The 140,655-nt window shown below is 44.1% G+C and overlaps 10 protein-coding genes, 1 long non-coding RNA gene and 1 other non-coding gene across 27 annotated transcripts; 7 read left to right on the top strand and 5 right to left on the bottom strand.

The window, feature by feature from the left end:
* Positions 1 to 1,518: 1,518 nt before the first annotated feature.
* On the bottom strand, positions 1,519 to 1,590 carry trnaa-ugc (transfer RNA alanine (anticodon UGC)). Its single transcript has one exon. It is a non-coding gene; the product is annotated as a tRNA-Ala (tRNA).
* A 500-nt stretch (positions 1,591 to 2,090) lies between these two features.
* LOC139605533 (alpha-1,3-mannosyl-glycoprotein 4-beta-N-acetylglucosaminyltransferase B-like) lies at positions 2,091 to 32,477 on the top strand. Of its 6 annotated transcripts, none has more exons than XM_071457075.1 (15): positions 2,094 to 2,311; positions 15,021 to 15,233; positions 15,410 to 15,547; positions 15,723 to 15,856; positions 16,750 to 16,796; positions 18,767 to 18,880; positions 19,103 to 19,178; positions 21,323 to 21,437; positions 23,776 to 23,906; positions 24,629 to 24,718; positions 25,905 to 26,098; positions 28,508 to 28,586; positions 30,096 to 30,171; positions 30,312 to 30,424; positions 31,931 to 32,477. In XM_071457075.1, the coding sequence occupies exons 1-15, from the start codon at positions 2,221 to 2,223 to the stop codon at positions 31,946 to 31,948; spliced, it is 1,629 nt and encodes a 542-aa protein (XP_071313176.1). In that variant the 5' UTR covers positions 2,094 to 2,220; the 3' UTR covers positions 31,949 to 32,477. The 6 variants fall into 6 exon arrangements, 5 of the variants coding, with proteins under 5 accessions (XP_071313176.1, XP_071313174.1, XP_071313178.1 ...); XM_071457073.1 differs by having other exon boundaries at positions 2,096 to 2,311; positions 24,611 to 24,718; XM_071457074.1 differs by having other exon boundaries at positions 2,097 to 2,311; positions 15,030 to 15,233; positions 24,611 to 24,718.
* On the bottom strand, positions 16,809 to 42,100 carry LOC139605534 (short coiled-coil protein B-like). Of its 8 annotated transcripts, XM_071457080.1 has the most exons (6): positions 41,937 to 42,100; positions 40,691 to 40,759; positions 39,881 to 39,961; positions 35,765 to 35,903; positions 35,474 to 35,552; positions 34,332 to 34,982 (listed from the first exon to the last, which is right to left on the bottom strand). In XM_071457080.1, exons 2-6 carry the CDS (start codon positions 40,704 to 40,706, stop codon positions 34,947 to 34,949), a joined length of 351 nt encoding a protein of 116 aa, XP_071313181.1. In that variant the 5' UTR covers positions 40,707 to 40,759; positions 41,937 to 42,100; the 3' UTR covers positions 34,332 to 34,946. The 8 variants fall into 8 exon arrangements, with proteins under 8 accessions (XP_071313179.1, XP_071313184.1, XP_071313182.1 ...); XM_071457078.1 differs by lacking the exons at positions 34,332 to 34,982; positions 35,474 to 35,552 and adding an exon at positions 16,809 to 17,316; XM_071457083.1 differs by lacking the exons at positions 34,332 to 34,982; positions 35,474 to 35,552 and adding an exon at positions 32,480 to 34,285.
* An 8,853-nt stretch (positions 42,101 to 50,953) lies between these two features.
* setd7 (SET domain containing 7, histone lysine methyltransferase) lies at positions 50,954 to 60,863 on the top strand. Of its 2 annotated transcripts, XM_071506820.1 has the most exons (8): positions 50,954 to 51,113; positions 52,508 to 52,637; positions 54,666 to 54,867; positions 55,055 to 55,244; positions 56,553 to 56,634; positions 56,731 to 56,848; positions 57,105 to 57,262; positions 59,510 to 60,863. In XM_071506820.1, exons 1-8 carry the CDS (start codon positions 51,074 to 51,076, stop codon positions 59,700 to 59,702), a joined length of 1,113 nt encoding a protein of 370 aa, XP_071362921.1. In that variant the 5' UTR covers positions 50,954 to 51,073; the 3' UTR covers positions 59,703 to 60,863. The 2 variants fall into 2 exon arrangements, 1 of the variants encoding a protein (XP_071362921.1); XR_011694708.1 differs by lacking the exon at positions 56,731 to 56,848.
* A 752-nt stretch (positions 60,864 to 61,615) lies between these two features.
* Positions 61,616 to 66,800, top strand: LOC139637881 (uncharacterized). Of its 2 annotated transcripts, none has more exons than XM_071506824.1 (6): positions 61,616 to 62,064; positions 62,447 to 62,506; positions 63,458 to 63,589; positions 63,902 to 64,048; positions 65,757 to 65,814; positions 66,449 to 66,800. In XM_071506824.1, the coding sequence occupies exons 1-6, from the start codon at positions 61,900 to 61,902 to the stop codon at positions 66,556 to 66,558; spliced, it is 672 nt and encodes a 223-aa protein (XP_071362925.1). In that variant the 5' UTR covers positions 61,616 to 61,899; the 3' UTR covers positions 66,559 to 66,800. The 2 variants fall into 2 exon arrangements, with proteins under 2 accessions (XP_071362925.1, XP_071362923.1); XM_071506822.1 differs by having other exon boundaries at positions 61,618 to 62,064; positions 66,446 to 66,800.
* A 35-nt stretch (positions 66,801 to 66,835) lies between these two features.
* On the bottom strand, positions 66,836 to 73,382 carry rab33ba (RAB33B, member RAS oncogene family a). The gene is made up of 2 exons (XM_071506821.1): positions 72,923 to 73,382; positions 66,836 to 70,524 (listed from the first exon to the last, which is right to left on the bottom strand). Exons 1-2 carry the CDS (start codon positions 73,148 to 73,150, stop codon positions 70,024 to 70,026), a joined length of 729 nt encoding a protein of 242 aa, XP_071362922.1. The 5' UTR covers positions 73,151 to 73,382; the 3' UTR covers positions 66,836 to 70,023.
* A 190-nt stretch (positions 73,383 to 73,572) lies between these two features.
* LOC139637882 (uncharacterized) lies at positions 73,573 to 80,628 on the top strand. The gene is made up of 3 exons (XR_011694709.1): positions 73,573 to 73,705; positions 75,007 to 75,308; positions 75,479 to 80,628. It is a non-coding gene; the product is annotated as an uncharacterized lncRNA (long non-coding RNA).
* Positions 80,629 to 80,819: 191 nt separating this feature from the next.
* LOC139637781 (fibroblast growth factor 4-like) lies at positions 80,820 to 91,534 on the top strand. Its single transcript, XM_071506654.1, has 3 exons — positions 80,820 to 85,751; positions 87,027 to 87,130; positions 89,686 to 91,534. The coding sequence occupies exons 1-3, from the start codon at positions 85,430 to 85,432 to the stop codon at positions 89,860 to 89,862; spliced, it is 603 nt and encodes a 200-aa protein (XP_071362755.1). The 5' UTR covers positions 80,820 to 85,429; the 3' UTR covers positions 89,863 to 91,534.
* A 1,893-nt stretch (positions 91,535 to 93,427) lies between these two features.
* On the bottom strand, positions 93,428 to 106,753 carry immt (inner membrane protein, mitochondrial (mitofilin)). The gene is made up of 14 exons (XM_071506650.1): positions 106,594 to 106,753; positions 104,980 to 105,047; positions 104,654 to 104,843; positions 103,318 to 103,462; positions 100,192 to 100,281; positions 99,221 to 99,379; positions 98,779 to 98,912; positions 98,130 to 98,233; positions 97,586 to 97,721; positions 97,022 to 97,151; positions 96,302 to 96,525; positions 95,766 to 95,897; positions 95,432 to 95,561; positions 93,428 to 94,467 (listed from the first exon to the last, which is right to left on the bottom strand). The coding sequence occupies exons 1-14, from the start codon at positions 106,633 to 106,635 to the stop codon at positions 93,860 to 93,862; spliced, it is 2,292 nt and encodes a 763-aa protein (XP_071362751.1). The 5' UTR covers positions 106,636 to 106,753; the 3' UTR covers positions 93,428 to 93,859.
* An 870-nt stretch (positions 106,754 to 107,623) lies between these two features.
* Positions 107,624 to 113,929, bottom strand: slbp (stem-loop histone mRNA binding protein). Of its 2 annotated transcripts, none has more exons than XM_071506651.1 (8): positions 113,703 to 113,929; positions 111,526 to 111,657; positions 111,171 to 111,284; positions 111,012 to 111,083; positions 110,634 to 110,756; positions 109,589 to 109,744; positions 109,164 to 109,272; positions 107,624 to 108,258 (listed from the first exon to the last, which is right to left on the bottom strand). In XM_071506651.1, exons 1-8 carry the CDS (start codon positions 113,918 to 113,920, stop codon positions 108,196 to 108,198), a joined length of 987 nt encoding a protein of 328 aa, XP_071362752.1. In that variant the 5' UTR covers positions 113,921 to 113,929; the 3' UTR covers positions 107,624 to 108,195. The 2 variants fall into 2 exon arrangements, with proteins under 2 accessions (XP_071362752.1, XP_071362753.1); XM_071506652.1 differs by having other exon boundaries at positions 111,012 to 111,077.
* A 454-nt stretch (positions 113,930 to 114,383) lies between these two features.
* Positions 114,384 to 133,899, top strand: ccdc142 (coiled-coil domain containing 142). The gene is made up of 17 exons (XM_071506649.1): positions 114,384 to 115,723; positions 116,251 to 116,291; positions 117,018 to 117,054; positions 119,601 to 119,854; positions 119,976 to 120,197; positions 122,326 to 123,545; positions 123,778 to 124,076; positions 124,320 to 124,406; positions 124,642 to 124,812; positions 125,354 to 125,508; positions 128,773 to 128,925; positions 129,518 to 129,632; positions 129,938 to 130,115; positions 130,379 to 130,489; positions 132,070 to 132,170; positions 133,192 to 133,357; positions 133,476 to 133,899. The coding sequence occupies exons 1-17, from the start codon at positions 115,663 to 115,665 to the stop codon at positions 133,582 to 133,584; spliced, it is 3,480 nt and encodes a 1,159-aa protein (XP_071362750.1). The 5' UTR covers positions 114,384 to 115,662; the 3' UTR covers positions 133,585 to 133,899.
* Positions 133,900 to 134,397: 498 nt separating this feature from the next.
* tmem129 (transmembrane protein 129, E3 ubiquitin protein ligase) lies at positions 134,398 to 139,993 on the top strand. Its single transcript, XM_071506653.1, has 7 exons — positions 134,398 to 134,852; positions 136,302 to 136,360; positions 137,059 to 137,316; positions 138,638 to 138,798; positions 138,891 to 139,050; positions 139,137 to 139,209; positions 139,297 to 139,993. Exons 1-7 carry the CDS (start codon positions 134,648 to 134,650, stop codon positions 139,479 to 139,481), a joined length of 1,101 nt encoding a protein of 366 aa, XP_071362754.1. The 5' UTR covers positions 134,398 to 134,647; the 3' UTR covers positions 139,482 to 139,993.
* The last annotated feature ends 662 nt before the right edge of the window (positions 139,994 to 140,655 follow it).

Genomic DNA, 140,655 nt, shown 5'->3' with positions numbered 1-140,655 from the left:
AAGGCACTGTATGCATGTCACATGCATACAGTGTTCATATGAACTCGCGGGTCTCAAAGATAAAGATAAAGGAGAAGATAAGAAGTTTATTGTACAACCAGATTCAAAGATTAAAAATACACACCAGCACAAGACAAAAAAAAAACAGACAACACACTATATAAAAGAATAGATAATTAAAAAGGCATATAAATAGTGTAAAACACCAACAGACAAAAAGTTAATGAGCAGTTCTGAGGGTAAGCCAGCCTGTTTAAGCTTCCTCAGGAAGAAGAGTCTCTGCTGGGCTTTCTTCACCAGGCTGGATGTGTTCAGTGCCCAAGTGAGGTCCTCAGTTATGTGGGCTTCCACAAATTAAATAGAGCCCACCCTGTCCACCTCCTCTCCATTGATATGGAGTGTGGCCTGTTTGGTCTTTCTGGACCTACTGAAGTCCACAAAAACCTCCTTTGTTTTGGTGGTATTTAGGGCCAGGTTGTTGTCCAAACACCTGTCAGCCAGATGTTGGACCTCCTGCCTGTAGTAAGTTGTTGTCACTAATCAGTCCCACCATAGTGGTGTCATCGGCAAACTTTATTATGGTGTTTGAGGGGTGCATGGCTGGGTGAAGAGGTTAAAAAGGAGCAGGCTGAGCACACAGCCCTGCTCCTGTGTTCAGAATCATGGTGGATGATGTCAGGTTACCTATCCTGACATTCTGTGGTGTGTTGGTGAGGAATTCCATAATCCATGAACAGAGGGAGGTGTAAAGTCCAAGATTAATGAGATTATTTCCTGAGAAATTTATGAAATTATTCATTTTAGCTTCCTGTATGAATCCATCATAGAAGTGCAATGAGGCAATACATTTCATAATCAATACATCTAACAGTTATTGTCCTTAATAATCAACTGATTGTTCAGTCAGAAATGTCCATCATTATTTCCTGAAGCCAAGTTAACATAATCAGATGCTTGTTTTTTCTGAGCAGTTAAAAACATGAAGATGTTGAGTTTAATGTCACAGAAAACTAGGAAATATTAACATCTGAGAGGCATTTTTGCTTTTGCTTATGTCAGCTGATCAATAAGTAATTTATCATTCCAGCTGTACAGGACGGGTGTCTGGGTGCCTTAAACTGGCACAGTGGGGATTAACAGGGGCCCGTTTTTGACCTGGGCCCCCCAGATGGTTAATCCAACCATGTGGGCATGTGATTATGTCTAATGCATTCACTCCAGAAAAAAACTGTTTTTCTGAATTAACAAGATTATTATCTCACAATTCAGAGATAATAATCTCGTTAAATCTGCACACAGAAAATTTTTACGTAGTATGACGCTCAGATTAAATCGTTTTGTTGTTTCAATATGTAGAGAGAGGCGCTTTCCTCTTTCTGCCAGTTAGTTTCGTGCGGATAAAGAACAGTTAGCTAATGCAGTTAAACAAAGAGAATCAGATGTTAACAGTAACATGTGTTTGGTCGTTAAGGGATGAACGATACTGAAAAAACAAATTAACAATTAAGAGTAAAAGAGTGGAGATGCCGGGGATTGAACCCGGGGCCTCATACATGCAAAGCATGCGCTCTACCACTGAGCTACATACCCATATAGGGAAGAAATCTCTTTAACCCCAATATTAAACACTCCAGTAGGTTGATCTGTTCGTATTTTTTCCTGGATTTTTCAAGGTGTGTTGAAATACAGACCTCGTACAAAACACAACTACAAATCACCACAACAGTGTTGTGTTGTTCTTAAAGCTGACTAAAAGTGTGCAGGTTAGGGATTTCTGTCACACAAAACTGCACAGCTATGAAATATTTTCCGGTTAAATCAGTAATAAGAAATCAATCATCAGGTTGATTTTTGTTATTTTACTTGTTTGCAAAAATAAAACAGCGTGTTAATGAAATTTATTAAGCATTTGAGCAACACGTCGTGTAGACCTGGCCATGACTGTGGTTCTGTCGGTACTCCAGCAGGCGTCGCTGTTGGCCGCAGGTGAATGTTGCGGTTGGTCCTGCAGACCCTGGATCAGCAGAAATGACCTGTCGTTGAGTGACGGCGGACACCTGCGGCTCTCACAGGCGGAAAAAGGTGTTGCTTGTTCTTGACGTAAGGTGGAGTCACAACTGTGAACCTAAAGCGACCATGTTACATTACCTGCGCGTCACCTGTGCCGCTCACATCCGCTGGAAACCGGCTCCAAGTCGGTGTCTGTGAGTGGGAAATGAGATGAGGATTTACACCTTCAGATTTGGATGTCTGCTAGCCTTCCTGTGTTTTGTGTCGGTTACTTGGATTAAATCGATTCCAAGAGATGGAGGTAAGTTGTCAGTGCCCGCTCGAGGAGAATCCTGGGTTCTTAGTCTGGAACAAAACTTTACTTTAGGCTTTACTTTAAACTTTAGTCTTAACTGTGTAGAACCAGATAGAAACGCTGTAGCTGATAGGAACATTTAAACAGTGTTATTTACTGCAAAGAAACAGTCTTTAGCAAGGGAGGAGGTTTGATTTTGACATTGGTGGGGACACAAAATTGTCCTCCTGAAAGTTTATGTTTTTTTTCCATTTGCAATCATAATTTTGCATCATGTAGAGCTGATCAAACAAGCAAACAATCATAGTCACAAAATTGTCATGTTTATAAGGCATATCTGAATATCTAAAGAGAATATGAGTAAATAAGAATTTAATGCATTCCACAAGTTATAGCTTGCAGCAACTAATGAAAGAAAAGGAGGCAACTACAAAGAGTTCTCATCTTTACTCTGTAGTGTAGGGCTGTAGGGCTGTAGTGCAACTGTGCATCATACTGTCAATTAACATACTGTCCATCAATAACATTGGACATACATAAATACAATACAACATTGTAAATAAACATAAATGAAATGTACATGTGTTTTTCACTAATACTCAAATACAAGCAGGTTAGTGTCCACTGGTTGTTCCTATTTGAAAGAACCAAACACATGCCTACGCCGGTCTGTAACAGAAACTCCTGGCAGATTACTGTCAGGTCAGTGTTGTCCAGTTTTTCCTGATGACCATGGCACACAGCAAGGTTGTTCAGTCTTGCTTGTGTCATGGTGGTTCTGAGCCATGTTTTAAGTCTCCTAAGAGCACTGAAACTTCTTTCAGCCTCAGCTGATGAAACTGGGATGACTAAAAGCAGCCTGACAAGGGATTCAACTTGATCAAACAAGCCTCTCACTTCAACTGTCAAACCTCTCATTATGTCAGCCACTTCAGCACTAGATTTGAAAGTGTATTTGGACCTAAACATGGCTAGTTGGACCTTTAAACTGCCCCTGTTCAGCTCTGGGTATTGATCAACAATGTCCTTCACTTCTCCAGTCAGGAGAGTTTCTTCCAGCTTCTGCAGGACATCTAGATCTGGTTGGTTGAACCTCTCCTCAAACTGAATATGTACACTATCTAACATTTTATAGAACTGAGTTCTATAATGCTCTTCAGCTGACTTGGGAATGTGCTGGCTCACCTCACTAGTGTATCGTTTTGGTGGCTTTCTTTGGTGAGGAATCTGGATGGGTTCAATCCCAAGAGAGTCAACCATTGCCACTGCTTTCTCAAAAACCTCATGAAAGCTCTCCTCACTTCTTTTGCCATGTACCGTAGATCTGACACACTCTATGGCACTTCTCATCCCTGCAACAGTTTCAGTCCTTTTTTGCAGGGATATGCTCAGACACTCCAGCTCCTCTATCACTTCTAATGCTCGACAAAGTCCAAGTAGAGTTTTCCCTTTCTCAAACCTCTCTCGCAGACCATTTGCTCTCATGCCTGTGTTGGACCCACTTGATGCCATCTCCTCCAAGCTGGACAAAACACGTTCATACTGAGACAGCACTGCTCTGATAGCCTTTCCTCTCACTGTCCACCTGGTTGGGCAAAGTGGTCTGAGTGACTTTAATGGTCCTTCTGAACTTGCTGCTGTAGAAAATATGCTCTTGAATTTTCCAGATTGTTTGCTTAATGTCCCTAGCTCATGCACCCACTGCAAGGAATCATTTATCAAAGGACTGGCTCTGCATGCAGACTGTGTGATCAAGTTAAGACAATGCACAAACAATGCCAAGGGTTGCTGTCTCTTCAGTTCTGCTTGTGCTCCAGAATATCTGCCTGACATATTTGCAGCACCATCATATGTCTGGGCTCTTAACCCAGACATGGGAATATTGAGCCTCAAGAGGACATCCTCAGCCATTTTTGCAATCTCAACTCCAGTAGTACCAGGGACCTCATACAAACCGATAAAAACCTCCTGTGGTACCAGGTCATGGTCCACATATCTCAAACAAATAGACTCTTGCTCTGTTCCCGAGACATCTTGTGTGCCATCAATAATTAGTGAGTACTGCAAAACTGGTAGCAACTGGATGGACTGTGCAATGCTCCTGACAATACAGTTTTGTAGCATTTGCAAAATCTCATTTTGCACTTGAGGAGAGGTATAATCATGACAGCGAGCTAGCCAAGTACAGAGACGTGCATCATCCTTGGCTTTGAATTTCAAAAGCTGAAAAAGATTGCCATCTTGTGTCTCATGGCCTCTCAGTGCTATGCCCTGTCTGGCAAGGTACTGTATTGATCCCACAATACTTTTTAGGCAGTGCCTAGCATCCTCCTGTTGTTGTGCCCATGCACTTGAGATTTGCGAATCTATTGGGCTTCCCTCTTGAGCACTAACCTCCATGGCATGATGGTGGGATTTACTAGTTTGATGCCGCTGAAAACTGGCAAGTGCATTTTTCCAATTATTGAATCCCTTTGATGAAAAGGCAGGGTCTGCCTTTTTGGACAGTGTACTTTTCTTTCCAATGTATGTTTTCACACAGTGAAAACAAAGAACACCCTTGATGGAGGAGCTTTAGTGCAGACATGGATACTGCCTTTACCAACTTGCTTGAAAATTAAGGACCCTGTTTGGTAGCTGTTGAGCTGGTATGAAATTTGGGTCAGGTTGGTTGGGCTTGTCCAGGATATCCTCCTGATTACTGCCACTCTCCCTGCTGATCTCTCCTGGAGGATCAGTGTCCTTAAGAATAAACCACAATATAAATTTGACCACTATATAGCAACTAGTAATATGACGGGGCCTCTTAGAACACCAGACTTGATATGAAGCTCTGATTTTAAAGCCACATGGGTGAAGCATTGTTATTCAGATCATCATCACACTAACATTTGTCACAGTGCTGAATCTCTTGACTAACATCTCCATCATTATTTAACCTCACCTGTGTATTTCCAGCCTCTCTTTCAGCTTCTCCTCCTCTATCTCCTCCAGCCTCTCCTCCATTTCCTCCAGCTTCTTCTTCTCTTTTCTGTTGCCATGGCGCCGCGGATGGCTGCCTCGGTGTTTTGGTGCGCATTTTTTTGCCTTATTTTCTTTATAAATCCAGTTTTCTGCTTTGGTTTCCGGAGCTCTTTCACCAGAGAAGAGCTCATTAATATCAGAGAAACAACTCCAGTGGATTTTTTTCCTACTTTTCTCGACTCATCTGTGGGATTATTGGACATTTTGGTCAGAGGTGCACTGACCGTTGCTCTCGCAGTGAAACGCCGGAGGAGAGGAAAACGTGCCGGTGCGCTTGCGCGTCTCCGCCGGCGCGCACTCCGCACACCTCTCCCAGGTATCTTTCTCTCCAACGTGCGTTCACTGCCCAACAAACTGGATGAACTTCAGCTACTGGTGCAGAAGAACAGAGACTTTTCCTCATCTGCCGTCCTGTGCTTCACGGAGACGTGGCTGTGTGGATCGATTCCGAACTCTGCGCTGGAGCTGGCCGGCTTCCAACTCTTCAGAGCGGATCGCGACACAGAGCTGTCCGGCAAAACCAAAGGTGGAGGAATCTGCTTTTATGCAAACAGTGGCTGGTGCAAAGACGTGACAGTGATCCTGCAGCACTGTTCTCCTGACCTGGAGACTTTCATCATAAACTGCAGGCCCTTCTACTCCCCCCGTGAGTTCACCTCAATCATCCTGGTCGGTGTTTACATCCCACCACAGGCCAACGTGCAGGAGGCACAGCGGGCGCTCGCCGACCAGATACTGTGTGTGGAGCAGACCAACCCGGACTCCGTAGTTATTGTCCTTGGTGACTTTAACAAAGGGAACCTCAGTCATGAACTGCCCAAATACAGACAGTTTGTTAATTGCCCGACCAGAGAGGGGAACACTCTGGACCACTGTTACACCACAATCAGTGGTGCTTATCACGCCGTCCCCCGGGCTGCACTGGGCCACTCTGACCATGTCATGGTCCACCTGATTCCCACATACAGGCAGAAACTAAAACTGTGTAAACCTGTTGTGAGGACATCAAAGCAGTGGAGCAGTGAAGCCATAGAGGATCTGCGGGCATGTTTGGACTGCACTGACTGGGAGGTGTTCAGGACTGCTTCCAACAGTCTGGATGAGTTCACAGAGGCTGTGACGTCATACATCAGCTTCTGTGAGGACTGCTGTATCCCATCACGCACCAGGGTGAGTTATAACAATGACAAACCCTGGTTCACAGCTAAGCTCAGTCAGCTCAGGAGGCAAAAGGAGGAAGCTTTCAGGAGTGGGGACAGGGACAAGTTTAAAGAGTCCAAGTACAGGTTTAGCAAAGCGGTGAGAGAAGCTAAACGACTGTACTCTGAGAAACTTCAGCTCCAGTTCTCAGCCAATGACTCTGCTTCTGTCTGGAAAGGGCTCAGACAGATCACTAACTACAAACCTAAACCCCCCCACTCCATTAACGACTTCCGTCTGGCCAACGATCTGAATGAGTTCTACTGCCGCTTTGAAAGACAGTGGGACAAGCCTGACACTAACCTCCACATCAGAGCCACATCAGAACCCCCCTCCTCCTCCTCTACCAAAGGAACGTCTCTCTCTATCCTGGAGAGAGATGTCAACAGGCTTTTTAAGAAGCAGAACCCCCGCAAAGCAGCCGGTCCTGACTCTGTCTCTCCATCATCCCTGAAGCACTGTGCTGATCAGCTGTCTCCAGTGTTCACGGACATCTTCAACACCTCACTGGAGACCTGCCACGTGCCAGCCTGCTTCAAATCCTCCACCATCATCCCTGTCCCCAAAAAACCAAGGCCCACAGGACTAAATGACTATAGACCCATTGCCCTGACCTCTGTGGTCATGAAATCATTTGAGCGTCTTGTCCTGTCCCACCTCAAATCCATCACTGACCCACTCCTGGACCCCCTGCAGTTCGCCTACAGAGCCAACAGGTCTGTAGATGACGCCGTCAACATGGCTCTCCACTTCATCCTCCAGCACCTGGACTCCTCAGGGACCTATGCCAGGATCCTGTTTGTGGACTTCAGCTCTGCCTTCAACACCATCATCCCGGCTCTGCTGCAGGACAAGCTCTCCCAGCTGAGCGTGCCTGACTCCACCTGCAGGTGGATCACCGACTTCCTGTCTGACAGGAGGCAGCACGTGAAGCTAGGAAAGCACGTGTCTGACTCCCAGACCATCAGCACTGGATCCCCGCAAGGCTGCGTTCTTTCTCCTCTGCTCTTCTCCCTGTACACCAACACCTGCACCTCCAGCCATCAGTCTGTCAAGCTCCTGAAGTTTGCAGACGACACCACTCTCATTGGACTCATCTCTGATGGCGATGAGTCTGCCTACAGGTGGGAGACTGAGCGTCTGGTGACCTGGTGCAGGCAGAACAACCTAGAGCTAAACGCTCTGAAGACAGTGGAAATGATAGTGGACTTCAGGAAGAGCCCAGCCCCACCCACCCCCATCACCCTGTGTGACTCCCCCGTGGCTACCGTGGAGCATTTTCGCTTCTTGGGAACCACCATCACACAGGATCTCAAATGGGAGCTAAACATCAGCTCCCTCATCAAAAAAGCTCAGCAGAGGATGTATTTCCTGAGGCAATTGAAGAAGTTCAACCTGCCAAGGACTATGATGGTGAACTTCTACACCTCCATCATTGAGTCCATCCTCACCTCCTCCATCACCATCTGGTACGCTGCTGCCACGGAGAGGGACAATAACAGACTGCAGCGTATCATCCACTCTGCTGAGAAGGTGATTGGCTGCAATCTTCCGTCCCTCCAGGACCTGTACGCCTCAAGGACTCTGAGGCGTGCAGGGAAGATTGTAGCTGACTCCTCCCACCCTGGACACAAACTCTTTGAGACACTCCCCTCTGGCAGGAGGCTGCGGTCCTTCAGGACCAAAACCTCTCGCCACAAAAATAGCTTCTTCCCATCTGCTATTAGCCTCATCAACAAGGCTAGAGAGCCCCACTGTTGCTGATCAATTGCACCAATCACCAGAAAAAATTCCTTGTATGTGAAAACATACTTGGCAATAAAACTGATTCTGATTCTGATTCTGATTCTGATTCTACTTCCTCCAGCCTCTCCTCCTCCATTTCCTCCAGCTTCTCCTTCTCTACTTCCTCCAGCCTCTCCTCCTCCATTTCCTCCAGTTTCTCCTTCTCTACCTCCTCCAGCCTCTCCTTCATCTGCTCCAGCCTCTCCTCCTCTACCTCCTCCTGCCTCTCCTCCTCCATCTCCTCCAGCCACTCTGCTGTCTGTCACCTTACAAAAACATGTTGATGCATGACATGAACAGATAGATTAGGGATAGAATGATCATAGAGTTTGATGGTAAAGTCATTGCCTGAGGCTTTTACTTTCACACAATTATTATGTGTAATTTATTCCCCCCAAAATATGGATGTATAAAATCACATGAGCATCTTATCTAGAATCTGAGGTTTTATTGTATTTTCCCCCAAAATTTTCTTTTTTGAGTTTTTATACAGTTGCTCTCTTCCACACAAATACATGAAAATAATAATTAATTAAAAATAACTTTAAAAAGTGTATCTCTTTGGCATTAAATGTAGTCTTTTATTCAATATCTGTATTGTTGAGCCTCTACAGTAGGCTATACCCTTGAAGTTACTTACACTTTGACTCCTAAAGAAGTCTCTTATATCCCGTTTTCTTTTCTTTGACATCCTTCAAATCCTATACCACGCACGCAAACCGACACAACCACAAATGTAAATGTAAATGACACCGCTGATATTAAAATCCGTCTAAGCTGACGTGACCCAGGCACAACATGCCAAACATGTTGACAACTTCCACTTCGCGGTTGCAGGTAACACGCGCTGTCCGGCCCAACGAGCAGGTAACTTTTACAGGCAGATGTAGTGACAGCGGGGACAGCCAATCACATGTACGTAAGCGAGAAACCGGCAGCCAATCGAAGAGCGATATTTAGGTCAGAGGCGGGACTTCTAGCAGAGACCGACTGTTAACCCTTTGTGTGCCATAATCATTGATTAAACACTACGGACAGCGGTTGTATTGATAGGGACTACACTGTAGCAGCTGATTATTGGTAGGGACGTGTCCCGAGCGTCCCTATCCAATTCTACGCCCTTGTATTCATGAGTGAAGTGTGGGCAGGAATATTTGGTGTTTCAGCCACTGTCCGAGTGGAAGAGAAAGGAACTACAGTCCAAGCATCCATGTGTGTCTGTGCATTTTGTTTCTGTGGCTGCTGTTTAGAGCTTCCTTTGGTTTTGGCTCAGCTGGTTGGAGCTTTCACCTCAACTGGAATCTAGTTTAAAGGCACAGGTCAAAGTCACCAGGAGCAGCAGCAGCGCCCAAACAGCAGGTGAGGTGAGGTCTTATCTTTGTCTCTGATGCTGTGGTTACTGCTCATTGTGGATTTCTCTGCCGCAGAATGAAATCATTGGATCAGTCCAGCCACAACAGGCGATAATGAAAGAGCAGGTGTGAAGCACAGGTCAAAGAGGACGCAGTGTTTAAACCGAAGCTAATTCTGAGCAGGACATTAGATCTGTGGAGTGTTTCTTCCTTTTATTTTTAATGTGGTGAGGACCAGAGAAGGGGAGACACACAGCTGGGTCTGTCACTTTTTCTTTATATTGAAAGAGGGAAAAGGTTTGATTTGGTGGAAGCTGTCGGACACAGATTCACAAACTATCTCCCTGGTGGTCTAGTGGCTCTCACCGCCGCAGCTCGGGTTCGATTCCCGGTCAGGGAACTTGTTTGAGCCGCGGACTAAGATGGCAGCTTAGAGTGGGGTCTCCTCACAGCCTTGCTAAAAGTTTGCAAAATCCGAGTCATTAACGTCATTAACGCTTCTAACTACTTCTAAAAGATGTCTAAACAAACGACGTAAAGACTGTGAGAGCAGTCTCAGAAATCCAAAACTACTACAGAAATACTACAACTACTGTTGCTACGGAATGATTTAGTCTACAGTCACTCCGCTCTTCTGTCACCGCGATTAACACCAAGATAAGTACCTTCGATGGCCTCGGGGCAAAACTCGACAACGTGGAGAGACGCATAGCTGGGATGAATAGCTCTGTCGATGCTGTGCAAAAGAATTTGCGGACCTTCAACAACATATTATCGCTAATGCTAAACGGCTCGCGGAGGCCGAAGGGCGCATAGGAGACACCGAAGACGGCCTGCAGCGTGTGAGTGAGTGGGACTGACGCCGCTAAACGCATCGCCTATCTGGAGTCCAAGACGGAAGATCGTGCTCGGAGAAAGAACTTAAGGCAGCAGGGCCCCCTGAAAGCGCTGAAGGGACTGATTACATCCAGCGCATGTTGCCGGTCTGGTTGGGGCTCGACGGCACCAAGTCGTTCACTTTGGAAAGAGCGCACCGCACTCTGGCAAGACCAAGACCGGATCACAACAGAGCTGTAATCATTCGTTTCCTACGATTTCAAGACCGCGAGTGAGACTCGCCCACTCACGATGCTCACAAAATCTTCTTTGCTCAAGATTTATCAGCGGAAACCATGAAAGCACGGAGCCCATTCAATGCAGTGAGAAAAAAGTTCATCGAAGCTGGAAGTTTTCGGAGATTCACTCTACGCCCTTGCAAAATGAGGGCTCTACACAACGGGAAGATCATCCTTTTCTCCACACCAGAAGAAGCTGAGAACTTCCTTCCAAACTCCTAAACTTCTGAACCCTGAGGAGTATAGGTAACTACAAAAGGACTGATATGGACAATATAGGTGCACTGCAGCGTAATACAGGTTAATTTTTTATACATTTTGTACTTTTTAATTTATTTTAATTATATGCAGAGCTGCTACTACCATATTTAGTGGACACTTTATTTTATACACCTTCTATAGACCAAAACACTTTTATTTCATACAGGCTACTGAGGCAGTTAAATCAAGAAGCGTTAACAATATTATGCTTAATATCTATCATTTTAGGACAGTAGGTGTTTGAATGCTCAGGTCGGGATGTGGAGCTGTGGGGGACCATGAGGGTTGTCTGAGAGAAGTGCCTACAGTTAAACCACTCCTCATTAGTGTGTATTGGTATTTGCTCTTACACCATTTAGTTTAAGTAGGGGGGTGGGATTTCAAAGTGTTTTTATATGTGTAGTTCAGTTGTTACATACTATCATTTATTCTGTGCCTTTATTTTTTGTCACACTCAACATGGTCATGTATCTCACTGCACTTGAAGCAACATGGAAAGTCCAAAAGTGTCTGATTTAAGATTTACAAGCTGGAATGTCAGGAGACTCAATAAGTTAACTAAACTGAAACAGGTAACGAACAGACTTAAAAACCTACATTCTAAAATAATTATTCTTCAGGAAATTCATATAACAGGTACAGAAATTAAGCAAGTACAATGTAGGTGGCCTGGTCAAGTTATACATGCCACATATAACAATTACGCCAGGGGGGTACTAATTCTTATCCACAAAACAATCCCTTTTCAACTTACTAATACAATCCAGGACCCCCAAGGAAGGTTTGTAATTGCCCAGGGCAGGATCCTGTCTCTCGCATTGAATTTGGTCAGCATATATGGTCCTAATGAGGACAACCCTAAATTTTTTTGAAGACTTCTTCTTAACCTTCAATTCAATTCAATTCAATTTTATTTGTATAGCGCCAAATCATAATATACATTATCTGAAGGCACTTTACAGGGTGAGGTCAAGACCTTACTTTGTTACAGAGAAAAACCCAACAGTTCCCACAAAGAGCAAGCGCTTGGCGACAGGGGGGAGGAAAAACTCCCTTTTAACAGGAAGAAACCTCCAACAGAACCGGGCTCAGGGTGGGCGGCCGTCTGCCTCGACCGGTTGGGTTTAGGAGGAGATAGAAAGAGGGGGAGGGGGAGGAGAGGGGAGAGGAGAGAGAGAGAGAGAGAGAGACCAGGAACAGCTGTGTAGGTAATGGTGTTATCAATAATAATGACAGGTAACAGTGGTTAATAGTAATGATGAGTAGTGGTGGATCTGGGTCCTGCTGCTCCAGAGGCAGAGAGACCTGCAGAATGAGGACAGAGAGAGAGGGAGAGAGAGGAGAAGCACAAACTACAGGAGAGAAAAAATACAAAGTTAATGGCATGAAGTCATCGAGAGAGAGAGGGGGAGAGAGACAGAAATAGAGAGAGAGCGCCCAGTGAATCATGGGAATCCCCCAGCAGTCTAGCTCTATAGCAGCATAGCTAAGGGATGGGTCAGGACATACCCGAGCCAGCCCTAACTATAAGCTTTACTAAACAGGACAGTTTGAAGCCTGATCTTAAAGGTAGAGAGGGGGCCTGCCTCCCGAACCCACACTGGGAGCTGGTTCCACAGGAGAGGAGCCTGATAGCTGAAGGCTCTGCCCCCCATTCTACTCTTACAAACTCTGGGAACCACAAGTAGACCTGCATTTAGAGAGCGAAGTATCCTATTGGGAAAATAGGGAACTATAAGCTCTCCAAGGTACGATGGTGCTTGACCATTAATGGCTTTGTAGGTGAGGAGGAGGATTTTAAATTCTATCCTGGATTTTACAGGGAGCCAATGCAGAGAGGCTAACACAGGAGAGATGTGATCTCGTTTCCTAGTTCCTGTCAGTACTCGTGCTGCCGCATTCTGGATCAATTGGAGGCTTTTTACTGAATTTTTGGGACATCCTGACAATAAAGAGTTACAGTAGTCCAGTCTTGAGGTGACAAATGCATGAACTAGTTTTTCAGCATCCTTTAGACACAGAACGGGTCTGATTTTAGCAATATTGCGCAGGTGGAAGAAGGCTGTCCTAGAGACTTGCTTTATATGTGAAGTAAAGGACAAGTCCTGGTCAAAAATGACACCAAGGTTTCTGACTGTAGCACTGGAGGCCAAGGTGATGTCATCCAGAGTCAGTATATTATCACATAGTGTATCTCTGAGGTGTTTTGGGCCAATTACAATAACTTCAGTTTTGTCTGAATTTAAGAGTAAGAAATTACTGGTCATCCAGGTTTTTATGTCCTTAAGACACACCTGAAGCTTGGCTACCTGGTTAGTCTCACCTGGCTTCATGGATAAGTACAACTGGGTGTCATCTGCGTAACAATGGAAATTTATCTGGTGCCTCCTAATAATGTTTCCCAGAGGGAGCATATATAGACTGAAGAGTATTGGTCCTCGCACAGAACCTTGTGGAACTCCATGGCTGACTGTAGTGTTGATAGAAGAGTCATTATTAACATGAACAAACTGGAGTCTATGTGACAGATATGACTTAAACCAGCTTAGTGCGGTTCCTTTAGTGCTGACCATATGTTCTAGTCTCTGTAACAGGATCTTATGGTCGATGGTGTCAAATGCGGCACTAAGATCTAGCAGGACAAGTATAGAGACAAGTCCATTGTCTGAAGCTATGAGGAGATCATTGGTGACCTTAACCAGAGCTGTTTCTGTGCTATGATGGACTCTAAAACCTGACTGAAAATCTTCAAACCATTCCTGTGCAAATAATCACATAACTGGTTTGCAACAACCTTCTCAAGGATTTTAGAAATAAAGGGGAGGTTGGATATAGGTCTATAATTGGCTAAAACATCAGGATCAAGAGTAGGCTTTTTAAGTAGAAGTTTAATTACTGCAACTTTAAAAGCCTGCGGTACATAACCAGTTGATAAAGATAAGTTAATCAGACTTAATATAGAGGTGTCGATTAAAGGAAAAACTTCTTTGAACAACCTTGTTGGAACGGGGTCAAGAAGACAAGTCGATGGTTTAGATGACGAAACTGTTGAAGTGAGCTCAGGGAGATGTACAGGAGAGAAACAGTCAAAATATAAACCAGTTACAGTGGACTCTGAGGCTGCTGAACTGGACAGTACATCTGAGCCAACCTTGTCTTCATTGTATGGCTTAAACATTATTGGTGGGGATTTCAATTGCACTTTGAACCTGTCGGTAGACCACTAAAGCTAACATATGTAATCAGGGGTAAAGCACAAGAATTTGAAGAAGTGTGGGCACCCTTAATGGACTTTCTCAAGCAACAATAGACTATATCTATCTGTAGGGCTATTGTGTGTGTGTGTGACAACTTTATTTTATTTTATTTATTTATTATTGTTATTATTTTACGTGGGTATGTATGTTTGTGTGCGTGTTTATCTTTTTTGTATGTATATGTATGCAGCGAGGTTCGCCTGCATCTCATTGTACTACTTGTGTGACATGTGTCAATGTGCTTTGTATGTTCTTATTGAAAATTAATAAAAATATTGTTTAAAAAAAACTTACTGCTTTAACTTGTCTCTATTTAACATTTCCTCTCCCTCCCTCTGTCCTTACTCACATACTGTTGTACTCCTCCTTCACGGCCTCATTGTCAGCATCAGCTGCCAGGTGTAGAGGAAAAGAAGATTATGCAGGGGTTACGTATGTGGTACCAGCTATGTGATGCTAACATCAGTAGCAGGTGGATCACAGCGTGTTGGATTACATTGTTCAAATGTTTCAGATGTGCTGAACAAAGTGAGCTCTTCACATTTTGATGCAGAGAACTGAGACGTGTCTGTTAAAGAAGTGGAAAAGTAAAAATCAGTTGAAGTTTGATTGTTAGTTGGTCAAAACAACTATTTGAAGATGTCGAACGGCTGCTCACCTTCACCACCACTGTATCAGGGAGTCGTCTTTTCAGCTCTGTCTCTGTGTGTTTTCCTCTGAGTGTCTCCAGGTTCTCCGATGCTGCCGGACCTGCAGGTCCTGTACGAGCGTCTGTTGGTGGCTGAGGAGACGGGAGGGCAGGTCAGCAGGAACCTCAGCAACATCCTGGAGCAGCTGAGGAACATGTCCAGAGCGGGCAGCATCTCCCGTTCCACCAGAGACACCACCACCACCCCCACCTCCACAGGGATGGAGGACCAACCAGGAAAAGCAGGTAGTTGTCCAGACCCCAGGGCCACAGACCCCAGGGGCACAGACCCCAGGGGTTCCACAGGCCCCATATTCACTACGTCACATAAATATGATACATCGTACATTTTTCTTAAGTTTGCACCTCTGCACATCAACTCTAAATGGTCGTCCTCCTCTCCTCTTTCCTCCTCTGAACAGAAACATTCAGGCAGCTGACAGGTGATCCAGGTACACAGGTGCTCCTCCAGCCCAACATTTACCTGTACATTCCCCACCTCAGGCAGCACCCAGACAGTCTTGTACCCAACGTGGTCCTGGGACAGGGACGCCGTGGAGGTATGGAGTGCTAACACACAAACACACATGTTGACTGTTGTTTAAAATCCTTTATATTCTTTGTTTGAAGGATGAAAGAAGAGTCAACAGCAGTTTGAGATGTAGACATTCCACACACACACACAAAGTGTGAGGAGCAGTGAGCGTCAGCTGGTGTGTGTCTGTCCTCCCTCAGTGTCCGTGGTGCTTGGTATTCCCACAGTGAAGCGTGAGAAGCAGAGCTACCTGGTCAACACGCTTGGCTCTCTGCTCTACAGCCTGACGTCCTCTCAACGCCAAGACCTGCTCATCATCATCTTCGTTGCTGAGGTTACACACATGCCCCCCACCCCCGCCCCCCACCGTCTCTGGCTTCACATTTAGCTGGTTACTGGCATGAAAGTGTTGTTCCTTTAAAGAGAAACTTGAATCAGTTATGTAACCTGTGTCTTGTGACTGACCAGGTTTAATGAAACCATTAATAAAAGTCATTGAGTGACAGGCTGTACTGTTCCATGGGATCAGCTTCTGTTGTATTACAAAGGTCACGAGGTTGATGTCATAATTAAAAGACAACACCTCTGATTGCATCTCATAAATCAAAGAAAGAAGCCAGAAATAACTCGGCACCACACACACACACACACACACACACACACACACACACACACACACACACAGGGCTTACACCTCTCCTCTCAGTTGTTTGTTGGTCTAGTTCACTGAAACACCTGGAGGCACATAGTTGTATTAAGATGTAATGTAATATAGAGGAGATACTCAACTCCACCTGAGACCTGTCCAACTAGTTTTAGTGGTCACCTTGTGTGTGTGCGTGTGTGTGTGTGTTTGTGTGTGTGTACCTGTACTACATAGTAAGGACCAAAAAAAGTATTTTACTAACAGAGTGAGGACATTTTGGCCGGTCCTCACTTTTTGAGACACCTTCAAATCACATTTTGAGGGTTAAGACTTGGTTTTAGAGTTATGGTTAGAATTAGCTTTAGGTTAAGGTTAGGGTCAGGGTTAGGCACTCAGTTGTGATGGTTTAGGTTAGGGTAAGGGGCTAGGGAATGCGTTATGTCAATGAGTGTCCTCACAAAGATGGAAGTACAAGCATGTGTGTGTGTGTGTGTGTGTGTGTGTGTGTGTGTGTGTGTGTGTGTGAGAGAGAGTGAGGTCTGGTATTAACTATGTCTGTTTTTCTCTCCATGTCCTGTCAGACGGACTCGGACTACGTGAGCAGCCTGGCAGAGACCATCAGGAGGAAGTGAGTGATGTTTACCGTTGTTTCATGTCTTCATGTCTGCTGTTGCCAGCGGTTAGTGACAGCAGCTGGTGTCCTGTGTCCAAGTGTTTAACTGCTTAGATGTGTTACAGTTTGTCCTGTATGAAATCATTCACCAGCATAGAGTCAGCCTGGAGCAAACAGCGGGACTGCAGGGAAGGAGAGTCTCCCTCTAAGCAGAAACCTTGACCCTGTCATTTCATCAGGGCAGACTAACGAGAGACCAGAGAGAGTATGAGAAATTTAGATAAAATGTGATTGTGAACCGAAAGAACAGACCCCAACAGGAAGCGGATCACCATGGAAGCGACCCATAGGTTTAAGGTGCTTCCAGTTAAAGGAATCTTCCCCCCAGTGCCGAGATGGTGGTGGTGGTGATGGGGAATGGAGCTCAAAGATGGGAAGGTCCGGATGAAAGGGAGACTTCTGATCAGATGGTCTGATTGGAGATAGTCTAGTGTTTATGGTTGAGGTGGTGGAGGGGTGGAGGTGGGTCATGGTGCTGAAATGACAGTGGAGAGAGAGAGAGAGAACAAATTTAAAGTTTGACAGCTTACAAGTGATTGGCTGAAGGCCAGCATGTCAGGCTGTGATTGGACGAAGACTAGAATGAGTGGGTGGAGCTTATAGATAGAAATGGTGCTGGTGTGGTCTTCCTGACTGAACTTTCACTAAGCTTCATTTCAAGTTTATTTCTACAGCAACAATTAGACACAGAGCGTGGAGATACATTAGAAATATGACATTAAGATGACATTAAAATAACTTTTAAAACAATAAAACAAATTTGAATAAAGAAAAATATTTATCTCATATTTGCATCAAATCAGGTGAGAAACTTAAAACTCAGCATTTTAAAAGAAGTGCTGCAGTGATAAAATAAAAAACAAGCAAATGCAATAAGAAGACGACCCGTACTTCAAGATTAAAAGATGTGAGTACATGACACAAGATTAAATATGTTGGGCGAGCTGCAGGTCCAGCTGAATTTTGATTGAGATTGAATTTAGAAGGGATTTTATGTTTGTTGTTTTTTTTATTGCTTGCATTTAAATAACCCAAAACTTATAAATAAAGCTTTGAAAAAAACAAAAAAAACAAACATGTATGAGCTCAGGAGGAATTGACAATAGAGCATCATCTTCCATCTTACATAAATTCTCCCGGCCTGTATCCACGACCAGGAAACATGTTGACACTGTCTCTCTCTGGACAGCTGCAAAGCTTTTCTACACATTTGCATTTTCCTGTAGATCTTTGCACACATTTACAAACCTTAAATAACCCTCGGCATTTCTTTGACAGGCTGTGAAGTTATGTCTCATATGCTGTCTTCAGCCTATATACGCCTGGATTGACTGAATATTTAATGCATTTTAATATTGATTAATTGCTGCATAGATAAACTTGCCTTGTGTGACAGCCAAAGTGAAACAGGTGCCCCAACAAAGATTTGATGAGCGCATCTTTAAATGTTGCATCATGTCGGGTAAATCCTGCAGGCGGTAACATGCAGGATATTAAAGACTGGTCGAGCTCTGCGTGCTGCTGTGTGTAATGAGTGATAATAACCTGCAAATAAAACAAAGTAATGTGGAAGTATGAACATGTTCAGACTCATCTGAAGCCGTCAGTCGACCATGACTGAAAGGTTTCTGTTTCCCTGACATGTTTTCTTTGTGCCATAAACTGGATACTGTATGTCTTCATTTTACAGATTATGATTCCAGTTTATATCCAGTTGGATTTTAAAACAGTAAAATAATGAGAATGGTTTTTAAAGATCCTATTTGAAGGACTGTAGCATTTCTTTATACCTGACTATGATTATTTCCTATTCCAGAGTGGAACAGTGTTAACCATGTTCACACTGCAGACACGGGATTCATCTTCTCCAAATGAAATTAAGGCAGCTCTGTCTTTTTCTCCAATAACCTGCTCTTTATTTTCAGTTTTCCCAAAGAGGTGCAGTCGGGGTTACTGGAGGTCATCTCTCCTTCACAGTATTACTACCCTGACTTCAGCAGCCTCCAGGAGACTTTTGGAGACTCGAAGGACAGAGTCAAGTACGTCCATACGTACCATTTCTGTTACTGAAATGTTTGACATGTTGGTCGTGGGAACATATATACTTTATACCCATTTATGTCATCATTACATTATATTTGTTGTATCCATGTGTGAGTTCCTGCTGTGAGGGATCTGCAGATATTATTTATATATTCAGTATATGTACAAGACATAAACACTTTGTGTGTTTTTGTGCGTGTCACCTTGTCTGGTCTTAGATGGCGAACTAAGCAGAATCTGGACTTCAGCTTCCTCATGCTGTATGCTCAGGATAAAGGAACCTATTATGTTCAGGTAGGGGTCAAAGGTCAGACTCTAATGCACTTTAAACAATAGTTCACAGCTGTTTAGGCACCTCTGCTCCACTCCCCTCAGCAGTAACCATAGCAACCAGGGACGTAGGACAGACCCTACACATATAGTAGTAGAGACGGGACAGTCAGAGCCATAACACACCTGTGTCTCAGAGGTTGGGTCAGTTAGAGGTAACTGGGATATACAGTGTGAGTACCCAACACTCTTAACACGTACATGGATGTGATGAAGGTCCTATGGAGAATAACCTTATTTGGACATGTAGCAAGTGTGACATAGTCGTAGGGTTAGATGGGGTCACCCAGGTTTGGAATTACACTGGTTAACCTGTCATCGCTCATCACTCGTCTCTTCGAGGCATCGAGCATCGTTCAAAGCTTCTGGTTCTCCTGACACTTCCTCCAGCAGCTCGTCAGATCCTATCACAGTCCTAATGATACATACACAGTGAGTCAGTACAAAAATGTATAAATGCAAATGTGCAAAAAGTAAAAAGCAATGTGTGAGGTAAATCACAGTGCGTGCAAAAGATCCAGGATCCAGGACACCGGAGCAGCATCAGCCTGCTCAGCAGTCATCCTCTTCCCCAGCAGCTTCAGCGGTGTTAAAGGTACTGGAAAAGTGTCCAGGTGGGTGTAGGCATGGTGGAGCAGATATGATGGCATCTTCCACTCCAACATCTGGTTGATAAGCAAACTGGAGGGGGTCCAATGACCGACGGGCGGAGAGAATCCAGGACCAGTCAAAAGTGATGTGTGAGGTCAACACCACGCTGGCTTCTCCAGATGAAAACTGAGGAGCTGGAGTGCGACCAGAGACAGCTGAGGGAGGAGACAGCGCATCATTTCCTGTAACTGAGTCATATGGGTCGTCGTCACCCCCCACCCCCCAGTCTGTGCCAGAGAAAATACATGAGCATCATCCTGCAGTAATATTATGAGTTCCATCCAAGTGTCAACCCACCGTGACGTCACCCACTGGTTTGTGAGCTGCTGTTTTGAAGCCTCCAGTTTGTTATTTGTCCGTCGCCATCTTGGATTTTTGAAACCAGAAGAAACCATATTTGGAGGAGAAGGTGGAGCTGAGGAGGAGTGAGGGGTGGAGCTGACCTGCTCTGTACTCTATCCTGATTGTCAGTTACAGTCTGTCAATCACACAGGAGCCCCGCCCTAATGCATCCCCTGCTTTATGGTCTATTTTCCTCTAAATGGACCATGATGTAAAAACTGAACATCATGTTGTGTTGAAGAAGACTTGAAACTAGAGACTGAGACATAAACTCATCAGGAAAATGTTTACTGAGGTAATAAATCAGTGAGAAGTAGAGACATTTTCACATAGACTTCAATACAATCAGACTTCTGTTTACAACCAGTGGAGTCACCCCCTGATGGTCACTAGACAGAATGCAGCTTTAAGGCTCTTCAGCACTGGCTGCACTTTTCACACCGAGGGTCTACGTCCAGGTTTATAGACAGTCTGTGGCTCCATCTCTGACACTGATCACAACGGGTCAACCTGATGAAGCTGCTTTATTTCTCTGTAGCTGGTGAACATCTAAAGGGAATCATATGAACTGTCCTCTGATGTGAGGTCTACAGAGAACATTTGTTGTATGGTGAATCGATCGACTTTCAGGTGGCTGGAGAACTCCAAGGACAAAGTTGTATTTTCCCTGTTGCGGAGTAACACAGCATGTCCAAACACTTAATTTGTGCGCTGATTGGGTTGTTTCAGTAGGTTGGAGATGTTGTTGCATCCCTCACAAGCTCCTCAACAATCATTATCCCTCTGACTGAGTCAGTGTCTTTTCAGTAATTCAGCTTTGTTTAAAGTTTCCTGGGATCTCTCTCAACTACCTCTGACTCCTTCCAGACTTTGGTGCTACTTTTAGCACTAAGTGGCTTTATGAATTACTCTCAGTCAAAAAAATTTGGAGTCCTAAAGTTAGGACTGACATGCCCATTATCTTTAGGAGTTTCTCCTAAATCAGACAGTCCTCCCTCCCTGAGAGCGGTCTGACTGGGGGCCAGAGCCCTGGTAGGCTACATTTTAACTGTCATTGTCATAAACTCAAACCAACATGTGCCCACTGAATCGAGTTGTTGTGTTGTGTTTTCCAGTTAGAGGATGACGTTGTTGCAAAGGCAGGATACTACGATGACATGAAGACCTTCGCCACGCAGGAAGCTTCAAAGCCGTGGCTCTACCTGGAGTTCTCCCAGCTGGGATTTATAGGTGTGTGTCTGTGTGTGTGTTTACAGAGGAACAAGTCAGTGAACCTGTCGAGTGACCTTTGTCATAAATATGGTCAGATCTGTATCATACAGTAACACACAATCTATGACTAATAACACATTAATCATTGTGTTGTTCTTGTCCACATTAAAAACATGGTTCAAACACTCACAGTGTGTCTGAAACAGTGTGAAAAGCTGCCTGGAGAGAAGTGAGAAGTGAGAAGACCAGACTTGAGGTTGTGGGTCAGAGACATGGAGAAATATAAACAGTATAAACACAACACAAAACCACTGTAGACTGTTATTACATGTCAATGATTCAACAGGGGAAGGGCAGGTTCTCTCTCTCTCTCTCTCTCTCTCTCTCTCTCTCTCTCTCTCTCTCTCTCTCTCTCTCTCTCTCTCTCTCTCTCTCTCTCTCTCTCTCTCTTTGTCTCTGTCTCTCTCCCTCTCTCTCTTGGTCTGTCTCTATCTCTCAGTCTCTGTCTCAGTATACAAAGACAGAGCTGCAGCAGACACGGTGGTGTGTAATGTTGAACTATGTGAAGAACATGCAGCTCTGTGTGGTGTAAACAGGTCTCTGCAGACCAACATGAAAACCTCCTCCCACAGGTGGAGCAGGTGGAGGAGCATCAGGTTCTGGACCTGGACAGCTCCACATCATGGTTTATCAGGGTCTCTTCAGGATCATGTCAGGGTGACTGTCCACCTGCTGAAGCTCAGGAGAAGCTGCTGATGCAACAGACAATGATCCTAAACATCAGAGTAAATCCACCTTCTGGAGTGGTCCAGTCAGAGCCCAGACCTGGATCCAGTAGAGCTGCTGTGGACTGATCTCAGGGCTGCTAACACCAGACATCCTGAGAGTCTGTCTGAGCTGAAGCAGCTCTGTAAGAGGACTGGTCCAGACCTCCTCCTGAAGATGGAGCAGGTCTGATCAGCAGCTACTGAAGAACTGGTTTCAGGATCAGCAGTTGTTGTGTTTGTCTGTACTCATTTATTTTTATCATTGAAGCAGACGAGGTCACAGGTTCACCGACTGTATGAGGTATTAGAGAGGTGCACTAACACAAATCCTGGCTTATAGTCTTAATGTACCGTTGTAGTGAGGACAACCCCCCTGGATACTTTGAGGGCCTTTCACAATAAAAGTGTCAGGTTAACACTGGCCAGACCAGGAACCAGCCTACGTTTCATATGATAACCACATTTACAGCAGGATGTGAAACCACTTCACAACCTTTTGGGGTTGTCCTGGCTCCGGATCCCAGGACAGAAAAAAGACCAGACACCAGAGACTGATGTTATTCAACAAACTGAGACATATGACACAAGGGAAGATCATCAGAAACAAATAACGATCAGCAGAGTCAGTTAGAAGCCGAGTCCCTGCTGCTGGTCTGGTGTGGCTGCACATGTTGTCTAATAAACACAGGTCTCAATTAGACCTGTTTCTTTGGATTTGTTGTCGTGAGGGTAAACAACGCTCACGTTCAAAAACCATGGCAGCAAAGACAAAAGGCCACGATCTGAAATTTAAACTGTTATCAAATTTGCTCATGAAAATAAAAGTTTGAATAACTATGGTCACCTTTAACTTTCAACCTTTCTAAGGTAGGTCAGAGACATGGAGAAATATAAACAGTATAAACACAACAAAACCACTGTAGATTGTTATTACATTATGTCAATGATTCAACAGGGGAAGGGCAGTCTTGTATTACAGTGACAGTCAGGGTCAGAGGCATATTGTTCTCAGATTGTCCATCTCATTCTCGTGGACACGACATCCCAGTAATTTGGTACATTCTGAACATTTGGAACATTCACTGATTAGATTTTGGTGGTCAAAGGTCAAGGTCAGTGTGACCTCACAAAACACTTTTTAGCCATTACTCAAGACTTCACACAGCAATTAGGACAAGATTTTATGCAAATGGTTAATATTTGATCTGACCTGAAATTAGTCTGAGTGGCGGAGGGAGACGACCATGAGGAGGTGATTCTAGTTTTGTTTTATTACGAGGTTTGAAGTCTGAGAATTCCTGATGACAGACCTAACAAGTTGATGCCACAATTACTATTATTATGCTTATTTTTAACTTTATTATACCACTGTACCCCTATGTTATTAATTACTTGTTATTTCATGATCTTAAAAAATAGTAACAAAACGTTAACATTTGAGGAAAGGTTCATTTTTATTGTGTGTTGGCTGAAGGACTTTTATTTACTTCAAACACATGATTATTATCATATACTGACAATAGTGTGTGTGTGTGTGTGTGTGTGTGTGTGTGTGTGTGTGTGTGTGTGTGTGTGTGTGTGTGTCTCAGGGAAGATGTTTCGGACTCGTGACCTCCCGATGATTGCTGAATTCTTCCTAATGTTCCACAGAGACAAACCCATCGACTGGCTGCTCGATCACATTCTGTGGGTGAAGGTTTGCAACCCAGAGAAAGACGAGGTGAGTGAGAGGTAACGACAGCACACAGGTGATCTGTGTGTGTGTGGGTGGTGAAGTGATGGGGACAGGTACAAGTGCATTGGGCCAAAGCAGTAAAGTGACATCTGAGAGAAAAATAAAGTCAGAGAAAAACATTTACAATAGATTTGGCCGAAAGCACAGCTGAGGGAAGTTAACCCTCCTCCCCACTGACACTGGAAAGGTGTGTGTCGGTGTGTTGTACTACAAAGTGTATACTACAGTGCATCCTGCTGGCAGTGACTCTGAGGCTGAGAGATTGACACACTGAGCAGCTCCTGATGTATGAGAGGAGCAAAATAAAACCAGTTTGAGCTTCACTGACACACCACATGTAAGAAAATGATGATGTCACCATCACTCTGACAGCATGATGAAACAGATTTCCGTACATCATGTGACAGGGAAATGAACGATGAATGGTGCAGGGTATGCTTAATTCAATTCAATTCAATTCAGTTTTATTTGTATAGTGCCAAATCATAATATACATTATCTCAAGGCACTTTACAGGGTCAGGTCAAGACCTTATTTTGTTACAGAGAAAAACCCAACAGTTCCCACAAAGAGCAAGCGCTTGGCAACAGGGGGGAGGAAAAACCGAGATAGCAGTCAGTTCTAGGGGAGTGTCCACAGCTGACACCTGATAGTCTGTAGTGACCCTGTGTGTGTGTCGTCTGATGCAGAAACACTGTAACACACAGAAGGCTTTGCTCAAGCAGAGGTACAGGCCGTCCCTATTCCAGCACGTGGGCCTCCACTCCTCTCTACATGGGAAACTGCAGCGCCTGAAGGTCAGTGCACCTCCACCTTCTGAGCAGACACCACAGATCACCTGTTCACACCTGCTTTAAAGTCTCAGTGATCTCACTTCCTCACTGTATATGCAAATCAAAACGAGAGAGAGAGAGAGAGAGAGAGAGAGAGAGAGACTGCCCTTCCCCTGTTGAATCATTGACATAATGTAATAACAATCTACAGTGGTTTTGTTGTGTTTATACTGTTTATATTTCTCCATGTCTCTGACCTACCTTAGAAAGGTTGAAAGTTAAAGGTGACCATAGTTATTCAAACTTTTATTTTCATGAGCAAATTTGATAACAGTTTAAATTTCAGATCGTGGCCTTTTGTCTTTGCTGCCATGGTTTTTGAACGTGAGCGTTGTTTACCCTCACGACAACAAATCCAAAGAAACAGGTCTAATTGAGACCTGTGTTTATTAGACAACATGTGCAGCCACACCAGACCAGCAGCAGGGACTCGGCTTCTAACTGAAGCTTTACTGTATTTTGTTTCTGACAAAACCAAATCAAAACCCAACTGTGAGGGACCGAGCTATTACAAAAAATAAACCAAACCAGTCTGGGCCCATAAAAGAGGTGAAAGTAACAAAACTAACTGAGGCAAAATAACCTAGAGCTCAACCTAACTCAACTGACCAACAGACAAAGAACATAAGGGAACATATATACTGGCTGATCAGACCAGCTAAGACACACGGAGGGATAACATAAAAACTGACAATTTAACTAACAAATAAACAAACAGGACAGTTGGTCTCAAGCTTAACACAATATCTAATAAACCTGCACAACAAAAAGAAATACCCTACTGTCAAACTAAGATCTGACAGACACTTATTTCAGTCCTAATTAACACATCCACGATAAAAGTCTCCAGCTTCCTCAGGAGCGTCCTTTGCCCGACCCCAGCCAGATGACCCAGGCAGCAGAGGGAAGGAAACCGCGAGCACCAGCAAAACAGAAAGAAGAATTAACACATCTTAAGGCAACTTATATAAATAAACACAAATGTTAACAAAAAAAGTCAATAAAGATGTCAATTCATGGGGTTACCGACTTTTAATGTGTGGCTGCAAGTGTGGCCATCACACCAACACATATGAAAATGGGGCCACATGTTTTTATTGATGTCCTCATGCTAGCATGTGTGTGTCTGAATGTCTTTCTCGCCCCCCAGGATAAGGACTTTGGGAAGCAGCCTCTGTTCCAGGCCCATAGAAACCCTGCTGCAGAGCTGAGCAGCAGTCTGAGACACTACCAGCAGCACAGTCTGGAGAGGGCCTACAGAGGAGAGGACTTCTTTTGGGCTTTAACACCCGTTCAGGGGGACTTCATCCTCCTCAGCTTCCTGCAGCCAGTCCACATATCAGGGTCAGTCTGAACGTTTTTTTGTGTCTATCATACACACACACACACACACACACACACACACACACCTGTCACTCAAAGAGGCCTCGCCCTCAATTCTCTATACCTTTAGTCCTTAATAAAATGTAAACAGGTGAGTTATAGAAAATTCACCCCGTACAGTTGTCATGAAGGAGGAAATTAGCTCTAGAGACCAAAACTTTGTGTACCAGGCTGTAAACATGTTTAGTTTGGATCCATTTTTACAATAAAACTTTTTACACCTTCAGCTACACAGACACACAGCTGTGACACCACACATACAGCAAACACACAATGCCAATAGCATCAGATTAACACTTAAACATTGTGTTGGTATTTTAATTATGTGTGTGTAAATACCAACACTGGAATTTTAAACCAGCAACAAGATTATCAGCTCAGTCCCAGCCCTGAAAGATCAACATACCAAACTGTTTGTGTCACCTGGAGCCACCTTTCATCTTCGGCTGAAAGTCTCTACACAGAGCCGACAGCCGACACTACACCACAGCCGACACTACAGCCGACACCACAGCCGACACTACAGCCGACACTACAGCTGATACCCCATGTTTAGCTTCTCATCACAAACACAACAAACTACACATCCACAGAACGAGAACATAGGACGTCTAATAAAAAAGTTTCAGCCGTTACTGTAAAGGTTTGTGGGTCTGTTGTCTCTTACTGTGGAAATAAAAGACTTAAAAAAAGGAGAAACTGCAGCTAAAGTGAATGAATCATTGCAATTAAAATTTTTATTATTTTCTTCAGTTTACTTCAACTGCTTCAGAGACACATGTCTCTGATATATAAGTGTAAAGAATCTCAGATCTCATCTGGGCTTTATCTGAATACAAGAGATGTCAAGTTGAAATGGAGCCTGAGAGTCTACAGCTCATGTTCACCATGTTCACCATCTTAGCTTAGCATGCTAACACTGTTTAACATGCTAATTAGCGCAAAAGCACCACTGGGAATGTTAGTTTTGCGGGTGTTTGGAGAGAAACCATATTTTGACACAGCGACATCACACTTGAACTGAAGAGTCAGATTCAGTGGGCCGATCCTCTGAGGACCATTAACCTGTTGAGATATCTGACACTGACAGGTGATCGGCCTCAGGTGACAGACAGATTTTGAGCACTGAATGAAAACACACCTACACACCCACTGAACACACACATTCGTCACTGTTGCGTGAAGCTGTCTGGTTCAGTGCTGAGTGAAAACAGGACGCTGTGAGGTGTGTGTGTGTTTGTTGAAGTGTGTGTTTCACTCAGGTGTGTACTTGCTCTCTGCAGAGTCACTCCCTCCTTCACAAACACACTCACCCGCCCTGCTGACACCTCTGTAGTTTTAGGTTTAACACTATCAACTGCACATACTTACAAAATATAAAACAACAGCTAATTAAGAGATGAGAGAAGTGTTTGTTTATTTTTGTCACCAATGAACAAAATGTAAAAGTGTGTTTTTTTTTTTTTTTTGCAGCAATGCTTTATTTTAAACTATTGTGAACTTTACAGATCGCGTTGCTAAAGCTGCCGTATTTAGATATTTCATTTCAAGTTCAGTCGCTGCTAACTGACCATGTTAACTGTTAAACAGCTAGTTGCTAACTGTAGCTGGAGACAGCAGATTCTTGTTCTGCTCTTTGGCAAGTTTGGTGAACCAGTTCTCCACCAGAGCAGAACAAGAACCACCATCACCAGCCGCAGTCCAAGACGGTGGAGTTACAGTCTGTGCCTGGGGCGAGAGACCTGTCTGCAGGGAGGACGACCCGAGCCTCTTCCCGAGCTTGAGCTAATCAGCTAACTAGCTAGTTAGCTAATTAATTGAATAATTAATTAATTAATTGATTATGTTCTGGCCCGCCATCTTATGGATTAGAAAAAAACTTACCAGCCAACCCCTGATTTAGAGGAAGCTGAAGCAGGAACAGATCCAGAGAAGATGCTGAAAAAAAGTCACAGAGTGGGACTCGAATGGCGCAACAGACCTGAACGAAGCGTTCAAGCTCAAACAAGCAGGAAACACCTGAGAGTGAATGACAATGACATGCTGGGGCTGTAGCATCACTTCACTCTCAGCTGACACAAGTCAAGTCAGAGATTTGTTAAAAAGAAAAAAAAGAGGCTGATGGTCAGAGGTCAGAGGTCAGAGGCTTCTGCTTCACTGAGCAACACTGACAGAGGAGGAAGGAGTGAACAGACGCAGGAGCTGGGAAACACTGTACTCCCCTGTACTCTACTTACCTGTACTCACCTGTGCTCTACTTATCTGTACTCACCTGTGCTCTACTTACCTGTACTCACCTGTGCTCTACTTATCTGTACTCACCTGTGCTCTACTTACCTGTACTCACCTGTGCTGTCTCCTCTGCTGCAGGTACTTGTTTCGCAGTGGAAACATTGAGACGAATGGAGATAAATTCTACAACACCACAGTGGAGGTGCTGCCCAGCAATGTGAGTTACCTGTCTGTGTGTGTGTGTGTGTGTGTGTGTGTTGGCACCGCTGTCACACTCCAGGGGAAAAGTGGTAATGCTGTTTGTCCTTTGAGTAAAGTTAGACAGACATGGGATCTCTGTGTAGAAGGTGAGAGGGAAACCTGGTTCCAGAATGAGTCCAGTTCCAGAGGCTTCAGGTTACAGGTGAAACAGACCACAGACTAAACCAGCAGGTGCATCAGCATGTTCAACAGTCAGCTGGTTCCTGGTGAGCTGGGTCATGGAAGACAACCTGACCCAGTGGAGGTTTAGTTTTCAGTACCTGACTCCATTCCTGCTCCCCACAGAAGAAACTACACCAACCATTAACTCACACTATGAACTCTGCTACGTGACATTTGTTACTGATGTTCTTGGTTACCAGCAGGTCTGTGTACGACACCTAAGGCTCTGATACAAAATGTTCCTCAGTTTTACAAATATAAATAATATAAATATTTTTTCTATAAAATCTTGTTTTTCATTGAACAAAATGAAACAAATGAGAAATGTAAGAATGTCATCAGCCATAGAAGAACTAAATAAATCTGGAACCATCAACCAGACAAATACTGAGGTTTAGTGAAGGAGAAGGAAGGAGTCCTTCAGAAGACTCCCTCTGAATGTGTCTGAGCTCCTCGACTTTACATTATATCCTGAGGCTACACTGAAACGTGATCAGTATGATAGGTGTAAGGGACACCACGGCCCTCAGGTGCTGAATGGTTATTTTAGGCCTGTGGCAGTGTGTGGTGCTGAGATGAGCAGCAGTGACATCATCGACCTCCAGCTGCTGACAGATGTTTGGACATGTGTCTCTGTGCCTAAAGTTCATTTTATCATTTCAACCCTTCTGTCTCTGTCAGTGACTCAGATCAGGTCTTACAGGGTTTGGTAGTTTACAGTGAGCTTTACATACCATCATACGTCAGTGTAGTGTTCATGTGGTGTGAGTCTTACACTAGAGAGCAGGACCATGATGTTGAAAAAAACACAATTATATCATTATTTAATATTACTAAAAAACATTACATCGTATATCATGATATTTGGGCTGGACTGTATTGAGACATTAAAGGTCCATCTACTCTTCTTCTATATAAAATATTTGTGGTTTGGTGGGTCCAGGTGGACACTGGAAATCACTGGAAATCTTTATTTAAAAACTGTGACTGTGTCAGTCACAGTATGTGACGGACTGCAGACTCTAGTCATCACCTCTGTCACTGAAGCTGATCTGTCACAAAGGTCACTGGAGTGTGTGCATTAATGTTAATATTGTGTTTGTCGTGTCATTAGCTTCTGTCAGTGAACAGCAGATGACCTGCCAGACGTTCAAGTTAAAGATGAAGATGCTGAACAAGCAGCAGTAGTTACAGCTGCACATGAACACTAACAGGGAAGTGATGTTGTAGCCTGAGGTGGTTCTTCTCTCTGACCCTGTGTGTGTTAACCTTCACTGATAAAAGTTGTGTTGTCTTCCTGCAGGTGACAACACAACACAAACTGGTGACCAACATCTCATCTCACCACAGAGTGTCTGACAACGGCTTCATCATCATCGGTAAATAAATAAATCTGTCACCAGCATACATTCAACACACACACACACTTTAATAGATGTATAGCTGTCTGCTTTTTCTGTCTTTCACTTTTACAAAGCACATAAAAGTGTGTGTGTGTGTGTGTGTGTGTTTGTTTCAGGTGCCTTTGAGAACGGAGTAGCTGAGGGTGAGGTTGAGGTGGAGCTGCAGCCGATCTCCGCTCTGCGCCTTGTGGTTCACTCCGACTCTGACGTCTGGGCTCTACTGAGTGAGGTCTGTGTGTATCAAGAGTGCGTTCACCTCTGTGTGTGTGTGCACTTAACACAATTAAACAGCGGCACTGAAAGAGGTTTAGTATTCGTGCTGATTAAATAAAGACGTGCACACACTGACCACACTCCTGTGTATCATCAGTACATCCAATGTGTCAGAGAACATGGATGACTTCACATGGTCTGGTCTGACCACATTCTTCACATGCTCCACCCACACAGGAGCTTCATGTGTTTCATCAGGCAAAGACGCTTTATTTATAAAGACACAAAGTGACATCACAGAGGCGTGGACATACATTTCAAATGAGACATAAAGAGGACACGAAGTTGCTCAGGTGTGCACCAGGCTTGATTAACATCTCCCTCACTCTGCCCATACAGAAATGTAATATATGACATTTACGTCCCTCCATCAAAAGTGATGTTACCATATATGTCACCTATATTATTATCACATATATCTGGATATATGAAGATATAAGTTTATAACATATATGAAATACCCACAGTAAAATTATGTTCATATATTAAAATATCTGTATGATGAATTTTCACATGGTATCATATGTTGCAACCATGTATGTTAATTATATATATTTAATTCATATACACAAGTTTACTTAACAACATACACATAAAAATTCTGCCTTTTGGATCCTGCTGTTTATAACATCAGCATATATTGACAGGATTTAGGAGAGATACATATTTATGTAACATATGTCTACAATACATAAACATACATATTTGTATGGACCAGACATATATGTTGATATATGAAATTATTCCAATTTCTAACATGTTTCATATATATTATTTACAAATGTGCTTTTATTTTACATGCATGTATATGTCATATATGCAAATTAAATATATGTACATACATTATATTTGTGTATCATTGAGCAGGTAAAAGAAATCAACAGTGTTGAGCTGCTCTGTTTAGAGAACATGCTGACATTCCCCAGTGTGGGGTGAACACAGAGCAGCTCAACAGGCTGCATCCATCCTTCACCTGTTTCTAGCTTACTTTAGCCTAGCCTTGCCTAGCCTAGGCTAACCACATCCTGAGTCCAGCTCAGACTGAGACTGACATCACTTTTCACCAGCAGTAACAACAAACTCCAAACTCCAAACTGAAGAAGGTTTTTGATCGCATCTACTCCTTTAGTTTCCTCTTTGCACAGTGTGGAAGTGTTGGTAAAGCCAGTCACGTGAACAACGGATGTGTATTCACCCCTGGTTTTAATGAAGCACGGTGTGCTTTCCAGCAGATCTGTTTCCACCATGTGGAGCTTTAAATCTGACAGACCACACATTTTCTTTGAGATAAAGTCAGTTTGGTCTGATCTCAGTCTGTTATTCCGCCCTGTAACGAGTCAGACTCTGTCGTCTCTGCTGAACGCTGAACCTGAGTCACAGCACTGACGCTGTGAGTGTGTGAGTGTGTGGTCTTCCAGCAGCTGACATTTGCTTAACACTCACTCTTGTTCCTGTCTGTCAGGTACTCATTAAAGTTTGACGACTACAGAAGAGAAGGAAACCATCCTGAACAAGCCCCTCCCCCTGCTGGATAGAGTGTGTCACTACAGGGACACCTGACGTGCCTGAACCTGGTCTGTGACTCTGGTCTGTGAAGGAGGACCCATGTGGAGGTGTCCCCAACCAAAGATTCTCTTGGTTTATATTAGCCATTTAATTATTTAAATTGGGTTAATGTGCCTTTAAAATATGAATTTTACAAACAACTGTGTTGGAACAACCAGCAGGGAGAACATTGGAGCGAGCGGCCATGCTAAGTGGCTAACGTTAGGCTGCTAACATGTTTCTAATGATCAATCATGTTTGATGCTGTTCAATGACAGGTGAATGTTTGCATGTCGTCTTCTTGGGGTCGTGCTTTAACCTCTAGAAATGGTCCACACTGGACTTCCTGTCTCACATACTGGTGTGGGCAGAAATATGGGATGCTCATCAGTTCAAACAGCAGAATAATTTATTATTGACGTTATATTTTGTTGAGAAATAAAGACATCCAGTTTTTAACTTCAGCTACTGTTTTTTTTTCTTTATTTTTCTGCATTTATATAAAATACAAAACCACAAAATCAGCTCCCCAAATTACAAACAAAGGTGTTCTCTGTGAAGATTTATTTTCCTGGTGTGACAGTGAAGTCGTCACATGGCTGGGAATTACAACCAAACACAGCAGTTTAAAGTCAAAACACTGGACAGAGCCGAAGTTTATCTACATACAGGGAGCAGATGCAGGTTGTTGATGAAGGAGGTGACTGCTGATGTTCTGTAACACAAAGATCCAAACCAGCAGTGAACAAAAGCTCTGTGTGCATGTGACCATTACCTGGAGTATAAAAAAACACACACACATTGTCCTGCTGCCATTACAGCACCAAATGTGGCTTAATCCACCACTGAAAATAGTTCCAGACAAATGCAGTATTTCCTCCTGAGTAACACTTTGTAAAAAGAAAAACTACAGTTAGCAGCAGTTTTAGGAAACAGAAATATTTGTGAGGTGGTTTAAAGATGGACGTCTCCAGTAGGAGCCAGTGTGGTGGTGGTAAAAAAAAAAAAAGAATGTGTCAGGTACAGAAAGTTGTCCATATCTGATCCACATTTAAATCAAACGTATGCTCATTTTAGTCTTTTATTTGGGTTTTTACTCTTTAGACAAAGTTCTTGTTTGGTAGTTTGTATGTAGATATGTCACATGTGAGAAGTGAGAGGTAATATTTCTGAAACATCAGGGATCATACTGTATCTAAGACAGAGATGCTCCAGGTCTTTAACTGAACCTGAGCCACAGGTTTAGCCATGTCTCTGCTTCACTACCAGGGTGCACAGTAACAAAGTACATTTATTCCAGTACTGTACTTAAGTACTTTTTCCAGTATCTGTACTTTACCTGAGTTTTGTTTTATTGTAAACTTCTGACTTTTCCTCCACTACACTTAAAGACAAATAATGTACTTTTGACTCCACTACATTTCTGTTAAGTGCTTACTTTGAAGCACAGCTTTTAGTCAGTGGAATTTATTTTATTTTATTTTGAAAAATGTGATAGACCATTAACCATGTTCATCAGGAGAAAAAACAATCACAGCCAGCCCCACTGTCAGTCATGTTGTCAGTGTCCTAACGAAGCTACCTTTGACAAAGAGGAGGCAGAAGATTCTTCATCAGAGACCACGACCTGAGTCAATGTTTGAAATTTTAGAAATAAAGAATCTTTTCATTTGAAATGTTTGCTGTTTATGACCAAACTTCTTCACTGAAACCTTATTATCTACACTTCAGTATTTTTATAAGCAAGTACTCACTTGTACTGGAGTAATATTTGACCAGGATCTCTACTGTGACTCGAGTCCTTTTCTGTTCACTACCAGACACTGGTGTGTGACACACAACTGTCTGAGCACACAACAATGTACAAATCACTAATGCTAATACTGCTGGACACAGGACAACAACACACACCACCACTGCGTCTACAGCCTCATGAGTGACATCCAGTTTCCCAGACATCTCACATGATCCAACTTGACAGAAACAAACAGGTGTTCAGATGTTTGAGGGAAACCAGGTCCTCAATATGGATCCAGTGACACACACTCCAGTTACAGCTGTGCATCTACCACACAAACACACAGGTGGGTGACTACTCAAAGGTAAAAACTACAGTGAGTATCATTCAGTGACCCATGTTCACAGTCATCATGTCTCATTCATGAGGCTTTGCCCTCTGATTCATCACCACCTGAATGCAGTTTATACCCAGAATGAAAACCCAGAATGCAAAGCAGCAGGTCACTTGTCCTTGCGAGCACCCTTAGTGACCCTGAGAGCATGTGAAAAATGAAACAGGTGATTAAAATCAGGAAATATCTCATCAAAAATGGTCATCACTTTATTAAACAAACCATGTCAAATGTGCAACAAAAATAATCAAGTTAATGATGTACAAAAGCAACAAGGTTTAAGATCCTTCAACATTTACTCATAAAATACACAACGTATATCTGTCGCTGGTTCACTGAGGGCAGAACCAGTTCAACAGAGAGTCCAGAACCAACCCACTTCCTCGTGGTCTCTGCTCTGAACTTTTACTACAAACTGCAGGAAGCAGCAACAAAAAAAGTGACGTTGTGCTGAAATGACAAAGACTGACTCAGTTTCCTATTGAAGTAACAATGAAACCATTTTTAACAACAATAACACAAAGTCCATCATCCACTGTGACAGAGACATGATCCCTCACCAGCTTCCCACCTGCAAACACTGAAACATTCAACATCAACACTTCAAAATAAAAATCATTTTGTGATAAGAGTCATGATTCCAGCTGGAGTGGTCATTTTACATCTTCAATGAACATTATAAAGATGATGGGAACATCTGGAGAACCTCTCTGGAGCACAGTGCTTATTTTATAACAGAACAACTGCAGTTCCTGTGATGTGGATATTTCACTTGGTCATATTGCAATTTCAATGTTTCCCTCAGTTGTTCAGCTTTAATTTCAAAATCTGCCCAGGCTGCTGGGTGGGGGTGCGGTTGTTCAGGGGGTGGAGAGAATGAAGAACAGTTACATCATCCAACCTTTAATATCTCAATACAGTCCAGCCAAAACATCATCACAATAATATCCTTATATTATTGTATTTCATGTTTCAGGTAGAAGTGATGCTGCCACTGAACAGCAGTGAATATGTCAGCTGTTCAATGTTTGTCAGGCTCTGAGATCAACACTCGTGTTTCTACTGTCATAGAACAATATAAAACATCTTCATGCTTACATTACTGGTTTAACCTGATGTTAAGCACCAACAACAGTTTACATTTAATGTGATTCAGATAAAGGAGCTTGTACTAACGTGGGGAGACTTTGTTGTCACGTCAGTGCTGGGTGTCTGGGACTGGTTGAGGGGGATTTCGGGGCTCACACGTGTTTAGAGTTTTTTGATGTAGGTCTGACTTTCAGCTGACTAAACCTTTTCAAACATTTAGAAGGAGTTACTGAGCTCACAGAGGATTCACCCCCCCCCCACTTCAAAACCCTGTGGTCCAGCTCCAAGTCCTTGGTCTGTGTTTTCAGACTCATTTTCCTGAAGTGAAAAAAACAGCTTCAGTTGGGGGGGGGGGGGGGTCTTTTGTTTCCTGTACATGTTTGATAAATGCAACACATCACATTAGCTCAGGACAAACACCAGCAGACTCAGGACATGTCTCCAGCTTCTGCAGACACATCAGAGTCCAGTCTTCAGGCTGGTTTAAGATTAGGTTGGGGACTGTGTGCATTGGGGGGGGGCGTTCTTACTTTCGTTTGCTCTTGGTGTCAGTGGTCTGGAAGACACTGGAGGCAGACATGAGGTTCTCAATGTACTGACCCAGAACCTGGTTCTCTGACTTCAGTTTCAGGTTCTCCTCTTTGACAGCGTCCACCCGGGCGGACAGGTCTGAGCACACAAACAAACATACATCAACCACAGTAACAGTACACACCGCGGAGAAAACAGACACTGGAGGCAGACAGGTGACCGGACTCTGTCCCCGGTCTCTGACCCTGCACTAGGTCTTTGACTCTGTCTCAGGTCTCTGAGCTCAGTTCAGCTATAGTGGGAGAGTGTGTTCTGTCTGTGAGGTTCTCTTAGAGTTTTTCTGACCCAGCTGGACCTGGTTGAGGTTCTTGAAGATATTCCACTCATCTGAAAGGTTTCTTCACTTCTAGCTGACCATGGGGAGTACCAGGGGACAGTTGCACAAAAAACCTTAAGTTAAGATTTTCCTTAATTCTGAGCTAAGGTGTCCTCAAAAACTGTTGCACAAAAACACCTTTAGAATCAGAATCAGAATCAGAATCAGAATCAGAATCGCCTTTATTGTCATTATACATAGTACAACGAAATTTGAGCGCTGCTCCCTTGGTGCAAACAATGGTAATTAAATAAAATAAATAGAAACTTAAAGAGAACACAGATTAAAATAAAGGAGGTATAAAAGGGCAAGTGATATGTACAGCTATTTACACGTGGTATGAATGAAAGCCCGATTATTGCACTTTAGGCCCAGTTTATTGCACAGGTAATTGGTAGTTATTATGTGATCATCCGGTCATCCGGATTTCTTTTTGTCCTTGTTGACTACAGTGATAGCCCTTGGGAAGAAGCTATCTCTGAGTCTGTTGGTCCTAGGTTTGTGTGACCTGTACCTTCGGCCCGACGGTAACAGGTCAAACAGGTGGTTACGGGGTGGGAGGGGTCCTTGATGATGTTGCCAGCTCTGCTCAGATAGCGAGAGCTGGCAATGTTCTCCAGGCTGGGCAGAGAGCAGCCAGTGATCTTCTGGGCTGTGCAGACAACCCCCTGTAGTGCTCTCCTGTCAGCTGCTGAGCACCCCGCGTACCACGCTGTGATGCAGTACGCCAGGATGCTCTCTATGGTGGCTCTGTAGAAGGTCACCAGCAGCCTCTCCTCCAGGTTGTTTCTCCTGAGCACTCTCAGGAAGTGGAGACGCTGCTGGGCTTTCCTCACCACCGCCGAGGTGTTCGCAGTCCAGGAGAGGTCGTCGGAAATCTGTACACCCAAGAATCTCATGGTGTGGACTCTTTCCACACAGTCCCCGTGGATGTAAAGTGCGGCCGGGTCCTCTCTGCCCTTCCTGAAGTCCAAAATGAGTTCCTTGGTTTTTGTGGTGTTCAGTTGGAGGTTGTTAACCGAACACCACGCAGTCAGTCTTTTGACCTCATCTCTGTAGTTGGACTCATCCCCCCCTGAGATGAGTCCGACCACGGTTGTGTCGTCCGCAAACTTTATGAGGGTATTTGAGAGATGTGTCGGGGAGCAGTCGGATGTGTAGAGTGTGAACAGTAAGGGGCTCAGAACACATCCTTGTGGAGAGCCGGTGTTGAGTGTGATGATGCTGGACAGGTGGGGGCCAAGTTTGACAGTCTGTAAGCGGTTTGTCAGGAAGTCCTTAATCCAGAAGCAGATGGGGGTGGAGAGGCCCAGGTGGGACAGTTTCTGGATCAGGATCTCCGGGATGATATGGTTGAAAGCCGAACTGAAGTCCAGGAAGAGCATCCTCACGTAGCTGCCCGGGTGCTCCAGATGACTCAGTGCGGTGTGGAGCGCTGTGGTGATAGCGTCCTCGGTGGATCGGTTTGCCCTGTAGGCAAACTGGTGGGGGTCCAGAGTGGGAGGCAGACAAGTCCTGATGTGCTGAGAGACCAGTTTCTCGAAGCACTTCATGACCACAGGCGTAAGTGCAACAGGCCTGTAGTCGTTGGGGCTGTCCACTGCTGTCTTCTTGGGGATGGGGATGATGGTGGAGGTCTTGAGGCAGGGTGGAACGGTGGCCAAAGACAGGGACAGGTTGAAAATTGTGGTGAACACTCCTGCCAGTTGGTCCGCACACGCTCTGAGCACCTTGCTGGGTACTCCGTCGGGTCCGGTTGCCTTCCTGGGGTTCACTGTCCTAAGCACACGTCTCACTTCCTGCTCCTGGAGTGTCAGTGTGCTAGTGCTGACGGGGGATGGGGGTGATGCGACAGCTGAGGGCCTGACCGCCTCGAAGCGGGCAAAGAACTGGTTCAATTCTTCTGCCAGCGAGGCGTCGATCCTAGTTGTTGCCTGGTTCCTGCTTCTGTAGTTTGTAATGTGGTTTATCCCCTGCCACATCCTTCTAGGGTTGTTTTCAACAAAGTGGTCTTCAATCCTCTTCCTGTAGGCCGCCTTGGCTTCCTTGATGCCTCTTTTCAGGTCTGCCCTGGCCTCGCTGTACACTGCTTTGTCTTCTGACTTGAAGGCAGTGTTGCGTTTTTTCAGGAGGGATTGCACTTTACTGTTCATCCAGGGTTTTTGGTTCGCAAAAACCCTGACCCTTTTGTTGACGGTGACATTGTCAACACAGTTCTTGATGTAGGAGAGTACAGTGTCCGTATACTCCTGGAGGTTGTGGCTGGAGAATATGTCCCACACAGTTGTGGAGAAGCAGTCCTGTAAGCTGAGAGAGGGCTCCTTCGGGCCAGGTCTGTGTTTACGTTCACAACGAGTGGTGTTGTAACAGCAGGATCATTGACACACACTGTTCTCCGGATTTAGAGGTTCTGGCAGTCTCGTGCAGACCTTTCTATCTCCCGAGGGAGTTCACGGTAGTCATTGCGATAGCTGTTTACATCCCACCGGATGCTAGCGTTAGCACGGCTCTCAGCCTCCTGTTCAACACCATCAATAGACAGCAGCTCGCCCATCCTGGTGCGGTTTTTATTGTTGCCGGTGACTTCAATCAAGCGTGCCTAAAAACTGTGCTACCCAAATTCGCCCAGTTTGTGGATTTTGCCACCAGAGGGAAAAACACTTTGGACCATGTTTATTCCAATATCAAACATGCATACAAAGCCACAGTCTTCTCCTTAAGGTATTAACGTAAGTATTTTAATGTTGAGTATTTGAACTCAACATGATGAGTTTATGGTGATAAATGAAGAACTTGAAGAAGAGTGTTCATTGACCAGGAGACACCTGAACCATGAGGAACTGATTCTACATCACAGATCTGACCTGAGGTCAGTTCATGTGCCGGGTCACATGATCATTGGCGTGCTGGGTCACTCAGAGTCTAAACTCTCTGACCATCTGATCAACAGTGTGAAGTTACCGTTAGAACAACATGAGGAGGAGACAGCAGTTCACTTCTATACTGTTACCTGCTTCACAAAAGTGAAAACGGGTATCACAAGTACTAATGGCAGCAAATCAACGGTCTCCATGGAAACAGTAGGATTTTACCGCTGTGGAATCTTTTTTACTGCTGCAAATGCCTCAACTTTTTTCCTTAACTAAGGAAACCTTTTAAGATTCTGCGAGACACCCTTAAGTAATTCCCTCAGCGAAGGAGAAATTAAACCGCATCTGCTATACTTAAGGAGAAAGCTTAAGGTGTTTTGTGCAACCGGCCTGGTTAACCTCTGGTGAGGTTGTTGACCCTTGCTCTAAGGTCTCCTGTTGGTGGCTCTACTGAAGACGGCTTTCAGCATCTTCAAGAACCTCACGCTGGTCCATCTGCCTCCATACAGTTCTCAAAGGGAAGGTTAGGAAGAATTTTATATTGATTACATGGTTTAACGTTACTTATTAATTATTTTTATTATTTTTTATTTCACGTTTATGACAGATGAACTGAAACTGGTTCAGATGGCAGAAATAAACGCTCTTGTGCAGGTAAATATCATTATCTGTCATTTCGAATATTAGGGCAGCTTTTGGAAATGACGACACACTGTTCATTCAACACTGCACTGTTTCACAGATGCACCATTCTCCTTCCCCACTTTACTTCCTTCAGTTCTTCTCATTAGGCTGTCAAGCTGCTTTGTTCTGCCTACTGTTGTGTGCATTTGTGTGTGTGTGTGTGTGTGTGTGTGTGTCTGTCATACCCTCTAAAGTGTGCTGAAGCTCCAGCACCTGATTGATGAGCCTCGTCTTCTCTTCCAGCTCAGCCTGGTTTTCCAAATCACCTGCAGCCATGAAACACACATAGACATGGTACATCTGTGGTTTTCAAACTGTTTCTGGTATGCCCCCCTTCAGAAGCCAAAAAAGGTTAACCCCCACCACTGCACAATTTTTATCTGTGATTAACAATAATAGGGGAAGCTACAAATAAAAAAGCATCCATGTTGAATTTTACTGAAATAAAGGTCAGTGTGTGAGTTAACTCTTGTTTATTTTCCCTCCTGACATCAGATTTATACAACTATCACTCCATAGTTTTCCCCTGGTCAGCCACACACCCACACACCCCCCTGCAGTGGCCCTATGCACTCACTAGTTTGAGACCCTCTGTGTGTGTGTGTGTGTGTGTGTGTGTGCGCGCTTGTACTTGATACATAGTAAGGACCAAACAAAGTATTTTACTAACAGAGTGAGGACATTTTGGGAAAGTGAGGACATTTTGGCCGGTCCTCACTTTTTGAGACAACTTCAAATCACATTTTGAGGGTTAAGACTTGGTTTTAGAGTTATGGTTAGAATTAGGTTTAGGTTAAGGTTAGGGTCAGGGTTAGGGTTAGGCACTCAGTTGTGATGGTTAAGGTTAGGGTAAGGGGCTAGGGAATGCATTATGTCAATGAGTGTCCTCACAAAGATAGAATTACAAGTATGTATGTGTGTGTGTGTGTGTGTGTGTGTGTGTGTGTGTGTGTGTGTGTGTGTGTGTGTGTGTGTGTGTGTGTGTTTTGTCTCACCGTCGTCTGAGCTCATGGTGAAATACTCGTCTTCCTTTTTGGTATGCAGGGCTGCGATTCTTTCTGACACTGTAGGAGTTGGAAATGTATATTAATATATCATATATCTTTCTATTTAGCGTTCTACAGTGCATCTATTTAGCGTTCTACATGTGCACCGACGCTCCCCATCCAACCTGATGGAGCTTGAGAGGTTCTGCAAAGAAGAATGGGAGAACCTGCCCAGAAATAGGTGTGTCAAGCTTGTAGCATCATACTCAAAAAGACTTGAGGCTGTAATTGCTGCCAAAGTTGCTTCAACAAAGCATTGAGCAAAGGCTGTGAATACTTATGTACATGAGATAGATGAGATCTAGAGATGAGATATATATATAATTATTATATATTTTTTAAAATTTTCAAGCAAACTTTTTTCACTTTGTCATTATGGGGTATTGTGTGTAGAATTTTGAGGTAAAAGATTAATTTAATCAATTTTGGAATAAAACTGTAACACAACAAAATGTGGAAAAAGTGAAGCGCTGTGAATACTTTCCGGGTGCACTGTATGTCGACACAAGAGAAACCTGGTTCAACGTGACTTAACAACTTCCCTCACTGTGATGATTACATAACATCAAATTCTAGTCTTTCGTATACTTAAGTGTCATCGCCAAATCTCCTGTAAAGCCTCTCACTTAAAATAGACCGTGATGGGCGATACCAAGTAACGTCACATTCACAAATTAGAATTTACTATAATTATCAAATGTGATTGAATAGCTTTGTAGTGCTACGCCGACTCTGTATTAAGATTATCACGATTTACAAAAAATATCCTTTCTGCCTGTATATGGTACGCGTGTGTACCGAAATGAAAAAGGTGATTTTTTTAACTGTGTTCTACATCGCGATTTCAACATTCAAGTGCTGCATCGCTGGGTGAGGTTAGCTAAATCAAAAAGTATGCCATTAAAAAAATAATGAATAAAAAGTCATATTAACTTGGAGCAAAGCTAATAAGAGCTGAGACCAGCAGCCCCTTCCCATCGAGATATGATGTCAACCACTGTTAGCTTGTTAGCTTGCCGCATTAGAAGGGGCGAAGGAAAAGGCCAGCTGGCGGAAAACACAAACCCCGAACCAGCGCTGATAACCACTGAGCTGTTAGCATGCTAACACACACTAGCCGGACGTTGTTTAGCTTCAGCTGCGGCACAAAGGTAAAACCAGCCAATGAGCGGTACTGTGAAGTCAAAACACAAACCTTACGAAGTGAAAAACAACAACTGCTGCTGAAGCGTAGAGTCTCAACAGAAAGTGTACACGGTTTGTGTAATTTCCCACAGATAAGCCTGTTTCGTTCAGGCGGCCACCATCAGGTCAGTACACTTTACAGCCGCCAGGGGGCGTAATGAACACAGTGCTGCCTTCAGGCGACTGTGGGAAATCTTGACTGCGGTCGAAAAGTCTTTTTAATTTAGGAAGGTTCCGAACCAAGAGAAATGACCCCAAAGAATTTAAGCGGCAGCCATGAACAGAGCTGGTCGAAGTCTCTTAATGATGAGGAAAGGAGCTTCAATGCTTCATGTCTTCCCTCCTTAAGCATAGGAAACACTGGACATCCCTGTAATAAAGGAAAGGAGAAAATGCCGTCTAACAGTTCATTGCCACAACAATATTTAAAGCGACGCAAATAAATGTCACTTCACAAAATCCCCTCCTGTTGTGGACTACACAACAAATTGACACAATTAAATTTCTTTACTTAACAAATGTATAAAAGTGTTAAAAGCGCCCATATCAGAAAACTCTGTATACTTATGTCTGATTATAATTTATTCTGATCCTTTGATTGATCAGTTCCTTTTTTTTTTTTTAATGCATTAAGGCATGTTGTACACACTCCAGGACTCTACAGTTCTCTCTGCACCAGCCCGCTTGCTGGTCCAGTATTCCAGTCTTTGCCTTATCAGCTTGATCTCATCTTTCCAAGACATGTGCAATCCATTGGCAGATTTAACTGATGGCTGTATGTTATATTGCTTCCTTCCTATGGTTTTTGCATCCCGCTCTTGCTGCCAATGATTATTCAGTCTCTCACTGATGATGCTGCGACACTCCGTCCCATCAAATGGCACATGCACATCTACACAATCGCTACTTAATCTTGCCTCAGCTACCCTATCTGCCACCTCATTACCCTCAACCCCAACATGTGCTAGCACCCATAGAAAACCCACATTACAAGACCATCATTAACATGCTCACATCCATGTCTGGTGTAGCTCTGGCCCTATCTTTATTCATCTAAATCCCAGTGCCCCAGGAAACAACCACTGCATGCTTCCACTCAGCTGGGATGAGCCCTTGCTCCACGCTGTATCTCTCAGCAATAACACCTCCAAGTAATCCATATGCTTTAACTTTTTAGACTGCATCCAATGGGAGACGAGGGTTGTAAAAGAGTGCAGAGAGTGATGTCATCAGATGCACTTACAGGGAGATAGTAAGCTGCTAGCTGCTGTACAAACTGGTAAAATGGATCTGTCTCATCTCTGAGTTGGTGCTACTGTAAAAGTGTCGGAGCCTCCGTGTGACACTCTGATCTGTGGTTAAGTTTTTTAAAAACTTATTTCAGGGCTGCGGCTCACTCTCTCATCTTCAAGCACAGTGAAGCCACAGTGTTTTTGGTGTAACAGCACTGTGCTGAGCAGGTGACAGGTCTGTTTACAGAGACTGTGCCCTGAAGGATGTTGCAGCAGTAAAAGGGGTAATTTGACACAGGTGTCAATGCCAGTTGTACCCTTTTCCATTGCCAACAAAAGCCCGATGTTAGCGGGTCTTTGCAGTTTTGGCTTTACAAAGACAGCACATCCTCGCCTGGAAGTATTTTGATCGCAGTATTATAAAATTCTGAGTTGGTTTCAGCCATGTCTCTACACCTATTAATTCCAGTGTTTTTTAAAAACCATCCACAAACCCCTTTAAGTCTTTCCCATTGCTACCAAACCTGGGGCATCTATCTAACTATCATCACTTTCTTCTATTTGGTCCCTATTATATTTGCCCTCCTGTCTGATAAGAACACATAGCTGTGGAGAATAGATGACTCAACCCCTCCAATCCCAACCTTCTCTGCACCACACGTCTTACCACATCTTGATTCTGGTCTGCTTCATGTTGCAAAACACTTCAACAATAAAAGCCATGAAATTAAACTTGCTCACCACCACTGAGTCCTCTGTTACACAGCTCACCAGAGCAGGACCTTCCCTGTCCCTCCATCTTATGAGTCCTCATACTGCTGCAGCATGGCTGTATCTCTAACACTTGAGTGTGGCTTCCTATGTGAATGAACTTTAAAGGACAAGCACCCTAGAAACACTTGCTCTGGGAGGAGGCCTGTTCATGGAAGTTTAAAGCTACGCCTGATGAATCACGTTTAGCTCCATTCTTATTTTCTCTTATTCAAGTGACATCAGAGACCTTTGCCTCAGTAATTTGTTGAAGTGACAACTCATAGATAACCCCTTTCACGCCAGTCCTATGTCCTGGAACACATCCTTCCACTCATCTCTTTCCTATCGCCCCCAGTGCAACAGGTTTGACCAACTGAACTGTATTCTTACAGACTACAAGTAATTTCCTTCTGCCAGAATCCTTGCATTTTAAATTTCACCCAACTAGCAACATGGATGTCTTACATCCATATATCCATGACTAGCAAGCAGAAAGATTGACCTAAATCCTGACTACCCCTCCTTCAGTTTAAAGATCACCTTAAATTCTTCTGGCTGGCTACCTTCCATTCTCATGATCTTTGTTGTTCCCCGTGGATCTCTCTTTTTCTTTTCCTATTTTTATTCCTCTAACTTTCCCAACTCCCACTTCTTTCACCCTCAGTCTCCACAGTACGAGTAACAGCTTAATTTCTTTGTTTAATTCAGGGACCCATCAATTGACATTGACTGTTGGAAATACATGAACTACAACCTGGAAGCGTGTGTTTTTAACAGTGAGTTCAAATAAAATCTGTGAGGTCACATATGAAGATCACATGACAAGAAGTACAGTGTTGATGACAGAAGTGCCGATCTGCAGACCATGGACGTTTCACTGTGATTTCCTCACTGAAACCTCTCAGCTGTGTCTCCTGTCTGTCCATGAGAGAAGAGAGGAGCTGATGAAGATGATGATGATGCTCTCACCGAGGTTTGTCTTAACTTCTCTACTTTTGCAGCAACAAGCTTTACAAGCTGCATCTGCTGCTCTTTCTCAGCCCTGGGTTTTACCTCTCAGGCTGCACTAAACCTCTGATTGATGGAGGCTGTACTGGTCATCCAGCCAGAGAGGAACCTGAACCTCTACTGCCTCCCTCACTGTGGTTTATGAAAATATAGAGCTACATTTGAATTTACAGTAAATTCTTATTCTGCTATAAAAACAGCAGTCAAAGATAAGGCAGTAAAGAGCAGGAAGTAAAAATAAAACATTATTTACCATAAAGAATGATTTAAATTACAGTTAATTATGATTAGTTAAATCATTGTTTTGATATTTGATTCTAGCATTAAAATGGATCGAGATCGAGACTTCAACGTCTGAGTCAAACTAATCTTCAGAGTTCAAGTCATTTTGCTCCCTACTTCCCTCTTTGTGAAGCTCAGACTGTTGAGAGCTGCACAAACAGGAACTTTCTACTAAACTGTACATGTGGAGGTGAATGAGCTGAGTCTGTGACACTGCTGATGCCTCAGGTGAACCTCAGCTGAACTTCATGACCTTTAAGTCCAGAGACACTGATGATGCTCTGTCAGATCCAGAGGAACACACAGAGATGATGGTGGACTGGACTCTGTGTGTGACAGTGGAGCTGATCTCAGATCAGTTCAGACTGCAGCACTGAGAGTCATATCCACTTCCTCTGGTTCCTCTGTCAGTCACTGCTGGATGAAGCTCTCCTCCCCACTCATGGCCCATTCAGAGCCTCTCTACAAACAAGCTGCTGCTACTTCAACCTCTGGATCATCAGGACACAGCTTGTTCTCTAGCAACAAACACACACCGTCCTCTTCACCTTTATGAAGACCAACATCTTTGTAGAGAAGACAGACAACAGAGGTGACTTCAGTCCAGCTCAGAACAGATGTGCAGATCTGCAGAGACGTTCAGCATCAAGTCTGTTCACTCTGCACATTTCACTCAGTCCACAGTGGAAACTAACGCTTCATCACTGCTCCAACAGGTCAGTGATGGATTTACTGCTGTTACCTGACAGCTGATGTTACATTGGCTTACATTGGCTGTTGAGATTTCACAAAAAGATATTTAAACCAAACTTCTGGACAGACAGATGTTACAGGTCTGTTTGGAAAGAGATCATCCAATCAATTCAATTCAATTCAATTCAATTTTATTTGTATAGCGCCAAATCATAATATACATTATCTCAAGGCACTTTACAGGGTGAGGTCAAGACCTTACTTTGTTACAGAGAAAAACCCAACAGTTCCCACAAAGAGCAAGCGCTTGGAGACAGGGGGGAGGAAAAACTCCCTTTTAACAGGAAGAAACCTCCAACAGAACCGGGCTCAGGGTGGGCGGCCGTCTGCCTCGACCGGTTGGGTTTAGGAGAAGATAGAAAGAGGGGGAGGGGGAGGAGAGGGGAGAGGAGAGAGAGAGAGAGACCAGGAACAGCTGTGTCGGTAATGGCGTTATTAATAATAAAGACAGGTAATAGTAATAGTAAAGATGAGTAGTGGTGGATCTGGATCCTGCTGCTCCAGAGGCAGAGATACCTGCAGAATGAGGACAGAGAGAGGGAGAGAGAGGAGAAGCACAAAACTACGGGAGAGAAAAAAAAAAAAAAAAACAAAGTTAATGGCATGAAGTCATTGAGAGAGAGCGGGGGAGAGAGACAGAAATAGGGAGAGAGCGCCCAGTGAATCATGGGAATCCCCCAGCAGTCTAGCTCTATAGCAGCATAGCTAAGGGATGGGCCAGGACATACCCGAGCCAGCCCTAACTATAAGCTTTACTAAACAGGACAGTTTTAAGCCTGATCTTAAAGGTAGAGAGGGTGTCTGCCTCCCGAACCCACACTGGGAGCTGGTTCCACAGGAGAGGAGCCTGATAGCTGAAGGCTCTGCCCCCCATTCTACTCTTACTAACTCTGGGAACCACAAGTTGACCTGCATTTAGAGAGCGAAGTGTCCTATTGGGAAAATAGGGAACTATAAGCTCTCCAAGGTACGATGGTGCCTGACCATTAATGGCTTTGTAGGTGAGGAGGAGGATTTTAAATTCTATCCTGGATTTTACAGGGAGCCAATGCAGAGAAGCTAACACAGGAGAGACGTGATCTCGTTTCCTCGTTCCTGTCAGTACTCGTGCTGCCGCATTCTGGATCAATTGGAGGCTTTTTACTGAATTTTTGGGACATCCTGACAATAAAGAGTTACAGTAGTCCAGTCTTGAGGTAACAAATGCATGAACTAGTTTTTCAGCATCCTTTAGACACAGAACGGGTCTGATTTTAGCAATATTGCGCAGGTGGAAGAAGGCTGTCCTAGAGACTTGCTTTATATGTGAAGTAAAGGACAAGTCCTGGTCAAAAATGACACCAAGGTTTCTGACTGTAGCACTGGAGGCCAAGGTGATGTCATCCAGAGTCAGTATATTATCACATAGTGTATCTCTGAGGTGTTTTGGGCCAATTACAATAACTTCAGTTTTGTCTGAATTTAAGAGTAAGAAATTACTGGTCATCCAGATTTTTATGTCCTTAAGACACACCTGAAGCTTGGCTACCTGGTTAGTCTCACCTGGCTTCATGGATAAGTACAGCTGGGTGTCATCTGCGTAACAATGGAAATTCATCTGGTGCCTCCTAATAATGTTTCCCAGAGGAAGCATATATAGACTGAAGAGTATTGGTCCTAGCACAGAACCTTGTGGAACTCCATGACTGACTTTAGTGATGATAGAGGAGTCATTGTTAACATGAACAAACTGGAGTCTATCTGACAGATATGACTTAAACCAGCTTAGTGCGGTTCCTTTGATGCCGACCATATGTTCTAGTCTCTGTAATAAAATCTTATGATCGATGGTGTCAAATGCGCCACAAAGATCTAGTAGGACAAGTATAGAGACAAGTCCATTGTCTGAGGCTATGAGGAGATCATTGGTAACCTTAACCAGAGCTGTTTCCGTGCTGTGATGGACTCTAAGACCTGACTGAAAATCTTCAAACAAACCATTCCTGTGCAAGTAATCACATAACTGGCTTGCAACGACCCTCTCAAGGATTTTGGAGATAAAGGGGAGGTTGGATATAGGTCTATAATTGGCTAAAACGTCAGGATCAAGAGTAGGCTTTTTAAGTAGAGGTTTAATTACTGCAACTTTAAAAGCCTGCGGTACATAACCAGTTGATAAAGATAAGTTAATCAGACTTGATATAGAGGTGTCGATTAAAGGAAAAACTTCTTTGAGCAGCCTTGTTGGAATGGGGTCAAGAAGACAGGATGATGGTTTAGATAAATAAACTGTTGAAGTGAGCTCAGGGAGATGTACAGGAGAGAAACAGTCAAAATATAAGCCAGTTACAGTGGACTCTGAGGCTGCTGAACTGGACAATACATCTGAACCAGCTGTGGGGAGGAGATGGTGAATTTTTTCTCTAACAGAGACAATTTTATCTGTAAAGAAGCTCATAAAGTCATTACAGCTGAGGGCTAAAGGTATAGATGGGTCAACAGAGCTGTGGCTGTCTGTCAGCCTGGCTACAGTGCTGAACAGAAACCTGGGATTGTTCTTGTTTTCTTCTATCAATGATGAATAATAGGATGTTCTGGCTTTACGGAGGCTTTTTTTATACGCCAACAGGCTGTCTTTCCAAGCCTTTAGAGATTCTTCCAGGTTAGTAGAACGCCACCTTCTTTCTAGCTTCCTTGAATTTTGCTTTAAAGCTCGTGTTTCTGAGTTGTACCATGGAGCTAGCCTTCTCTGACTCACTACCTTCTTCCTCAGAGGGGCCACAGTATCTAGAGTTGCACGCAGTGAGGCTACAGTACTATCAACAAAATCATCAACCTGTGTGGCTGTGAAGTTAAGAGAGCTGCATTGATACATGGCAGTGGGCTAAGTACTGATGGGATCCTTTCTTTAAATTTGCTAATGGTATTGTCAGACAGACACCTGCTGTAATAGATTTTTTCCCCAGATGCTGTGTAGTCCATGACTGAAAACTCAAATGTTAACAGAGAATGGTCAGATAAAAGAGGGTTTCTGGGAGAAACTGTTAGGTATTCAATGTCAATCCCATAAGTCAGAACCAGATCAAGGGTATGATTAAAAGAGTGAGTGGGTTCATTAACATGCTGAGAGAAGCCAATTGAGTCTAATAATGAATTAAATGCATGACTCAGGCTGTCACTTTCAACATCTACATGAATGTTAAAATCACCCACTATGATGACTTTATCTGTGCTAAGAGCTAACTCAGATAAAAAGTCTGAGAACTCAGATAAGAACTCAGAGTAAGGAGCAGGAGGACGATATACAGTAACTAGTAGGACTGGTTTTTGTGTCACAAAACCACAGGCCACAGCTCCTCCACTGATCAAACTTTTCCTTCAGAAGTTGATTTATCTGTAGAAATGTATCTGTAGCTTTGATGAGCAGCACCCTGTATTTTGGAAACATTATTTTTCTACCAGTAACATCAGCTCTCTCACTGGTTCTTGGAGGGAAAAAGCTACAGATTTCTGACTCAATACAATCCCACGGAAATTCAGACAGGAAACAGCTAAATGTTGGATCAGACCCTCACATGGACCCTTATCACTGGATCCCAGCACCACCACCTGCTGGTTGCCTAGTGAGACAGGTCAAGCCTGCTGTGAAGAAACTTCATTTAAGTTTCATATTTCACACCTACAATGTATTTGAACTTGTGAAGACACAGACACACAGTTGGTTTTATTCACCAAGCTATTTCCATCTCTTCCCTCTGAAGAACTTTGTTACTTGGATTTTGGAAAGTGCTCTATAAATTTATTATTTTATTATATTACATGTAGTGCACAGTTGATAACACAGTGTGCTCTTATTTTATACAGTCCAGATTTTTACAGGAAGCACTTGCAGCAGACACTGGTCTGGTATGGAGAGTTGCTCTTGATAGAGTAACAGTGGTGATCAGTGATGAGGACTGGCTGTAACATCATGTCAATATCATTATGTTCTGTTCATGTGGGCTGATGAAGGCCATCAGTAAGAATCAGTGCAGGATTCATGCTGGTGTCATGATGCTTCTCTGAAATAAGAGTCAGTGATTTGTGAGGGTGGGAATCACAGAGAAACTCACAATACGATACGATACGATACGATACGATACGATACGATACGATACGATACGATACGATACGATATGATACGATACAATGACATCACGATTGTGCGATTCTCAACAATCATCTACGATACATCATGATATCTGTATGAGCGCAAAAGAAAAATATCCCTAAAAAGGCAAAAAGCTGGAACTATGTAAATGTAAATATTGATCAGTGCGTGGATCATTAATCTGATCAAAGACATCAGAGGTTTAGTTTTTATTTCCTGTTCTGCTCACAGTCTCCTCATGTTATTCTGAGCTGCAGTGATGAAGAGAAGAGTCACAGCTTCATCACTGTCAGGATCCTGTCAATGAAAGAATCTGTGTTCAGTTCAGATGAAGCTCTAATAGCTCTGATGGAGTTATTTAGTGATAAACTCTCCTCTGTTTGTTAGAAGCTCTGTTTTAAACCAGACTCCAACAGTAATTTTTTTTCATGTACATATATGAAAAATATCTATATGGTGCATTCTTGTATGATATAAAATAAAAGTTTATTAAAACAACAAACATAAAAATCTGTATTCTTACATACGTTTTTCTTATTAATTTTTCATTAATTTCAAACATGTGTCTTTTCGACCCAACATCAACATATACTGACAGGCTTTGGGATGGATATATATTTATGTTACATATGTCTACAATATAAGCATACATACATAAACATACTTATTTGTATTGTCTAGAAATAGACATACATGCCAATTATAAAACTAAAAGAGCTCATATATAATTTTTACATATATTTTTATTTTACATGTATTTCACATATGGAAATTCATACATCTATATTTATACATCTGTTACATTTGCCTCTGGGCAGTTTGAGTCTGATCTGAACATTTTCAATCTACAGTGAAAACTTCCACATCACTCAGTGTTTCAGAGGCTTGTCGGTCGTCGCATGCTGTCAGGCTTCTCTGCCGCCCCCCTGCTGACGGAGACGCAGTCAGTCGGCCCGGCTGTGCTGTGGTGTGGCGTGGTCGTCCGGCAGCATGGACAGCGATGATGAAAATATAGAAGAGGTTGTGGAAGGTGAGTAACGTTTTATTTTGACTTCTGTGTAAACGGTGAAGTGTGGGCTGTGTGCGACATGTCTGTGCTGTTTCAGATCCTGATCTCAGGTCTCCGTGAATCTCCATGAGTCAGTCTCACTGTGGGCCCGCTCGGTAACTAGGAGCGCCACGGACTTTATTTTAGTAGGAAACCCGCCTGACAGGCGACTGAGCGCGGCCCGGGTGATGTGTGCGTCCCGCAGCCAGCGTGGCTGCTGGAGGTGTTCGACTCGTCAGCGATAAAAACGACATGAAAGGTCTTATTTCGGTTCATGGCGACCAGCAGTGCTATAACACACACACACACACACACACACACAGAGGTGTGGTGAATTAGGATACTTTGTATCTCGCGTAGCCCGCAGACGCTCAGACCAACAGAGTCAATGAAAACTGTTGGATGTGACACACACTTGTGTCTGTAGCTTGACAACCGAACCCAAATAACAGCTGTGAAGTCCTGTCATTCCTTCCTCTCACGGGAGGGACCCCAGACCAGTAATGGCCCACAGAGCTGTCACTCACAGTCAGCTCAGGGAGTGACCGCTGGTTCAGGAGGTCCCATCTTCAGAACAGCTTCAAAGTCAGAGCCTGAAATTTCTGTGTCTCTGTCTTGGTGGAGACCAGTCCATCACATCATGTGTTCCAAACTAATGATTATTAAGTGGGAGTGGGTTATAAAGCCCTCCAATACCAGGTCTGCACCCACACAGGCTTACAAGCCACACTCCCAGAGAAGAGCAGGGAGTGTGAGATGGATGAAATGCCACTAAGCAAGTTCTGTGCAGTTATTTCCAAAGGAGACATCAAAAATGACTGTTTTCTACACACATGACCAAATTAGAGGTGACGTTGTAATTTTGAATGAACTTTTTACTGTTTACCTGGGAAAACTGTACATGTGTTTTTGTATTTGACCTGATAATTTCAAGAAACTATGGGAAAAACAAGGATATAATCAGATGAAGATGGCAAACTAAAAAAACAGAAATGCATCCAAAACATTATCATGAAGTAGTGGAGTGACTTTTTATTTATTATTTTGTTAATAATTTTCCTTTCACAAGCTCACTATGCCATGAACATAATGAGTGCCATGTCACTGCCCACACACCCACATCTGTGTGTATAAGCTTTACTTTTAGATAAATTAGATTTCATTAAAATATCTTTTCTGAAATATTTTGGGTAACAATGAATTTCCTGTTTCCATCAGAGAAAGATGAGGGCACCGCACAGCTTGCTGATGTATACATGAATCCACTTGACTCAGATCACCAGACTTAACTCTGCTGTGTGTGTGTGTGTGTGTGTGTGTGTGTGTGTGTGTGTGTGTGTGTGTGTGTGTGTGTGTGTGTGTGTGTGTGTGTTCAGGCCCGTTGGATGAAGATGGTCAGCCCCATGGTTTCTGCACAGTGACCTACTCATCCAGTGATCGTTTTGAGGGACACTTCACCCATGGAGAGAAGAATGGAAAGGGCAAGTTCTTCTTCTTTGATGGAAGGTACTGTAACTGTGCTGTCTGGACTGATACGACTGTTTATCCCTGGAAAGCATTTTAAACAAACTAAACTAAAGTTGTCTACATAAAACATGCACATGTTTCTGCAAAATGACAACAATAGCATCAGGACCACTGACAGGAAAAAGATCTGACATGTCTATTCACACGTCTGATGACCACCTGAAGCTACAGGTGTCACCAATAATCAATGACGTTGTGCATGAACACAACCCTTTTGTTTTTGATTAAGGGTGAAATGAATATATCCTTTAGCAACTATGAACGTTAGTGACACCCAGACACCAGAGGGTGGTGGTAATGCACCAAAAAGCCAAAAAAAGTTCAGAAGAAGAAGGACTGTGTTGGCACTGGAGGATTTACTGCAGCTGGCATGTGAACTGAGCTCAGAGCACATCTCTCAGTGAGTGACTGTGATGAAGCATGTGGTGGAGCCTGTACAGCATGTCATCTCTGTCTGTTTCTGAACTGCTGCATCATTTAGTTCATGCAGGATAGGTAAAATTTCTGTTGCCAACCATCCATCCATTTTCAGCTGCTTAGTCTGGGGTTGCTTCACAGTGGCAGCAGGTCAAGCAAGGTAGTCCAGACATCCCTTCTCCCAGCGTTCGCGCCCCTCCTGGAGGATCTGGAGGCATTCCCAGGGCAGATGGAAAACCCCTTGGCGACTACATTTATGACTAAGGGTTCCCCCTTACTGTAAATCCATAAAAACTGATTTTTTTTTTAAATTTTAAATGGGTTTTTTAAGCGTGTTCTGGCACTACCCCAGAGTCTCTACCAGTTGGGTGAGCCTGGAACATCTCGAATGGAAGGTGAGGCATCCTGATCAGGTGGATGGACTACAACAGCAGAGATCATGTCAGGTTCCACTTCCTGTCACCGGGACCAGAAACCTGAGGCTGCAGTGGACTCAGGTTCACCAGCACTGGACAGGTGAAGACCTGGTCTGATGGATCTGGATTTCTGCTGAGGCAGCAGATGGCAGGGTCAGAGTCTGGATCCATGGACCAGCCTGTCCAGGTGGTGGTGGTGTGATGGTGTGGGGATGTTTTCTGGACTCACTTTGGGTCTTAACACCAATCAGTCCTGGTCTGAAGCTCTCAGTCTGTCTGAGTGTTGTTGCTGACCATGTTTATCCTTCATGGCCACAGTGGCCACCATCTTCTAATGGCTACTTCCTGCAGGATAATGCTCCATGACACAAACAGGTTTCATCAACATGAAAGTGAGTCCAGTGAGTCCACATCTGGATCCAGGACCTGAAGGAGCTACAGAGTTAGTGTGGTGTTCCTAATAAAGTGATCACTAAGTTCAAATTTACCAAAGCAACTACTACTACTTCTCATCCTTGAAGTCTTTGAAGATCTGGCATTCTTCTGAAAATAGCTTACAGCTGCTTACCTGATCAGTTACCTTAGGTAGTTGCACCTGTGGTGGTCATATCACCACACAGAGACACAACCCACTGCTGTGTACTGGGCGTAGTGATGTTCCAGCCAAACCTGACGTCCAGTATTAACTGCTACAGTCTATGTGCTCTTGAAGCAACATCTTTCTTGATTCTTCTCAATTCTAATTTTACAGTTTTATCCTTTTCCTCCTAAATATTCAGAATTTTCCTTTAATCTTGGCAGTGGTCAGTCTTGATTCTTCTTTAATCACAGAAATCAAAATATTTCAGTGTTTTGTTTTGTTTTTCTCAATGTTTTCAGTCCTCTCTCGTCATGGTCTTACTTTTTTATCGAACTAATACTTTTTTCTTATAACATCACAAATTTTGTTCATCTTTATTCTCAGACTCTCAAGCTTTTTCCTTACAGTTTAAAACTGTGTTGTACAGAGTAGTACATAATCAGCAATATTTGTCTCCAGATCAGAACATGAAGTTAATCATATATTTAAAAGCACCACTGAGTGTGTTTACATGCTCACTAATGACTCCATCCTTCATATCTGACTGTGCTCGCCTGACGCTGCAGCTGTCTTCTTCATGTCCTCTGCCCACAGCACCCTGGAGGGTTTCTATGTAGATGATGCTCTGCAGGGCCAGGGGGTGTACACGTATGAAGATGGCGGGGTCCTCCATGGGACATACGTAGATGGCGAGCTGAACGGGCATGCTCAGGAGTTTGATGGAGAGGGCCGCCTGGTGTTCAAGGGCCAGTACAAAGACAACAGCCGCTGTGGGGAGTGCTGGGTGTACTACCCTGTGAGTCAGCTCACTGCCATGGTTACATGTGGAGACCTTACTATTCTGTCCATGAGGAGTCCTGCAGGGCGCTGAATGTTGCTTTAGACAACAGTTGGCTCACACACATTTACAGAAGTGACATAACTGAATGATCTTTGTTAACTGGGAGTATTGTGCATGTTGGTGTGTACTGTGGTGCGTCTAGGATGGGGGCTGTGTGTTTGGGGAGGTGAATGAGGACGGGGAGATGACCGGCGACTGTGTGGCATACGTCTACCCGGACGGACACACAGCTCTCTTTGGAAGCTTTGTGGACGGGGAGCTGATCGAGGCTCGTCTCGCCACCCTGATCTCCAGCGAGACTGGAAGGCCGCGCTTCGAAGTCACACCGAGCAGTAAGTTCACACGTCATCTTCAGTTGGCGCCAGTTTTAGGTGAAGCTGGTTTTGGTTTTACTCAGCACTCTCCTCTTGGTTTTTCAAGACACAGATCTTGGAACATCTTGACACTGTTCTGCTGCTCAGCTCTAACAGAGCTGCAGACTTTAACCTCATTCTTTACTCATTTGAATGCATTGTACAATTTTCTGTAATCAGTGCAGGAGGTTGAAATATCCTCTAGAATAATTGAGCAGAAGTTTTACTCACAAGTCTCACAGGAAACAATCACACATGCATCAGCTGTGTGCTCCACATTGTCAGAGCATCTTAATGTTCAATATAACACAGAGGGACAAAACTGGCCCACCAGCAATAATATCTGGGACATTAGATTATTTTGATAATGAGATTTTTTTGGAATCTTACAACATGAGACTGACAGTCACACGTTCAGTTATTTAGTTATCCCACCTAAAGATGCTCATTAAACTTTCATCCATGCTGAGAGTGATTGACAGACACAAACAATCACTGTAGTCAGCGCACAGCACCTGGTATTAAAATGGATCTCCATCATGGCAGCAACAGTTACCACAGAATCACTTCCTCTTTAGCAATGTTGCCTACAAAATAAAAGCACAAGAAAGTTCTTTTTTTTTCCTTCATTGCAGCAATGTTTTTCAACCTAATGTGGGCTTTTATTCTGACAAGTTCTGACAGGAAGTTACAAAGGTTCTGTTGCCCTCTTGACAGACCTCTGAAACAGCGGACATACTCTGTGTGTGAGACACCAGTTCAATAAATCAGTCAAACATATACCATGTTACTGTGGGAAAAGGTGAGCAGTAACATAGTTGCATTAGTTACATTATTATTTTATTTACTTTCTTAAACGAGCCTTTGATGTTAATGCTCTAATGAATTAGGGGAAAAAAATTGACTCAATGACCCAACTGACCTCATGTGTTCCTGAGGTGTTTAGGGCCAAGTACAATAACCTCAGGTGTGCTGGGAGTCACAGTGGTTTCAGTAAGGTTGTCCTCTGCAGTTCTGTTTTCTTTTTTTTTTTTTTTTTTGGGCTTTTTATGCCTTTATTATAGCTTAGTGGAGACTGACAGGAAAGGGGGTAGAGAGAGGGGAGTGACATGCAGGAAAGAGTCGAACCGGTGACTGCCTGCTAAGAGCGTCTTGCGCTCAACATGGTACGCACCCTAACCACTTGACTACCGGGCCGCAGTTCTGTTTTCTTATTGTTCTGACTCATGGTCATTGTATGTGAGGGAGGGAGGGATGGACACTAACCTGACATACTGTGTCTTTAAGGTCCTGTTTACTCATACGACAAGTCCACATCCATGTGTATCGCCACCCACGCTCTGCTTCCTGATCCATATGAGAGCCAAAGGTGGGTCAGCTGCACACATGAGTCCTCTATCCTGTGACACTGGGGTCACCTCAGTGCTGCTCATCATACTGTCCCCGTACTGCCTCTGTTTGTCAGGGTGTTTGTGGCCGACTCTACGATTAAAGGAGCAGGTCAGGGTTTGTTCGCCAAGACAGATGCTGACACGAACACTGTGATGGCTTTTTATAACGGAGTACGCATCACACACTCTGAGGTATGACACACATTTTATCATTTAGTAGTTAACAAATGGGGTACTGCTGCAGATGCCTGGAGGTATGTGGAAAGATTGTGGAGTAGTTAAACTAATCTGAAAAAATAAATTACACTTTCTATGTCTGATTAATATATTATTATATGAAGTCAGCTGGAACACCTGAACACCACCTGTTCCAATTGTAAATAAGCCCGTTAGCAGGCCAGCAGAGAGGCTGAAACTGTACTAATTAGAGCATGTGTCTGCTCCTCAGGTAGACAGCAGAGACTGGGCCCTGAATGGAAACACAATCTCACTGGATGAGGACACTGTGATCGACGTCCCTCAGCCATTTGACCACACGGAGAGATACTGTGCCTCTCTGGCTCACAAGGCAAACCACTCCTTCACCCCCAACTGCAAATACGACCCGTGAGTACAGACAGAGGAGAGTCAGACATTTTCAAAATAAGATTCAGAAGTTTGGGGTTGAAAAGTTAATTCTTGATCAGGTTCATGTAGAAACTGCTTTGGGGCTTTCGTTCATATCAGTGTGTGTCCACCTTGGCTGTACACGTGCTAACTTTGCCCTCTCCACCTCCATTTGGGAAAACGAGGTCTGGCACAGAAAAGTTTATATCAGGGAAGCCAGTGTGAGCCTCCAGCAGCTTTCAGATAAACACAGTCTTTACATGAATCATTTCAAAAACCCGTGTGACCCAGTGTAAACACACAAATTAGCCACCTGTAACAGTCATTACAGCTAACTGTACAGACAGGTGACAAATGAGTGGAGAAACATAACTGCAGATGCTTCCAATGTAGCAGTTGGCTTCCCATCATGCTCTGTGGCAGGCCCAGTTGATTCAGATTTTGTATCAAGAGGAAAAGATCTAAGTGACTCTGACAGAAGTTCATTGCTGGGTCACAGAGCAGGAGCTTCAGTCACAGAGATGCTCAACTGGCTGGTGTTTTCATAGCAACAGTGGCTGAAGTGACATCTGCATTTAGATCTGTTTGAAAGACATCAGTAAACAGGGACAGCATTAGAGATGATATGTAAGAAAAACAGAAGAGCAGCTCTTCCTAAGGATGTGACTGCATGACCAGAACAGACTGTGTCACAACACCAGTCGTCCACAGTCACACACAGACCACAGACTGTCTATAAACCTGGATGTAGACTCTGGGTGTGAAAAGTGAGAGCCAGTGCTGAAGAGCCTTAAAGCTGCATTCTGTCTAGTGACCATCAGGGGGTGACTCCACTGGTTGTAAACAGAAGTCTGATTGTATTGAAGTCTATGTGAAAATGTCTCTACTTCTTACTGATTTATTACTTCAGTAAACATTTTCCTGATGAGTTTATGTCTCAGTCTCTAGTTTCAAGTCTTCTTCAACACAACATGATGTTCATTTTTTAAATTATGCTCAATTTAGAGGAAAATAGACCATAAAGCAGGGGATGCATTAGGGTGGGGCTACTGTGTGATTGACAGACTGTACCACACAATCAGAGCAGGTCAGATCCACCCCTCACTCCTCCTCACAGGGGTCACTGATGGTCGGATGAGGATGAATATGATGTGAATCATATGCTGTGACCTTCACAACAACACATGACAAAGACACTTTATTTTGGCTTCTCCTTTGTCACCGTCCATATATCCAGGGCAAGAGAGCCGGCCAACCTAATCGTCAAGCACTACTACTATGAGATGTCACAGTCTTTGTCTCTTTTACGTGGGGATAATCATCCAGCACACCTGTCACTTTTTCTCTCAGCTACCATTTTAATTTGGGCTCATAGTGGGTCCAGCAATATCACAAGATACATCCATCCATTTTTTCCCCTTACCTGGGGTCAGGTCCTGTGGCAGCAGGCTAAGCAGAGTATTTCAGACATTCCTCTCCCCTGCAACTCTGATCACCTCCTCCTGCAGGATCCCGAGGTCTTCCAAGCGCACATGGGATATGTAGTCCCTTGAGTGAGTTCTGGGACTCCTCAAAATGAGGGTCTGCTCAGAAGACCTCCAAAGGTAGAGGCCCAGGAGGAACCTAATCAGATGCCCAAACCTCCTAAACCAGCTCGTTAGATGCTAAGGAGCAGCAGCTCTACTCCGAGCTCCCTCTTGATGTCTGAGCTCCTCACCCTCTCTGAGACTGAGCCCTGACACCTCACAGAGGAAACTCATTTCAGCCACTTTATCAGTGATCTCATTCGGTCACTACCCAGAGCTCATGACTACAGATGAGGGTCAGAGCGAAGATCGACTGATGAGTCACCAGATGTCACAGCAGGACTGGTATTGTTGTAACCGTGTGTGTGTGTGTGTGTGTGTGCGTGTGTGTGTGTGTGTGTGTTTGCGTGGTGCTGGCTCTACCACAGAGGTGGTTGTGAGGACTATGACAGGTTTGTTTGACTGTGGACAGATTTTTATCTCCATGACAGCGTCACAGCTGGAAAGATACAGTCATAAAACTTTACAGGTGTGGAGCCAAGATCAAAATGAAGGCTGAGTTCACAGATGAGCGGTGCGATGGACTGAGTACTGAGTACTCCTGTGATAATGTAGTAACTCCAGAATACTGCTGGGTGGTGACGAGCGATGCAGCTGCTGTGATCCCATCACAAGATGGTCTCTAGTTTCTTGTCTCAGTTGAAATGTTTTTTCTGTGCAGGTATGTCCATCCTCGTTTTGGACCAATCAAGTGCATCCGAACACTGAGGGCTGTGCAGAAAGGGGAGGAGCTAACAGTGGCTTACGGCTATGATCATGGGCTGACGGGGAAGAACAGCCCAGAGGCTCCTGATTGGTACAAGCAGGAGCTGGAGGTGTTCCAGCAGAGACAGGAGGCTCCCACTGGCCAATGAGAATACAGATGAATACCTCTGGACAATAAAGTAACCCTGTACCTGTGCTACAACCTTACAAGACTCCTGGAGCATTACAGCACTTGATATCCCCTGCAGCTGCAACCCACACTGTAGATATTTGAGAAGTTACTTTGCTTCATGTGGTATTCGAGCAGAATACTGCTTGAGTGATTGAGTATGATTGGAGGCCTTGGAGATCCAGGCCCAAAGCAACACAAGAACTATGCAAGAAACCAAATGTTATGAAAGGAGACATGTCAGTAGCTGGAGGTGTTGTGTGTCCGTCACCACTGTCCTCCTCATCACATATTACTCATATGGGAAAGATTTACATGCTGATGGTTGGTGCTTATAAATTTTATGACCACAAATTACCTTCATTTCTTCAGTTTTCAGTTACCATATCTTCACTTAAATCTTACGTCAGTAGACGCAGCTTTATGCAGCAGCTACAGTTTACAGGGCTCCCCCCAAGGTGTTGGGTTTAACAGCTCTATTTGTACAGCAGCATTTAATCTTTTTCAGCTGTTTAACTCACTTCATTTGAACTTATTCTACTCGCCCAATCCATACAATACTGTGCAAAAGATTTAGGCACTTTGGATGTTCAGACCCTTCTCCATCATCAGTCCCATCAGGCGTCTGATTGGTCCAGATTCACTCTACAGCAGGAAGAGTCCAAACACAGAGTCATAAAGAACCAGGAGTCCTGCAGCAGATGGTCTGGTCCCCAGAGAGCCCTGACATCAGCATTTGGTGCTGTTTTAAAATGGGGGGCAGGGGGGGGTCACATCAAATATTGATTTGATTCTGGTTTTTCTCTTTGTATGAAATTCATTGATAAATAATTATTTGAGGAAGCATCTGGACTTTACAGCATCTTCACACAAGTGCCTGAAACTTTTGCACAGCACTGTACATTTAAAAAGTGTAACTTCACAGGCCTGGTCACTTAGGCTTGCACACAGCTTACGGTATACAATATATATTACAGTGACTAATTTATTTATAATATCTGAAATTGGTAAAGCACTGTATTTGTAGAGGTGATTTGTAATGGATGGTCTATTCCTGCAGTACATGTGAGCCTGTTCCACTTTTCTAACCTGATAACCTGTTCAGATGCTACAAAATAAAGTCCAGGATGAAGAAAATCTATCTGCGTGACTTATCATATTGAAATAGTTAATTCTCAAGCTGGTATTTATCTTACAAAGTTAGTGTACTGTTTCATATTGCTGTCATTGTTTTTAATAATCCACCTGCATGAGTTTGACTTTGGTAAAAGACAATACAATGGGAAACTAGATGTTAGTGTTTTAAAAGGTGAGCTTTAAAAAAGTGCAGCTGTGCTATTACAAGTACTCTGATAATTTATGTGTAGGACACTTTGATTTACAAATATATTGACATTTTAGGATCAAAAATAAGAGCTGATGATGCCTGAGAAAGGACACAATGAAGAATGCTATTAAATGCTGTTAATGCAAATAAGTTAGTGCAATGCTGAAAGCTAAGTGGGTTAGGATAAATCCAAAGTTAGTATAATTTCATATTTCATGTACATGTTTTATTACACCCAGTGATACAAAGGAGAACTAGCTTTGGCTAACATTGAGTATTATCTTTTAAATGTTAGAACTTTTTTTGAAATAACATTTATTATTCAGTCCCTTCATTAGTGATAGGTTCACATGAAACTCTTCGCTGGTGAGTTTCTCAGGCAGGCCTACGGAAGGTTACCGGTCAGATACAGAACTAATATTATTGAACTCTGAGTCTGTTAATTTCGTAGAGAGCAACTGTTTTAGACTCTCCTGTTAAGAAGGGGGCGGGGCCAGCAGCCTGAGAGTCGTATTTCTGGGTAAATATGTCCCGCCTCCTGTGCACCTGCTGCTGCTCGGCCAGGTTAATGGATAAACTTCCTACCTGCTGAACCAGCGCTGGGGCCAGTCCGCAGCCCGGAACAGACACAGGCGGGCGGGAACCACCGGAGGCTCCGCTCCCTGACATGAAAACAAACACACTGTAGTTTTCAGAGACACTTTCCGCCGCTGTCAACACCGGGACCGTCTGTGACCCCGAAAACCTGTGACCCAAAACGGCGCCGACCGTCAGGCTATGCTGAGGATCAACCCGCGGGCTGAAGTTGACGCGGACTGTTCATACTGGACTTAGTGGTTAACTTGTGGACATGGACCGACACAGATACTTTATTTTTAACCAGAAGAGCGTGCTCGTCCTGGGGATCCTCCAAATCGCCTGTGCAGGTCTTTGTGTGGTCTGCGGGCTCATGGACGCTGTTTTCCGCAAGGACAACCCGCTGAGCAGCACCAGGACGCCGGTGTGGGGAGGACTGGTGAGATATTGGCTCTGTTAGAAACTCCGCTCCACAGGTAACCAGCACGCATTCGTTAAAGTGGTAAGACACTTCCGGACTACGACCACCGACACTCTCCGTGTTGTTGTGTTGGCAGCAGGTTTTACCTTTACCGGTGCAGTCCGGAACAATGACGTAATAAAGTGACCGAGGTAACTGTAATGATCTTCAGGTAGACATATCTGGAGTTAGTACACGTTCAAGTCCAGTTTCAGTGTGTCCACCTGTCTGGACAGAGGTAGCGGGACACAGACCACAGGTCTTTGTCCGACACCGGGACGTTGTTTCCCTGTTGAACCTGCGCTGGCTCTTGTTCCCGCCTGCTCCTTGTCTGTCAGTTCATTCTGTTTATTTCCTGTAGATCATGGCCTCTCCAGGTGTTCTGGCTCTGTTCGCCTCCCAGAGGAAGAACTCAGTGCTGGTAAGGAGCGTTTTTTTTCTCCACCTTTACTCTCAGGTTCTCTCAGGTTCTTCATGAGAGGCAGGTCTGTTCTGCAGACCCGGAGGCTGCAGTTTCAGGACTTTCAGGTCCCTAGGACCCTAATTTTTCACGACACTGCCACCGTACCAGAAACCCAGTTTGTAAGTGGCTCTCTGGTGAAAAACTAGAGTCCTAGGAATGCAGTCCTGAAAGCCCTGAATCTGCAGCCTCCAGGTCCATATTATTGTCTCTGATGCTGGGCCATAAACCTGCCTACAGTTCAGTTGCAGAGGGCGGACCAAATTATCTGTGCACCGTGAACATTGACCTCTGTCACTTTTACTCTAATTATATATCAAGAGTTTTGGTTTTTGCTCTCCAGTATTACAGTGAAAGAAGGCTCAGCTCATCATGACATGATATCAGTAAAATAATTCCTAAACAATTCTAATATGAGAACATTCTTTACACAGAGTTGAAATTTAAAGCTCCATCCAGTCTAAGGTAGATGTCCATGTGTTTTTGATTATAAAACAGGTCTAGGTTTTATATTAATATTGTGAAAGTATCAAAGCCTCTGAAGAGTGGCTCAGATCCTCTCTTCTGATTGGCTGACTGACCTGTCTTTACTAGAGCTCCAGAGAGAAGCCTGAGAGAGGAGACGTAAAACTACACTGAGATGGTTTTTGGTTCTCAAAACCACAAATATATCTTCTGATGGAGATCAACACTTCAAATAAAACACTGGAGACGATAAAATATGGAGCTTTAAGGATTTAAGAAAAATATGCTCTCTCTCTCACACACACACACACACACACACACACACACACACACACACACACACACATACACACATACACAAACAATCTCTCTCTCTCTCTCTCTCTCTCTCTCTCGCTCTCTCACAGTACTGTTACCTTGACTGACCTCCTCCTCCTGTCCCTGCAGGTGAGTGTGATGGTGGCAGCAGCCGTCCTCTCCTGTGTGGCTGCACTGTTCATATCAGGTTACTCCTGTCTGACGCTCACCTACGGGGAGGAGGATGAAGAAGTCTTCCACCACCATGACAGTCCTCAAGTGGTAACCACTGCACTAAGATTGTACTTAAGGAAGCGTGTAGACCGTCTTTAGAGCAGACTTATCAAACACAGGTGTAATTAATATCCAGTAATAACTGCCAGCTTCCTGGTATCACTGATGTAGAACCGAGGCGTCAGTAAATGCACAGTTTTCATCTTTTAAAGTTTAGGTTTGTAGAATGAAAGACGAAAGATAACTCAGCTGAATGTTATCATTGAGTCAAACTGAGAACATCTGTGGAAGCTCAAACAAAAAGGTTAGGGTTTTATTTCATACATACTGTGTTGTAGTGACTTTCTCTGTGTGGCTCAGACATTTGTGCTCCATCGGATGGTGAAGGGGGCCAACGCCACCATCCTGCTGACCTGCACCGTCAGCCTGGCTCTCTCCTCGCTCATCGCCTACCTGGGCTGTCGCAGTCTGCCCTGCTGTGGCTGCTACGACACCAGAACTGGACTGGTAGGATGCAGCATTAAAAAGCTTACATTTTACCCATGAGGCATTGAGCCGTCACTAAACTATAGTTACTGTTGCTACATCTGTCAAGCTTTCTGTTGTTGCACGACACACATGCAGTTCACAGATCTGATGGTGGCAAGTTGAAACACTGGCATCTGAAAAAAGCTTCTCATCAAACCAACCAACAGTTTTGTAAACTGCTGCTTGTGTTAGCGTCCTTAAAGTCGTGCTCATAATAACTGGCACCCCTGAATTTCAAGTACATCATTTAGAATATCTAACTAAATGCCAATGAACCGATTTTGGATGAGCAGAATATTTTAATAAAATGACCAAAGTTAATGAACAACAACAAAAATCTTTTAGACATAACATACACACTGGACACTGTTATTGGCACCTTTTTAATTTTAATTTCAATAAATTCTTCAAACAAAATAAAAAACAAATAAAACTCACTTGTGCTTAATTCTCAGTGGTCACATGACCTGAATTATATTGAATTAAATGCATGGTTTATTACCTGCAGCAGGAATGATGACATCAGCATTATACACTACACACAGCTCTACACCTGTATGAACTGTCTCATTGCTGTGTTACAACTGCTTTTGTTGTGTGATTGTATTTGTTGCATGTTGAAGGAGATACTGATGGGATCATTACCTAATGCTGCTGCTGCCATATTCGCTCATTATTAATAAGTACAACTCTGAGTGGATTCTGCATGTTCTTCTACCAGACCCAGATTATTATCAGGATCCAGATTATTACCTGGATCTGGACCAAACTGTAAACGCTCATAGATCAACACTGTTAATTTGTCCAAAGATCCGGAAAACATTATTCACAGAGAACCTGAAAATGCAGAAAAATGTTCTTTCTCACAGTGTTTATTGAAGTGATTAAAATTCCTGGATCCTCATCAAAATGTATTTGGTTCTTCCCTGGACTATGACCCCTCCCTCCACCAAGTTTGGTGCAGATTGGTTCAGTATTTTATGTGTACTCCTGCTGACAAACAGACACAGGTGAAAACATAACGTCTTTGGTCAGTCCTAACATCATCTGTAACCCTATCAAACCACGTAGTTACAAAGATAGGCTCTGTTCCTTGGAGGTGATGTTATATTAGCATGAGGCCTCATGTAGTCTGAGGTAATGTGCTCCAAAGACCAGGATCCCACAGATCCCTAGTTCAGGAAATACTGTAGGAGAAGGTATCACTGCTGTCAAAGAAGAACTTCTGCTCTAAGAACAAGGCTTTTGTACAACTGATAATTATCACCAGTTTGTGACTGTTCATGCATTATGTTTTCAGGTTGTCTGTCCATACGTATGTCCGTCTGTCCCAACCCTGCATAGAAATGTTCACTTGGGCTCAGTGATGAACTAATTAGATTTTGGTGGTCAAAGGTCAAGGTTACTGTGACCTCACAAAACACATTTTTGGCCGTAACTCATAACACACTACACTAATTATGACACAATTTAACTCAAATGTCTATATGGATAAAAGGAAGTGGTGACATTTTATATCCATCAGGTTAAAGGTCAACTTCACTGTGACACTGTTAAGGAGAGGCTGTGCCAAAGTTTCCTGTAACTTTACTGGTTGCTCGAGGAAACAACCAGAGGAGGTGATTCTAGTTTATTTGAATGAACTAACTATTATGTCTCACTGACTATGTGTGTGTCTGTGTTGTAGGAGACACTTGTTCCTCAGTGTGACCCAGGGGACACGGAGATGGTGTGTACTTGGCGAGGTAATTTGATGGAAAACTTCTCATTGCTTCAGTTGCTCTCACAGACTGTCTATAAACCTGGATGTAGACTCTGGGTGTGAAAAGTGCAGCCAGTGCTGAAGAGCCTTAAAGCTGCATTCTGTCTAGTGACCATCAGGGGGTGACTCCACTGGTTGTAAACAGAAGTCTGATTGTATTGAAGTCTATGTGAAAATGTCTCTACTTCTCACTGATTTATTACCTCAGTAAACATTTTCCTGATGAGTTTATGTCTCAGTCTCTAGTTTCAAGTCTTCTTCAACACAACATGATGTTCAGTTTTTACATCATGGTCCATTTAGAGGAAAATAGACCATAAAGCAGGGGATGCATTAGGGCGGGGCTCCTGTGTGATTGACAGACTGTAACTGACAATCAGGATAGAGTATAGAGCAGGTCAGCTCCACCCCTCACTCCTCCTCAGCTCCACCTTCTCCTCCAAATATGGTTTCTTCTGATTTAAAAAAACCAAGATGGCGACGGACAAATGACAAACTGGAGGCTTCAAAACAGCAGCTCACAAACCAGTGGGTGACGTCACAGTGGGTTGACACAGTGGGTTGTTCTGCAGCTGCTGCCGTCAGTCTGTGATGTAGTTCTCCTCTGTGTCCAGCAGGTGGTGATGACGACAGGCTCTTCAACTCTCCAGCTCAGCCCGGTGAGCAGGGCCCCACTGAGGGAGAGGAGGGACCCTCCAAACTGCCTCCTTACAGTAGGCTGACCTGACACAGCCAGTGAGGGGGGAGGGGAGGCATGATTAACGACATCCTGACACTTTGGAGAGGAGGGGTCTCTGTTTGAAGTTTGGCAGCGTCTTTATTTGCTCTTTGACCAAAGATTTCATTTTAACTTTGCCAAAGCTGAGTACCTGTGTATGAGCCACATCAGGACTGAGATTTAGTTTGTTCTAATTCATAAACCTTTACGTATTTTATGTGTTTAATAAATAAAACCTGACTGAAGTGTCATCGTGTGCTTTCTGAGGAGAAACAACTCCACACTGTGACATGTTGAGGGTTTTTATTGCAAGGTTACACATGACAAAACCATTGCAAGCATCTCCCTCTTTCACTTGTCCCCAGTAGTTTCATTCATCAGTCACTTTGTGAATTAATACCATCTGTAATTGATATTTTTCTTAGTGAGGGTTTGCAATAAGAGGTACAGTAGCAGTGTTTGTCGTTCATGGCTGTAGTGGAAGGAAATGATAAAACCTAGTGTGCATTTATCAAAAACAAAGGACACTTAAAGAACAAGAAAGCAAATCTAAAACAGTAAAGCACCCACACGATGTTGTCCTTGTCACACAGCCTTTGAACAGCGAGTCCTGAGAGAAGGCCATGTGGTCTCGTTGATAGTCCGTATCCTTCAGGAAGATGTAAACATACAGAGTAACCTGATGGTGATGAGCAGAGGAGCCACGAGACCAGCTGTGGCCACGACAACCATCCAACACAGAGACAGAGCTGCACACCAACAGGACCTGGGCACCAGACTGAGGTGTGTCAGCTCGTGACAAATGAACAGGCAACAGTTTTTATCACAACAGACATGAACAATATTTGATCTCAAGTTACATAGGCTAAGGAGTGGGTACAGGCATCCACGTAGAGGTGCACAATTCAAAGCCTCACACACTGACAGGTAAGTGTTGTCGCTGGCTGACCTACACAGTGCTACACTAAGTATCGGACAGCTCTGAACTCCATTGACAGGTTCCCTTTAAAATCCTTGATCAGAGTCCAGGTTCACGCTCCCATCACAGTGGCTCAGGGTGGGCCTGATTGGCTGACATGGTTTAAAGGAGGACACAAATTCTGTGTTAAGTGTTACGTGACAACAACATCACACACTGTCAGATGCAGAGAGTTAGCTGTGGTGCTAACAAAGGTGCTATCACTCAGAACTAGGTGTCTTCATTTAAACCTGCAATGACTGAAAACACAACGACATGGCATCACCTTTAAGTCTGAATGTTGAACATGTGATCAAACAGCTGCTTGTCTCCACATCCAGCAGCTACAGAGCAACAGGATGACTCATGTTGTGGTGTCTGTGTCACAGTCCAGTCTTCCCTCTCTGTTTGCTGAGTGTCTCCTGTCTATCTGCTGCTCAGCAGGTAGAGGACTGAGGCTTCTTACAGATGTGAAAACAGCTGCTGCGGCTGAAGACAATGCTGAGAGCAGTGAGAGTGAACCAGAACAGAAAGGTTGTGTGGGACAGATAAACAATGAGCTGAAACTCATTATAAAGCTCTGTGAAGCTGAGGAGCTTCAGACTCAGCTGATAATTCCACACTTAATGGCCTGAGCTGACCGGGGATGGAGTCATTCAACCTTTTCTCTCCTGATAATGATTCTGACTGTTTGAGGTCGTCAGCCACTGCTGTGATATATATTCACTACAGCACTGATCTTAGACCAGTTCTCTCTTCTCGCACCTCACTGAGTTGCAGTGGGAGGTAACAGGAGGTCAGGGGTGTCTGTGCCACTACAATATGAGTCAGTGAACCATCGAGATGTAACTGTATTTAATGTGGGTAGGTCAAGTAATTGCTGATGCCGGAGCTGCTCAATAAGGGTCAATATCCGTGCTGATACCAGTCCATCTGATCTGAATACAGCAGCTGAGAAGATGACACCAATGTCTGTCTCCACAGGGTCAGAAAACAGTTTGGCTGCACTCTTTACTTGAGAACCATCACGCGTCCTATGAGTGTAAATGAACCAGTCTAAGTCATCAGTAAGACTGGAGCGTTGGAGATGTGAGGCTGGGACCAGCTCTAGCTAGTTATCAGTTGGTGCTACTGTTTTTGTTTCTCAGATTTGGACCTCTCCTGGGTCAGCCACAATAAAGACATGGCTTGACCTGATTGGACCAAACAAATCAAATGAAACATCTTTTCAGCTGAATCACTCTGGATGGAAGCTGGAGTTATCAACCATGGCAAAACAGACAGCTGCACCAGGGGCCCCAAATGCCCCAGGTTCACTGATTGGCAACTGGTTTGTGGTTGATTGATTAACTAAAAATCTTAGATACTAGAAGACAATGTTTGCAATGCTTTAAAGTGCTTGTTGTTTCAAAATCTGGATTTACAACCTTAAGCAAATACTTTTACATAATAATACAATTCAGCTCAGCAGCTCATCTTAGCCCCCCCCATGAGACCAAGCTCTGACTATCAGTAACAACCCAGACTAGTCCAAAGCCTCAACTTCTAACAAGCAGTGAGAAGTTTATAAGTGCACATACAACTGAAGAACAAACCAAAAATTCCTGTAAAGGTCCCATATTTTACACTTTACCTGTGTTTGTATTAGATTATATTTATATTTTTATATTTGACTGTTTTCTGAGTGATACATCACATTGTAGTCTACTGCTATAGCTTGGTAAAATTCACCAGTAAATTTAAACAGTGATGGTCAGTCAGGGCTGAGATGAGCCAAACAGACTAACATGCTGCAGTGTTTCAGAGAAAATAAACTTCATCCCCTGGTCCCGGTGCAGTGATACATCAGCTTCCTGACATCCAACGATAGTGCAGGAGTTTCCTTTTCTGTCTTGTAGCTGTTAGCTCAGCATCAGAATGACTGCCCGGTGTTGTGTTGTTATTGACATTAAAACAACAACCAAGAAGGTTAGATGGTCTGTGTGGGCTGTACTAGGGGCTGCATTGTTCCCACAGGAGGTCAAAACTCAGATTTAACATTTCAACCACTGCTGTTAGAAAACAAGGACACTGCCCCCCCCCCCCCCAAAACAAAAAACAAAAAAAAAAACAAACAAACAAAAAAAACTATTTTATTTGTGAATGCCACTGTGTGTCCATGACCACATGAAGATAACTGACCTGTAACTTTGGTGGTGCAGGCTCAGGACTGACCGAACAGGATCAGGTTTTTGGATCATTTCCATGACCCATCAGTAGATTTTGGCATCCTAAAAGCAACAATCACACTACGTACTGCCCAAACCATTTAAAGTCATTTAAAAAAATCAAGCACAAGCACTGGAAAAATGGGTCATCTTCAACTGGAGACATTCATCTATGTGCTGTTCTGATTGTGGAGCCTTTTTTGCTCGATTCACTCTTTCTTTCTAGACCTCCACTCTTTCCTCACCTCCCTCCAACTTCATTTCACTGGCTGAAGTTGTCCCCCCCCCCCCCACACACACACACACCCCTCAGCAGCTGCTGCAGCCCCAGCTCCTGGTCCCATCACCCCCATCCTGTATCCCCCTGCTCAGGTTGATGGTGCCCCCTGATCCCCCGGGCGGCTGGCTCAACACCAGAGGCTTCTGCGACTTCAGCTTGTGGGCTACTGTCATAAAAATAGCCTCAACGTGGTCGCTGTTTCCACCGCCAGAGCTTCCATCTCCTTGGCTGTTTGGGTTTTTAGCAGACGTCTCAAACACGGGCATGGAGTGAGCGTCTGCAAACTGCTGCGCCACGTCTGTGCCCACTTGGATGGAGTCTTGGAGGTCGCACTTGTTTCCGACCAGGATCCTGGGTACCTCTGTGCCCAGAGCGTGCTGCTTGCACTCCTCAATCCAGGCGGGGAGGCTGCGGAAGCTAGCGGCATTGGTGATGTCATAGACAAAGACAACAGCGTGCACATTGCGGTAGTAGTGCTGCACCATGGACTTCCTGAAGCGCTCCTGGCCTGCAGTGTCCCATAGCTGGATCTGTGGAGGACAGTGTGGAAATAAATCCCATCAGAAGACCCAAACCAATAATTAATTAATTCTACTAACAAGTACTGTGTGTACACCCTGTACCACAGAGTTCCACTGTCAGCCAAAAACCATTCAGAGTATCATGAGCCACATTACACCCTGTTGGTCACAGATTATATTTTTTATCGAATTTGTAGTCACTAACAAAAATATACACCCACCGGCCACTTTATTAGGTACAACTCTTCAACTGCTCATTAACGCAAATATCTAATCAGCCAATCACATGGCAGCAACTCAGTTCATTTAGGCTTGTAGACATGGTCAAGACGACCTACTGAAGTTCAAACCGAGCATCAGAACTGGGAAGAAAGGTGATTTAAGTGACTTTGAACGTGGCATGGTTGGCATGGTGCCAGACGGGCTGGTCTGAGTATTTCAGAAACTGCTGATCTACTATTTTCTATCTATTTTCCTGCACAACCATCTCTAGGGTTTACAGAGAATGGTCCAAAAAAGAGAAAACATCCAGTGAGCAGCAGTTCTCCTGGATAAAATGCCTTGTTGATGCCAGAGGTCAGATGAGAACAGTCAGACTGCTTCAAGTTGATAGGAAGGCAACAGTAACTCAAATAACCACTCGTTACAACCAAGGTCTGCAGAAGAGCATCTCTGAACACAGAACATGTCGAACCTGGAATCAGATGGGCTACAGCAGCAGAAGACCACACCGGGGGCCAGTCCTGTCAGCTAAGAACAGGAAGCTGAGGCTACAGTTCACACAGGTTCACCAACACTGGACAATAGGTGGACAATGGTAGGGTCAGAATCTGGTGTCCACAATATCAAAGCATGGATCCGTCCTACCTCGTATCAACGGTTCAGGCTGGTGGTGGTGGTGTAATGGTGTGGTGGATATTTTCTTGGCACACTTTTGGCCCTTAGTACCAATTGAGCATCAATACGCTACAGCCTACCTGAATAACGCGCCATGTCACAAAGCTCAAATCATCTCAAACTGGTTTCTTGAACATGACAATAAGCCCACTGAACTCAAATGGCCTCCACAGTCACCAGATCTCAGTCCAATAGAGCACTTTTGGGATGTGGTGGAATGGGAGATTCACGTCATGGATGTGCAGCCAACAAATCTGCAGCACGGTACTAGCAAGGTGTAGCTAATAAAGTGGCCAGTGAATGTAGATTAACTAATGAAACTGCACCAAATTCATTCAAAAACAAAATTTAAATAAAACTTTATACATTCATCAGTTCGGAGTCTGTAACACATTCCTGAAATATATTCACTTTTTAGTGAATCCACTTTAACCTAAAGCTTGGTTTATACTTCTGTCCAGTATTCTGCCCAGTGTTTCTACTGGTGTGTCTGAGCTTTAATGGTGGGGTGTCGCATCACTTTGCTATTACACCAACAACACACTAGTTGGCAGAGGGGGTTGTATGTTAGAGTTTGAGCAACTTTTACTGAAATTATGGCAATGCACAAAAGTGAGAAGACCAAAGCCAGAAGACATCGGGGGGGTTTCCGGGGTACAACTGTTGAACTGACTGAGGAACAGGAAGGGTGAGTTTTCTGTGTTTCTCCGGCCACTGAGAGACACGGATGAGAGATGCTACCAAGCAGACCAATCACAGTTGTTGTGGTCTGCGTTGCCGCAGCATGTAGTGACATTTCTAAGGAGGAGCATGGCATAGGGTCCCAGGCTGCACTGTAATTATACCATACCTATGATGTTGAGTCAAAGTATAAATTGGCCTTCAGCCTGTGTCTTATTTAAAATGCAAATAGCTGCAACATGGAACTGTAGGATCCTGGAGCTTGAGCCAAACAATGGACTGAAAGTCTTAATTTTAGCTGCTCTGATTTTAGTTATTCTTTTTTGAACATGTCTCTTGCGAGTCTCCGACCATGTGGAGGGACAACAGTAAACTAGTTGTAGTATTAACAGTAGCCCTTTAAATGTGGGTTTATTTGTTCTCTGCTATTTGGAGTTAAAGGTGATCATCTTAATGGTCTAAATAGTTTGTACCTAGAGGCCAGCTGTCATTGGACCAGAAGGAAAATGTGGCCAGGAAAGTGAATGACTGACACCTGCCTTGGCCTTGAGCAAGGCACTGAGCCCTCAGCAGCAGTGGAGCTGCTCAGCGGTCCACAGATGAGACTTTAGACACCACCACAGACCCATGTACCACTGAAGTTTCATTATGCTTCTCTTGTAGTGAAACCTCCCATCTGTACCTCCTCCTCTTCTTCTACTGTATATACACGGTATGAGAAGTTTGCATGACACCTTCTCCATCCCAGAGCAGGAAAGCACAGAGAACATCTCCAACTTGACCGTATCTTTAGTGTTTTTTACACCTGATCTGTGACGTCAGTGCACACCTTGATTTTCTCGCCGTCAATCTCGACCAGCCTCTCCCTGAAGTCCACCCCGATCGTGGCCTCGGTTTTCTCGGGGAACTTGCCGGCACAAAAGCGGTAGGTGAGGCACGTTTTTCCGACCCCAGAGTCCCCGATCACGATGATTTTGAAGATGCGGGTCCTCGGCGGCGGAAGACTCGAGCTCGTCAGAGACCCGGAGAATTCAACCGACGACCCGCTCTCCGCCATATCAGACCGACGGGCTGGACGATCAGCAGGCAGAGCTGTCTTCAGCAGCGGCCCCTACTGCTGCTGCGTGGCGGGGGGGTGTCGGTGGGAGGCCTCCGCGGGAACAGTCACCGCTCCGGGACTAAATTCAGAGACGTGTGAAGGTTTCCGGACGTTTATTCGACGTTCAGAGGCTCCCTGTTCACACGGCGCCTCTACCTGCGAACCAGCGTCCCAGTAAACACTCCCTGCCCACAGCTGTCAAGCCACGTACTACTGTGTTGTCAAGGGAAGTCTCTTCTCGCGAGATACATCTCATGCAGCGTTCAAAGTCTCGTGGGAAAGAATGTAAAGTCAAGCTTCATTCAAGAATCCGTTTAACCCAATTCTCAGATGGTTAATACGGTCATCAACACAAAAACTACAGAATGTAATCACTGCAGATGGCGTTTCTAAAACACTGCTGTCCACTGTTTCCAAGTGCTGATCTCACACCCAACCTTCACCATGAGCCTACAAAACACCGCCCTTACTGTTGAAGAGCGACATCTGCTGGTCAATCACTGAAACATGGAGGTAATAATACACTTTTACAGGTTTTCAGTTTCGTTAACAATAATTACACATGCATAAACTAACTGAAACTTCATTAATAATCAATATTGGTCTGTCCAAGATGGCGCCGCGGATGGCTGCCTCGATGTGTAGGTGCGCATTATTTTACCTTATTTATTTTTCGCACATATTTGTGTTGTATATATTTATATTTTTCTATAATATTTGTTCACATCTTTATTGCAAATACATGTATTTTATTGTTACATTTTTCTGTTTATATTTAAGTGATTTTTCCTGCAGTACTTGTTTGTGTTATCTTTGTTTATATTTTTTCCTTCTTACTATGTTTTGCACCAAAACACCAAAACAAATTCCTCATATGCTTGAAAAGCTACTTCTGATTCTGATTCTGGTAGAGCTGTTTTGTTGAAGACAGCTGTGGTACATTTAATCGGCCACTATTTGGTACAAATTAGAGATTTTTATTTGAGTATTTCCCTGTTGTTACTTCTATTTCACTTCTTTCCAGAGAAAAATAGTCTGCACATACTAATAAACGTGTTCATGAGCTCCAGACTGAAGTGTGTTAGAGCCACAACATCCTGCTGATCATGTTAACTCAGTGCAGTTTATTCATTCAACTCATCATTTCAAGTCATAAAACTTCAAGTAAGTTGAACTCGTATTCTAAAGTGGTCTGAACAGAAAAACCATTCAAATATTAAAACTTTAATTTCAATTAGGAAAAAGTAGATAAAGAGGCAGAAAAACTGATAAAAATCAATAGAATTCATCTCTAATGCACAGTAACAGATAAAAATTTTATTAGAACACAGAGTTGTATGCAGTTGTAGCAGTAGAACAGTGTTCTGCAGACACAGGTCTCAGTTTAGTTTTATTCTCCACAGTGAACAGTCAGAGGATCTGTATTAAACTACAAACTTCTTATCACAGCGACTGAAGCTGAAGATAGAGCTCGATAAGAAAAGAACTTATCTTAAGATGTCTGCAGACAGGTAGGTTAAATGCACTTCAAAACATTTCTGTGATTCAGTAAATTAATTCATTGTGTCAGAAACAAGATGAAAACTTTACAGTCATTATATCAGATTACAACCAAGTATCTGAGCAAAAGATCAATTAAACAACAGAGAAACAAAAACGTTTGCACATGTAATATTAAGACCTATGTGCTGAGTACATTATACAGCTGATATTTTAACTACAGTAAAGATCAGAGGACTCAAACTCTGTGGTCTGTCAACCTTCATTTGAGAAAAGCATCTGAATGTTTCTTCTGACACATGTTTCACTGCTAGAACTCAACTTCAACACTCATGGACAAGGAAAAAGACAACATGGAGGAGATCACCAACACACTTGTCTCAGAAGTGGTCGAACAGGCTGCTGCGATGCAGTCAGTCCTCAGCTGGGAAGCAGAGGAACGTACCCTGTCTGAGGACAGCAAAAATGAATCCTCCACAGATTTTCTCACCCAGCAGAAGGTGCAGCAACACCTGGAGCGGTTTCTGAGCCTCTTGAACAGAGACTAGCAGAGGCTGATGAGGACCACGTCAGGGAAACCTCTTTGGCTCCAGGATCTCTAGAGGAAAATGCAGAAGTATTAAAACAGTAACTTAATTCTTCCACCATCACTTCCACAATAAGAAGATTCTTAGGAGGTCTCACTGAAGAGTCCGTCATCTGTCCCCCTCTGATACTGTAGTAGATCCTGGAATACATTTAGGGTATTTGTGTGCATTGTTTCTGTTTCTGTTCTTTCTCTTTCAGTGAGCGGAGAGAAGTCAGTGAAGGTGTTTATAGCCGAAGTGTGAAGGAGCAGCTAATTGACATGTGCACAGATGAGTTGAAGATCATGTCAGACTCTATCATTAGAACCATCTTACAGTCGATCCATCAGTCATCCTTCAACCTGATGAACCCCATCAGATGTACTTGGTGAGGTCAACTCTGTCCTGAGCATACAGGCATCCTCCAGCAGCCAAGTATCAAAAGACAGAGCAGGAGAGAAGTGTTTGGCAGGAGCTGTTTCAATAATGAAATCCTTCCTCATAGGACGAGGTAACCTCATCACAAGAAGGATCAGAACACAACTAAGTTTGAAGCATAACAACAAAGAAGAGACACCAGCATGAGGACATAGCACCAAGAGGAAGGAGTCACCGTGGAGGAGATGTTTCAGTGGAAGGCAGAGGACAAAGATCCAGCCACTCCCACTTGAAGATTTCGCTGAACTTCAGAAAAACATCTTGAAGATGTTTTAAGAACAAACAAAAACCATAAGAATCCTTGTATTTCAAAATGTATGCTTCTTCGTCCAGAAACTTTGAGTGATGAAGTGATGAAGCCTCTTCAGGACCAAACAAGTCGAAGACAACAAGTTTGTGACAAGACTTGTGATGAGAGACAGGTAGATATATACAGTGTTGATCTATGATCTCACAAGTAAGAAAGAAGATTGCGGCTACATAAGAGTCAAAAAACATGGACTAAAAAACTACTGCATGTACTGTGTCAGTGGAGGAAGTGTATAAGTGGCATTTGGACATCATTATTGAAAACCTGTGCACATTTTTAAAAAATTGCTGGACATTGGTTTTGCATCAGAAAAAAGTTTATTTTGGAGCCGTAAGTGGTTTGTGCACTGACTAAGATGACTGAACAGGCAGAACAGCGGGCCACTATGGATGATTCTGACCAAAAGAGGGTGCCAAAGCCAACCGAGAAGGCTGTGGAGGGCAGAATTAGCAGGCTTATTGGTACCAGAGGAGGTAAATTATCTCAGCTCTCAGGCATGATGAAAACAATTGAAAAAAATAAACTTGATGGTGTAAATGTGAAGGAAATGGAAGAGATGCTTCATCATAATTTCTGCAAAGTGTTCAAAGATTTTGAGGACATTAACACTGAGGTTATCGCCTTACTAGATGAAGATGAAAGACAAGTAGATCAGCATAACTGGTTTGAACCCAGAGCAGCACCCATAAGAGACTCTGTAGAAAATACTGAAAACTGATGTTCTGCAAAGTGGACGAGAGTAGTAGAAATAGATGATGCCAGTGAACTGGATCAAGCATGCACACTCAAACTAGATGATAACACATGAAACATGAAAACAGCACATCTCGAGTTGCAACAAGACAGCATCGGATTAAAAGCAAAACAAGCTCATCTGCTTCCCATTGTTCACTTGCTTCATGGGCTTCAGGGTCTTCAGTGCACATTAAGGAAGAAGCAGAGCATACAGCACTCATCGCCCATTTAGCAGCATTTAAGAAGAAGCAAACCCTTGAGATTGAAAAAGTACTGCCAAGATGGAACAACTGCTTGATACTGCTATAGCAGAATCCAGTGCAAGGCTTAAGGTGTTTGAAGAATATGACAATAAAAAAGATAGCATAGGCAGTTATGCATCAAGGAGGTGTTCTCAAAGTTAGAAGAGAGAGGAATGAGGTCAGGTCAGAAATCAGTGGGGAGCCACAAGAGCTTGTTCTCAGTACTGAGCATGTGTCAGCAGAGAGAGGCTACTCTGAGGCCAGGAGGTTACTCCAAAGGCATTGTTGAGATGAACTGAAGATAGCCAATGCATCAGAGGATGGTAAAGCACTAGGTGCGTATTCTCACCTCCTGATTGCCTGCAGGAACACCATGGTAGATACAGAACTCCTGGAGGAAATGAACAATCCAACAAACATGCAAGTTTTTATTTCAAAGCTTCCTTATGAAATAAGAGAAATGGAGAACAACTGCATTTGAGATCTATGATATGGGAAGATGATGAGCAAGGTTTTCTGACCTAGTGAACTTCATCAACCACCAGGCAAAAGTAGCTCTGGATCCTCTCTTTGGAGATGTGGTAAAAAATGTCCAAGTCACAAAAGGAAAGGATAAAACTATTAAAGAGAAAACCATCAGGAAAACCAGGCAAAGGCAAAGAACTTTCTCTACAAATGTACAGGGCACAGCCTCTGAGGCAACAGTAGAGCACTTTAGAAATACAGAGAACACTAAACCTAAAAGGAAAAAATACACAGTTTCTTCTAAACACCAAATTTTTTTTTTCCATCTAAGCTCACCACAATATTGCTGAAGTAGGAGCGCTAGTGGTTTTGGGGATGTTTGGGAGTTAGGTGAGAGGCAGTAACGTAAGGTGACTGATGGACAGAAAGGAATCATTTCATCAATGAACAATAAACAGATTATTCATCAAAATCTATGTTTGTGAACCACAAAAGCTCAAGAAGACCTCGAGACAATAAACACAGTGTCCCAGCATCTTTGTTACTTTGACCTATAAAATTATTTTTAGCACATTTTAAGGCAAAGGTTAAGGACTCAGGAATAAGTTCTTCACATTAAAAGAGAAGTTAAAAAACAGCAAAACAAGTATATATTAAAAGGGAAAACACGATGAAATGAAAACACAGGTTGCTTAAGAACCTGTGGCAACATCAGCAGTCACAGAACAGCTGTAGGGACCCTGATGCTAATCCTCCTGAATGCCTTTCAAAGTCTGGTGCAAGAATAATTTATTGTGTATGGGATTTGGATACTTGAGGCTGAGGAAGGAAGAAGACACCCATAATTATGTCTTTAGCCACGGTGATGTCAGTAGGTTCCTCTGAAAGCAGGTCCTCGCCATAGAGATGTCCATTAAGTGGAGCTAGAATTCATCCAACTGTAACACTAAGCATTATGCACCAGAGCTCAGACATCAAATGTCTATGCAAACCTGCAATATTATAAATAAAATAGGTAAATAGTAATTTATAATAATACTGATACTGAACTTGGGTTGGGCCAGTAACACTTGTCTTGGGGCTGGTAGGTTTAAGACTCACTGGCCCAACAGGGCAAGTAGCAAAAAGAATTAGCATTAAACATTTAGAGACATTTACATAATATACATTTATACATATACATATAGTCTACATTCCTAATTTTATGTTATACAGGCCTATGTGCACACTGATGTACAATAAAAAAAAAATTACAACTAACCATTCCTTTTATTTATTATTTTATTTTTGTTGCAAACACTGCAGGAGACCACTGCAGTCATGAATATTGGTCACAGAAACCTTGTCCCTCCAGGGGCTTTCTTGGGTAAAAGCATCCATTGTGTAACCCTAAAAAAAAGAACCCTTTGGTTTTTCTCGGAACCCCCGAAGGTGTTCAAAGACTCATTCAAATTAAAATGGTTCCTCCAGATGCTGTGACCTGAAGAAAAGTGCTTGCTGGAACCCTGGTAATCAGAGGTTCCTGTAGGAGCTTACAGGTAGCCAAGGGTTCTTCCAGGAACCTCATCCTGTGGAACAGTTATTTGAAGCACCTTCATTATAGTTTTAAGTTAGTTGAGTTGCCAGTTAGAGTTTTGAGTAACCTCATCATATGTAAAATGTTTATTGAATGACCCAAATACATTTTTAAGTTCCTTGAGGGCCCTGTTGGATATCTGGGGCACTTATAGTTTTTCCAGTGTGTGTTTGTTGTGTAGTAGGGTGGTTGAAGCACCCTTTTTGTTCTGAGAAGAATGATTACACTATAATAAGATATGTATGTATGTTTATATAAGAGCTCATGGTCCCATTGGAGGAATGTTGGAGAAAGAGGAAAGGGGACAGGTACATGGAGCTGACAGCTGAATGCAGAGAAGCAGGGTGGCCGGTTGTCTCCTTTCCTTGTCTAAATTAGTGGTGAACATTTTTGAAACATCATGTAAATGTACTGTATGCTCCAGCATCTGTACACATGGGCAGCACTGCTTAAGTAACGGTGAGCCACAGAGACCCAGCTGCCAAGTGTGATTAGGGTTACTGAGTTGCAGCCTTGTTTAGAGGGAGAAACGGGAGGAGAGAATGAGAGCATCTATCCATGAACTGCTTTCCAGCTTTTTATCCATGAACCCAGATTCTCAGGATTTTCCAGGCCAGTCAGTGTCACCATTTCACCCTCACAGCTTGGGGGAAACTCTGTTGACGAGGTTTGATGTCAGAGCAAATGTTGGTAAATAGTTACCCACGTCACGACTACTGTGGGGTTTTCTCCCGGTGGGCTAACTAGTCCTTCGCATGTGTACACACATGATCTATCATTGCCCATGTCTCTCTTCTTCTCTCTGAGCACTACATGAGCAGCGTGCTGACGCACCACATGTCACATGATATCAGCCCTCCACTGCTGTTGTATTATGTGCCGTATGTGCAGACTAGATAGGCCAACATTTGTTGGTATGAATCACATTGTTGTTTGCAGTGTGTCTTCATGCTTGAGTTATTTGTAAGATGCCCAGAAGCAGCTGAGGCAGCACAGGGGAGTGAAAGGCCGTGAACACTGTGCCCCTTGAAATGACTACAGTTTAACACTTCCTTTATTCCAAATGACCCTGTGATATTTTTAACTATATAAGTCATATTAAAATCAGAGGTCAGACATCTTCAGCTCCCATCTAATCATGTCTTTCTTACACATTGTGTGCATCCCAGGCCATGAGAATATCAGAGCATTTAAGGCCAGTTAGCACCAGACTTTGTGCTCTTATAAAACTCTGTTTGACTAATTCTTCAGTGGGTCATGAAATATTAACTACATAAGTGCAAACTGTAATCTAATGAGAATATATTTTTATCCTGCTCTGTGTGTGTACACAGAGTGATGAGAAAAACAAAAATACTGATGTGAATAGTAAACAGACTGGACTTATAAAGCCCATACAAGCAACATTCATGAAGCATTTTTTTTTACAAACATAAAGAAGTTTTTAATCACTCAAACACCAGCAATACATCGAGGGCAGTCTGAGGTTCAGTATCCTGCCCAAGGGCACAATGACACGTGGACTGGAAGAGGAGAGAATCGAACTACCAACCTTCTGATTAGAGCATGACCCAATCTGGGGTTTGGAAGATAAACAGAACATGATATATGAGAAAATCTTTCTTGTAATAGTAAAAAACTATTAACGATAGATTTAATGATTTTCTTTTTTTGCTCCTGTTTTTATAATTGTTGTCTGCTTGTTTTGGTCATCTGATTTTCCGTTTGTTAACGACATGATTGCTTCAAACGGGTGGCTCGGTGGTGCAGTGGTTAGCACTGTCACCTCCCAGCATATTCTCAACGATTCTAAAATTGTGTAGATGTGAATCTGAGCGTAAATGGTTGTTTGTCTCTACGTGTCAGTGATAGACTGGCATCCTATCTGATGTCAGCTGGGATTTCATGTTTCTCATATTTCTGGCTTCAGGTTTCAGGCTTTCAGTGTTCAGGGTCAGATTCAGAATTTGTTAAACGTGGGTTCAGGGTCAGATTCAGAATTTGTTAAACCTGAGTTCAGGGTTCAGGGTTAGATTAAGAGTTTGTGACTGAAACAAAACTAATAAATTAATTAGGACTGAAAGTGTTAATTGACAGTAGCTGTGACAAATGAATGTGTTATTATTTCATTATTAATAACTTATGAATAACTAATATATTAATATTAGTACCTGTTGTTACCAGGTTAGCACACTAGTCTACACATAGAAGTAGAACGGTTCTTTCTGGACCCATATTGAGGTTCATATAAAATATTATTCCTATCCAGATAATTCATCAATCTATGATAAACAAGTCTTCAACCACTTTTGCCATTATAGGTAAAACAGAAATCAGTTGATAATGATCAACACCACATACATATCGACATTGTCTGCTTGGTATAGCTCAAAATAGTGGTGTGCGTGGGGTGGCCCGGTGGTGGAGTGGTTAGGGCGCGTACCACATTAGCTGATGCTCTTGGCAGGCAAGTGCCAGTTCGACTCCTGACCGGCCTGACTCTTTCCTGCGTGTCATTCCCCCTCTCTCTGCCCCTTTCCTGTCACTCTCTACTGTCCTGTCAAATAAAGGCAAAAAACAGTGGTGTGCTTTGACTTTTACGGATTGGCAGGCACATTATTGGCTGAAATTCAGTTCACATTCCTCTGACCTTCTGCAGGTCATACTCCTTCGCTGCTGACATCATGCATTACCACAAACCCATAAACTCATCTCTGATACCAGCTCACACAGACTTGTGGATATTACACCTGTTTCCTCTGCCTGTGGATATTACTCCTGCCTCCTGCTGCCTGTGGTTATTACTCCTGCTTCCTTCTGCCTGTGGATATTACTCCTGCTTTCTGCTGCCTGTGGTTATTACTCCTGCTTCCTCTGCCTGTGGTTATTACTCCTGCTTCCTTCTGCCTGCAGATATTACTCCTACTTCCTGCTGCCTGTGGTTATTACTCCTGTTTCCTGCTGCCTGTTGATATTACTCCTGCTTCCTGCTGCCTGTGGTTATTACTCCTGTTTCCTGCTGCCTGTTGATATTACTCCTGCTTCCTGCTGCCTGTGGATATTACTCCTGCTTCCTGCTGCCTGTGGACTTTGGAGAGACCCACTGCTGCAGTTTCAGTAAGTTACACAACTTTTAGTGCTCATTGTGTTAGTAAGAGTTTTGCATTTTGATTTAAATACTTTTATCATCTCCAGGTTATTTCTTCTACTGTCATAATACAAAAGGCACACACATTGGTAGAGTTTTGTTTATTTGCTGTAAAAATACAGATAACAAAGATAACCCAGTACAAGCTGCATCAGTGGTTTGAAATGCTTGAAACTTCCTGTCTCCCAGGTGGGCATAGTGAGCTGGTATAAAATGATATAAACAGTAGCAGGAGAGTAGTTCATGTTAAAACCTACTTTATTACAGTTGTCTGAACCATTGGAAAAGTCTGTTAAGTTTCCCAGCTGTTTCCTCATGCTCCTGTTTACTTTCCTGAAAATATTCCTATTATTAATAATATATAAAAATGAAATATTGGTTAGATTTTTCTCAGACAAACAGCAGCAGCAGTGTTGCAGCAGACACACTGCTGGTGTGGAGATGACAGTAAGAAGGTAAGAAGTCATGGTGAGATATGTGGTTCTGTACTGTCAGCATCTGAGAGCTGCTGTGGTTGGGCTGCACATCACAATTAAAAACTGTCAGGTGGTCCCATAAGAAGATTTATTAGATAAACAGATAATCAATAAAAGTGAAGGGAATTGTAGCCAAGCTTCAGGTGTGTCTTAAGGACATAAAAACCTGGATGACCAGTAATTTCTTACTCTTAAATTCAGACAAAACTGAAGTTATTGTAATTGGCCCAAAACACCTCAGAGATACACTATGTGATAATATACTGACTCTGGATGACATCACCTTGGCCTCCAGTGCTACAGTCAGAAACCTTGGTGTCATTTTTGACCAGGACTTGTCCTTTACTTCACATATAAAGCAAGTCTCTAGGACAGCCTTCTTCCACCTGTGCAATATTGCAAAAATCAGACCCATTCTGTGTCTAAAGGAAGCTGAAAAGCTAGTTCATGCATTTGTTACCTCAAGACTGGACTACTGTAACTCTTTATTGTCAGGATGTCCCAAAAATTCAGTAAAAAGCCTCCAATTGATCCAGAATGCAGCAGCACGAGTACTGACAGGAACTAGGAAACGGGATCACATCTCTCCTGTGTTAGCTTCTCTGCATTGGCTCCCTGTAAACTCCAGGATAGAATTTAAAATCCTCCTCCTCACCTACAAAGCCATTAATGGTCAGGCACCATCGTACCTTGGAGAGCTTATAGTTCCCTATTTTCCCAATAGGACACTTCGCTCTCTAAATGCAGGTCAACTTGTGGTTCCCAGAGTTTGTAAGAGTAGAATGGGGGGCAGAGCCTTCAGCTATCAGGCTCCTCTCCTGTGGAACCAGCTCCCAGTGTGGGTTCGGGAGGCAGACCCCCTCTCTACCTTTAAGATCAGGCTTAAAACTGTCTTGTTTAGTAAAGCTTATAGTTAGGGCTGGCTCAGGTATGTCCTGGCCCATCCCTTAGCTATGCTGCTATAGAGCTAGACTGCTGGGGGATTCCCATGATGCACTGGGCGCTCTCTCTCTATTTCTGTCTCTCTCTCTCTCTCGATGACTTTATACCATTAACTTTGTATTTTTTCTCTCCCGTAGTTTGTGCTTCTCCTCTCTCTCTCTCTCTCTGTCCTCATTCTGCAGGTCTCTCTGCCTCTGGAGCAGCAGGATCCAGATCCACCACTACTCATCTTTACTATTAACCACTGTTATCTGTTATTATTATTGATAACACCATTACCTACACAGCTGTTCCTGGTCTCTCTCTCTCTCTCTTCTATCCTCTCTCCTCCCCCCACCCCCTCTTTCTATCTTCTCCTAAACCCAACCGGTCGAGGCAGACGGCCGCCCACCCTGAGCCCGGTTCTGTTGGAGGTTTCTTCCTGTTAAAAGGGAGTTTTTCCTCCCCCCTGTCGCCAAGCGCTTGCTCTTTTTGGGAACTGTTGGGTTTTTCTCTGTAACAAAGTAAGGTCTTGACCTCACCCTGTAAAGTGCCTTGAGATAATGTATATTATGATTTGGCGCTATACAAATAAAATTGAATTGAATTATTGACATGTTGTTTTCAGGCAGAACAGGTGACAAAAATTTTCTCTGCTCCTTTTGGCAATCAGCAGTCAGTGTTAAACAAAGTTTAAAAAAAAGACAGTGGGCTCCTGCAGCAGGTCCATGGGAGGGAAGTGACGGGCCCTGGACGATGAAGTCACTGCAGTGGAAGTAAGTGATGTTGGAGGGGTGGGTGCAGGAGGAGGATGTTGATCGGTCTGGGCACAGCATTCTAGTAGGGTTTTCCAGCTGAAGCCGTGGATGAGATGGTAGTGGGCAGAGGATTTCCCTCTGTCTTCCCCACTCGTCTCTGTCGCCCACCTGTTTTCCACGGCCTGCTAAGTGCCCTGGAGCTGGAGCTGGAGCTGCTCTGCTGGGGGTCAGTGGTGGAACATGCTCCTTGGCCAGTGTTTCCACTCATGTCTCTGCAACCAGAAAAGTTGCATTTGATGGAGCTTCATGTGCAAATCAATCAGTTTCTCTTCTTTTTATTGTACAGTAAACTCCTCCATCTAACAACTAAAAACATCTCAGACTTGTCTGAGCTCTCTCCATCCTGTCAGAAGGGCCCAGCGAAAGTTCTTTCTCTCCAGGACACAATCCTCTGCTTCACAACAGTCATGTGTCTGGCAGCAACAGGTTGTTGTCCACAGAAGAGCTTAATTCACACTTAAGACTTAAGTGATGGGTCTTCACTTTAATAACACTGAATAAATCCAATAAAAGCACAATAAAACATTGAAGTTGCAGAGTCAAAACAAGCCAGGGAAGACGGGACAGCCATGTTGATGTGACATCTAACATGGTGACATAGAGAAAATGACTGAGGGGGCTGTTTACATCCATTTCTCTCTTTATTTTTTTCATGACTCCACGTCTCTGTGTACTTGCGTGTTCCTCTTTGTTTTCTGTCACTATGTGTTTTATGTGTTTCTAAGTTTGTGTGCTTCTACAGCATCTGTGACTCACAGACAAACAGGACAGCAGGTGGTGTGTGATGTAATATGGGCCACATATAAGTCTGGTGTCTGTCTGCAGGATCTACCTGAGGAGGAAACAGAGTCACTGGTGAACTGAACCCTGGTGGGTTCAGAGTTTAGAGATGTCTCAATATGCAAACTGAAACTTCTCTCTGGGCTGTAAAGAGCATAGACATTGAGGCGTTTTCTTCACAGTATTTCACAGAAATCATCTTTTGAACATTTTTGTTGATACTAAGTGAACATTTAATTGGGCTCTGACATACACAGTAATTATGTTCCTCGGGATTGGTGAGCAGAGGATGTCGTCATCAAGGTCCAAGCTTCCACTGCTCCTGTACGGGATCCTCCTGTGCAGCTCCTGTGCTCCTCTCCCAGTCATCAGCACTAAGAGACAAACCCTGCAGAGCGCCGTGTCGTTGGTCCAGGCTGGCAGCGGCGTCTCCTGGGACAAGAGGGAGGTGTCAGCGAGCGATGGAGAATACCTGCTGGGGATCAAAAGACTGAGAAGACTTTATTGTAACGTGGGCATCGGCTTCCACATTGAAGTCCTACCCAACGGGAAGATCACAGGTGTGCACAATGAGAACAGATACAGTAAGTAGTTTTACCATTTCTTGTTAGCATCCATGTAAAGCTGTAACACTGGTCATAACCAGCTGGTTAACTTTGTCATCATGTTATGAATAACCCAAGAGAATTTAGATTCAAAGTAGAACCAGTGATTTCTTTCACACATAGTATTTTATCACTATTTAATTAGTAATTTATTTAATAATTTACTGGTCAGCATTACAAGTTTTCATTTAAATAAAGAACATGTATATGTAATAATACATTGGCAGTGCTGAAAAATGTGGAATTAAAAAGCAGCACTAATGATCCACTGCTTTAATGACGATCTGCTGTAGTGCCACATAATAACATATATGAATAAATAATTAAATATGAATCATTAACATATATGGTCTCAACATGTTATACTACACTAAAATTCACCATATAGATATTTTTAACCTATGTACAAATATTACTTTGGATATTTCATATATGTTATGAACTGACCTAATAGTGGAGTGGTTAGGGTGCATACCAGATGAGCTGATGCTGTTCGACTTTCGACCAGCCTGACTCTTTCTTGCATGTCATTCTCCCTCTCTCTGCCTCTTTCCTGTCACTCTCTACTGTCCTATCGAATAAAGGCGAAAATGCCCAAAAAAAATCTTTTTAAAAAACTCCATAAAATCAGTGTTACTCTCCTTAATTTTCATTATTAACAAGTCCCCATTTTGTGATCACATGCTGAATCAGCAACCAACCAGTGACTTGGTTAAACCAGGTCCGGTGACCAGGTGATCAGCCATGCTGTATGTCTCTTTGTCACTAAACAAGTGTTTCCTGCTGAGTATCATTAGTGACTCTACGCAGCATTTTCAAATCAAGAAAATGGAAAACAGACAGAAGGGGGGGGGGTCAGTACTGCAGACCGAGACCACTTCCTGTGGATCAGCCAGCAGATTATTTCCAGCAGATGCAGAGTCCCTGTAAATCCTGTGTGTCTCTGTGGTGTGAGCACAGAGGAAGGCCACCAGGAGGAGGAGACAGGTTCCAGCGCTGAGTCCTCCTGCTCAGCTGACAGAGCTAAAAACAAAAACTACAACATGTGGAAACATGTTAAGCTCTCTGTGGACTCTCTGAAACTTCAGGCCAACAGCATAATGTGATTTTCTCTGTGTGTGTGCAAATGTAAGCTGACAAAAGAATGTGCTTTAAAGAGTAAAACTAAACATGGTGCAGCATTCATGATGAGGTTTAGCTCTCCCTTCCTGATGTTTTCTGTCTGCTGCTGATCGTGGTCATGTTTTCTCCCAGCCCTTCTAGAGATTTCCCCGGTGGAAAGAGGAGTGGTGACACTGTTTGGGATGAGAAGTGGCCTCTTCATCGCCATGAGCAACAAAGGGAAACTCTACGGCTCGGTAAGAACTGATCAGGACTGTTAACCTAATGACAGGTTGTGTGAACTGAACCAGTGTATATATATACTATTTATACTTTATATAAAGGTGAGGAGGAGCATTTTAAATTCTGTTCTGGATTTTATAGGGAACCACTGAAGCTAATACAGGAGAGATGTGATCTCTTCCCTAGTTTCTGTCAGTACTCATGCTGCAGCATTTTGAATTGGCTGCAGAGTCTGTAGACACCTGTTGGTTCAGCCTGATAACATGGAACAATAATCAAAGTAACAGAAGCATTGACTAGTATTTCAGAGACAGGGTGTTTGTGAGTTTTCAATGTTGCGTAGGTGAAAACAGTTTGTTTTCTGTAGGAGTTTAAGGACACGTCCTGATCAAAGATAACTCTGAGATTCCTCACAGTGGTGCTGGAGCCCAGAGCACTGCCACGTAGTCATTATGTCATTAGCTCATGTGTTTCTGAGGTGTTTTGGGGTCAAGTACAGTAACTTCACCTTGGTCTGAGTTTAATAGCAGAAAGTTTCTGGTCTTTATGTTCTTGAGGAGTACTGGAAGTTTGACTGGTTTCATCTGACTTCATTGATAAATATAATTAGGTATCATCTGCATAACAGTGAAAGTTTATGGAGTGTTGATGCAGTCTATTGGAGGCAGATAGAGGGTGAATAGAACTGTCCAAGCACATAACCCTGTGGAACTTTAGCTTACATGGAAGATTTACTGTTAAGAACAAACTGATAAATAGGACTTAAACAGCTTAGTCAGGTTCCTTTAATAGGTAGGATGACTACATGTGACTTTTTGGAGCCTTGCACTCAGCTACAGGGCTGAGTGAGGGAGGTGGTGAGGTACTGACTGGAGGAGGCAGAGAAGGGCATGAGAGTAATGAGGAGAGTGATGCTCCATTAACCAGCGGAGACTGATTGTCTCTGGGAAATTCAGAGAATTGGCAGTTGAAGGCCTCCACCTCCTAAGTGATGAAAGAGGCAAATATATCAGCTGAGAGGCTTGTGTCTGGTCCTGGTGGAGGCTCAGGTAATGTTTTAAAGCTGGAAAATTATTTCTGAGTGTCTGTGGTAATGCAGCAGCATTGGGCAGCACTGATGCTGGATGAGAAGGAAGAGGAGTCAGGGTCACTGGTTTTACTCTATTTTCTCTCAGCAGCTCTGAGATCAGTACGGATGGAGTCAGTCGGCCATAGGTGAGGCAGGTTAGGACAGGCAGCTTTGGTTGATAGATGACACAGGGTGTCCAGATATGAGGTCAGAGCAGAGCAGAGAGGCTCTGTGGCATCACTGACCTCTAGCGAGGAGAATGTGCTAAGAGGAGGCAGAGCAGAGGCGACCACTGAGGAAAAGTGGGTGGGAGACAAGGTGTGGAGGTTGTGGCTTAACAAAACCAGAGGTGGTGGAGTTGATGGCAGGAGGGAGGGATACAGTGAAGCAGCAGAAACAGTGGACAAGGAGCCAGAGATGAACATCCTGCTGCACACACACTTTCAGAGTTACAGTAACACCTGTGTATTTGGAATAACATTCAATCACATCACAGAGGAGATGTTCTGTTCCAAACCACTTCAGCTGTGTAGATGATGATGATGATGATGATTGAATATAATACTAACACACATAATGAGCACTGAGATAAACAGCAGTGAGTCATCCAACACATAGTCATCTAACAGCGTCCTGTGTGTACAGAGGTCAGTGCCTCAGTCGGGTGGGAGTCCTGACCTTTGGCTGTAGCTGCTCTCAGATCTGCATCCGCTGATGCACACTGGGGGGCACAAACAAACAGCCCCTTATCTGACCAGCTCACTGGACCTGGTTCTTCTTCTCTTTACAGCTGCCTCCATCAGATACACCACCCTCTTTATGTGTTAATGTCATTAAATAATTTCCTCCTGTGTGGATGTACCTGTGTGGTTAAAAAGGCTGAGATTTTAGGTTTCAGGTTAGAACCCCTGAACAACCAACAACCCACAGGAGTGTCTCCTGAAGTAGCACCTCTACAACCAATGGTCATGGATAATAGAAACAACATAAACTGTTACTTTCACATGGGAATCGAACACCGCTGTCCTGTGTCATATTCCTCTGTTTTGTTGATCAGCCACCCCAACCTCCTCCTGATGTGGACTTTGTCGCTCTATAAACTTCGTCACTGCACTTTTCCCTTTGATCTTGTCATCATTACTACGACAACTAGGTGTCGCCGAGCAACAAAACCTAACTATGGGTCATAATCACCTGCTGACAGATGATCTGTGGGCTCATTTGTTACAGAACAGTCTTTGTCTTACTGTTTCATAACCATATCAAAACCACATTAAATAAAGTGACGACATTAGCAGAAAGTGTCACATGATCAGTGATGATAAAAAATAATAGATACAAGGATCCGTGTTTATGTCCTGGTCTAAACTAACCTGATGTTTTGTTTCACAAATATTCACAAAACAGAGAAAAGCAGGAAACTCTCACATGTGAGAAGCTAAAACATGACTGAGCTGATGAATAATTGTTTCCTCTTCATCCTCCTCTTCCTCTCCTCAGGGCCACTACAGTGATGAGTGCAAGTTCAAGGAGAAGCTCCTGGCCAACAACTACAATGCTTATGAATCAGCTGCCTACCCCGGCATGTACATTGGCCTCAGCAAGACCGGCAAAACCAAGAGAGGCAACCGGGTCACACCCACCATGACCATGACACACTTCCTGCCCAGGATATGAAGTTTGACATCAACACTGAGAGCGGTGCAGAACACGGTTCAGGCCTCTGCTTGGTCAGATTCACTGTTGGACTCCTGTTCTCCTCCTCACACTCACTCAGCAGAGCAGAGAAAACTCAACATTATCATGACCCGACCAGAGAACATCAACATGTCTGTGAACGAAGACTCCAATGTAAAATACAGAGTTAACATTGGCATCAGAAAAACTGGGCTCTTCACTAATATTCATGGGCAGTGCCAGTAGAATCCGGCATGAACAGATGTGTATTCCAATGTAACTCCTGCTTTACTTTTCATTACTGTTGCATGTGCAGTTTGGGTCAAAGCTGCAGGTTCTGAAGCAACAGTCAGGGTCCAGGTCTTAATTCTGAAAATCAATTCAATATTGTTCCAGTGGTTATGATGTTATTGCATCACCACGTCTCACACATGACGAGTGAACAAAACAAAATCCAAATCATCATGTGAAGAATCTCACACCATATCAGACCATGTCGATCCAAATATTTAAGAAGGTTAGAAGTTTATTATTGAAGCAATATTTGCACAGGTCATTTGCAGTTAATGAGACTCCTCATGAAACCTTTTCTACATTCAGCAGCACCTGAAGAAACACAGGAAGCGTCACATACGTTTATTTGTCGAACTGCAACCAGAAGAGTATTTTAAGGTACTTAGTCTATTTTCTTCTGTTTTATGCACATAATTACAGTGATTGCACACATCAGTACTGTAGCCGAATGTATCCAGTGCAGACATTAACGAAGGCTGAAGGAATCAGCCCTAAAAACCTGGAAATTAGTTGCATTCTAGCATTTCTGGTTCCCTGGTCCAGAAAATATCAGTCAATACGAAAATACTACAATAAATATAAGATTTAAATATAGCAATATAAAAATAAACAACACAACATTAGCATTTTTGGTGTATGTCCATGTCTGTCTACATCAGAAAAATGGCAAATAAATCACTTTACACTGACAACAGAATAATATACAACACAATGTAATATATATCACTTTTTTAAAAAAGAATTCAGTTAAACACATTACTGAATATCTTAAATATGGTGATGTTTCAAATTAAGTAGGTGCTTTGTGCACCATGGTTAGTTCAATAGTGTGGGACAGTAGAGTGTCATAACACAGCCGGGCCACTGAGTGTGACTGACTCTGATCCCTGTTTGTAAACTTTCTTCAGATTGTCCACAGAGACAGTAAAATATGATTGACAATTAAGGCAACAAGTGACTGTAAATGAGAATAAAACTGCTGCACAGTCTTCCCTCTAGCAGGGACACACTACGTCCCTAAACACTAAGAGTTAAACTTCTGAACTGATCTCAGAATAGTCATGAAAAACAGTGCAGGACAGTCAGGATCCATTCAAGGCCTGGTTCCTCAGCACTGTTCACTTGGGGGCCAGAACAGTTTTACAGGTGTGGTGGAGACACAGCCCTGTATTTTGTCTTTAAAACAGATATAAATCTTGTTGTTTTATCTGAGGACTGATGTCATTAGCTCAGTGCTAACAGCAACTACGGTTACTGTAAAACTCATTTAGCAATAAATGAGTCATATACACAAATGTGATGCTTTGTGATGGACCACAAGACTTAAAATGTGATTTATGGATAATCCACACACAATAAATCATGACATTTACCTGGAAGGAAAATCCTGTTTTTATTGTTGCTTCACATTAAAAAAAAATCAGAACACCATGACATGTGAATCAGTGAACGGCTCCAAGCAAGCATCAACCTCCGGACTGGAAGATGAAGAGCTATAACCTGCAGTTCCTCTAATGACCACCAGAGTCTGGCTCCAACAGTGAGTCAGTCCCCATAGACTCCCATGTTCAAATGTCCAACTTTACAGCATCATTCATGAAAACTGTACAGGTGAATTTTATATAACTCACCTGTTTACATTTTATTAAGGACAAAAGTGATGGAGAATTGAGGGCGTGGAATCTTTGTGTGACAAGTGGGTGCCGGTACAGGTGGCTAGCCACTTGGTGTCTAGCTGTTAAGTGTTAGCTACTTCAAGTCCCTGAACTTGGTCTGGTTTGTGGTGTTGCTGCCTTTTTCATAGAAATATCAGACAGATAACGTTACTAGCTGTTGGTTAATTGACTAACAGAAGGAGAGGAAATCTCACAGGTATCAGTCATCATTCCTGGCCTGTTAGCTCAGGTCATTAACTAGAGAATCAACCAATAAAGCAATTAGCCCTGGGTTAGCCTCTGAACAAGTTGCCCAGATGCCCAGCTGTGCTAATAATGCTAACGTGGGTGTATGCATGCGCAGTTATTAAACTAATATGACTGTGGTCTCTGCTCCACACACGCACCACCTCTTCGCCCATTTTTGGATTAGCAAGGAATTAGGAGGAGTCAGACACTGCCAAGATGGCGACAACGGAACAGCTCACTCTGAGCTTCAAAACCTAGTGTTCCTCAGAATTCTGTGGGTGACATAACAGAGGCTACATGCATCTTCATATATATATATATATATATATATATATATATATGGGGCCCAAAATCCCTGGTGACACCCCTTTATCACATACAACAAATGCATCAGATTGTCACATTTGACAACTATTTTGACATTTTACTTGTGAAATGACTAAAATGATTGTTCAGTTATCTGAGTGGCTGCAGATGAATTTTCTGTCAACCATCTAATCAATTAATCAACTAATTATTGCAGCTATGAATCACTGATGACTTTTTTGATATTATCTGTTGACTGGAACAACAGTAAATGTTTTCTTAGAGTAGTAAACCCAAACAAACTATTTGCATTGCTATGAAGAAACATCGAGTTATTTCAGTTGATTACGTCACCCTCAATGAACAACATCTGACGATCTGAGAGCCGTACTCTTCCACATCTGTCTCGACTGGAGAATAATTACTCGACTGATGCTGTTAAGTTGCTCAGTAAAATGTGACATGTAGAAAGGGATCTCATTTAAATTAAAGTAGCTCTCCAAACCACATCCCATAAAGGTGCCATTGATAATCAATGAATGTTAACATTAGCAGCTATTTACTTTCCAGTCTAGAAGACACGAGTTCAGCATTGAACTGTCTCGCCAGAGAGGGAAACAAACTTTTTGTTTTGCTTTATTTCTATCACCTCTTTTGAAGTTACCATGCTAACAAGGTAGCCCCGCTCTGGTCAGATTATCTCGTTACTTCCTGACTTGCTGTAGCCTCCAGTCTGTCCTGAAGACGTAGCTGCTCAGAGGACATATTATAACCTCTTATCTTGTCTAGAGGTAACAATGGCTGAAATTCTTGGTGAATAAACAGCTGCAAATGCAAACGTTGGTGATGTGGCAATAGAAAAAACATACATATACATCCTTTAAATATTCAGAATTTATTCTGTGGTGTCAGTATTTACAGTAATGACTCGGATCTGATCTACTGACTGCAGACAGTGATCTTGGAGACTCATGACTTACGTTATGTCATTAACTCAAACTGATCATCACTGAAGTTTAACAGTCGCAACTGTGAGGGAAGAATGAAGAAATGTAACAGAATAATTGCTCATGATTTATTGTAACATGTGCAGTACTGACAAAAATAAAATGCAGCATGACATATTCTTTAATCAATGTTAGGACTCATTTTCCATAACACACAAAAAATAAGAAATTATCCAGAAATAAATACCTGGACCAAACCTTTGGGCCTGAATCGACAAGACTAGATTGAGAGGGTGCATCAGTTATATTGTACAAATAATCGTCCTCAGTGACTTAGTGCTTTAAAACAAATAAACTTCTGCTAAATCTTCAGTCACCTTAAAGGAACACCCCTGAAAATCTGAGTATCTGACACTCCCCCCCCCCCCCCCCGACTGCTGCCCTCTACCCAGCCACCTCTCAAGCTTAAAGTTACTACTTGATCCTCGAAGGAAGATATTCAGTGGACTGCTCCTTTAAGGGTTGCCAGGTTAAGTGAGAGGCAGCCTATGGAGCCTGCGTGGTTCCTAACCCCACAGCGTTTGCATAAGCAGACAGCAAACTGACCACCTGCCTAGTCTCCAGTGTGATTCTGGCTTCAGTCAGCCAGTCCTCCACCACTCTCCTAGCCTCTCCTCTCAACTGGTTCACCAGTTTAGCTGCTAGCTCCAGATCCCCATGCTCTAAGCAGTAACTAGCATATGACAGAAGCTTGAATGGGTCTAAGTCCTCACTACTCAGCTGGGTGGGAGGGGCTTCATGCTGAGCCTCAAACAGCAGCGCAGCTTGAAGGTAGGACAAGAAGTACTGGTACAAGGAGTTATGAGATTCATCGATGAGGGCGACCCGGCGAGCCAGTGATCGCAGGGAGTTGAAGCGGGCACGGAGAGAGGCCTCACTGTACACGCCGCGCTGAAGGGATTCTTCTGGAATAGCCGACGCCAGAGCCAAGGCGAAGTCACTGTCGTGGCAGCTGTCTCGCACGACCTGAGCTGCGCTCTCTAGAGGCACACTGGGCGAATTGGCCTCTGCAGTCTTTAGGGTGTAGTTGAGAGCCTCCACAGAGAGCCACAGCTGGTGAGCTTTACGGGCCTCATCCTCTGCCACCACATGGCCTAAATTTAAAGAGCGGGGGGGGGGGGGGGGGGTCACATTAGTGGGGGTCATGGAGCACCACATCATCTGTGAAGACATTTATTCAGCCAGAAGTCCTGATCTTTACAAATAATTAACAGGTCAAAATGATTCACCACTGAACCCTGCTCCTGCTGTCCACAGCCTTGTTGTGCTAACATTAATACAGATTATGTAGAGACCAGGGGCCAGTTTCACAAAACACCTTCAGATAAGATCCAATGCCCAATTTTTTTGGTATATTCTTCTAGAAGAACTTGGTTTTACCTTTACCTTCTTTTCTTCTGCCATTTTTTTCCTACAGACCAACTTTGTGAGATGATAACCGGTGGCTAATACTAGCAAACAAATGGTCTCCATGGAAACGGTGGAATTTTACTGCTGTAAAATTCATTCATTGCTGTAAATGCCTTCACATCTTTCCTCAACTAAGGAACCCTTTAAATAGATTCTGTGCAACAACCTTAAGGAGCTCCCTCAACTAAGGAGAAATTCAACCTTTAAGTGTCAAACTTAAGGAAGAAACTTAAGGTGCTTTGTGCAACTGGCCCAGGATTTACCCTTGTATTTCTTTAAGGAGTAACTGCACTGAGGCAAACCAGCTTTCATGTGCTGGTGATGGTTCACACTGACCACACTGCTGTGACCACAGGACTGGGTCCAGTTATTCTTTACTGGGGGAAAAGCTGTGAAGAGCCTCTGAGCACCAGCAACATGGTGCACTGTAGTCATGGCACCACACAGCTGTATGGCTGATGTTGAATATGTATTTCTGATCAAAACTTTTATCTGTCCTCATTCTTCATGTTGTTTTTTTTCCTTTAATTTGTCACCATCTGTGTGAGTTCATAGAATATGATGATTAAACTACTGGGACAGAGCATGAAAGACAGACGGTGTGTGTGTGTGTGTGTGTGTGTGTGTGTGTGTGTGTGTGTGTCTTACTGTCGATGGCCTCTTCCATCCCCTTCAGTCTTGCATAGGCGGTGTTCATGTCCAGGGTGAAGTTATCCAGCTGCTCCTGGCTCAGCTGACGGTAGCGTGTCTCCTGCTCCAGCATCTTACTGCTCAGCACCTGAACACAACCACAGCAGAGCTTTGAAGGAAGGTTACAGCTGCGCCTCTGTCAGACACAGCAGGTGGAGTGGACAGGTGGACGCCGCACACCTGATGCGTGATACGAAGCATTTAACCACCAGTATACAACACTTTGTAACACTTCAGTGTGCTGTGATATGTGTGTGTTGTGTGTAAATGAGGTCAGCGAGAGTGTGTTGACCTGCTCAGCCTCAGCTCTCAGCTCTTGCCCCTGGACTTTGAGGACATCTTGGACGTGGTCTGTGTGAGCTGCTGCCTGACGCCGGAGCTGAGTCCTCATCTCTGCCTCCATCACTTCCCGTAACTCAGACAGCTACACACACACACACACACACACACACACACACACACACACACACACACACACACACACACACACACCAAGATTATTAATATTAAGGAAAACTAGATGTGAAAAAACATTTTCATGAACTGAAATCAAAATAAAACTGAAGGGTTACAAAATAAATTTGGGTGGATCTGAACTTTATCTTCCATTTTTTTTTTAGCTTTGCCAGTTTCACTCCAGCTGTTGGTGCCATCACACAAACAAGCACCAACATGTTGCTGATTGCCTTGTAGTGGTAGGTGATTTTTAATCATTATTAATTAATAAACATAATTGTCAAGTTCCATTGATAATAACATTACATTGATAAATAAGTGGGTGGTTGCAGCTCTACACCTCTGCTGGACCACCCTTTGCTCCCTCCATACCTTCCTCTCCTGCTCCAGCCGGGCCTCCTCCCTGATGTGCAGCAGGGCGGTGTTCACAGCCTTCTCTTGGGCTTTCTGGTCCTCCAGCCTCTGCTGCTCCAGAGCTGCGTCGATGTGGATCTGCTCTCTGACCCTCTGCTCAGCCAGCTCTCGATTCAGCTGGTCAATGCGACGATGAGCATGAGCGATCAGGGCGTTCAGGTCATCCGGTGACAGTTTACCAGCTGACGCACAGACACACACACACACACACACACTCTAAGTTCTGTTGTAAACATGTCTCTTTTATCTAAAGTCTCAGGTGTTCATCCTGACAACAGGTGTCCTGATCCCCTCACAGGTACCAGAGAGTACCGCATGTACTAAAACTCATGAACAGTCTGTGAGTGATGAGGACCCTGGGATTATAAACATCTGAAACATTGTGTTATTTAGTAGATAGTGGATAGTAGAGACATGACAGGAGATGAGGGACCTTCAAGGGCCACCAGGGGCCACACTCTGCTGAATTAGACTCAGTATATGACTTCATATTGAACAGGTCTGGTTCCTCACATCTGCATTGCCAAACAATCTTCCTCCTCTTTTGCACCTGTTCTGTTCAAACTTGCTGAATTCAATGTAGACATGATATAAAGCAATGAACCTGCTAAAATTAAAATGTGTGTTTTGTCAACTTTCTAATAGAGGTTGTGTTTGTGTGTGTGTGTGTGTTCTTACTGAGGCCCTTCCAGTTGGCCTGGATCTCTGGAGTGAGGCTGCTTACTTCCCTCTGGAACTGCTGTTTGGCTTCATTAACCAGTTCACTGTACTGGGAGACGATCTTAGCTTCTGACTCTGCAGACTGCACCTACAGACACCAACACACACCAACACACACATTTAGCAGCCTTATGCAGCAGATCCATGATGCGCCCCTGCATCCGCAAACCGAGTAGTGACCAATGATCCTCTGTGTAGCGGCTGAGCTCATCTTGAAGCCAACAGCGTCACTGCACAGAGCAGTAACAGGTTGTTCAACATACCTGTGTGCTGAGGCTCAGATGACCATACACTGACCTCATGACCATCAAGTCAACATTTTCCTTTAATACCTCCCATCAGCCTCAGCTGCTAATCACCAAATATGAGCCATGCCATGCTAACAGTAGCACTAAGCTCAAAGCGCTGTTAGCATGGCTGCAGACTCTTCATCTTGTTACAACAGTCTCCACTGAACCAAAATGTTTAAAGTCTTTTCATTTTTCAACTGCTTGTACATAATATAGGAGATAATGTCCTCACCTTAGTGACTACTTTATCCAAGTCCACCACCATGTTGTGCAGATTCTCCTCTGCTGCTAAAACCAGGGGGCGGACAGCAGAGACCTTCAACCCTTTAGACCTGTCGATCATTGACTTCAGACTGTCCAAGGCTTCACTGCAGGGGGAGACAAGGGGAGAGAGACAGGAGAGAGACAGGGGAGGAAGAGGACAGTTTGATCAGTCAACAAACATTATTCTTCGCTGTAGTTGTAGAGACCAAGTTTCAGACTTGGTGGAAGTTCAGACTTAACAAACTGCTCTATCAGCACATTAGTGTGGATACTGCTGCATTGATACAATAAATTTACCGGAATAAGAGAACCAGTGAGTCTGTGTTGGGCTCAGTAGCAAATCAAATTCATGACAAATGGAGGAGATTCACATACTGATGCAAAAATCATACAGACATCCAACACTGCCATAAAGCAGCAAAGAGCAGCCACATCCTGTACTGTCAATGTTAATGTGCACATCCACGTGTGTGTACATGTGTATGTGTGTGTGTGTGTGTAGATCCTCTTACTTGGCTTTCAACAGAGCAGCTCCAGCATCATTCACAGCACTTGTTCTATCAGTGAGAGCAGCTTCTAGATCCTTCCACTGGTCTGACTTCTCCTGAGGAGGGACCTGGATTTAAGAAGAACTGAAATCACTCTGCTGCTGTTGTGGAGAGGACGAGTTCAATGTTTTGTTGTTGGTCTTTAATGAGCACATGTCCTTCTGGCTGCACCAGCCACTGACAACACACACCTGAACCCCTCAACAGGAGAGATGAGATAAGATTAGACAAGCCCCGCCCTCTTGAATTTTAACAACCAATTAAAAATGTCAAATAATCTGTGATGGTGATTAAAGTCAAATCAGTTACATCACAACAACAACTTTGTTCTCTCACTGGATATAAAGACAGCTGATTATATACATCTCTTTTTTTCCTTCAGTCCAGAGAGTTTCATCATAAAAATAAAAAAATAAGAAAACCAGATCCTATTAATACCAGATCCCTATAAAACCAGATCCTATTAAAACCAGATCCTAGTAAAACCAGAGCTCATTAAAACCAGATCCTATTAAACACACCGGTCACCATGGTATAGTAGTCACGGGTGGGACCAGTGGTCTCAGACGTTTGAAAACCACCACACCTGTGGTGAGTCAGGTGAGCTCTGTACCTCTGCCTCCATGGCCTCCTTCAGCTTGTGTGTGTGTCGGGCGATCGCCTGCAGCGCCGCCTCCTGAGCTCCAATGGCCTGAAGGGTCGCTTTAGCTGAGCTGGACAGAGAGTCCTCGAGACTGGCTGAGACCGCTGCAAGACAGGCACACAGAGAGGCAGTCAGATAGGAAGAGAGACAGACAGGAAGACAGAGAGAGAGAGAGAGAGACAGACAGACAGTCAGAGAGACAGACAGTCAGTCAGATGGATAGACAGTCAGAGAGAGAGAGAGAGAGAAAGAGAGAGAGAGAGACAGACAGACAGACAGACAGACAGACAGACAGACAGACAGACAGACAGAGACACAAACTTTCAATAAAAACTGAACAACCTTCATGAAGGAGGAGTTTTTGCTGTGTGTGAGTGAGGGTGTGTGTGTGTGTGTGTGTGTGTGTGCCTACATGCTACGATGTCCTGTTCCTCCTGGTCTTGTTGAGCCAATCTGGCCATCACCTCTTCTGCTGGACGCTCTCTCATTGGTTCTGCTGCTGCAGGTGACTCAGGGTGAACGGCTGCTGACACTGAGGTGTCCTTATGGTTGTGACACTCTTTACACTCCTCTAAAGAAAACACACACACATCGCAGTCTTTCTGTCACTGAACACCTTACAGACACTGAGGAACCGTTCCCTTAATGAGTCACTTATACGATGCTCCACATGGAGAGTGTGTTTGGTTTGGTGTTGACTTGTTAGGACCTGAAACCCTTTCAATGTGTGTTCAGATTAAGTGGCCTAGTGGTGAAGATAAGGACCACAAATTTATATACACACACAAACTGAATCACTGAACAGATCATAGATGTGAGCATCAGTTCAGGGGGAACCTACCAAGACTGAACCAGGATTACAGGTACAGGTTCTGATTCACACCTGGAAGTAGAGTAGTTCTGATACAGACACTAACATCAGAAATGTCCCTGAGACACATAAAGTACTGGATCTGGTCTGTGCACAAATCTGATACCACACAATTTATGAATAAACTGTACAGTTTCACACCAGGACAAAACAGTGCAGTCACTAACAGCTACTATTTTAGAGCAGTGAAGAAGAACTGTTGTGTGGTAAACAGAGTCACGTCAGCAATTTGGTAACAAGTAACAGTGGCGAGTCCCAGCAGTAAAAAGGTAATGTGTGCAGTATGTAAGGCTTTAATTTTGGCTGGTGGTACTGGTGTAGGAAGTGACTGACAATCCAATTAGATAATAAAAGACATTCATTCATGTATCTGAGTCACATCACATCCACACAGGGTCAGCAGGTCACAGCTGTTAGTTGTTTTAAAGCATCAGTACCAGATCATATCGACAGGGTGAGTTTCTTCCTTCACTGTAAGACAGCAGAGTGTCTCTGTGGTGGAGACGTGTTACCTTTGACTGCTGCCTCTGTGTCACATGGAGCAGGGACTGATGGGACCTCACTGATGGCTGAGATGATGTGAGTCGCCTCTGCTGAAGCCTCTGGGTGGGACACACACACACATAAACACACACACACAGAGACACAGCAGGTACATGAGCACATGGTTTCATCTGTACTTCAGTGTAGTAGTTATCACAGCGCTACATGTACTGGACTACACTCTCATGCTCTACCAGCTGTAAAGGTTTTCTAGGCCACAACGGGAAGAAGTGCAACAGGGCTGAGATTAACAATCAGTTTCATTATTGATCAATCTGCTCGTTTTCTTCTTAGTTTAGTCGTTTGGTTTTGAAAATGTCAGAGTAAAAACATGAGCAGTGAATATTCACAAGTCTGGCAGTTTGGTATTTTACTTCAGTTCAAGGACTAAAGGGCAACACACATCAGTGACATGTGACACATCAAACAGGATGTGTCCAGATCTGGACTGGTCTCTACTGGTCTCTACACATGTTGGATCTGCTGATCCACTACAGCTAACATCTGTCTGCTGAGACTGGAGGAGCTGATCTGGGCTGAGGAGGATCTCTGACATTAACATGTGTCTTCAGACCATCGCTGGCTTCATCTACAGGTTTTTATATGAACCTGCAGGTTCTGGTCTACACAGGACCACGGAAATACTCACAGAGCATTTCACTGATTAGACAAAAAAAAAGGAATAAAAACAAGAATCGATAAAGAGATTTTACAAATGAATTCATTAATTTTATTAATTGGTATTTAAATGAAAAATATTTTACATTCATTTATCAATAAATAATAAAAGTTCTAAATAAAAAGTCATTTTAAGGGGCAGCCCGGTAGTCGAGTGGTTAGGGCGCGTACCATGTGTGAGCGCAAGACGCTCTTAGCAGCCAGTCACTGGTTCGACTCCCTATCGGTCCAACTCTTTCCTGCATTCCCCTCTCTCTACCCCCTTTCCTGTCAGTCTCCACTGTCCTATAATAAAGGCACAAAAAGCCCAAAATAAATAATTAAAAAAAAAAAAAAAAAAGTCATTTTAAAAAAATATCAGTGAATACCTGACTAGATAAAGGAACCTCTGAATATGAAAATGCAGTGTCCAGCATGTATGTGTGTATGTGTGTGTAGCCCTTCACTGTTTCCTCTTTACAGTCTAGAGACATCACAGCAGCACAGAGATCTACAGGAAGCTACAGGACAGAGGACAGCTTACCCTCAGACGTCTCTGAACGCACAAAACAACAGAACGCACATCAAACACTGACATTTCAACAACAGTGAAATCAACCACACAGTAACACAGCCTCTAACATCATGGCTCAGACGTCCTGGGGCCGTTCACACTGGTCTTACCTGTGGGCTGATTGAACACTGGCACCTAGCTCCTGGTCAAAGAGCAACACAGACAACATTCTGCACTGAAATGTGGAGAAACTTGGCTCCACTGTGGTTAATTATCAAGTCTCTGTGTGATTAAAGTTTTGCAGACTCCGTTAACTAACTCCAATCAAATTCAATCAAAACTGGCACCTGCCGTGGCGTCCAGATGCTCCTGTTATTTTGTCAACCCCGTTTATCAATGAAGGTAGGTTAAATAACAGAAACACCTCTGTACAATGTCATAGGTCAACAGCTCCACACACTACATCCTCCAGAATGAATGCTTTATCACATATCACATGTGTGTGTATATATATATATATATATATATATATATATATACACACACACCCTAACCTTAACCATCACAACTGAGTGCCTAACCCTAACCCTGACCCTAACCTTAACCTAAACCTAATTCTAACCATAACTCTAAAACCAAGTCTTAACCCTCAAAATGTGATTTGAAGGTGTCTCAAAAAGTGAGGACCGGCCAAAATGTCCTCACTCTGTTAGTAAAGTCCTTACTATGTAGCAAGTACAAATACACACACACACACACAGTATACATTCATAGAAATGAATGGGAAACTGGACCCACAGTACGTACAGCTAAAAATGATGACCCCTTCACATTGTTGCTCTTACAGTCTAACCTACAACCTAAATCAGTGGTTCCCAACCTTTTTCTTAAGGGACCCTTATTTTTACCATTGTAAACTTTGGTGACCACCCCCCCGATGAAAAATAAAACGTTGCCTGCCTCTGGTCGCTTCCGGCCCTGAAGAAACTCTCCTTTATGTTTTGGGGCCTGCTAGTGACAACAAGCTCTCTTTTTCTGATGAAAAACTCTTTGGGCTTACCCACAGTCTCGGGATGTTTAGTTGTCTGGTGTCGCTTCAGCTTGCAGGGCTTCAAACTTTCATTTGCCAGTTTCTCACGGCAAAATATACATTCAGCTCTAATTTTACCCATTGCTTCTATGAAGCCAAACTCAATATAACTTTCTTGGTAGCCCCTCTTTTTCTTTTTGACATTTTCCACAGTCTCCTCTACCTGACGCTTCGCCATTTCTCCCTTAGCTCCGTTTACGTTGCTAGGCAACGGCTGCAGCACGAGAGGCGTTCACGTCACACACGCTCTGTTCCTCGTGATATATATAACTTATTTGTTTATCTATTTAAATACACGAATAAATGTTTAATGTGGCCCTTGAATTTAGTTGATTTTGTCACATATATGAATTAAATGCTTACTCATTTATTTAACATTTTAATTACATAAAAATTATTAAACCCCTTAAAATTAAGATGGCTTCGCGACCCCCCCTGGATCTTTGGCGCCCCCCTTGGGGGGTCGGGCCCCCCAGGTTGGGAACCACTAACCTAAATGACTGACTGCATTTACTCCTCAAAGCAGAAGGTACAGTCATCTCATTTTAGTCTGCCCCTCACTGTATCATCACATCAGTATCATCACCATGGTAACAGCAGAGGGGCCCCGAGCTTCATGTTCAGTGCTTGTTCTCTCTTCCACCACATATGAACTCATTTTTCCAGTATCGTTAAGTAAAGACGACGAAAGACTGGGTTCAGGCTGAGGAAAGAATGAGGTCATGGTGAAAAGTTTGGAGTCTGAGGTGATGTCACCACACAGTGGTACCGTGCTGACACACTGCTGCCCACTAGTGCCCCCCACCTCATAGCAGAGTAACTCTGAGGACTCACCCTCAATGCTCTGTGCAGGTTGTGTGGGGACAGGACTCGTCTCTTTGGCCGGACTCTCTGCTGCCTCCTTCACCTTCTTCTCTGACTTGGCTTTAGATGCTTTGACCTGTTTCTCCATCATGGAGGGAGGCTGGACCTTCTCCATCTAAACAGCAGAATTAGACTGACTTTAACTAAGGCCTCAGACTCTCCAAATGTTTTTGTGTGGAGTCACCTGTGATATTCAGTTCTGTACAAAGTCATGTCCACAACAAGATATTTTAGATGGACAAAATCAAACATGTTAAATACTTCAGATTCATAATTCAAGGTAAGGATGTCCTGGTCAGAGTGCTCACTGTCTCATAAACAGTGAATGGGACTGTCAGAAGAAAACTGATCTGAGCTCAGTCTGTGTTTTCAGTCTGTCTCTGCAGCTAACACCTCTCTGCAACTAACACCTGTCTGCAGCTAACATCTGTCTCTGCAGCTAACGTCTGCCTCTGCAGCTAACACCTGCCTGCAGCTAACACCTGCCTGCAGCTAACACCTGCCTGCAGCTAACACCTGCCTGCAGCTGACATCTGTCTGCAGCTGACATCTGTCTGCAGCTGACATTTGTCTCTGCAGCTAACACCTGTCTGCAGCTAACACCTGCCTGCAGCTAACATCTGCCTGCAGCTAACACCTGCCTGCAGCTGACATCTGTCTGCAGCTGACACCTGCCTGCAGCTAACATCTGTCTGCAGCTGACATCTGTCTGCAGCTGACATTTGTCTCTGCAGCTAACACCTGTGTGCACCTGTTTGCAGCTAACAGCTCAACTGTTTCACACATCTAGACATAAAAAATGTGAGTCATAATAAAAGATGAGTCATGTTCAGATACTGGTAGTAGAATCATTTTATGTATATATAAGGGTCTGTCAAACCTTAAAATACACACATCTTTTTCATTGTTTCTTTTTTCTTTTCTATCTGTGTACATTTTGTTAAGTATTTTGATACCTGTGACCAACATAAATATATGTCATACACATCCAGTTTGAAATCTGAAACACCTTGTTTGTTTGATGAATGTCAATAAAAAAAGATGTGTCATGTTTTAGTTGTTTGATATTTACCAAGGAAAATACATTTCTGCTGCACAGTTTTAGAAACAGGAAATGTGTTCACAGTTTTAGATTCAAGTGAACTACAGTGTTGCTCTCTTATTGAATGTAGAGATAATGTAAAACCCCAGGATGAATTCTGAGACGAGCTTCACACAACACTGGTGTTTATCTGATGTGACGTCGTCGTCAGTGCTGATAATAATAATGATACTTGATCTAATGAGCCTCAGCAAACACACTCACCTGTTTCTTAACTGGGAGGCCGCCATCTTGAGAAGGGGGTCCCAAAGTCAGACCCAACAGCCAGTCTGAGTATGGAACATTGCTCTCCACAGCTGCTCTGAACTTGTTGTCCCATTTGGCGTAGAGTATCGTACCTCCAATGCCACCACCTACTGTCACCAAGCCAGCAGCAACCACTTTAGCAGCTCCACTGTGGTGGAAGAGGACAGACATGAACCTGAGCTCAAAGTGCGATGTGACAGTGTCTCACCATCATCAAGAGGAATATGCAAGCTCTCATTTTGACACATTTCATCTGTGTGTGTGTATGTGTGTTTGGGTATTACCCAGTCTCCCCTGTGGTGTAGTGCCGGGAGTGTTGCAGATTGGTTAGAGGAGTTCTCCCACAGTGCTTCTGAAGAGAGGAGAGGTACAATGACAGAGTAAGTGGGGGGGGGGGGGGGTAACAGCAGAGCAAACACTTTGTTGTAGAAACAGTTTTGGTGTTTCTGTACAGGTATTGTCTGACTCACGTATAAATACAGGTTTGTTGTGTGTGCAGATGAATGTCAAACTGATCATTTTAAGGGAACTCACGCAGCGGATAACACTTCATAATAGGGCTCAACGAAAAAAAGTCTAATTGTGTTTATTTTGTCAGACAATGTGATTGGCTATGGGTCATGATTTTAGTGCAATTTTTACATTGTGTTTTCACTGAGAAAATATAAAAATGATGATGCTTTTTATTTGCTGGTATCTGTCTGAAGAATATGATTTATCAGGTGAGGAGTCTCTGTAGCATCACAACACTTTTATGGTCTGTTGTGTCACATTTTAATCAAAACATTGCATCTCCTGCTATTTGGATGTTGCACTTGGCCATATTGCAATTTCAATAATACTTCCATGTATGATTCAGACTTATTTCACCCTCAGATTTTGTCAGGTAAAAAGAGGAGCACTAGCAGCACACCCCACCTGTGCAAACACAAATTTAAATAACAATAACAGAAGCTGCTGCAGACAGCTGTGCAGCTGAGACTGCTTCAGAGGGAAGGAAGCATCATCCTGCTCCAAGCAAGGAAGAGGTGTTTCCTGTCATCTCTAACCTCTGAACAGGGAGGTGCACAGAACGTTCCCTGTGTTGCATCTGTTTGATACATGATAGGCTAAATATGATTTCACCTTGGTAGAGAGTGAAATGTATTTTGATGTGTTCTACTGGATGTAAACCACGTCTCTGGATGTAAACCACTATAATCATGTTATCACAGTTTTCACAGAAAAAAATCACTAAAATCACAACGTTATAACCAGAACAACGTGTTATTATACACACAAATAATATTTATCACAGTCATCATGGCGACTATATATTTGCTGCATTTTAGAAACGTCACGGAATCCAAAGCAACAACGCTCTCGGTTTTGACCACAAGGTGGAGCTAGAGGCCCGCGGTTAGTGGGCTCAGCCCCGGGCCGTGTCACAGTCCTGGTCCTGGTGCATTGCACTAATTACTTTAACTAATGTCACAACGCAACTTAGTCAAGCGTGAAGCCGCCATGAAGAAGCAGATCTGTGGGAGTGAAGAGCCGGACCGCCCGGGGTTTTAAAAAAAACGCGGGTTTCAAGCAGAAACGTATTTACTACAACACAACAGTTAGCTAAACTCGTTGGCTTCATTCTTAGCCATCTGTCACTGGAAGCTAACAGCTAGCTAACATTCAGCTCTGGCACTGCGCGCTTCTCAGCGGCTCTTCCTGGTGACAGCTTCACTGAAGAGCCGTGTTACTCCTACAGTCTAACGTTAGCTCGTGTTTGAGGCCAACAGCCCGCCCCTGTTCACATTAGATCCGCTGTGACACCTTGAGCCGGGCTGTGGGTCACTGAATGACAACACGCTAATGCCGACATGGCAGCTGGCGGCGGGTCGGGGGAGGCTGGCTGCGGCTCTTACCCGGGCTGTGGCGTTAGCTCCTCTCAGACAAGCCCTCAGCATGGTCCTCAGTTGCTTTGTTCTCAAATACTGATCACTTTAACCTGCACAGCGCTCTGACTCCTTTCTCCTCGTTTTCCTTTTCCTTCCCCCTCTTCTTCTTGTTATTTTAGGTTGTTTGAATGCTTGTGTGCGCTACACTGCCCCCCTCGTCCACATGAATGCAGCGCCCCTGGAAAACCCACTACAGCCAGGACTGGTCCGTTAATCCAATCGACTTTCACACTGTGACCCAAACTTAACCTCGATCATCACCTCATTTCCCTCTGCTCAGATGTGTTGTGTTGCATTATTTGCACAGCCATCATCCAGCTGCATGCTGGGGAGTGGTGAACTAGTAGTTTAACTACACTTTGCAGAAGTTTGCCAGTAGTTCAGCTACATCCATATGTGCATACATAAGTTAAATTTTATTCAGTAGTTAAATTGCTTTTTTGCCATTTTTGTGTAATTAACTACTGAAACCACAAACTACAATTTTGGAAAGATGAAAAGGAAAGATTTTTTATTTGACCATTTTTTGCCATAACTGAACCCCCTTTGACCACCTCTGCCCCCTTGTTCTTTCATCCTGGCCACTGCGAAGGCAGCCCAGGCAATGCATTTGTCAGGCGGTCACCACCACACACTTGACCCGTGTGAGCTAGGCCCTCACACAACATCATCATGATTAAACCTCCTGAATTAGAGCCTGATGAAGAGTCATCACAGTCAGATGAGGGAGATATTGTTTACCTATCAATAGCTGACATTCCAGCACTTTCCTGGAATGTATTTTAGTTTTTGGTTTAAGTCATGACCTGTGAACAAGTAAATTATTGTTAGATAAATGTTGTAAATCTGCACCTCACACTATATGTTAGTTCAGCAGCCGTATACACTGAGCACTGATGGGCTGAGTGATCCCACAGTGAACCTGAGCAGAGCTGACACACATCAGTAGCTCTGTGTCCAAACAACAGGAAGAGTAACGACCCAAACACAATGAGACTCAAGGTTCAATTTTTTTTTATTTGAAAGTCTTCACCATGAAGCAAACAGCAATAAGAAACACTAACATTAGTATTAAAAAACAACCCATGTAAAAACAAATCACAGCCCAGTATCACTGAAGTACAGCTCTTCAGTGTTTAAAACTAATTCTGGTTGATATGAATGATTAAAAGGAAAAGACCTTGGTTTGTCTGTCTCCTCTACACTGTTCAGAGAACCTGGAGCTCAGTCCCTTCTTACAGTCAGGGGATGTTTTACCATCAGCTGAGGCAACTGGAAACTCTTGCAGTAGAAGAAGACTCCCTGAGCAGATTAATCATCTGGACAAAGCCCCAACATGGGGGTCAAAGGTCAAAGGAAAAAGAAAACTAAACATGTTACAGTGCTGAACCAACAACAACCAGCTGTTACACACACACACACAGCACTGTCAAGCTGTGCACATGGGGCGTCACCTTGAGTAGGTCAAGTAGCTGGTACCTGGAAAAGAGGCATTCTGGGTAACATGATGGGCTGTGCAGGGAAACAGCTGAACCAGATGAGATGAGTGTGAATGTGTTGGGTGATGAGCTACGCCTTGTCCGGCTCTTCTGTCTTCTGTAATTTAACTGGAGTACCCAGACAGTCCTCACCCTGAGGAGAGAGCACAGACAGGTTTACCCCAGGTCTCAGTCACATCTCTGCTGCAATCAGGTCCCCACAACACAGGTTACACATAGAACCCACACATGAGCCACACATTAAGATAAAATAGATAAGAAGGATTGCATGTCTTGTCTGTTGTTTCTCCTCCTGTTTTTTCACCAGTCTTCATCTAATAACAGCTTCTGTCTGACAGGGAAATGTCACAATGCTGTTGGAACATAATAAATCTAATCTCCGATAGTGACCTGGGAGGTTTCACTTGCACGTCATGTGATACAAAGCTGACACAGTCATTAGAGTTCAGTCGTGTTAAATTTAAAAGCAGTTGCTGATTTCATTTATCCATTATCCAATAATGTCCACATGTTAAACTGTGTATTTGCCTGTAGGCAAATGAGGCTTTTTGCATGTTTAGATAACCTGCACTGCTCTGACAAAGGTTGTCATGGTGATTCATGTGAACCGAACACTGGACCAAACAGCTTTAACCAAAACAGTTTTCCTTCAACATTTCATCACTGAAAATCTGTGCAGATGTAGAGTTGTAAGTTTTTCAAAGGTTCAGATTCATCAACCTTGTGAGGCAGCTAGATGAATCCATCTTAGCAGGCTCCAAGCTATTGGGCTGTGGCTGAACCAATCAGCATCCTCTGAGGGAGGAGCTTCTGGGAGCTAAGGGTGTGTCGTAGGTGTGACAACAGCAAGAAGCAACTGTTCGTCATCAGAAGCATCATCCAATCACCTGCCATAGTTTTTGAAACACCTGTCCTGACACATCAGGTCCAAGTCTCTTAAACAGGAGGGTTCCTGTTTCTCCTGCAGTCAAAACCGTGTGTGTGTTTGTGTCTGAGCTTTACATGTATGTGTCTACATCTCCACTGAATTTAACTCACCTCCAGTGAAAGGCTGTGTGTAGCAACAGAGGCTGGGGCATTCTGGGAGTCTGAGAGGGTTGGGAAGTCCAGTTCAATGTCCATTACATCATCGAGACCCAGCTCCTCACTGGAGGAACAGAGGACAAGCAACACGTCAGCATAACCAGCAGCTGACTGACACTGTGCACAGAATGAGCTTTATCTTGTGTAAGCTCTAAAGAAAATATGTGGACCCATAATTGATTTGTCCACACAAAAATAATCTGCAACTATATTAATAATATAATCGTAATAACACTAATGACTTATTTCAGCCATTATTCTAGTAAAAATGCTGAACATTTTTATGATGCAGCTTCTCAAAAGGCAGAATTTACTGCTTCTCTGTCATATACAATAAATATCTGAGCTCTGTTGGTCAGACAGTGAAAATATTTTCCTACATGTTATCGAGGACTTTATCTTGGCCGTCCTCTGTTGGGGGGTCCCAGGCGTGCAGTTTGACCTTCCACAGTTTGATCTGCTGATCCCACGAGCGACGGCTGTACTTCCTGAACTTATTGGGAGTCTTTGGATGAACACCTGGCTGACGCATGTGTCTGGAGACGAGGGGAGAGCAAGAAAACAAGGAAACAAGAGTTAGAGTTTTACTTATTCAACACTTGAGTCTTCTGTGGCAGGAACCATCACTGAAATATTTTATTCCACAGTAGCCCTTCTCTGCACAAGAGCTACTTCCTACTATGATGTTTCATGTTGCACACACAGTACTGAGCAGAGGTTTTAGACTCTTTACATGTTCGGACTCTTCTCTACCAGGTCCTGCCACAGATGGTCTGGCCCCCACAGAGCCCTGATCTCAACAGCATGGAGTCAGTGTGTGATCACATGAACAGACAGAGACACTGAGACTGAAGAACTGAGGCAGGTTCTCCAAGACGCTGGAACAACTTACCTGCAGAGTACCTGGAGAACTGTGTGCAGGTGGTGTCTCTAAAGGTGTGTTTGCTGACTGCCCTTAAGGGCTACACAAATGATAAAACGAGCGCACCTACTCAACATTCAAGGAAGAAATAAAGCACAGCTGTCTGTGCTCAGTGTGTTGTGCTGATGAACACTGCAGCAGACACACAGCTCGCTGCCTGAGGCCGAGCCAACATCAGACTGGACCAGATACAGTTCGGCATGTGTTTGTGCATTTGTGCATGTGCATGACGCGTCCCACTAAGCAGCAGCTGAACTGATTGTTAACCAACCTCTGATGAACAAAATGATTTCAACTCTGCTTTCTTAGGTCAAACCACATACTGACTTGATTTTGGTTTTTACTCTTTGCTGCACTTTAAATGAAATTCATGGCTTTAATTGTTGAAAGTAACATCACTTTACCTTACAAACTTTTGCCCAGTGCTGTATGTGCTCATAATAGTTTCAGGCCTGTATTGTCTGTGTGTGTGTGTGTGTGTGTGTGTGTGTGTGTGGACCTACTTTGGGACCTCTTTGATATATCGGTCATAGGCCAGTGTGTTCTTGCCGTAGTTGATCTGTTTCTGTCGCCGTAGCAGAACAGCCTCATCTGTCTCCATGTTGTCTCCCTCTCTGGAGTCACAGCTGCAGCAGACAGACATCTTTAGCCTCATTCACACATACAGAGTCAAACAGTAAAATCACCACAGGCTGCTATTCAACATGGATGGAACCACCAAACGGTTCAACTGTTACCCCTGGAGGAAACATATCACTCAGGAAATATCCTACTTTGCTTACACAATCAGAATGTGCAAATTATGTGCTCAGCCTAACAGCTAAAATAAGAAACTCCTGAGTGTGATGGTCAGACAGAGACAAATAGAGGAGGTGACATACCTCCCAGAGGAGCCAGAGGAGGTCCTTCGCTCTCTCTGGGTACCCTCTGCACCCAGTATCCTCCTCCTGTAACTGAACAGGACACACACACAGTCAGTGAAGCCTCGAGGGTGAGCTTACATCAGAGAGAAAAACTCTCAAAAGAAGCAGTTTGTTTACCGCTGCATGTCTCTGTGTACATCCCTCCTCATCTCATCATCCTCCACCTGGCTGCCCCAGTCAGCCTGCCGACCGCAGCGAGACACGGGGCCTTCGCTCTCTGGAGTGGTGAAACTGAGGAGCAAACACAAGGGTACACACCCACATAAGCACACTGAGGGAGACAGAAGTATCTGTTGCCACAGTTACAGCAGGTGTGGTGGTCAACGGCGGTGTGACCCCAAATCTGTGATGGAATTCACTCTGTGTCACAGGCCTTTTGGACATTTATCAATGCATAGATACATTTGTGTAGTCCTTTAAACTCCATACATATAAATGTCAATCTACTTGTGCAGTGGGTGTATGATCTTACCTGGCGTGTCTGTTGTCAGAGTGTCTGTGGCTGCCGTTCTCCCTGTCACCACCCTCTGCCTCTCTGTTGGCCCGCAGGCTTCCATCCACCCCTCTCTTCCTGCAGTGGGACCACCGAGATGGGCCAGAGCTCCTACAGGGAGGACACAGGAAAGACTGGAATTTAACACACAATCAGACATTCAGTTATATTTCAACAGCTCTTCATTACAAACACATCAATAACCCAACTGCTTATATAGAGTACCAGATACAGAACTAGTATGCACACTACCTGTAACCCCTGGTTCTGTAATTTAATTTATAACTAGCTACAGCTAGTAATGCTAATGTTTCTGAATCAAAACAAAGATGGCCGTCCTCCAGCTGCCTGGACAGAAAACAGCTGCAACTTGTGAACCAGGTTAAACATCTTCATCATTGTGCAGCAGATAGAGTGATTTGTTCATCCAGGTGGTTAGAGGGGTTTGAGGATCCAGGGTGGAGGAAGGTATCCTCTTATTTAACAAAAGGCAAAATGTGTAAATCAGTGGGTGTTTTGGGACTCCTCCCACAATGCACTGGGGCAACAGAATCCTGGACATAAGTCTGATTTTATACATGTTGCTGTGTTAGAGGCGTCATCTGTTCTACACTGAGCTCCACAGTCTTTCTGCCCTTTGAAAACTTATACATTCGACCCATGGATGTGGTCAGACTAGCATGAGTCTCACAAACCCAGACCTGTCTCCACAGCACTGTCCGTGCTGGAGAGTGATCTGACTGCACCCGCATCATTCTGCTACAGGGGAAAATTCCTCTGGCTTGTTTTGGTTGAACATTTGCACATGAGGAGATGAGCACCTTTTATTAAACAAAGACGTTTGCTGACTGTGTGATTGCATGATGCACATTTCCATAAAAACGTGTCATTTTCAGTGTGTAGTAGCTCAGAAGTTGTTGTGGTTTCCTGTAGTGAAGAGGATTTTGAAAACAGTAACAGACAGGGGAAGCAGAAGGGGAGAACGCCACCTGGAATAGACGTCCAACGGCAGGTTTATACCCACATACCAGCACCGAGTCGGACCACACCACCTGTGAAGCTGCTGCATGACTGGTGGAGTCTCCAGTGGACATGCTAGAGACTTCTCCCTGATCATCACAGAAACCTTTCTAAAATCTCTTAAAAGGCAGCTTTAATATCACGAACAACATTAAGCAAAACTCAGTTTATTGCTAAAAGTTTCCAAACATAACATCACATTAAAAAAAACTCAATTTGAATCTTTTGGTTGAGTTTATATCTTTTGTTCACAGTATCTCAAACTACATGGATTGGTTCTTTTTTCAGTCTACAAACTTTTGTTGTGTCTTAATTAAACTGTGCAGGAACCTGCATGTTCTCATCTAAAATCATTATAATCTCAATATTCTCTTATTATAAATCTAGAGCCATGGCTGCGTATGTGTGCGAGTGTGTGTCCTGATCAGCTAATTGTCAGTGAGGTTAGGTTTGGGTCTGACGACTTGTTGCACCGTCACAACAGCAGTTTTTGATTTTAAATCGACTAAATATCTTTTAGACAAACACGGACACAGACTGGGTTTAGCTGTAGTCATACTTAAATCAGCTTTCTGTTGTTTATCAGAAGAACAATCTTCATCCTGAGGGATTCTCCCGCCATCTACGACCTACTTCCGATTGTTCTGACCGGCTGTGTCCCTCCATTATCCACCTGTTGTCTGAGTCTGCTGGGGCCTGAGCTCGGTTGTACCAGTTAGTCAGCAAACCGGTGATTTCACTCACTGTGTTAGTTGTGGACCTACTTAAAACGCTCTCAGCTCTCTGCATACATGACAAAGCACAACACAACACACTGCTGACAGTCTTTACCGCCTCTTTCTTCCCCCGCCACGAACCATCTAACAATACCCGCCGCAGGAACCAGGCTCCTGCTGGGCTAAATAGGAAGCTAACCACACGAGCTAAGCCGGCACAGGCAAGGTGTCATAGAAACTAGTTATAGAAACAGCCTCACACACATTACCAGACGTGTTATGTAGTAAGACGTGTACGAGGTAATGTTTGGAAACAAGACTTTGAGCGACGCTAACAAAGCCTCTGATCCGGCGGACAAAGGCAGGACAGCAGCTCGCAGTGACGCTGCTAGCAGCGGGTCAGACTACGTCTAGACGTACCTTTCGTCGTGTTGGCCGCTGTGAGCGTCACGTCGTCTGCCTCTGGTCCACTCGGACATTTTCTGGATAATACTGAGGATGTGGGACCGTGAAGTGTCTCTGTGGTCAGCTGAGAAGATCTGCTGTGTCTCACAGTCTACAAACACCCGCCAACACTGAAAGACGCGCGGCTCCGAACGACCCAGCAGGTCAGGTGACCGGAAGGGGCGCATACACATGCAAATTAAACAGGCCCGTCGGAGGTGGGTGGTGTTTGAGGGCAGTTGGCGGCAGGAGGCTACAGTTAGGACTGATCTGTTTGGGACAGCGCCGATGCTGCTTGAGCAGATACATTCGTCCAGCAACATTATCAGTAACAGCTCCATTATCAGAAAGAAGCAACATTATCAGCAACAGCACCATGGTTAATCCTTCAGGGATGGCACACAGCTAATTGAAGGTGGTCCTTTGAAGGTTACACAAACAAAAATGTAACATTAAAATTAACGTTTTCATTGACCTCGTCATCAAACATCTGAATGTCACTAACTTTTTTGTTGAGGGCAACATTTCAATTTAATGGCATCAAATTACTAAAACTACAAACTAAAGCTTCCTGATAACTAAAAATTTAGTTCGTTTTTTTTATGCACATGAACATTGTACATATGAACAGGCATGAACAAACGTAAACAATTCATCAGAATGACCAAATGTATAAACAAGTATACAGTTTAAAAAAAAATCAAATAAAAAAGAATATAAAAAAAGAGGCCACTGCCCCTTTAAGAAAATTGCTGTAACTTTCTGGTCATCACAGTCTTGTAATCCTGAAGTAAGAGTAAGTATAAACATTTTCATAGTGTGTTTATATTTATATGTCGCTGTTTCCTTAACATTACCAACCAATTAGACAAAAATGAAATGAAAATTGAGGCTTAGGCTAACCCCGTAAGGTCCAAATGCACAACATGACTTTAATCACAAATCGCCTAGTTTTATCATTATTTTGTTCACATTAAAACATATTTATTTATCGCTGAGACTTTAACCTTTCATTTGCTGCTGGTTAAAAAATTCTGACATAAATTAGAGAAATACAACAGAGAGTGAAAAGTTTATCATCTGGTTTATCCTGCCATGAACAGCTATACATGATGTTTCATGGAAACAGCCCTGGCGACCTTTCTTACACAAGACTCCGCCTCCTTCCTCCGTAACGACCGGGGACGCTGTCTCCTGATTGGCTCCTGCCACACTGAGTTTTCCGGGATCGCTAGCAGAAGATGCTATTTTAAACCTCACTTCCTACAGTGGATTAACGCGTCCGTCTTAAGAAAGGCCTAAGTCAATAATAAGATTCAGTTTGATAAACATGAGCAGATCCGCGGGACTGTACACACCGACACTGACCGGCTCCATTCAACACAGTAATGTTGGAGTCTGAACAGGAGTACCCCGGGTCAGGGTCTGGGCGGGTCTGTCAGGGGGCACCGGGGATGGACGCCGGGACGCCGGGACGCCACTTCTGCTGCTGAGTGAGAATCATGAGATGGTGAAAACGTCTATTTTGTGCCACTCGATCTCAGCTCAGCTCAGCTCCCACATGAGCAGCGTTCAGACCGACGTAGCTCTGCAGCCACCGACTGTTCATAAAGAGTCTGCAGCTGTGTAAAACTAATACACCACAAGTAGAAGCCTGACCTTCATTACTGAAACAGAGCCCCTGTACACACCGGCCAACACAGAGGAAGATGGCTCCCGTGAGTGTTTGTGGAAGTGGTTCATTTGAACTTGAAGTTCATTGAATGTTTTCAATGTGAAGTCTGAGTCTGTAAAGTCAGAAGAAAACGGAGTGAAGAAGTGAAGTGTGATGGGATATGAGAAAACAGAGGAATAAAACTGAAATAGTGAAGTGAAGCAGCACAGAGCTCTGACACTGTCCAGGCTGCATGTTCACAGCTCAGCTGCTTCTTCTGGGATGGATCACAACAACCCAGAGACACTGAGAGATCCTGGAGGAGAGCCTGGTCTGACAGCAGGTGATACACACACACACACACACACACACCACTCCACACATCCATTCGGACGTTACTGTGAAGTAGAGAAGCCTGTTGGGTGTGATTTAACATTGGCCTATAAACACATTTGTTAACTGGATTACTGAGATCACCGCGGTGACTGGTGAAACTGGTGATAGTGTTGTTTTCTTCATGTTGTCTGATGATTGTTGGTGATGATTCTTTGTTGACAAGTGCAATTTTAAACTGTGCAATGTTGTTGCATTTATATTTATATTGTATATTTGTTTATTATAGTATAAGAACATATTTTTACATTTAATGTTTATATTTTCTTGTTTTAACTTCATCAAAAAAGATGAAGTTAGTACAAAAAATAAAGATAAAAATAAAGATAAAAAAATCTTTACCTCTTTAATTTTATGTTGTTCTCTATTCTTTGCTGTTACATTTTCATCCCTGAGAGAGCAGCTCGAACGTAACCTAATTTCCCCATGGAATCAATGAAATATTCTGATTCTGATTTCTCTGTCTCTCTCTCCCAGACTGGGACCACTCTGAGTCTTTCTGTCCAGAAAAGGAGCAGGTTAGTTGTTAAATTTGTCCAGAACTCAAAGTACAATTTTTTTTCTTAAACCTTATTACCCTAACCTCTCTACTCAGCTTTTTATCATCTTCTAACTAATTCATAGATTTGTTTGCATGGTTGCACAGATTACTGGTGTCCATTAACAAGCGGTTTCAGTGAAAACACTCTGATAAACCCATTGAACATAGTTAGAGACCAGCTGGTACAGAGCCGGCTCAGTTAAGCACTGGACAGACAGCTGCATTATTTCTCTGACTTGTATTTTGTGTCCCCCATTCAAAGCAGTACAACATGCTGAAGGTTTCTCCCCACATATTTCACACAGGAACCTTCCGCATTTTGTACTCTGTTGTACAGGGGACACAGAGAAAAAGTCTGGGACAGCTGTCTGCTACCCTCCAGATGTGTTCACCTTGTCCATACAGACAACACAACGACTTCCCCAGCTCTAACAAACTCCCTGCTTAATGTAAAGGACATCAGTGTTTGTGTACTTCCTCTCACCGCCAGAGGGGGAGACAAACACTCCACACTGCAGGTTTAAGTTCTCACATTGTCTGTGCTCTGATCAGGCCCGTGAGTTCAGCATTGTCTGCTGGGCTTTGTGGTGTGTTACAGCACCACGATGCTGTCCAACAGAAACCTTATATTCAAGGTTTTAGTGATATTCAAGAGCTAAATTACTAAACAAAGTCATAATATGTTTTCCTTCCTGTGTTTCAGAGGAGATGCCTGCTGACAGAGGATGTGACCACTAATGGTATGAACATGTGACAGCAGCAGCAGTCAGTATCAGTACTGATGAGCTCTGCCCCAAATCCACACAACACACTAATTCTACACAGTATCTACTACATACTCATCATCATAGAACACTAACAGGAAATGACACACATGCAACATCAGACATCCAACAGGAAGTGCCTTCTCTGATTGATCTATATTTACCTGGGCCCATCCCCAATGCCCCCCCTCAGTCCTGAACCCTCACAAACTCAGCTGATCAGATCTGATGAAAGCAGATTCATCATCATCATCATCATCATCATCATCACCATCATCATCATAGGACAGATAACTACACACAGTTCAGGCTGTGAGTCCCCACTGAGCTCTGTGTTATACTCACATCCAACCTTCTTTTTTCTTGTCATGTGTGTGTTTGTTCCTTTCATGCTTGTTTGTTAACCGTTTGTTTACCCTTCTGGGCATCACCTGGTAACCATGGTAACTCAGTGTTTAACATCACAATGCTATGGACCTTGAATAACTCCCTCAGGCTAAGTTTGCAGAAATGTGGAGTTACAGAAAGTTCTCATGGACTCATGGACTCAATGGTTTTACAGTGGGACAGACCTAAACCCTCAGAGACTTAGGGAAGTCCATGAGGGTGGACACTGGGATTGGGCCCTGGATTCATCCCCTCACACCCTGCAGGGCCTTATTATATGTTCTTCATTTGTTTTCATGTAGGACTCTCAGAGTTAATCCGTCTACCAGTGTTTGTATTTGTTACTATAACAACAGCCTCACACACACACAGTGTGTGTTTAGACACTGTGTTGGCTGCTGGATCGTACATCATCATTGCCGCCATATTGGACTTATGTACAATATTACAGGTGTGTTATACAGCTGTAACATGTGAATCAGAATCAGAGTCAGAATCGGTTTTATTGCCAAGTATGTTTCCACATACAAGGAATTTGTGCTGGTGATTGGTGCAATTGAGGATCAGGGGGATCAGTGACGGTGGGGCTCTCTAGCCTTGTTGATGAGGCTGATAGCAGACGGGAAGAAGCTGTTTTTGTGGCGAGAGGTTTTGGTCCTGAAGGACCGCAGCCTCCTGCCAGAGGGGAGTGACTCAGTTTGTGTCCAGGGTGGGAGGAGTCAGCTACAATCTTCCCTGCACGCCTTAGAGTCCTTGAGGTGTACAGGTCCTGGAGGGATGGAAGATTGCAGCCAATCACCTTCTCAGCAGAGTGGATGATACGCTGCAGTCTGTTATTGTCCCTCTCTGTGGCAGCAGCGTACCAGATGGTGATGGAGGAGGTGAGGATGGACTCAATGATGGGGGTGGGTGGGGCTGGGTTTTTCCTGAAGTCCACTATCATCTCCACTGTCTTCAGAGCGTTTAGCTCTAAGTTGTTCTGCCTGCACCAGGTCACCAGACGCTCAGTCTCCCACCTGTAGGCAGACTCATCGCCATCAGAGATGAGTCCAATGAGAGTGGTGTCGTCTGCAAACTTCAGGAGCTTGACAGACTGATGGCTGGAGGTGCAGGTGTTGGTGTACAGGGAGAAGAGCAGAGGAGAAAGAACGCAGCCTTGCCGGGATCCAGTGCTGATGGTCTGGGAGTCAGACACATGCTTACCTAGCTTCACTGCCTCCTGTCAGACAGGAAGTCGGTGATCCACCTGCAGGTGGAGTCAGGCACTCTCAGCTGGGAGAGCTTGTCCTGCAGCAGAGCCGGGATGATGGTGCTGAAGGCAGAGCTGAAGTCCACAAACAGGATCCTGGCATAGGTCCCTGAGGAGTCCAGGTGCTGGAGGATGAAGTGGAGAGCCATGTTGACGGCGTCATCTACAGACCTGTTGGCTCTGTAGGCGAACTGCAGGGGGTGCAGGAGTGGGTCAGTGATGGATTTGAGGTGGGACAGGACAAGGCGCTCAAATGATTTCATGACCACAGAGGTCAGGGCAATGGGTCTGTAGTCATTTAGTCCTGTGGGCCTTGGTTTTTTGGGGACAGGGATGATGGTGGAGGATTTGAAGCAGGCTGGCACGTGGCAGGTCTCCAGTGAGATGTTGAAGATGTCCGTGAACACCGGAGACAGCTGATCAGCACAGTGCTTCAGGGATGATGGAGAGACAGAGTCAGGACCGGCTGCTTTGCGGGGGTTCTGCTTCTTAAAAAGCCTGTTGACATCTCTCTCCAGGATAGAGAGAGACGTTCCTTTGGTAGGGGAGGAGGAGGGGGGTTCTGATGTGGCTAGTTGTTGAGGTGCCAGGGCCCCTGCTGAAGTGGGGGAGGAGAAGCTGGTGGTCTGGAGGTGGTGGCTGGACTCGCGGGGTTGGTGTCAGATCTCCCCTCTGGGATCAATAGTTAGAGACAATTGAAGAAATAATGCTCCCAAAATAAAAGACATGGCTATGGGATACAGACAATAGAGAAAATCCATATTTAAAACCATCTATTTAACCTGTGAACTCTCTGTTTCCATTTAAATTAATGCAGATGATCTCATGTTTGTCAGCTGTCTCTTTCAGTCTCTGCACTGCTTCTGTTAATGTTGGATCCTTCCAGGTTCGTGGTCACAGAGCTCCATCTCCCGCTCCCTACAGCGGGCAGAGACCTTACTCCGGACCACCTTTAATCCCAGTCTGAAGTGGCTGTTCCACGGCCGCAGTCAGGACGAGGACGCAGAGGAAGGACATTTTGTGGCTGCACACAACCTGGTGACCCGGTCCTCTGCTCGTCTGCTGCGTCTGCAACAGGCTCTTCTGACTGTGGGACCACAATGGCAGCTGGTCGACGGCGCACAGGTGGGGTCTCCCCAGGTGAGTTGGAGGGGGTGCACCATCAACAGGTGCAAATGACTACTGCTCTCTGGATCTATAAAGGTGATAGCAGTTGTTACATCAGCTGACCTATTCCCTCCTCTTCCTTCTTTTCCATCAGGTGTGTGTTAAAGGCCTCCCTGCAGAGGGTGGAGTTCTCCTCGTACCCTCCTCCTCCCTGCAGGGGCACTACCGGACTCTGTGGCGACTCCTGGAGCAGCGATCCCTGCTGCTCTTCATACACGAGTACACCAGGAGGGCTCGCCTTGCTGCAGCGTACGTATCGAGAGTGAGCCACCTACTGGAGGAGCAGCTGAAGAGACCACACCTGACGCCTATCCAGGTGAGCCTGAATGCAGGAATGTCTCACACAGTTTAGAAGTGATGTGAACATTTAATTAGGTTCCTCTGTGTGATGTGAAACAGCGTGTGTGTCTGGAGCTGAGCATGTGCTGGATTGTGGCTTTGTACAGCTGTGATGGACATGGATGCATCTACATTTATACATTCTGAGCAGCTCTGAGCTCAGTCCACAGCAGCTCTACTGGATCCAGGTCTGGGCTCTGACTGGACCACTCCAGAAGGTGGATTTACTCTGATGTTTAGGATCATTGTCTGCTGCATCAGCAGCTTCTCCTGAGCTTCAGCAGGTGGACAGTCACCCTGACATGATCCTGAAGAGACCCTGATAAACCATGATGTGGAGCTGTCCAGGTCCAGAACCTGATGCTCCTCCACCTGCTCCACCTGTGGGAGGAGGTTTTCATGTTGGTCTGCAGAGACCTGTTTACACCACACAGAGCTGCATGTTCTTCACAGTTCACCCTCAGTCTCATCAGTCCATCAAATGTGTCCATGTGGAGGTCAGTGATGCAGCAGCTTCCTCTGTGGTGTCCATGGCAACAGGACTCCATGCTCCATGATGTGTGTGTGGTGGACTCATGAACCAGCTCCAATGATTCATTTCAGCTGTCTGAAAGCATCTGCATTGAGCTGAATCTTTCAGCTGGACTTAGTCCTCCTCTGGATCTGATACACACACCTGAATCATCTCCATCTATAGACAGTTTGTCTGACTGCGGACTGATGAAGATCTGAACTCTGACACTTTCAGCCTCATCATCATCTTTGCTGTGAGGCCTGCTTCGCATCAGCTGATGTTCCTCTTTTTAAGTCAAAGTGTCTCTGACCCACAACCTCCAGTCTGGACTCACTGAGTCCAGGTCTGATAATCCTGACTCCAGGCAGCTTTTCACACTGTTTCAGACACACTGTGAGTGTTTGAATCATGTTTTTAATGTGGACAAGAACAACACAATTGTTATTAGTCATAGATTGTGTTTGTTCATGTTTGTAACTCTGATGAAGATCATCTAATCATATTTATGACAAATTTATACAGAAATCCAGATAATTTAATGTCATAATTCACCCTCAGTTTAGTTACATTACAGTGTTTCCAGTTGTAGCAGCAGAGATGATGGTTAATAACTTATTACAACATTTCGTCAGGCGACTCATATCTCAATAATATTTAACATTATCATCTCTGTGAGGGAAGCTGAAGTAAGTCCCGCCTCCAGGAAGAAGAAAACAGCTGGAGTGTGTTAAACATGTACTGTCTTTGTATCAGTAAGGAGTGTCCAAATGTTGTTTATGTCACACAGATGTGTTTCCTCTCAAAGGAGTGTGTTTGCTATAACATTACTGTGTGATACTGTGTGAAGTTTCAGGACTGTTCAGTGAAACTGCTCCAGTAGATCAGAGCTTCACAGGCACCGCAGCCAGTGAAAGAAAATAACTCTTCATTTCATGATTAAAGAGCTGCAGGGATGATGTGTTTTAGTTCCAGATTTCTCCTCTTGCTGTTGGATTATTACAGAAAATAAGCTCATTGATAATCAACAGTTTCTGATCCTGACAGGTTTAGTTCAGCAGGATAATCTTAACTAATGACTCTACTTTATGATGTTTGAAGCCTAAATACAATCAGCAGCTCATGTTAGGCTATAAACCAACTACACCATGAAAATCCCTCATCTGGGTAACGTGTAGGTCTGCAGATGTTGAGATGTTTCACAGGAGAAAATATGAACCTGCCAGTTTCATCAGAGCAGTAGCAGCATTGGGATCATGTCAGTCCATCCTGTGGTTGTAGAGATATGACAGACAGACAGACAGAGATGCTCTGCTAACAGTTATCTGACATCAGCTGTGCGATGGTTTCCATTAGATAGCTGTTGATTCTAAATCAGTGTTTTGACTCAGTTATATTTATTTCATCCTGGCTGCTTGTGTTTCGACAAAATCTGACCTTTGGCTTCTTCGGAAAACCTGGAAAGAGGTTTTTATAAAATATGTTAAAACACATATTTAAAGAGTAAGAGTGAAGCGTGATCCTGGTATCAGCGCTGACTCTCCTGTTCTCCACCAGCTCTTGTATCATCACATTTCTCTCCTCTCTTTTCCAGACCAAGTCCAGCTGGTCTTCATTGAGGTTCAGTCTTGGTTCACTGAGTCAGGAGCTCCGGGTCCATCTCAACCACTGGTCTTGTCTGTTCTCCAAAGTCCAGTCAGACCACTTCCTGAGACCTGCTCTAGTCCAGCAGACCAGGCTGCTGGTGGAAGTCAAACAGACTCTGGACTCTCTTGGTCTGCAGGCGCTGGTCCTGATGGAGCACTATGTGACTGTCATCCTGTCTGCTGTGGCCCAGACTGAGCTGGACTCTGTACCACAAGAAGTCCTGGAGGATATTCTAGCTGGTATGGACATGTATAACCAGGCAGTGGAGGAGCAGAGAGCGCAGCACAGCGCCACCCAGCTGAGAACTGCAGTACTACACCAAGTACATTACTCCACACTGAGTCCTGGTCTTCCTCACAGCAGAGCGCACCACCCTGCTGCCTTCTCAGTCAAACAGCTGACAGTGGTTGTAGCAGTGCATCATGCAGAAGTGGCAGCCAAGCAGCTGCAGAGCTGGGCCTCTGCTCAGATTCACCAGGTCTGTCAGGTCCACCACAGCCATGAGGCTTACATCAGTTCTGCTAATCCCACTGTCAGCTGTGGGACCGGCACACTGAGATCTGATTGGACCTGGGAGCAGCTGCAGGACACCTACCTTATGTCATCTCCTCTCCTCTCTGTGGCTCATCAGCCCGCTCTGCAGCTTCGTTTGGAAAGTACTGAGAACCACCATCCTGTATCAGCCAAATCAACCTCTGTCCAACATGGACCAGACAGGTCCAACAAAGACCCAACCAGCCGGTGCCAAACTCACAGACCCCAGACCTCAGCCCAGCCAAGTGTAGAAAACTGTGAACCTCCACCACAGACCATCTCCCCCCTGTCAGACTCTTCCCACCATCTCTCAGCCCCGCCCCTGTCAGCTGTTTGCCAGCAGCAGCGTTCTTCAGTAGAGCTACTTTTTCAGCTGCTGGTTTCCTCCAGTGACGTGCTGGTTCCACTGGTTTCACACACGTCTCCACCAGAGGCTCCAGCTGAACAGCTGCTGCCAAATACAACAACAGATGGACAGACTGACCCTCTGACTGTAACAGCTCCAATCACTAATGCAGCTGACTCTGTGGAGATCAATAGACTGAGCACAGACCTGAACAAGGACCAGAGCAAGGAAGAAGCTCAGGAGTGGGCTGAACTGGAAGTGACGACCAGGCAGGAAGCCAGTGGCAGGTAAAGTCCAAATTAACCAGCCACTGTTGTGTTGATGTGGGCCTAAGGCCTCAGTCTTGCCTTGACTGTGGTTCAGTTTCACACATCTTAGCAGATCCACCAGGTATGTGGCTAGAAATGTGCTCTGTTGTCACATTGTCCAGCCTGAATGTTGCGTTGTGATGCTCTGTAAGTGACACACTGACAGCTGCAGGTAGCAGGGCCCTCTGTTGTAACTGTTTGTGTCCCTCAGCTCAGGTTTTCAGAGGGACAGAGACCCAGAGAGAGAGGAGACTGTGGAACTAGAGGGGACCACAGTGGAGCCGGACTGTGTTCGGCCTCACTCGGTCCAGTGGTTGGACCTTGGTCAGTCGTTAGTGTTTGCTGATCTGATTGGACAGTACCGCATCCTGCTGTGGACTCTCTGCAGCAAGGCCTTGTGGCTGCAGATGTTTGTCCCCGCAGGACTAAACACTGCAGAGAGCATCAACCTCCAAGACCCCCACAGAAGGTTCCAGATCCTGCACCAGATCAGCCGAGCTTCACATACAGGTCAGGAGACGATGTCATGTGAACAGTATGTCTCAGTCACCTGTAACTGCAGCAGACACGACCTTTCATTCATCTGCTCACCTCTGTCTCATCAATTAGTTACTGTTTCCTTTCTGTACACCATGTCCAGTGTTCATATGAACGTTTATTTACTCTACATGAAACACACACACACACACACACAGCTGTTGAGCTTCTTATATAACACATGTAGTTTGTGGGTTTTTGTGCTGTCTCTTTTAGATCTGGTTCCAAAGGAGTGCAGGGCCACGCTGGAGGATTTCAGTCTGAATCTCTTAGTCAGTACAGCACATGCTCAGTGGGACTATGGTTAGTAGACACACACACACACACACACACACACACAGACTACTCTGTTGTTTTTATATTTGGGTCATTGATTATTAGCAGATTGTAAAGCCTCACCCTCATTAAGACTGAATGTTGCAGATTTTTCATCAAGGTGTTTTATTGATAAATCTTAACTACAGTTTTTTCCTCTGTAACTCTTTATGTTGCAGTATTTTGTCATGATGTCTCTCACACACTGTCCCTCTATCCTCAGTGATGTGCAGAAGTTTAGGCTCAGCTCTGAAGGATAAGTGCCTCTCAGACAGTAGCCACTCTGTGATGTCATCATCTAAGATGATCTCAGGGACCATGGAGCACTTCCTGCTGCTGATCCCTCCTCTCCTGTCGTCTCTGTGCTGCCAGCTCTCAAACAGCAGGAGCTCAGGTAAAAGTCAGGACCTGTTTTAAAATGTGTTTCAGTGATCACCTGTGATCTGATCTTGACCCCCCCTCTTTATATGTAAATAGACAGGTATGTATCTGACAGAAGGGTCAGTGTTTGTGTGTGTGTGTGGTTAGCTCCCATGGACAAATACAGGCAAACAGTGTAGTATTTGCAAATTTTCTAAGCAGTCACATTGATGATGTGCAGGGACTCCCAGGCTAACAGACGTATCTATAGCCTGTGCTACAGCGTGGACGCTGTTTAGAGTGGATTCACTTCAGAGACCAGTGTTAGACCTGAGACTTAAGACCTGGACTGGAGTCAGAGTCAAGTTACAGGAATGAGGACTTGTGACTCGATTTGAGACTTGAAGGTAAAAAGACTACTGGCTGGAGCTGTGTGTTATCAGCTCCATCATGATCTTCATCACCAGGACACAGTCTTCATCACCTGATACACGCCAGAAAAACAGTCCATGTTTTATCATCATGTCAGACAGTTACTGACAAACTGTCCTCCGTCTCTCCCTCTCTCCCCCCAGGCTCCCCCCACCTCCTCACCCTCCACAGACACTCTGCCAGCCTGGTGTTGGCCACAGTGCAGCTGTCGACAGTCTGGGTCGTGTCCAAGGCTTACCAGTTCCTCTCCTCGTGGAGCCTCAACAAGTTCCTGCTCATCACACAGGGGGACCTGAAGGTGGGTTCCTCCTCACAGCAGACTGTTATTCTAACCAGCTGAGGATCAAGCATCACATTACAGGAGCTGGTTTGTTCTGTGGAGGCATAAATGTGCTGCAGTATTGACACCTCACTTCAGATAGAGGATAAAGCTGTTAGTGTTATATCATGGTGTCGTTATCATCAGCATTACCATGGAAACCAAAAAGCAGAACACAGGCAACAAGACAAGTCTTGGTTTAAAAGTAGTTTGATTTTATTTTAAACTTAAAGACTGTGGCAGGTCAGCTGACAGACAGAGACAGTGAAGGAGACAGAGATAGAGACACAGTCAGAGAGAGAGACAGAGACAAAGACAGAGACAGGAGAGGACACAGCAGAGCCATACACACACACACACAATTCAATTCAATTCAGTTTTATTTGTATAGCGCCAAATCATAATATACATTATCTCAAGGCACTTTACAGGGTGAGGTCAAGACCTTACTTTGTTACAGAGAAAAACCCAACAGTTCCCACAAAGAGCAAGCACTTGGCGACAAGGGGGAGGAAAAACTCCCTTTTAACAGGAAGAAACCTCCAACAGAACCGGGCTCAGGGGGAGGAGAGAAAAGAGAGAGAGAGAGACCAGGAACAGCTGTATAGGTAATGGTGTTATCAATAATAATGACAGATAACAGTGGTTAATAGTGAGAGAGAGAGAGAGAGAGAGAGAGAGAGAGAGAGAGAGAGACCTGCATTTAGAGAGCGAAGTGTCCTATTGGGAAAATAGGGAACTATAAGCTCTTCAAGGTACGATGGTGCCTGACCATTAATGGCTTTGTAGGTGAGGAGGAGGATTTTAAATTCTATCCTGGATTTTACAGGGAGCCAATGCAGAGAAGCTAACACAGGAGAGATGTGATCCCGTTTCCTAGTTCCTGTCAGTACTCGTGCTGCTGCATTTTGGATCAATTGGAGGCTTTTTACTGAATTTTTGGGACATCCTGACAATAAAGAGTTACAGTAGTCCAGTCTTGAGGTAACAAATGCATGAACTAGTTTTTCAGCATCCTTTAGACACAGAACGGGTCTGATTTTAGCAATATTGCGCAGGTGGAAGAAGGCTGTCCCAGAGACTTGCTTTATATGTGAAGTAAAGGACAAGTCCTGGTCAAAAATGACACCAAGGTTTCTGACTGTAGCACTGGAGGCCAAGGTGATGTCATCCAGAGTCAGTATATTATCACATAGTGTATCTCTGAGGTGTTTTGGGCCAATTACAATAACTTCAGTTTTGTCTGAATTTAAGAGTAAGAAATTACTGGTCATCCAGGTTTTTATGTCCTTAAGACACACCTGAAGCTTGGCTACCTGGTTAGTCTCACCTGGCTTCATGGATAAGTACAGCTGGGTGTCTTCTGCGTAACAATGGAAATTTATCTGGTGCCTCCTAATAATGTTTCCTAGAGGAAACATATATAGAGTGAAAAGTATTGGTCCTAGCACAGAACCTTGTGGAACTCCATGACTGACTTTAGTGATGATAGAAGAGTCATTATTAACATGAACAAACTGGAGTCTATCTGACAGATATGACTTAAACCAGCTTAGTGCGGTTCCTTTAATGCTGACCATATGTTCTAATCTCTGTAATAGAATCTTATGATCGATGCTGTCAAATGCAGCACTAAGATCTAGTAGGACAAGTATAGAGACAAGTCCATTGTCTAAGGCTAGGAGGAAATCATTGGTAACCTTAACCAGAGCTGTTTCTGTGCTATGATGGACTCTAAAACCTGACTGAAAATCTTCAAACAAACCATTCCTGTGCAAATAATCACATAACTGGTTTGCAACAACCTTCTCAAGGATTTTGGAAATAAAGGGGAGGTTGGATATAGATCTATAATTGGCTAAAACATCTGGATCAAGAGTAGGCTTTTTAAGTAGAGGTTTAATTACTGCAACTTTAAAAGCCTGCGGTACATAACCAGTTGATAAAGATAAGTTAATCAGACTTGATATAGAGGTGTCGATTAAAGGAAAAACTTCTTTGAACAGCCTTGTTGGAACAGGGTCTAGAAGACAAGTCGATGGTTTAGATGAAGAAACTGTTGAAGTGAGCTCAGAGAGATCTACAGGAGGAAAACAGTCAAAATATAAACCAGTGGACAGTACATCTGAGTCAGCTGTGGGGAGGAGATGGTGAATTTTTTCTCTATCAGAGACAATTTTATTTGTAAAGAAGCTCATAAAGTCATTGCAACTGAGGGCTAAAGGAATAGATGGGTCAACAGAGCTGTGGCTGTCTGTCAGCCTGGCTACAGTACTGAACAGAAACCTGGGATTATTCTTGTTTTCTTCTATCAATGATGAATAATAGGATGTTCTGGCTTTACGGAGGCTTTTTTTATACGCCAATAGGCTGTCTTTCCAAGCCTTTAGAGATTCTTCCAGGTTAGTAGAACGCCACCTTCTTTCTAGCTTCCTTGAATTTTGCTTTAAAGCTTGTGTTTCTGAGTTGTACCATGGAGCTAGCCTTCTCTGACTCACTACCTTCTTCCTCAGAGGGGCTACTGTATCTAGTGTTGCACGCAGTGAGGCTACAGACACACACACACAGACAAACTCAGAACAAAAAGAGGCCTGGACCATGAAGCTGGTTATGACCTGGTTCAGTTGACTCTCGGTTTACCTGTCCAGGTAGCATATTCATGTGAGAGAGGAAGAGTTTGAATGAATAAAGAATTAATATGATAAAAGAAGAAAGACTGATACCTGCAGGTGAATTCAGTTATAGTGACTTCATAAAGTGATGTTCATGTAAACAATATGATGAATTATCATGAAGTGTCTCTGAGTGTTTCTCTCTCCTGTCTCATGATGAACAAACTGAACCTGTGATGCAGATTAAACACTCGAAGTGAGTTCAGACTGTTTGTGGGGAGAAGTAGTTGATGAGGTCAGTGAGACTGAAATGTTCATGTCACAGCTTCATCACTGTCAGGATCCTGTGGATCAAAGAGTCTGTGTTCAGTTCAGATTAAGCTCTAATAGTTCTGATGGAGTTATTTAGTGATAAACTCTCCTCTGTTTATTAGAAGCTCTGTTTTACATTGGTCAGTAGTTTGGCTGTTGACATGTTTTGATCTGATCCTCTGAAGTTAACTAGAGAGGGGAAAACCTGCCTGACCACAACACAATGAATGTCCGATACCATCAGTCATTGTCTGTGTGTTATTCCTCTGAGCTCCACCTTGACTGAAGCTAATGGTGCTAACACACTTTGTCTCTGCAGGAGCTGAGAGAGTCATTGGAGGTGTTGGTGCATCAGACCAGGTCCCTGATGATGAAACCAGACAGTGACCATCACTCAGCTCTTCATGACCACAGCCAGCCCCTGCTGAGGCTGCAGCTGGAAGCACTGGACAGGGCGGCGTCTGAGCTGCAGGTGACCTACGTACAAGACTCACAGCAGAGCCCTGAGAGCTGAGCTCAGTCCTGTTGTGAGGACGCTGTTCCAGTGTTTAGGACTGTGTGGATTACAGAACAAGTTGGTCACATGATACACAGCTGGTCAGAGGCAGAGAGACCCGAGCCACAAAGCAGCTCTGGCTCAGGAGGTAGAGCAGGTCATCCACTAAGTGTCCTTGGGCAAGATACTGAACCCTAGATTCCATCAGTGTGTGTGTGTAAATGGTAGAAGTGCTGTCTGACTGACTGTGTGTGTGAGTGGGTGAATGTTGCTCACACTGTAAAGCACTGAGTGGTCGATAAGACTGGAAAAGCGCCATACAAGCAGTGTTTGATAAGAAGCATTTACCAAAGTCAGCTGATAAAGAAATGATCAGTTCAAGAATAAACTCAGCCGTGTCCATGTCAAAACAGGAGCAGCTGAGTTCACATCCGCCTCCTGTCACTGGAGAGATGAACGTCCTGCAGCAGGAGCAGAAAGCTGCACTTTCCTCTGTCATAGATTTGAGATGATTCAAACTAGAGTGTAGCTGTCATCTGATCCCGTGCCACTGCTCTGTGTCCATCAGACCTTCTCCTCTCTGGTTCTGAAGACCTTCTCCAGTGACTGCAAGAGGATGTCAGGGGAGATCTTTGCACAGACGATGCCTTCCTCTTTTCACTGGAGACACAGCCACAGGACAGGTACTGACACCTGACTCTCATCACACCTGCAGAGGTGTGGGTCAGAGACACTTACGCAAAACACTCAGACATCAGAGAAACATAAGCAGGGGCTGAGAACAGGGCTGGAGGCAGATCAGTCTGGTCCCTGATCAGGGGACCAGGTATCAGAGAAACACTGCAGCCAGAGGAGGTGACATCGGGGGGGTTGTCTCATCACAGCGTGAGGCCCCTGTGGGGACCATTAACAGGTCACAATGTCACTAACATAAGCTCACACACTTTACACTGTGTGTTGGTGACTGTGTGTTTCTCTGACGGTGCAGGTTTTCCCAGCAGCCCTAGTGAGTATGCTTCTCTGGCAGCTCAGACTGTGATTGGTCAGGTTTTAGAGGGCGTGGCTCCGTTGTCTGACGACGCCCGCGTCCAGGCTCTGAGTGTAACGATGACAGCATTCTTGGAGGCGTGGATGGAGCACATCCTGAGGCAGAGGATCAAATTCAGGTACGTTTGTGGTTGCAGCATCGTTCACTGGAAAACCACAGTGTCCCCTCCAACTCCAGGCTCTGCCCCTGTAGCTGAAGGGTTAAGGTACTATCATGACATATATAACACACTGTTCTGTCAACGTCTGACTCTTGGACGGGGACAAAACAAAGTAGTGGTGTGAGGTGTGAAACCAGGCTGTGTGTCCTTCAGTGTGCTGCACTGGGACCTGGCGCAGCTGCTGAGCTGTTGTGCTGTGTTGTGCTGTGGTTCCTCCTCAGTGTGCAAGGAGCTCTCCAGCTGAAGCAGGACTTTGACTCCATCAGAGAGCTGATCCAGTCGGACAGATACGGTCTGTCAGCTGACCTCCACCAGCGCCTGCTCAGCCTGCGGTACGTCACCTTTTACCTGACCTGTTTCCTCAGAGACAGTGTTTGTGGTGGTTTTTCTCAGCAGACCCCAGGTTTTAAAGCTGTACTGAGGCACCATAGAAATCCTCTACATGGGTGAATTAAAATCAACTCATTTAGTGAACGGAGATTCTCAGAATTTCACTCACTGCAAGTTTATTTGTAACAAAGCACGTACACAAACCAGCTCTGATCTGTCCTGGGACAGTTCAGTGTAGCACAGTACAGGAGCCCCCACAGGCATTTCACATTACACAAATCAAACAAACCCCCAGACAAAGGAAAAATAAACTTACTCTTGTAGGAGCGTCGCTTGGCCATCTGGTTTCAGACCATGAAGGATTATATTTCTAACTTGTATATTTTGCTCAGTGTCCTTTGCTCCCTTCCTGAACACCAGTTAAGGTTGGCAGGACGATGATCAGGATATTAATAAAACCATTCCTGGCTCTGTGTGTGAGAAAGTAAACCCAGTAACATCCACCTGAGTCCAGAGAGGTTTGTTTTGTCTGCCCCTTCATCTGAACAGACAAAACAAACACTTTGCTTTATTAAGTCTCAGCTCATGAGAAATAATAATATAATAATAATAAACTTTATTTATAGAGCACCACATTACAAAGTGCTTTACACAAGGCAGCAAAATAAAACATGCAGGTCATATGAGGCAACAATTAAAAACAAGCAATCAGAAATATAATTAGAATTAAAGTGTCTTAGTATCAGTAGAGATGGACCAAAAGCAGTGTCACCAGCCATGGGGTGACCAATAAAACTCAATTAAACCAAAAAATAAAAGTTGTCTATAAAAGTAAAAGTAGTCAATAGAATTAAGTAAAATCAGAAAAGGCTCTACTTTTTCAGAAAAAGATTTAAAAGAGCTCACTGATTCTGCTGAGCTGATCTCCTCAGACAGCTCCAGAGTTTCAGGCTCTGACTGTGAAAGCTCTGTCAGCTCTAGTTTGTAGCTTTGCCTCAGGAACAACCAAAAGATCTTTGCCCGAGGATCCCAGGCTACGAGCTGGTTCATATGCTGTTAAAAGTCAGATATATAGCATGGAGAGAGGCCGTGAAGAGCTTTAAAAGTCAACAGTAGGATCTTAAAATTAATTCTAAATCGTACTGGGAGCCAGTGCAGGGAGGCTAAAAGCGGTGTGATGTGGTCACTTCTCCTGGATCCTGGTAAAAGTCTGACAGCTGAGTTCTGAGGTCAGCTGATTTTTGGTTGATGCAGGTGAAGGTTAGGCTGTTGCAGTAGAGAGCTGCAGTTTGGACATTCTCTCAGTAACTCACCATCTTTCTGTCTGTTTAATGAGATGCCTGACAGATGTGACGCATGACATGAACACTCAGAGTCTCAGTTCTCTGTTTTACCTTGATGTGAACTGGATGAACCTGTTTGAGTCAGTTAACAAGTCCTCCTCAAATATAAGAACACAAAACAGAAGCACTGGAAATGATCTGGAGTTTAGAAATGTTCTTCATCAGACTGGTGACCTGCTGGAAGGTGAAGTGAACCTCCACCTGTCCCTCACCTGTGTAATCCTCCTCTCTGTCTGCAGGGTTTTTCAGCAGGTGGACTCAGCAGTGGTGTGTCTGCTCCAGCAGCCTCAGGCCAAACCATACCTGCAGTCCAGAACCTGGGAGCCCTTCACACGCTGCTGTGAGTATCACTGTGCTCTCAGACCCACAGGCTCAGGGACCACATCTGCATTGGGTCACATGTGGCCCAACATCAAAGTGATTTTACACCCAGTGAACTCAGACCTGTTCCCTTGTTGTGGATCATCAGGACTTAGTCTTAGCTGAGCCGGGGCTCGTACATGACCCTCACTGCAGCTGTGCTAGAACCATGAATGAGCTGCAGGTCGTGAGGTTTGGGTTAAGGCTGCAACTCACGATTATTTTCATTAGCAATCAGGCTACTAATGAATGGTTTTGTTTTCATGTCCTGTTTTCCAGTGTCTGATGGTCTGAGGATGTTCAGGGAGCAGCTGTTTTCACAGACATGTATGTTGTAAAACTGATGATTAATCAAGGACAATGAATCAATAATTAAAACGTTGGTGCTGATAGGTTTTCTGTGAATTCACTGATTGAAGTTATTTCAGCTCTACAACTGTCCTGAAGCCATTCATGTGTCTTTTTGGTTTGGGTTGGGTTTATATTTCCCATGTTGCACTTCTCTGTCAGACTGCATCAGCTTCCAGGATTCAGGATTTCAGCAGACCCCTGACAGCAGGACCTCCAGAGTCCACCTGGTACAGCTGCATCGTGTTGTGGTTTTGTCAGAGCAGAGTCAGATCCACCTGTGGATGGCTAAAATGTTTCCTTACAGTTAAAATCAGCATTTATAGAAGAATGAATTAGTTTCAGTGGTTATGATCGACAGAAAAACGACGTGTGTGAAGCAGCCGAGGGAACGCTGCAGTTTCCCTCTGATCATATTCATTATTAAAGAAACACAGATGAAGTCAGTAGAAGCAGTGAAGTGTAGCCACGCTGTGTTTCTAACACACTTTGTTCACTCACACATCAAAGGAGAAACAGCCGGAAAACGTTTTCCTTTGAATCAGGTGTATGTCTTTAGACAGGATCATGACCAGGAACCAGCTCTGAGTGGGTGTGAGCAGAAAGACACCTGAAGGAAGCAGTGACTCTGTTGACTCTGTGTGACTCTTCAGGTCCGTCCAGCAACAGAGACAGCTCTGATGCAGCGGTGGGGAGCAGTATAACCAACCTGGGCTATGTGGAGGGTGAAGACCTGACTCTGGCTGACCCCTCTGTTATGACCTCTGACCTCCCTCCTGTAGACCCCTCCACCCCCGGAGAGTCCTACCTCGCCCCAAGGTACGTTGTACAGCTTCCTGTGTGGAGGCAGTGATGGTGTGCAACATTAAAGGTTCTGTGTTCTCGATGTGTTTGGGGCCACAAGTGAGAACGGCTCTGTCTGTGTTTGTGTTCTCAGTCTGGCTCTGGGTGCTGCTCAGCAGGAGTGGTTGGACCTGAGGATCCATGGCGGCACTCGTCGCTGGAGGCTGCCAGGACTGCAGTGTTTCTCCAAGTCTGAGCCCTGAAGACACACATACACACACACACACACACACACACACACACACACACACACACAGGGTGACCTCTGCTACTTCTGAATGATGTCAAAGTTATTTATTAATTCATCTAAAAAAGTTGTATCATTAACAGAATTATTTGTTTTACCAGCAAAAACATTTTCATATTTCTGAATAAAAGACTTTTTTCACATATTTCATCATCATAACTTTATGATAAAATGTTTTATATGTGTATATGGTGCCTTCCTTTCTGTGCTGTGAGCCAATGTATTCAGCTGGAATTGAAACAAATGAAATAAATGGTCAACATGAAATGCACCATGAAGCGTCTCTGTGGTTCTTTCAGCTGAATGTAGAGGATCTTCTCATTTACTTTATATAAAAACAAACCTCTTCTTTCTCCTTTCTGATTGGACGCCTTCCACTCAAACTGAGGTGGGAAGTATTAATAACCAGTTTCTTACTGGTAGAACACAACAGAACTGAGGCAGAAATCAAACTGGTGTAAAATGAGCACCACTGAAGGTGTAGTTTGCAGACTGTTGGTGTTCCTAGTGTAGGAAACATTAATTATCCAAGTCTACGATGTGTAAGTGGAACCTGTTCATCCCAGTGTCCACGGGCATTTTAACTGCTGGATTTTGAAACTCACTGAACCACTGACTGCAAGAGAAACAACTATTTTGTTATTCCTGTATGCACCAAATATGACTGTGCACACTTTGCTAGGATTTCAGACAACAGGTCGGTCTGAAGTTGGTGTAAAGAAGTTAAAATAAGAGGATCAGGTGTGTGAGGTCAAACTGCTGGTGTTTAAAAGCAGAGGGAACAGATCGGTGCAGCTGAGAAAAGCCAACAGTCTGAAATCCTCTCTCAGTCCGGCAGGTGGCGGTGACGCGCCTGTCAGCTGGTTTCCAACCGCCTATCAAACAAGAAGAAGAACCTGGGCGGGTAGAATTACGCACTACAGTGAACAGGAAATTCATTCGAAGAAGAAGAAGAGGAGGCCATATGAGGAAGAGCCGAATCGTAAACATGGTGGTGGTCGACTGAAACCAGGTCCAGTATGGAGAGCCCGGAGCTGAGCTTCACTCTGGCCTACGTGGTTTTCTGTCTGTGCTTCGTGTTCACGCCCACCGAGTTCCGCTCGGCCGGACTGACCGTCCAGAACCTGTTCTCGTCCTGGCTGGGCAGCGAGGACGTGGGCTTCGTCCAGTACCATGTCCGGAGGACCAGCGTCACCGTCCTGGTCCACTCTGCGCTACCTCTAGGTAAAAGCTGATACCCGGACTCAAAGGGACCGGGTCTGACTCGGTCTGTATTCTTCATGTGAGCGTTAGCTGGCTCAGTTCAGCAGCGGGAGAGACCGTGTGGGAGAGTCCGGTGTCAGAGTCTGTGCTTCCCGTTACGTCCTGGGCGCGGTCCGGTGAATCCGTTTGTTCCAGCACCCCCCAACAGCCTGTCTCAGGTTCGCGGTCTGTCCGTCCTCAGACCCCGCTGACCCGGAGCACCCCACCAGCCTGGCAGCCGGTGGTCTGGCTGGGTCTGAGATCTGGTCCTTGTTAGAGTGGACTCTGGCTCCTCGGCGAGCTGAACACTGAACATGAACTTTGGGTCATGTGACATTAAACTTTTCACTTCCGTGAACAGGTGAAAACTTTGACAAGAACCCGGAAGTGTGAGGTTGCCATGGTCTCAGTACAGTGAGTCAGTATGTGTGTCCAGCTGTGAGCAGATGTGCAGACAGCTGCCGTCACTGGATCAGACTGATGGTTCTCAGCCTCTGTGTTCTCTGGTTGATTTGCAGCAGAGTTCAGCTGAATTTGGAAACATGGAACCCTGATCAGCAGCCACACCTCCTGTTGTTTTTACAACACCTGTACACACCTGTACCTCTCACAGTATCTGTCTCCCTCTGCGCCTCCCTGACAGCTTCAACCTCTGGATCATAGACAAACTATTTTTTAGTAACACAAATAACAACCTGCGCAGATCCATTTTACCTTCCAGTTAAAGAAAAAGAAAACTGGCAGCTCTGATTCCAGCAAAAATAACTGGCCCACAGTAGTTTTCACTCTCTTAGTTTACATTAAAAACTATACATGATTCTTAACAACTTACAGGACTGTAAATCATTAGCCTCGTTCAAATCTCTCAGTGTTCAGTTCTAACTGCTTTTCATTCATTTGGCAAAAAAAAGTGAACAAGAGTTTGAACAAAGTTCTGTCTGAGAACATGAGGAACATAAACACGTCTTCACTGTCACATCGTAAAAGAAAGAGTAGATTTTCTAATTAGTGCAAACCAAATGAAGCTTTGTTTTTGTAAAGAAAAGGCCACATCATTGACTGAGAGACACAGAGGTGCAGGTCTCTCTCTGTGTGCATGGAGGCTGTAAAAGCTGCTCCCGACTCTCAACCACACATGTCCCTGCGCAGAGTCGCTGTTTTATCCACCACGTTTTCAGTTGTTGTCATAGTAACAGTAAATCTGTGATGCTAGTGGATCCTGTGACTGTAATCTGTCATATCTCAGATGTTTCTCTGGGTTGTTGGTGTGAGGATTTTTCCCAGTAACTGTGTTTGAAGTTTTTTTCTGTGCCTCAGAGTGAGAATAGTGAACTGAACTATGTTTTTGTGTGGGGTGGGGGTGGTGTGTCTCTGTAGTGGAGGAGATCACTGGCTGCTGTTATTCATCTCGTGTGTTGTTTGTCTCTACAGGTTACTACCTGGGGATGTGCGTCGCTGCTCCAGAGAAGAACCTGGGCTATGTTCACCAGGTCAGCCTGTCTCGCTCTGTCTGTCTGTGCATTCATGAACACACACTCTGCATACTGGATACACTCTCCATAACAACTCTGTAACATCCCACAGTTTAGAGCAGGTCCATTCTGTAATGATGTGATCTATGATGACCTTCACCAGAGGATTCGCATCTAAATCCTCACTGAGACAGACAAAGCTCAGTCTCAGTAAAAACTCAGTCTTATGTATCCAGTCACTTTTCATCACCTCAGTGAAATAACGTGTTTAATGTGTTCATGGTGTCTGATCACCTGCTTTCAGCTTTATTCTTCTACGGTGGCCCTGAGAGCTCAGTTCACTGCAGCTTAAAAAAACACATTCAGAAAACATCTTCATCAGTTTAACAATACATGAGCTGCAAATCCTGAACAACAAGTGCCTCCCAGCAGGTTCATCACTGTCGAGTGTCCCCTGGAAACGTGGCTGAGGGTTGTCGGTTGTGCTACTTGCAGTATGTTTGTGTATTGGTTTTGTTGTGAGTATTTGCAGCTCATGTGTTGTCAAACTGATGAAGTTGTTTTCTGAATGTGTTTGTGTTTTGTCTGTTTTTATGTGTTTTCTTAAGTTGCAGTGTGTTGAGTTCTCAGGGCCACCTTAGTTTTCCTTCTAAAGACTCCCTGTCATATTCATGTTGTGCAGAGTGAGTGAAGTGCACCACGTTGTGTTTCTCCAGGTGAGCGACAGCTGGAGGGTGTTTCTCCTCGTCTCTCTCAGCGTCCAGCTGGTCAGCTGGACGCTCGTCATCTACTGGTCCCGCCGTAACTGGCACAACCATCCAATCAGCCAGATCCTGCAGGCCCACGTGCAGGCCCCCCACTCTGGCTGGGGCTCTGTGGCAGCCAATGTCAACACTGAGTTCAGACGCATAGATAAGTTTGCTACAGGGGCCCCAGGAGCCAGAGTTATCATCACTGACAACTGGGTGTTAAAGGTGAGTGAGAGACCCCACAAACTACGTCTGTGGGCCACATGTGGCCCAACACCAGCATCTCCACAGCCCCTGAGTTACTTTATTTGACCTGTTGTCCACATTAAAACACAGTTCCTACTGTGAACAGCAGGAGTCACTATCACCACAGTGAAGTCTCCCAAGGGAGACACTGTCCTGGTGAATTAACCCTGACAGGTGAGTGCTCTCCCTGCTGCAGAGTCTGACCTCTGACCTCTGACCCAAATCTAACAGGGAACCGATGGTGTTGTGTTTCAAATATATGAACACTTCATCATTTGTTGTGACAGCGACGCTGCACATTTCCCTCCAACAACAGCACAGGTGACGGTGAAGATTATCAGACAATGACTGAACAGACACCGTGCTGCAGAGAGATGTACAGCTGGAAACACCTGAGTCACTTTGACAAGAGCCAAACAGTTCAGTCCAGACCACCAAGTCAGACCACCTCCTCACAGTGGTCCAGACAAACCACAAACCTGGAATCCACCTTCTGGAAATGTGTTTTTGGGGTGACCTGATAGCTGAGTGGTTTGGGCGTACTCCACGTGGGTGCAGATGCTCAAGGCAGGTGTTCCTGGGCCAAATCCCAGGCGGCCAGACTCTTTCCTGCATGTCATTCCCCTTCTCTCTGTCCCATTTCATGTCTCTACACTTGCCTATCAAATAATAATGGCATAAAAATAACTTATAAAAAAAAGAAATGTTTTGTTATCTTCTTCTCCAAGTAAAAATAAATTGGCCAAATGAAGGAAACAAACAGAATCAGCAACTGAGGCCTTGAGATTTGGACTGTTCACCGTGTGAGCCAAGGAGTGGAGCCCTGACAAGGTGACACACCTTAAAAGAACAAGTCCTGACTGACTGACTGACTACGAGGAGCTGCACTCATGACCCTGCTCCTCTCAGATGAATCTGTGTGATGTTGCTTTGAACTGCTCAGCCCACAGAGCATCATCACAAACTCCTCAGTTCTCTGAGGACTGACCAGGACTCTAAACTAAACTGAACTTTGATTCATCAGGACGTAAACATGACTCTACATAAATGCTAAAGAAGCTGTGCCTCCAAGTGGCCAAAATCATTGAGGGCAGCTTTAAGGCTCCATAATGAGTCCCTGTTCCACACAGAGTAGAACCACACTGTCCCACCTGTGACACATGCTTATGAAGCACGTCAAACATCATGCTACATTCTGAATGAAGGAAGAGGTCATACACTCACACTCACACACACAGTGAGACAGGGTCTTGCCTTCATCATCATCACGGTGGTCACATCCCGCTCTGTCTGCCTCTAGGTGACCACCTATCACGTCTACATGGCCTTACAGAACGAATGTCATGTGACGGTGACAGAATCCAGGCAGCACCAGCTGAGTCCAGACTCCGCCTCCCCTGCACAGATCTTGACCCTGAGAGTGGAGAGCATCAACCCGGCCGTCAGACCCTTTGATATCAGGTGTGTTCTCAGAAACTCAAGACCAGAGCTGGTCCTGGTCTGTCAGGACAGAGCAGCACACGTCATGTCCGTCCTCTCTCCACTGTCTCCAGGCTGCACTCTACAGAGTATGCAGAGCTCAGGGAGAAGCTCCACGCTCCCATCAGGAACTCTGCTAATGTGGTGATCCACCAAACAATCAGTGAACTCTTCCTGGAGACCTTCAGGGCTCAGGTGGATCTCAACCAGCCATACACACTCCCCAGTGGACAGGTACACATCTGAAGACCTCACAAAGTCCAGTCTCTGTGATCACAATGAACCTGAATGTGACGACATCGCTGTATCTGTGTGCACAGGAGATCGAGCCCTGTATCGGCTGCATGCAGGTTCCTGCGAGCACCAAGCTGGTTCGCCTCTGCCACACAGAAGGTGAGAGAGAGAGAGTGTGTGTGTGTGTGTGTGTGTGTGTGTGTGTGTGTGTGTTAGTTAATGTAACAGTGTCTGTGTGTGTTACAGGAGCTGATACGGAGTCAGACTGCCAGCCGTGTTTCTGCAGACCCATGTGGTGTCTGTCCTGTCTGGGTCGATGGTTCGCCAGCCGCCAAGATCAGCAAAGACCTGAGACCTGGTTGTCCAGCACAGTCCCCTGCCCCACCTGTAGAGCCAGATTCTGTATACTGGATGTGTGTGTGGTTCGCTGAGAACACACACACACACACACAGATCCAAACAGAGTTTTTCCTCTAAAATGAAGTGGAGGTGTTTTCTTGATCGAGGACAGGACTGGTCTGAGTCCAGTGATGTACCTGCTTATTCTCTGTGTTCAGTGAGGACCAGTCAGAGGAATCATACAACACTATGAGCATCTGGTTTGAATCTCAACATGGTATGAAGTGCAATGATTTTTAGGAGATACACAGTCCGATAAGAAGATTTGTTTGTTTGTAATAATGTTGATTTTATATTTAAAATTCATTTTCTTTGTCTGAACTCTTAAATATTTCCAGTAAAACTGAACATTTAAACATGTCCTCCAGGCGTGTTGTTACATGGAAATAAAACAAAACCAAATTGAGACTGATCTGCTGCTGATAGAAAACCTACAGAACAAAGGCAGTTCAGACAACGTCAGTTTTACTCTTCATTTACACCCACCCAAGTGGAATAAAAGCTTCTGTTTTCTGAATAATGCATATTAAAAATATAACAGTGATGAATCCTCATGACCAGTGTTGTGAGCATGTGTGAGAGGAGACTGTGAGTTTCCCACATGAACGGCTGAATGATGAGTCTCATTCAGTCTGATGTGTGTAGAGGTGTGTGTGGTTACTGTCATGTGATCTAATCAAAGTAAACACAGTGGACGTTGTGTGTGATGTCACTGCGCTATGACACAGCTCTTCTCCAATCAGAGTCTGCAGCTTTATCAACATGCGTCCTGCTGCCTTCAGGTGCATTAAGTGAAGGAGAAACTGTTCATACATCAGAAACAATAGATACTGTCAAATTCCACCTCTCCTCCATCGCTCTGTTCCTCTCCATTCCTCTCCTCCTCTCTGTTTCTCTCCACCACCTCTCTGTTCCTCTCCTCCTCCTCTCTGTTCCTACACCTCTGTTTCTCTCCTCCTCTCTGTTTCTCTCCACCACCTCTCTGTTCCTCTCCTCCTCCTCTCTGTTCCTCTCCTCCTCCTCTCTGTTCTTCTCCTCCACCTCTCTGTTCTTCTGCTCCTCCTCTCTGTTCCTACACCTCTGTTTCTCTCCTCCTCTCTGTTCTTCTCCTCCACCTCTTTGCTGCTCTCCTCTTTATCTGTGATGCTGTAGGCGTGCCCTCACTGTGTATTCATGTATTTATTCAAAGTCATGTGAACAGGTAAG

The sequence above is a fragment of the Trachinotus anak genome, unplaced genomic scaffold (genome assembly GCF_046630095.1).
Source record: "Trachinotus anak isolate AG129_WGS33_773 ecotype Australia unplaced genomic scaffold, CSIRO_AGI_Tana_v1 ptg000021l, whole genome shotgun sequence".
Lineage (NCBI taxonomy): Eukaryota > Metazoa > Chordata > Actinopteri > Carangiformes > Carangidae > Trachinotus > Trachinotus anak.
This window is presented reverse-complemented; position numbering and strand designations above follow the sequence as displayed.

Coding starts and splice junctions, on each gene's coding strand:
- LOC139637881 (XM_071506822.1), top strand. CDS start 61,900: ATGGACCGACACAGATACTTTATTTTTAACCAGAAGAGCGTGCTCGTC. Junction 63,590..63,901: donor ACCATGACAGTCCTCAAGTG/GTAACCACTGCA, acceptor TGTGTGGCTCAG/ACATTTGTGCTCCATCGGAT. Junction 65,815..66,445: donor GATGGTGTGTACTTGGCGAG/GTAATTTGATGG, acceptor CTCTGTGTCCAG/CAGGTGGTGATGACGACAGG.
- ccdc142 (XM_071506649.1), top strand. CDS start 115,663: ATGGATCACAACAACCCAGAGACACTGAGAGATCCTGGAGGAGAGCCT. Junction 119,855..119,975: donor CACAGGTGGGGTCTCCCCAG/GTGAGTTGGAGG, acceptor CTTTTCCATCAG/GTGTGTGTTAAAGGCCTCCC. Junction 125,509..128,772: donor TCACACAGGGGGACCTGAAG/GTGGGTTCCTCC, acceptor TTGTCTCTGCAG/GAGCTGAGAGAGTCATTGGA.
- immt (XM_071506650.1), bottom strand. CDS start 106,635: ATGCTGAGGGCTTGTCTGAGAGGAGCTAACGCCACAGCCCGG. Junction 104,844..104,979: donor TACACCACAGGGGAGACTGG/GTAATACCCAAA, acceptor CTTCCACCACAG/TGGAGCTGCTAAAGTGGTTG. Junction 100,282..103,317: donor ACCTGCACAGAGCATTGAGG/GTGAGTCCTCAG, acceptor TGTCCCACCCAG/AGGCTTCAGCAGAGGCGACT.
- tmem129 (XM_071506653.1), top strand. CDS start 134,648: ATGGAGAGCCCGGAGCTGAGCTTCACTCTGGCCTACGTGGTTTTCTGT. Junction 137,317..138,637: donor CTGACAACTGGGTGTTAAAG/GTGAGTGAGAGA, acceptor GTCTGCCTCTAG/GTGACCACCTATCACGTCTA. Junction 139,210..139,296: donor TCGCCTCTGCCACACAGAAG/GTGAGAGAGAGA, acceptor TGTGTGTTACAG/GAGCTGATACGGAGTCAGAC.
- LOC139605534 (XM_071457078.1), bottom strand. Junction 35,904..39,880: donor GCTTCAGCACACTTTAGAGG/GTATGACAGACA, acceptor TTGTGTGCTCAG/ACCTGTCCGCCCGGGTGGAC. Junction 17,317..35,764: donor GACACCAAGAGCAAACGAAA/GTAAGAACGCCC, acceptor CTGTCATTTCAG/CACCATGACCCACCTCCACC.
- LOC139605533 (XM_071457073.1), top strand. CDS start 2,221: ATGAGGATTTACACCTTCAGATTTGGATGTCTGCTAGCCTTCCTGTGT. Junction 18,881..19,102: donor GACTCGAAGGACAGAGTCAA/GTACGTCCATAC, acceptor GTCTGGTCTTAG/ATGGCGAACTAAGCAGAATC. Junction 26,099..28,507: donor CAGCCAGTCCACATATCAGG/GTCAGTCTGAAC, acceptor CCTCTGCTGCAG/GTACTTGTTTCGCAGTGGAA.
- rab33ba (XM_071506821.1), bottom strand. CDS start 73,150: ATGGCGGAGAGCGGGTCGTCGGTTGAATTCTCCGGGTCTCTGACGAGC. Junction 70,525..72,922: donor TTGACGGCGAGAAAATCAAG/GTGTGCACTGAC, acceptor TGTCCTCCACAG/ATCCAGCTATGGGACACTGC.
- setd7 (XM_071506820.1), top strand. CDS start 51,074: ATGGACAGCGATGATGAAAATATAGAAGAGGTTGTGGAAG. Junction 54,868..55,054: donor AGTGCTGGGTGTACTACCCT/GTGAGTCAGCTC, acceptor TGGTGCGTCTAG/GATGGGGGCTGTGTGTTTGG. Junction 57,263..59,509: donor CCCAACTGCAAATACGACCC/GTGAGTACAGAC, acceptor TTTTCTGTGCAG/GTATGTCCATCCTCGTTTTG.
- LOC139637781 (XM_071506654.1), top strand. CDS start 85,430: ATGTTCCTCGGGATTGGTGAGCAGAGGATGTCGTCATCAAGGTCCAAG. Junction 85,752..87,026: donor GCACAATGAGAACAGATACA/GTAAGTAGTTTT, acceptor GTTTTCTCCCAG/CCCTTCTAGAGATTTCCCCG. Junction 87,131..89,685: donor AAGGGAAACTCTACGGCTCG/GTAAGAACTGAT, acceptor TCCTCTCCTCAG/GGCCACTACAGTGATGAGTG.
- slbp (XM_071506651.1), bottom strand. CDS start 113,920: ATGTGTATGCGCCCCTTCCGGTCACCTGACCTGCTGGGTCGTTCGGAG. Junction 111,285..111,525: donor TCTGACAACAGACACGCCAG/GTAAGATCATAC, acceptor TTTGCTCCTCAG/TTTCACCACTCCAGAGAGCG. Junction 109,273..109,588: donor GATAAAGTCCTCGATAACAT/GTAGGAAAATAT, acceptor CTGTTCCTCCAG/TGAGGAGCTGGGTCTCGATG.